The following is a 144,179-nucleotide window of genomic DNA, read 5'->3' on the forward strand; positions in this document are numbered from 1 at the left end:
ATAAGACCAAGCCCTCATATCAGAGTGCATTCACGCCAGAGGTGATGATATGTACCTTTAATCCCACATCCCCGCCAAAACACAACTGATCGTGGAAGTAATGAGAACCCATTGCATGTGCGGCCTTTACCACTGATGTAATATTTTTTGAGTGGCCTCTCTAATATTAGCAGAAACCATCTCAGTGTTGCTTGACCTCAATTTGTCCCAATCTTTGTCTTCAATAACGCTTCCCAGATCTTTCCCCCATACTTTTTTTAACCACCATTTTGGATATTTAACAAGATTTTATATACCGGTAAACCAAAAGCATAATTTGCTCAAGGCTCACCAGTGTTCAAGTGCTCATGTTTTTGTATTGGTATCCTTCAGAATATGGGAGAGATGGTGCATTTTTAAAAAGGTAATCTTTTTATAGCTGCACAACAACATGTTCTAGAGAGGTAACTGTGTTATTCTGTTGCAGTGAAAATAACACTTTTGCCGAAGCTTAAAGACCAGCCCATTTCTTTATTTATGCCATCATTTACAGTGCTACAAGTATCTTTTTTTTTTTTATCAATATGTGGCATTTCAAATGCCTACGTATCAAATAAAAAGCACAACAATTTGACTCCGATTTTGTTTTTTTACTTGATACACAGGAGTTTCAAATGTAGCATGTTGATGCAAAAACAAACAAAATTGGTTTGTAGTACTGTAAATTATGGCATAAGCCACAAAACTGGAGGCGGATGCCTACATTTCTATACATGGTCTTTTCACTCTGAAATAAAATCTACCATACACACACACACACACACACACACACACACACACACTTTCATCTAGCTTTGATTTCCTTGGTAATGGATTGAGAAATGCTGGTATGGGATTTTGAACCAAAACTATCAAATTTTTAAATGAACAGAGCTTGAGAAAGTAAGGGCTACTTAATAACACAATTCCCTTGGCATCTTCTGAAGATGCACACACTTTTATGAGTTTAGAGTATGCATCGAAAATTGCAAATTTAAGTGTGTTTCCAAAGATGGCTGCAAAACCTATGGGGATATTGGGCATAAATTTCACATCGAGATAAATCCTGCATATTTATGTTATAGATATGGCTCTTAAAAGTGGTTATTTAATCCTGGTGATGCATGGAATATATAGTGCTTGAAGTAAACATATGAATTGTATAAATGTACAAGGCCTTTAATAATTAACTTGATTAATAAATAACTGGATCAGGCTTGGGTACTCTGCATCTTGACTTTGGGTGCAGCAAAAGGTCTTAAACCCGAAGAATTTACTAAGGTCTGGTCCACATAGAGTTGCCAGACCTCCCAGGTTGAGCAGAAGTTTTCATGTTTGCCTAGGTGGCAAGGGGAGGGCTTGAATCTCTAGGTAGATGAGAGCAGCTTCAGTCCCTGCCTTATCCAATGAACACTTAAATGCCTTTGGGGGTTGAAATATACTCGGAGTCGAGAGTGGATTTCATGCTCTTTATTCAGCTCACAGTGGTGAGGAGGAATGGAAATTCCCCCAGAATGTCTGCTTTATGTACATTATTTACACAATGGGCCCGACGTGATTGGCTAATTCTGGGATTCACCTGTAGCCCAATCGGGTTGCAGATTCACTTCCACCTGGAGCTGGATTGGGTGGCTCCTGTGGACCAATCAGACTGCTGCATTCTGGACCCTATTGTTCTAGGACCAATCAGACAGGGTTTTTTCTGAACAAGCAGTAATGTATTGTGGCACCTTAAAAAGTACCAAATTGCATAATGGCATACAAACTGGTGAAGAGGAATACAGTGGTACCTCATGTTACAGACGCTTCAGGTTACAGACGCTTCAGGTTACAGACTCCGCTAACCCAGAAATAGTACCTCAGGTTAAGAACTTTGCTTCAGGATGAGAACAGAATCATGCTCCGGCGGTGCGGCAGCAGTGGGAGGCCCCATTAGCTAAAGTGGTGCTTCAGGTTAAGAACAGTTTCAGGTCACTTCCGGAGGCGGCGCGAAACAGCAATGGCGGTCCTCTTCGCGCTGTGAAGAGGGGCTCCGCGGAAAAGGGTCGTCCGCTACGGCAAAGCGGAGACCCGCTAAGAAAAACCACAGGTAGAGTGAGCCTGTGGTCGTGGGACTCGGCGGGCACCAAAAGCAACCTCGGAAACGAAGAAGGGACCCCGTAAGGGGCTCCGGAACGTGGAGGGGGTACCGGTGCTGTGAGTTCATCGCTCTTTCCGCGGAAGTGAAGCCGCGCGGCTGCTGCTGCTGAGCGCTGACCTTTCTTCCTTGAACATTCGATTTGAAACAACATACTCGTGAGTAAGATCCTTGAGATTTGTGAATCTAAATTTCTGAAATTCGGCTGAAAGCAGGAGACGTTAAAAAGGAAGTCCGTCTTCCGGCTCTGTTTAAAATATCAAGCAAAGAGCTATAAAGCTGAAGCGCTGAGAGGGGCTTTAAAAGAAGTTGGAGTATACCTCGCAAATTCGGATTGAAGTATATAAAAGTCAATAATCTTTTCTTTATAAGTGGATATAGACTGCGACCTCTTTCCCTTTTTTATTGTGGATTACAAAGTTTCAAAACCCAGCTCCCGGACTGTCTGGATACAAAAGAATCACCAGATTGCGGTAACTGTGTATAAAGTTTTAATGCTACATTGGGGCTACTTTTGAGGTTACAAATAAGGAACTGTTGCATGCACCACTGTTAAGAACATTTATCCTCTGCAAGTTTAAAGTGAACTTTTGAAGGCTTTACCCCTTGGTTTTTGCTCCTCTTTAATTTTCAAATGGGAACTTAATGGTGGAAACTTTCTACTTTTTTCTTCCTAACTTTTGGGGAGCTCCCCCTACTGGATTGTGGAATACCTAGTCTCTGGGAACTGCTGATTGTTTTTGCAAGTCTTCTGCCTGGATGTTTATGTTTCGGTTTGTCTTTCCCATGGGATTTACAATTTGACCTTGGTACATGGACAGCTGTGGAATGAGTGGTGCTGCAAAAACAAGGGCTGCAAAAAAAGTAAAACAAACTGAGCTATTGCAATCAACTTTGCCTGTGCAGCCTCGCAGATCATCTGTCCCAATTGTTACAGGTCTGCAAGAAGGAGAACCCAAACAGCCAGCCTTTAGGGACATGGCCGCAGGAGGGCTGGACCCAGTATCTAAAGAAATATTGGACCAGCTGGCTGCTTTAAACAAAAAAGCAGATGAACAGGCGTCTAAGTTTGACCAAGTGACAGCTACAATTAATAAATTGACTGACCAAGTTGCCCAAAACACACAGGCAATCGGAAATCTCCAATCAACAACAGCAGAAAATCGTAAACTAGCTGAAGAAGCAAATTTAAAAGCAGACCAAAACAAAAAGAGAATAGAGGAAGTAAGAGGAGAAGTAAGACCACTGAGCAGACAGATCAACGAACAGCAAGCCTATCTGTCCATGGCAGAATTGAAAAACCGGGAAAGCAACCTTAGGCTTAGGAATATACCAGAACTTGAGAAAGAAGATTTGATCGGCTACTTGACGGCAGAAATATCAAAGTTCTGGGGCATTGCAGAAGACAAGGACTTTAAAATCGTCACCGCATTTAGGCTGGGAAGAGTGGCTAAGAAGGACAAACCAAGAGATTGCTTGGTCATTTTGAGATCCAAGCAAGAAAAAGATAACATACTCGGCCTTCATTTCAAAAATACATTGGTGATCCAGGGAAGGACAGCAGAAATCTTCAGAGACATACCGAAACAGTTGTTGGATTTAAGAATCATATATAAAGACCTCGCAAGTCTATTGAGAAACAACACAATTCCTTATAGGTGGGAATTCCCTCAAGGACTATCTTTCAATATCAAAGGGAAAAAAGTGAGAATCAGATCAGCAGAAGACCAAGAAAAGTTCCTGAACGATTATGGGGAGGACCTTCGGAAAGGAGTAGCAGGTGCCTGGCCACCACCTCCGTCTGGCTCAACACCGTTCCCACCTCCAGACATTGACGACAAGAAAGACACCCCTATTGACTGACAAATTGATTCAAGATGTCTCTGCAGCTATTTAGTTGGAACATTCATGGTGCAAACTCCCCTGAGAAAAGAAAAAAGATCTTTCATATATTAAGAAAGGAACAATTGGACATTATTTGTTTACAAGAAACACATGTGACTAGGCTCTATAGGAGAGTTTTAATTAATAAAAGACTAGGCCAAGAATTTGTCTCTTCAGACAAAGTTAAGAAAAGAGGAGTTGTGATCTATGCAAAGGAGAACCTAGCACCAAAGTTTATATTTAAAGATGAACAAGGAAGAATCTTGGCGATTGAAATACAAATACAAGGAGAAAAATTTTTGGTAGTAGGAATATATGCACCAAATGAGGGGAAATCGGAATTTTACAAAAAGCTGCATGAGATAATGCTGGATCATATAGACTATACTAACATCATTTTGATGGGAGATATGAATGGGGTTGTCTCCACCCATATGGATAAGTCACAAAACCAAAATTTGTCTAAAGATGGCAGACTACCCAAAACCTTTTTTGAACTGACAGGCAATATGGACTTGATTGATATTTGGAGGACAAAAAACCCACTAGGTAAAGAAGGGACATTCTTTTCTGAGGCCCACCTTTCATGGACAAGAATCGACCAAATCTGGATAACTAGAGGACTGGCACCTAAGACTAAAAAAATAGAGATCTGCCCTAAAACTTGCTCCGACCATAACGCCTTGAAAATGGATTTGAGACTCACGCCGGCTGGATCCTTCAGATGGAGAATGAATGACACTTTGTTCAGAGATCAGGAGATTGTGAAGAAGGCCCAAAAAACGTTGAAGGATTATTTTGAAATCAATTTGAATACTTCGGTGGATAAGAAAACAATCTGGGACGCGAGTAAAGCAGTTATGAGGGGGTTTCTGATTCAACAAAATTCTATCAAGAAAAAACTCTGGAATGGGAAAAAAGATAGGATATTAGAGAAGATAAGAGATGGTGAAAAGAAGCTTAGACTTAATCCAAAGTCAAAAGAAGTGTTAAGAGAAATTAAGTTTCACCAAGCACAATATGCGAAACTGATAAATCAAGAAGTGGAATGGAAAATTAAACAAATGAGACAAAGATCGTTTGAATCAGCAAATAAATGTGGAAAATTATTAGCATGGCAGTTGAAAAAGAGACATAAATTGAACTTCATTACCAATCTGGAGGTTGATGGAGAAAGTATTCAGAAACCAGAAGAAATTAGAAAGTGTTTCCAGAGATATTTTAAAAAAATTGTTTACCCAAGGTCCACAGGTTGAGGCTGAGATAAATCAATTTATAAAAAGTAATGGACTGGAAAAATTATCTCAAGACAAACAAACAACCCTGAACTATAGAATAACGCAACAGGAAATCGAAAGTGCCGTTCAGAATATGCAATTAGGCAAATCCCCAGGCCCAGATGGACTTACCTCCAAGTATTATAAGGTTTTAAAAGACTATTTGACTCAGCCATTAATGGAGGTATGCAATCAAATTATGGAGGGGAAGGGGGCGCCGGAATCGTGGAAAGAAGCATTCATCACCTTGATACCAAAACTGGAATCTGAAAAGACTCAACTTAAGAATTACCGTCCCATCTCACTCCTGAATGTGGATTATAAAATTTTTGCTGATATCTTGGCAAGTAGATTTAAAAAAGTTTTAAATGAAGTAATTCACAAAGATCAAGCAGGCTTCCTCCCCGGTAGACATTTGTCTGACAACACCAGGAATATTATTGATGTTTTGGAGTTATTACAGACAAATATGAATACGAAAGCAGTGCTAATATTTATAGATGCAGAGAAGGCCTTTGACAATATATCTTGGAAATTTATGAAGAGAAATTTGGAAGGGATGGGAGTGGGAAGGGCGTTTCAAAATGGTATAGAAGCAATCTATTCAGAGCAAAAGGCTAAATTAATAGTGAACAATGTGGTGACAGAAGAGTTTAGAATTGAAAAAGGAACACGACAGGGGTGCCCCTTATCACCTCTGCTATTTATTTCTGTCCTGGAGGTATTGCTGAATATGATCAGGAAGGATCAGCTGGTGGAAGGAATACAGGTCGGAGGAAAACAATACAAATTGAAAGCTTTTGCAGATGACCTAGTTTTAACATTACAGGAGCCAGAGCCTAGCACAAAAAGAGTTTTAGAATTAATCTATGAGTTTGGTCGGGTGGCGGGATTCAGGCTGAATAAACAAAAAACAAAGGTCTTGGCGAAAAACCTGACTTCTTTAGAAATAGATGGGTTTCAGAAGGAAACGGAGTTAATTGTGGCTAAAAAAGTGATACCTGGGGGTTAATTTGTCTGGAAAAAAATTGAACTTATTTAAAGACAATTATGAAAAATGTTGGACAGAAATTAAAAAGGATTTAGAAATTTGGTCAAGATTAAAACTTTCCTTGTTGGGAAGAATTGCAGCTGTAAAGATGAATGTATTGCCAAAGATGTTATTTTTGTTTCAAACCCTGCAGGTCGTGGACAAAGTGGAGTGTTTTGGAAAGTGGCAGAAGGACATTACGAAATTTGTCTGGCAGGGCAAAAAGCCCCGGATAAAACTCAAAATATTAACAGATGCAAAAGAAAGAGGGGGATTTGCCCTGCCGGACTTAAGGTTATATTATGAGGCAGCATCCTTCTGCTGGATGAAGGATTGGTTTTTACTAGAAAACACTGATGTCCTAGATCTGGAAGGGTTTAACAACGCTTTTGGATGGCATGCATACTTGTGGTACGACAAGGTAAAGGTTCACAAACTGTTTAAGAACCATATTGTCAGGAAAGCTTTATTGTCTGGACCAAATATAAGGACTTACTTGAAAATAAGACGCCGAGGTGGCTATCACCAACGGAGGCTAAGGCCCCCAAACTACTTAATATGGAGAGTGGCTGGGCAAAATACTGGGAGATAATAGAAAAAGTTGGAGACAATTGGAGGTTGCAGAGTTTAGAAAAAATAAAAGATAAGGTGCGAGACTGGTTACATTATGCCCAAATTCAAGAGACTTTTAAAAAAGATAAAAAGATTGGTTTCCAGGTGGAAAAATCGAAATTAGAGACAGAATTACTTGAACCTAAGACGAAAGTGCTTTCAAGAATGTATAACTTGCTGCTTAAATGGAACACCCAAGACGAGATAGTTAAATCAGCCATGATAAAATGGGCTCAAGATATTGGGTACAACATCATGTTTGAAGACTGGGAAAGGTTATGGAACACCGGTATGAAATTCACGGCATGTAATGCCTTGAAAGAAAACATTATGAAAATGATATACAGGTGGTACATGACCCCAGTCAAACTTGCAAAGATATATCATTTGTCTGATAATAAGTGTTGGAAGTGTAAGGAGGCTGAAGGAACATTCTTCCACCTCTGGTGGACATGCCCTAAGGTGAAGGCCTTCTGGGAAATGGTTTATAATGAGTTGAAAAAGGTATTTAAGTATACCTTTTACAAGAAACCAGAGGCCTTCCTCCTGGGTATTGTGGGCCAGAGAGTGTTAAAGAAGGATAGAACTTTCTTTTTATATGCAACTACAGCAGCAAGAATTCTCTTAGCCAAATATTGGAAGGCACAGGAGCTACCCACACTGGAAGAGTGGCATACGCAACTGATGGACTACATGGAATTGGCCGAAATGACTGGCAGAATCCGAGACCTGGGAGAAGAGGCAGTGGAAGAGGACTGGAAAAAATTTAAGGACTATTTACAAAAATATTATAAGTTATATGAATGTTGAGAATTTGCTAAGTTTTGGGACAACAAGCTTCAGAAATTAAATTTTGATTATGGTGGAAACTAAGTTATATTGTGAAATGACTAAAGTTTAGAGTAAAGTTTTGACCGATGGAAAAGTGAGTTAATAACAAATACCCTAAATCTAAAATACAACTAGATGAAAGTACAAAAACACAGGAAACAAGGTATCAATTTGCTGTTATATTTTTTTTATTGTAAGGGATGCAGGGGGTGGAGGATGTGGGGAAGTCCAGTGGATTATGAAATACTGTTTGTAAAATATGAGTTTTTCTCTCTTTTTATAATTTTCCTTTTCTTCCTTTCTGTAAAAATGCTTTTGCTGGATTATTGACGATGTAGCTGACCTTGGGAAAAAGCAATAAAAAATATTATTTTTTTAAAAAAGAAAAGAACAGTTTCAGGTTAAGAATGGACTTCAGGAACGAATTAAGTACTTAACCTGAGGTACCACTGTATAGAGAGTAAGGTCAGAGGAAATTAAATGCACACTTTGGCAATTGCATCATTAATCCACAACAGCAGTTCACAACAAGCATAGGTTGCAAGGTCCTCATGTGTTGTACTGCAGTTAATGCTTTAACATGTCATGCTTAATGACATCAGCAGGACCCACCAACTAGCACTTGTGAGACCCAATGAGATAATGATGTTGCCATTGGCTATGGACCATCTGTGATCACAAAAGTACATGGCAGGTGAGCAGCTATAAAGGTGGGCCTTTTCCTCTTTCCCAATAGAACGTACCAGGCTACAGTTGTGACCTTTCGCATTGCCCAGTCTTCTTCCACTTGAAGGAGAGGAAATGGCAGATAGACAGAGACAATCACCTGGCTGTAGAAAGCGACCTGACAAGGTGAAATACAAGACATAAAGGCAATTTAAAACCAGAAAAAAGGAAAATGATGAACAGTACAAAATACATAAAATGCTCATCCCGCAACATATTAGTAAAGACAAGGCTTACCCACTAAAAAATGAGTACCACTGCTAATTAACCAAAGGCTTGAAAGGTATTTGCCTGCTGCTGAAACACAAGGATGGTGCCAGGCATATCTCCCTAGGGAGAGTGTTCTACAGACATGGGGGAGCCACGGAAAAGGCCTGTTCTCATGTGGCCACCCTCAACATCACTCTCAGGTGGAGCATATGGAAATAGCCTCTGATGAAGAGTACAGACTGGATCATATGGTTCAAACTACAGTGGTACCTCAGGTTACATATGCTTCAGGTTACATACACTTCAGGTTACAGACTCCGCTAACCCAGAAATAGTACCTCGGGTTAAGAACTTTGCTTCAGGATGAGAACAGAAATCGTGCTCTGGCAGCATGGCAGCAGCCGGAGGCCCCATTAGCTAAAGTGGTGCTTCAGGTTAAGAACAGTTCCAGGTTTAGAACGGACATCCAGAATGAATTAAGTTCTAAACCCGAGGTACCACTGTATATGTGTGGGAAGACATAGAATCTCAAGGCTCACTTCTCATGTACAACCATCTTGGGACCATGTGTACAAATTCTGGGTGTTGCACAGGCACCAAATATCCTTTCAGAATTCTTAATACACAACATGTACAATAGCAGAAGCTACAGCCAATGGCATTCATGCTGCGCAAGACGGTACTTTTTAAATTTTGTGATGTGCGCCATAATTAATAAGTAAGTTTATTTTTCCAGTGTCTGATGTGCCAACTAATAGTTACATTTAGTAATTGTTCTTTTCTTTTTTTTTCTTTTGGAAAAGGAATTTGGATTACACAATGCTGGAAAACAAACCTGTTGTCATGAAGCATGAGCTAACATGTTTTAATACTTTATGGCTTACAGTTGCTAAAGCGGCACACAGAGCCAAATAGTTTTCACTAGGTTATCAACCATAAAAATAAAAAAGACATCAAGGAAGATAACAGACTCAAGTTGTAGACTAAAAGCACCATTGTTTTTTCTCAACATTTTGGAATTTTCTCTCATTTATCCCTGGAGACTGAGATGCTGATGTGTTCTTATTTATAGAGCCATGTTTCCTATTTTTGATTATAATTTTCCCAATAATTCAAGAAAAGTGCTCCAGGCGAGAATTCTCAGACTCCATAGCAGCAGGGCAGGGCCAGTGTGTGTGTGTGTGTGTTTGTGTTATTTAAATCAAAGTTACTTGGAGTGCAATTCTACAGATGCCTAATCAGAAGGAAGCAGCATTGAGTTCCATGGGCTTTATTCTCAGGTAAGTGGGTATAGAGCACAGATGGAAAATCTCAGGTTCAAAGGGCTAAATGCAGCCTGCCAGCCTCTTTATCTGGTTCTCAAAACTCTATCTGAGCCACGTCCCTTAGACCACAACTCTCACTGGCCCTGCTCTGTAGTGATGGACTTTGGGCTTTCAGATTTCAGCAGTGCCCTGTGTGACGCTAGAATCTGGCGCGCCCCACCTCTCTCACTCCATTCCACAGCATTGTTGTGGCGCCCCCTGCAGCACAGCACCCAGTGTGGCTGCACCGATTGCACTACCCTAAAACCGCCTCTGCTCCTTGGCCTCCTCTAGTGATTTTACCCAGCTGGAATGTGCCCTTGAACTGTGATAACATATATTCCTTGCCTGGATGGAGGTTGGAGAGTGATGAATGTCTGGGCACACCCACCACTGGAATGTGGCCCCTGGAAGGCTATCCACAAAGGAATGTGGCCCTTGACCTGAAAAAGGTTCCCAGCCCCAGGCAAATGAAATAAAATATCTCACATAATGGTTTCTGATTCTTAGGTGATATAACCCCGCCGCAACCTAAAAAAAGAAAAAGGCATGAGGTCATTGCTTTTGAAATTATTGCCTTGACTAGCTTTACAGACTCAGGTCTTTCCTTTATCTGTGCAAGTCGGCACTTAAGAGTGCGAACATAAGCAGTTGCTTTTTCAACAGTGATGGGAATACTGTTCTTCTGCCTGAGCTGAAGCCTGTTAAGTTCCGTTTAATATATTTTAATGGGATGCTAGCATGGATAATGGGGAAAGGGTCAGTGTAAGAGGTCTGAAGGCCAGTCACAAACGAAGGGTGAAGGGAAACATAATAACCATTTGCATCTGCCTAAATGTCTGTTCAAAAATGAGGATACGTTCACATGAAATGAAAATATGTGTTAAAAAAAATGTATGTTTGTCAGGGCTGAGGAATGGCCCATACTTCATCATTAGCATTCTGCTTGCATGAATCCTTTTCCTTATGCAGAGGTGGATAGGATTGATTAAGTGCAGGAATAAGGATTGTAGCCTTATTGCTACACTGATGCCAAAAGCAAACTATTCCAAACACCATGCTAGAGATGTTCCAGAATGTGGTAATCTTTCAAAACAAGATCTAATATCAGTCATCTGACAAACCTGGTACAGCTAGAGTCCTGGTTATATAGCACTCCTAACATTTTTTATTTAACCCCCCCCCCCCACTGTAGACAGATTTCTGCTTTTCCTGTATAAAAGCGAACAGAATTGTTTTGCCTTTTCCTGTGGAAAAGGGAATCACCTAGTGGCAAGAACAGATAAGGTATTCTGATCTTTGTACTGTATTTCAAAAAATCAGGCAAAGCTCATAAATGAAAGGAGCACATTATCAGTTACAGAATAGTTAACATCTTTATTATTGCATACATCCTGGACTTAATTTTAAGTGGAATGACCTGAGAACAGTTGCTTTCAAATATATATATGTGCCCCATCTATTCCACCTCCCTGCTCTTACAGTGGCCAGCCAAATGCCTATGAAAAGCCCATAAGAAGGACCAATAACAACAGCATTCTCCCCATTTCAAAGCACTTATTTCTTCAACTTTAACAATCCCATGACAAGCACAGTTTTAAATAGGGACTTCATATTTCAATCTTACGCATGTTTACTTAGAAGAAGCAAATCCACAATATCTTCATCCTATGCCGAAACCAAACTTAATTACCTGTAACTGAACTGAGCCCATCATCTTCCCATTTGCCTCTATATTTATTCATTTCTTATCTACATGTTTCCACTTATTTTACGAATTCCTATGCCCCACAAATAACCCAGAGATGCCTTTTAAATACAGTGGTACCTCAGGTTAAGTACTTAATTCGTTCCGGAGGTCTGTTCTTAACCTGAAACTGTTCTTAACCTGAAGCACCACTTTAGCTAATGGGGCCTCCTGCTGCTGCCGCGCCGCCGGGAGCACGATTTCTGTTCTCATCCTGAAGCAAAGTTCTTAACCCGAGGTACTATTTCTGGTTTAGCGGAGTCTGTAACCTGAAGCGTATGTAACCCGAGGTACCACTGTAAAAGTGGTACATTCTACTCATGTAAAAACATGCTGATTCCCGGACCGTCTGCGGGCCGGATTGAGAAGGTGATTGGGCCGCATCCAGCCCCCGGGCCTTAGCTTGCCTACCCCTGAACTAAATAAAGAAAACAAATCTCTCTGGGTGACACATCACAAAAAACAACCCTGTGCTCCCCAGTCTCCACTGCTGGTCTCTTCAGCAGTGAGGACTGGGCATAGCAGAGCCGTCCAGACATAAAGAGCAAACAAAGGGGGTTCCAGATTCCGCACAGCCTTTTCGTGATTACTGTCTCTAATCCACGAGAGTTCATGCCATGCTAAACTGGTTAGTCTTTATTGCTGTGGTGGCTCATCTCTCACCACGCCTCATGTTGTGGACTACAACTCCCATTACCCCTGACCATTCCCCATGCTCGCGGGGGCTGATGGGAGTTGTAGTCCAGAAGCTTTGGCGGGAACCCACGACACGGGCTACCCTCGCTTTACAATAACTCCTTTGTTGCCTTTTGTGACACGACTCTGAAAGGAACTCTTGGCGCGTTCGCTGTTGGATAAGAAGAAAGCGCGACGTCGCCTCCCGCCTTTATTTTCCGCCCTCCCAGCCAATGAGGTTTGAAGAGGAAACCCAAACTCGCCACTCAGAAGCGAGGTGTCGTCACACCCGCCGGTGATTCCCTATTGGCTCAACTGAAGAACGCAGGAAAGAGATTGACATTCGGGGCTGGCCAATCGGTGTCCCGGCTTGTCCTCCGCTAACCGCCTGCGTCGGGGAGATGGTGGCAGGTTTGAATCCTCTGTAAGCGCTGAATGAGGAGCGAAGGCGAGATCCTGGGTGTTGCAGCGGGAAACGAAGGTAGGAGAGCGGATCTTCCCGTGGGAGGTGAAGGATGGACTCAGAGAAGAATATATGTCTTGCATTATTATTTTTATATTATGCACAGCTTTCATTGTATACTTTATGTATCTGTTTATCGTGTGTATGCATGTATGTATAGATATTTATCTATTTGATGTGATGGTCAGAAGTTTAAGCCTCATGAAGTTCCATAGGGCTTACTCCCCTGTAGAACGTTTGCACTGACGTTCTTCAATAGATTTCTAAAAAGAAAGAAAGAAGGTTGCAGGGAAGACTTAACCATGCACTTCAATACATGTCTGCTCATAAGAAACTCTGGTCGCATCCAGTGGGGCTTCCTCTCAAGTAAGCGGGGGAATAGAATTGCAGCCTTACTTCCAGGTAGGTGTAAAATCTAAAATGAATGGAAATTTTGAAGGGGTGGGAAACTGCTCCCCGCCACTCTCCACCTGTCTGGGAAACACAGTTTTTGGAGGGTTCAAAATGTTGCATTTTGCAGTACTTGTGGGTTTTGTTTTGTTTTTTGTAAGTGCTCTTTACATATCAAAATAATAATAATAATAATAATAATAATAATAATAATAATAATAATTTATTATTTATACCCCGCCCATCTGGCTGAGTCTCCCCAGCCACTCTGGGCGGCTCCCAATCAAGTATTAAAAACAATACAGCGTTAAATATTAAAAACTTCCCTGAACAGGGCTGCCTTCAGATGTCTTTTAAAGATAGGATAGCTACTTATTTCCTTCACATCTGAAGGGAGGGTGTTCTACAGGGTGGGCGCCACTACCGAGAAGGCCCTCTGTCTGGTTCCCTGTAACCTTACTTCAAAAGCCACTTTGTCATTCCAGGAACATAAAACTAGCTTCCGGGCCCAATTCAAAGTGCTGATTTTGACTATAAGCCTTAAATGGCTCAGGACCGCAATGCCTCAAGGTCCACCTTCTCTCCATCCCAGACTTTGCATTCATCATCTGAGGCCCTTCTTCATGTGCCTCCTCCATAAGATGTTTGGATGGTGGCAACACAAGAACAGGCCTTCTCTGTAGTGGCTCTTCATCTCTGGAATGCTCTCCCCAGGGAGAAGCCTGGCACCTTCATTATATATTTTTACATTAAGGGTAAAAATGTATCTGTTCTGCCTTCTAATACAGTGGTACCTCTGGTTGTGAACGGGATCCATTCTGGAGGCCTGTTCACAACATGAAAAGAGCACAGCCCGCAGCAGCGCATCTGCGGGTTGCGATTCGCCGCTTCTGCAAGTGACGTCATTTTGCGTGAGTGGTGAAACCCGGAAGTAACCCTTTCCAGTACTTCCGGGTTGCTGCGGCACGTAACCTGAAAGAACGTAACATGAAGTGGACGTAACATGAGGTATGACTGTAACTATTTGGTTGGTTACCATAAGTTACCAGGAAATTTATGTAGGTAAGTGAGTGCTGGTAGAAAGTGCCTGGCAATGGCGTACCTGCATAGTGGATCAGCCAAAACATGATGACGATCGACTCACCTAGGACTGTCTCAGTCATCACAGTCACTGCATCCTTTGCAAGTTAAGCTGGATCTTAGCTGTTCCTGGCCAGGGGATAGGGGTTGTAAGGAGCACTGTAAACCTTAATTTTCTGCCCTTCTGTCAATTCCTTCGGGATGAGTGTTAATTATGCCTGCATTTTTGGTGGTGTAAATTACACTGAGCTCTGTGAACGGGGCCAGTGAAATTGCAGCACAACTTTATTTATCCCTCTGCTTGCCCCCAACACGCTCATTCCCTGCCTTGACAATTCCCCCCTTTTTTACCCTCCTAATCAGAGGGGCAGCAGAGCTTTCCTTCAGCCACCATCAATAGATTTGCCAGGGTAGGTCATCCATGCCAGCTTGAGGCCTCTTCAGCTGGGGAGATACACCACATCATTAAAAAAGAAAACATTTTACCACTTTTCCATTTTTTCACAATCAATAGCCTTGCGGCTACTGTGGTACTATACCGACAAAAATAGAGTGGCTTGCCAAATTATTGGAGTACTACAATATATCCAAAACAATGGGAGAAATTGGAAGGATCTCATAAGGGAAGATAGACAGGGACTGGAAGGTGTTTAAAGGATACTTGCAAAACCATATCGAAAAATCAGAACTCCTGTTAGAATAAACAAGTTCCGTTTTAAATACTGGAATACTAAATAAGATGGATAACAATGTGTAATAGAAAAAGAAGCATGAAATTAGGTTAAAGGTGTGTGAAAGAAAGTAATAGAAGCGGAAAGAAATTGCAATTGAGTAGATTGGAAGTCTAACACAAAGGTGGGGTGAGGGGTGGTTGATGGTGATGGTGATGGGAAAAGGAATTATCTGTGGGAATAAAAAAGTTCAAAAAAGTAAAAATAAAAAATAAAATATTTTATTAAGATTTTCCTATAATAAAACTGCAATTACAGGAAATGCAAATGGAATAAGTAAAGTATGGAGTGCTCTTTTAAAAGTAATTTATTGCCCTTACCACCCACAGAGGACAGTAGTTCTTCCCAGCTCTCACCTGAGATCTTTCCTTTCTTCTCCCAGCCTCTCACCCAGGGAGACGAACCTTTCCCTGTCTCTCACTCAGGGTCCTCCATAAACCAACTACTACCTCAATGAGTATTCAGTCTATGGACCTTAATAAAGGCCACAGACATAGGACTCCAAAGGGAGAAGAAAAACAAAAAGTGAAAGAAAAAACAAAAAGTGAAATAGAGAAGAATAAAATAAAAAGAAGAAAATAACAATTAGTAAAAAAATAAAAATAAAACACACAACCACATCCTGATCTCCCCCATATGGCCCATCTGAAGGTTAGGATTGCAGCATGACTTAAAAATGTTTGCGTACTTGGTTTTTATTTGTATAAACCACTTAAAAATTGGCTTTGACGTTAAGTGGCATCTAAATTAGTAATAATAACAGGGCTCAACCCATGCATCACTTTTCACCTCAGCCTTCAGCTCTGTAGTCTCTGTAGTGAACAAGTAAGACGCCTGCCCCATGTCACCAGCCCACTTTATTTTACACACACACACACACACACACACACACACACACACACGTGTGTGTGTGTGTAGCCAGTCAACAGTATAACAAAACAAATAAAAGAAAACATTTCTATATGTAAAAAATTCCTTCCACCTATAATGACTTCTGCCCACTTTCTAAATTAGTACATAACTGAGGAATAAGACTCATAGACAAAAAATCTATCCTTTGTTTCAATCATATGGACCAGTTTTTTTCCAAGCTGGCGCCCTTCCAATAATTTGGGCTGATAGGAGTTGTAATCCGAAACATTTAGAGGGCACCAGCTTGGCAAAGGCTAGCGGAGAAATATTTGTGGACACTCAAAAGGACAGTGCCTTTAAGGTCATTATTTTTCTTTTCTTCCCCCCTTTTTGTGAAGCCTCCTGTTCCTTAAGGGGTTGGAATCTGACGAGATGAGCTGGGCTGTGGAAGAGTGGAAGGAAGGCCTTTCCACAAGAGCCCTTCACAAGATTCAAGAACTTGAAAGTCAACTTGAGAAGCTCAAAAAAGAGCGGCAGCAAAGGCAGTTTCAGCTGGAGTCTCTGGAGGCTGCTTTGCAAAAGCAGAAGCAGAAGGTAGTATAACTATATAGATATAAATATAGCACCAATTTAGGGGACAATCTGATATTGCTAGTATATTCTCATAATTTTTTCATTGCTTCAATTAAAAAGGCACATACTGGAAATATGTAGTATTTCTGCTTCTAGCAAATTTTTACTGTTCGACCAGTTTAAGGACTAGAAGCTGAGAGGGGAAGAGCCACAGTGGCCAGAATCACAATGGATGTCATATATTATCCTTGGGCGCAACTTAAAAAGGACAACACTATAATTTATGTACAAGGACACTACACTGGCTAGCTTTGGTTTAACACTTAGATGAGACTTTTCATATTCCACTCCAATGTTATGTTGATATCCCATTGATAAACAGTCCAGAGAAAAATAGTAACTCTTCTCCAGAACTGATTGACGTGGTTTTTCACAGAACAGCAGTGAAAATCATCTTCATCACTTTTAATTTGTATAACGTCTTTCTAACTTACAATACTCGATTTATAAGCTGAAAAAAACAAAGAATGTACACCTTATAACAATCTACTGCAATACAAAAAAGTGATAATAAAACATAGCTTTAAAATAAGCAACCTACATCAAGTCATACCGGGTGTGGCTGTGTACTCTTCCGATTAGGTGGAAAATGAAAAAAACGAAGGAGCGACGCTGAAGAGAGAAAACCAGAACCTGATGGAACTCTGTGACAGCCTAGAGAAAACCAGGCAGAAACTTTCTCATGAACTTCAGGTGAAAGAAACACAAATCAGCGTTCAAGAAGGGCAACTCCTCTCGAGCAAGAAACAAACTGAAAGGCTTGAACAAGAACTTAAAAGGTGAGGTTCTATGAGCCAAGCTCCTCCCAACCAGGGGTTAGCCATCTTTGCTCTATTAGATGCAAGGTAATTTGCTTCTAAGTGAGTATGTAAGTAAATTATTTGAGCTTGGATCACAATGAAATCATGGTTCCCTTGTCCCAACGATTTTAATGTGACCTAAGTTCAACTAATTTAGTCTGAATCCAAACTTACATTTCTTCTTATTAAGGTAACTTTCTATGCCTTTTTTTTATTATTATTAAAAAATAGATACAAATACGAACTAGAAAAAAGCCAGAAAACCTTTGCTGCTGCAGATATATCTTTCAATAGTACACCACAGAAGAACTTCACTGCTCCTTCAACACCAAGTCACAATGGTATGCTTTGTTTTTATCTTAAGAACTTTATGGATAGAATTCCTAGATGTACCCGTATGTTTTTAAAAGTTAACAATGATGCAGTCCTGCCCACATGGCCAACTGTCATCCATATTGTGTCCTGTTCATCTTGAGGGCAAAGTGCCCGGACAGTGACTGTGTTCACATGTAGTGGTAAAACGAGGTTCTTAAAAAGCAAACCCTTTATTATTAATATATATATATAATTGTGCATATACCTAAGCATTTTCAAACTTCCTGGAAAATCAAAAAGCCATTTACAGTAATATTGCGGATTTTATCAAAATGCCACATGAATAAAACCAACCTTATTAATGTAACAAATAATGCTTAAAACTTAGATTTTATATTTAGTTTCTTCATATCAACATATAATATAATCTATCCCAGTATCTTATGTTTTGAATGCTCTTTTTATGTACAGTATTGCCCAACCGGCCTCCAGACTCCAGTTTTTCTCTATAATTTCCTTGTTTCCTCAACATTATGTCCGGCTTAACAACTGCTTTTTGCTGTCAAATATTTCCATCTTTCCTCGTTTCCAACTATCCTTCCTCACTTTTGCATGCATAATTCTGACAATGTGCAACACTTGGATACCAATGTTCTTTGTTACTCTTTTTCCTTAACACAGTTCAACAAACATAAAATTAGTAAGCCAGGGCTCTTTGCTTAATACACCATATTGTGCTGGTGCATATAAACACTTGCTCCTGATTTGTTCCTCCTCTGGTGCGAGTGGATGAACAAGCCAGAAGAGGACAGCTTAGCCTTATGCCTGTACAGTGGTACCTCGGGTTAAGAACTTAATTCGTTCTGGAGGTCCGTTCTTAACCTGAAACTGTTCTTAACCTGAGGTACCACTTTAGTTAATGGGGCCTCCTGCTGCCGCCGCACCTCCAGAGCACAATTTCTGTTCGCATCCTGAAGCAAAGTTCTTAACCCGAGGTACTATTTCTGGGTTAGTGGAGTCTGTAACCGGAAGCATCTGTAACCTGAGGTACCACTGTACTTGGGACAAAAGTTTGCTTCACCCTAACAAACCATACTTGTTAGCCAGCCTTAACTTGTGGTTGGCTTCTTACGGAAAAACAAACCACAACCCCATAACACTAGACCGTCCTCTATACAGTGGTACCTTGAGTTACAAACGCCTCAGGTTACAAACTCCGCTAACCCGGAAGAGTTACCTCGAGTTGAGAACTTTGCCCCAGGATGAGAACGAAAATCGTGTGCCGGCGGCGCAGCAGCAGCAAGAGCCCCCATTATGAAAGCACGCCTCTAGTTAAGAACAGTTTCAGGTTAAGAACGGATTAAGTTCGTAACTAGAGGTACCAGAACAAATTAAGTTCGTAACTAGAGGTACCACCTGGTTTGTTTGCCCTAGGGATGGTGAATCTGCAGCCTTCTAGAAATTGTTTGACTCTACCTTCCATCAGTCCTACCCAGAATGACCAACGGTCAGGGATGATAGGAGCTGTAGTCCAGCAATATTTGGAGGGCCACACATTCTGAACTTCTGGTTTACAAGATGCCATTCTTCTAGTTGTCAGGAAGCTCTTGCTTTTTGCACGCTATGGTTTCTTAATCCAAGTCCTTTAGCTTGTGTCTGTATGCAGACAGGGCCATTATGTATTGTAAAGGATGCTCCTTACATCAGAATGGCATGATTTGCTAGTATGCCATGTTGAGAAACATCACACTTCAGAATCTTTGTTCTTTTTATAAGGACACACAGAGACGTATAACATTTGCTTCATAAGCTTATTGAGATGTTAATATTTTGCACGAACAGATTCAAAGTTTGAGGAGCTTCAAGTAAAATACAACAAAGAAACAGAAGAAAGGAGGAGGTTGGAAGCTGAACTGAAGAGCGTGAAGTGTCAAGTAATGGTATGAAACAAGGCTTCGAATGCTGTTAACACAAAGAATTGGTTCAGAATAGGAAAGGTGGAGTTTCTCAACCAAAAGAAAGCTAAACAAAATAGTGAAGCAGCCCACAGTTGACTTTCAGATTGCAAAACTGTCATACAGGTTGAAGAATGATGAATGGGTAGAAGTTTTCATTCTCCTCATAAAGAACAGTATGCTAGAGAGTGACCTCTGTTGTTTGTTCCAGCTCTCAGTAGTCAATTCTTTTTCTCTGAAGAATCTTCTGTATTGAGGCCAGTCCAATTAGGTAAGCATTTTTTCCCTCTCTCCTTTTGTTTTTAAAAGAAAACAATCCCCTCGCATCCTGAAAGTACTATAAGTCGCAGAGAAATTGCCCGGCAACAGGCTTCCTCCTCTGTGTTCTCATGGCAACAAGAGAAAACGCCAAGCCGGCCTTTATCCAGTAGTCAAGAAACTCCTGTGAGCAGCGGGTCAATGCCATCGCATTTTCCTTGGGAATCTGGGACAACTCCCAGTGACAAAGACCGGAGATCGGCAAAGAAAGAGTTCACCAGCAGCGTCTCAGACAGTTGCAAGGACTCTTCATTCGTCGACAAGATGAAAATCCAGAACCAAGGTATCTCGCAAATAACGTAACAAACTTGAACTCATTCTTGAACTTTGCAGTTAGTTAGCTTCCTGCAACACAATGCAACTGATGTCCTTGCAATGCTGGCACTACAGTAGTATAGTAGTGCTCATTCCAGATTGCAAATGCTTGCATCAGCGATGGAGAACCTGTGGCCCTCCAGATGTTGGATTCCATTAGCCCAGTTATGAGTTGGATATGATGGGGGTTGGAGTCCAGCTATATCTGGGGGTCTACTGGTTCTGCATCCCTGAGTTACATGCTTGCCCAAGATCAGGACATTAAAAGGTGTCCTGCAAACATCATCATCATCATCATTATTCTATCTAGAGAACTAGAGAAGAATTTAAGTATGATACCCCCAATTTTATTATAAATATCAATAGTTTACAAAACAATATATACTTAACATTACTTTACATATATTACATACAAAACGTACAACACATACTTCACCTTCACCACCCCTTCTGCCTACCTACCAACCAAGATGCGAACATACTGTGATTATTGACTTCCAGCCAGTCTCACTATGTAATTTTATCACTCATTAAATCTATGCACATTTCATATTGCTTATTTTGTTTTTCTTTTGTAATAATTACATCTTTTCTCTCATCTAACTTCTCTATTTATTAGATTTATTTATACATCTGTCAGGAGATTTGTATTTTCTATATAATTTTTGAGATAGTCTTTAGATATTGACCAATCTTTATTGACTCTTTGTATAGTGTTTCCTCTTAATCTCCTAGCTAATTTGCAAGCTATGAGTACTCCATCATTTTTACTAACCAGTCCATTTTCGTGGGAATGTTATTGTTTTTCCAATTTTTGGCTATTAGAATCCTAGCTGCGGTGGTTGCCTATATAAATATGGGTTGGGCAGTTCTTTAAATTTCCCGTGGCATAATACCAAGTAAAAGAGCCTCAGGTTTTTTGTTAATGGAGAATTTAAACATTTTTTAAAATTTCATTTTAAATAACCTCCCAAAATTCTCTTATTTTCTTGCACTCCCAACACATGTGGATAAACGTGCCTATTCCTTCTTTACACCTCCAACACATATTTGTGTTATTTTTATATATCTTTGGCAATTTGACCGGGGTTAAGTACTACCTGTATTGCATTTTCATTATATTTTCTCTTAAATTATTACATAAAAGTGTACCTAATATCTTTTCCCCCATAATCGTTCCAAATTACTCATAGGTATATTATGCCAGAATTTAAGTATGATTTTTAAGAGGGTTTCATGGCACATGTGTTTACAAAGCTAAGCTAACTGCATTTTACAGAATCGTATGCAGAGATGATTTCGATATCTCCCTCTAGAGAAGCAAGCAAACTCTGTCCAAGGTATATGAAGCAACACTATATTATTCAAACTTTTGTGTATATACAGAGTTAAGATCCAGAATTCAAGAACTGGAACGTAATCTGCAGATTCAAACACAGGATTTGAAATCAACCACGGCTAAACTTCAGGAAACTAAGCTGCAGCTGGAACATATAAAAATGGAGTCGACAGAAAAAGATACAGCTCTGAAGAAGAGTAGAAACGAAGTAACTAGAATTAGCGCACAACTTGACCAGACCATGAATCTGGTAAGGTTCTTTCTTAAATATTAGACTTTTTAAGAGGCATTTCCCACATGCATGCACAACACTCATTGTATACTTTTGTGGATCTGTTATTGGGGAGACATTCATATAATTTGATATCTGCTAAAGCAATGCTTTTCAGTGGACTTCAGTAGTGGTTGATGTGGAGCAGAACCATGGAACCACCCTCCCGACGTTACCTATGCAAGCCTGATGTAGTGGAATTCAACTCTGTTATCCATTATACCATCTAATTAATCTAGTTTGCTGCTTAATATGATTTTAAATTTGGGATTGACTGGCCAACTCTCTTTCTCTCTCTCTCCCCCTCTCCCCCCAACCAACCAACCAAAAAATAAAATAAAATAAAATCCTGGCCCTAATTTTAAGTCTTCCATTATGCCATATACTGAAAGAAGTTATGGCTATATCTGTTGAGTTGTTGTCTTTGCTAGCAAGAACTGGGAAAAAAGCATTTTAACAGCAGCAATCCTACCTGAGCAGGTGAAACGTAGTCTTTCCCATTGCTCTGTGAGGGTGACAACTTCCTTACCTCATGCTTCACAATTATTCATCTATAAATCATTCATTCTTATTTGTTTTATTCTAAGATGCTCTACTGTCCCCCCCCCTTTCCAGCTATAATTTAATTCAGCTCATATTAGTTCCAGATAATTCTAACCCTTGTGATATTGAAATTACTCGTTTTATAGCACACTGCATCTGAGGAAAAGGTGAAAAGGCTTTCAGAGGAGCTGAACTGCCAGAGACAAAATTTTGAAAGAGCCCAACACTCTTTGCAACAGAAAATGAAAGAGAAGGAGAAAGAGTACCAGGAGGTAAAGTCAGAGAAGGGGGAAATTTTCACAAGTGAAAGGGGGGTTGGGGGAGCCCATGGGTCCCTGGAAGGATTCTACTAATGTTCAGTCCTGCATCGCACTTCCATCAGCCCACATCCACAGGTGAACAGCCTGTTTATCGGTTTGTTTCTTGATTTCTTGGGCATCTTTCAAAATACCAGGACTATCAAGGTTTAACAAAGATTTGCATTTCTTTTAAGAATGAAAACCAGCAGTAAATTTAAAAATATATATTCCCATTTCAGTCCATGGAAAAAATGCTTCTTTTTACCTTCCAAATAAGCATGCATAGGATTGCAGCTTTAATCTGCCCTGCTCCTTAATATTTCTTTCGTTCCTGCCACAAGTTGCATACCAGCAGATACATTTGATTTCTCTCCTACGTCCTCCAATGTTGCCTACTTAGGCTAGGATCCACACACCTACGTAAGCAATTTCAGTGGAGTTTTTGCCTTCCCTCCTTTTTTCCCTTTGAACTCCTAACCTTCATGCCATGTCACAAGCTGCTTTTGAAACTCTTCTGGTTTCCAAAGCAATTTGCCATAGGAGGGCAGCTGTTCAAGAAAAACTAAGTCTCTAAAGCCCCACTGGGCTGATGGTACTAGTTTTACAGGCCATAGATGCGATTCAGTGAATTGTGTATGCAATTGAATCCTTCCCACCCTTCTTGTCAACAGAATCATAATGAAAAAGACTGAAGTGGAGCAGTAGAAAATATCTATTAAATATTCCAGTTTCCTCATTGTTCCCTTCTTAGTAAAAGGCTCACCAGCAAAAAGACATGCAGGTCTTCAGGGTGCATAGCAATTGGGAAGTTTCACCCATTTTTTCCCCCTTTTCCTTCACCACCTGAGATCAGGTCAGGAATATCTGAGAATTTACCACATTCCTGGTTTATAATCATTTTGGTTTTCCAATCATTTTGGTTTTCCGTTGTTTTAGGAAGCATCTCTCCAGCTCAATCAGGTGAAAATGAAATTGCAAGGGGAACTGCATCAAGCCAAGAACAACTACAATCTTCTTCAAGCAGAACTCGAGAAAGTAGGTAGTTTTTAAACATGGCTGGTAAGGGGGAGGGATCCTAGAACTTTATAGAGTCGGATGGGATCTTGGAGGTGATCTTGTGCAGCTCCCTCAGCCCATGAATCTTTCAAGTCAATGACATTTTTAAAATAATAATAATAAAAAAACCATCCAGCCATTGCTGAAATAACTCCAGTAAGGGACAGCTCACCACTTCCTGAGGCTGTTTGGTTCACCAAGAGCTCTTTAATTAATTAATTATTTTTAATTTAGTATTTTTATTACATTTATATCCCACTTTTTTCTCCAGGGAGCTCAAGGTGGCTCACATAGCCCCCTCTGCAATTTTTCCTCACAGCAACCCTGTAAGGTAGGCTAGGCGGAGAGATAGCGAGTGGCCTGAGGTCACCCAATGAACTTTATGGCCGAGTGGGGATTTGAACCCTGGTCTCCCAGGTCCTGGGCACTAGACCACCCTGGCTCTCTTAATGCTGAGCAGAAATCTGCCTTGGTTCTAGGCCTGCTCTCTTAAGCAACAAGTCGGCTCTGTCTTCTCCCCTTAGTCTTCTCCAGGCTCAACAAACGTGGCTCTTTTAAACGTTCCTCATAGGTTTCTAGACCCCCTCATCATCCCAGTCACTGACCTCCAAAAACATGCTTCTAAGTGGCCTCCTCTGTGAATCCCCAGCTGCACTGAGAATATTTCCGTATCGTTTAATGTCACACGTGGCTGCAAAGTAAAACGTGCCATCTTTCCCCCTTTAGACCAAGTCTGCAAAGCAGCAATTGGAAAAAAAGGTTGATGATTTTTCACAGAAGTTGAGTCGAGCGGACCAGGCTACTCAGGCAATGCAGCTGAAGGAAAGCGAACTGAAGAAAGCCTGTGAGGTAAACAGAATTACAGGAATAATTGCATATTTACGACCCATGGCCTGGTGTCGCTGAGTTGAATCCCACTTGCCCTTTCAGTTCTGGCAAAGAAGAGATATATTTAGGAGCAGGACAGTGCATGACCCATCGACTTCACAGTTAACAATATCATTGTGACCTGGCCCAGAGCAGTCAGAATGGCTGCCAGCCGCGATCTGCAAGCCAAAGAGAGCGCAAGTGTTAGTGGCGAGAGATAATGGAGGTTTTTGCCTTATGACCGTGTATCGACCATCAGCCGATATATATTTGAACTTGCAAGCTGCAGCAAAGGACTTGGTTAGGTGAAGTGTACTGTTCCTGCAAACTTGAAATTATTTAGCCACTCCCACTATAGTGTCGGGAAATTCAAGCCCTTCTCATGAGAAGCTGGCAGCAGTCCCAGGCACCCGGCTTGATTCCCTGTTGACCTCCCTGGCTGCATTCCCCAGCAGGCGCAGGCAAGGTCTCGATCGGCGATTCTTCTCAAACGTGAGAAGAACACACCCCACTTTCCCGCCCTGCCCAGGCAAGGGAAAGAGATAGACAGAAACGTATTTACATGCTTTTATTTCTGTCTTTGCAGCGTTACAAAAAACATGACTGCTCTCTCCATACACCAGCAGTGTTGTGACTAAAACCCCCTGTACTTCCTGTACAGCTCATATTACACTCTGAGGTAATTCCGGTGCTTCGCACTGTGAAATGACTGCCCCTCTGTTCCCACAGCAGTCCCAACATTCCCATCATGTTTACTCTTCAAGCTAGGACTTTGCAGCAGCATTGCTTCAGTATCGTAACGGTTAGGTGAAGTGTACTGTTCCTGCAAACGTGAAATTATTTAGCCACTCCCACTATAGTCCCGTGAAACACATCCTACAGTTTGGTGCATTCAGCCAAACGGGGCAAGCTGCAGGTCCGTCTGGAAACATCTGTGACTGCTTCCCATCCAGTGAAATGCAGCAGACTCGATTGCTGCTGCAGAGCCTTTGGTCCAGGCAATGCCCAGGCTGGCTGAGATTTTGCCAGACCCCTGCTACCTAAGCTGGGGACAGGGAGGTGACACTGTAGGGCCCCATCATTAATAAGAGGCTCCGGCAAACGTTTAACAGAGCCTACAGCTCCTTGCACCTGTCATCTCAAAAGAGCGATGTGCAAAGCTGTCAACTTTTCCCTTTTCTTGGGAGGAATCCTATTCGGAATCAGGGAATTTCCCTTTAAAAAAGGGAAATGTTGACGGCTATGGTGATGTGCCTGCTGGTAGCATCACTGGGAGAACTGGGATGTGGGAGGAGAAAAGCCAAGCTGGGAGCGGGGGCGATAAAAGAGTATCTCATTGCTTCCTTGCGCACAGTTTAATTCTGAAGGCCAGAGCTCATGTCTTCTGTCAAAGTCCCATGAGCTTATTGGTCCGGCCCCTAATGATAATCACACAGGATGCAAAGCCCCATTGCTCTCTGCATCCGTTTAAGCCACTTGACCGTGATCGTATTCCAGCAGCGCTTTTTAAATCGCCGGCTAATGGTCCTTATGCTTGTGCTTAAAACTGTTAAGGAGCCTTTAACTGCAGGATGCTCATTACGCGCTGCGCATCCAAAAAAAAGTCAGAAAAACCCTGAGCTTTTGCATTTGGGCACTTGTGTGGGAAACGTTGGCACTGCAGTTTGCCTCTTCTCTTTCTTATGGGAGCTGAGCGGGGGTTGCGGCACGGGGTGTGCAGGGAGGACGGGCAATGAGCAGAAGCAACAACAAGTTTAATCTTGCTCTCGGGCTGATTTGCTTAAATAGCTGGAAATACAGACCTGCTTTGCCAGCAAATTTCCAGCTTATGCTTCCCATCCTGGTTGTCCCTTCTCTTAAATTTGGCTTTGGTGCGTTTGGTGCCCATCTGCTAGTAGTAACTAGATGGATAATTGAGGGCTCGAGACCAACAAAGCCCTGCCAATGCCATCTGTTATCTTAGTGGCTCAGGAGTGGGCGGTATGTGTTTGTACGTGCCATTTTCTTTAGGAACTGGCTTTTTATTTTTGCTTCCCAAGAGAGAGTGAGTTATGATGACAGGGGCCAGTTCTTTTTTCTTCTAATGCTTTCAAGGTTCAGTGCAGAGTGCTCCAAATTGTTTCACACTCCTTCCTGGGGAAGAGTTTAGATGCAAGGCGATCGTGTGTTTAGGATCTACTGTGCAGGAGGGCAGCTAGCTTTTGATTTATCTATCCGCGAGATACCTGCTTTCTGCCGAAAAGACCTGGCCCCGAAGCCTCCATGAGTTCTAACCCTGTCTCTGATAGCAGTTTTAACTCAGAGACCTTTGGCTGCCGAGTTTCCCTCTTCCATTAAGCACTAAAGGGGCCGTGATTGGGTTGTGGTTCTCTGATACGCCCCCCCCCCCTTTTTGACCTGCAAAACCCCCTTGTCCTGGCATAATTTATAACAGGCTAGAGGTTTTCTTACTTAGCATATGCCGCTTGGCAGCTGCTTAGAGTGCACTGCCTGTCAGCTCTAGCCTGCCAGTGTGATAATATTTCTGCTGCCGTTCTCTTGGTGTATAAGAAATGATAGGGCAGTTGTCAACCGATAACTCTCGCTTGATGGAGGAGAAGGTTATTTGCGTTTGTGGAAAAGTGTGGTGGAATTGGGCTACTGGACCAAACATGGCTTCTTTTCAGAAGCCTTCTAAGCCAGAAAGTACATAGCATAAAATGTGTTTTTTGTTTCCCACAGCTGAATTGCTCAGATGTGTGCAGAACCTCTAGATGCCAGGAAGTCGTCATTCTCTTTTGCATCTTTTTAATCTACTTAGTTCAGATAGGGAGAGAGTAAAGGTAAAGGGACCCCTGACAATTAAGTCCAGTCACAAATGACTCTGGGGTTGCGGTTCTCATCTCGCTTTAAAGGCCGAGGGAGCCGGCGTTTGTCCGCAGACAGTTTTTCCGGGTCATATGGCCATACTTGCACTTTGATGTTCTTACCCCATCGCGGGGATTCAAACCGCCGACCTTTCAATCGGCAAGCCCAAGCGGCACAGTGGTTTAACCCACAGGGAGAAGCCTTATATTTCAGTGAATACTGTCTTGAACTATTTGTAAAATTATGGTCCTGAGGTTGTGCAGTTGTCTTTGTATTATATATGTAACACATTTTTGTGTTTTTTCCCTTTCTATAATAATAATAATAATAATAATAATAATAATAATAATAATAATAATAAATAATTTATTTGTACCCCGCCCATCTGGCTGGGTTTACCCAGCCACTCTGGGCGGCTTCCAACAAAGATGAAAAATACACCACATTGAGGACTATAAACCTTTAAATGATTCTAAGCACATTTCAGGGTAACTCTTCTCTCTTTTTTTCTTGGAATACACTGAGGGACATCATTGCATCTGGCAGACATTAGTTGGGATTTACATTTAGAATGGGTGTGTCTTAAGCTGCTAGTGTAGCTTCAATTTCCTTTCGCATTTTAGAGACGTTAGCCCTACAGACCAGCTTGATACAGTCCAAAGCATGTAGACCATGTCTGGACTGGTAAGGTTTACTCCAATAATTATTTACTTATTATGTAAATAATTTCTGTACTGCTTTGTATTTAAAAAACAAACAAAAAATACCCCAAAGCGCTCCACAACCTAACTTAAAGCATCAAACGAAGCATTGCAACATAAAGCATCAACATAAAACCTTACAGATGAAGGTCAAATACAAAATAACGCATTTCAACCAATGTATTATCAGGAAAAGAAAGCATTTTTTTAATATAAAAAATACAGTAAAACTTCACTAAACAGCATCATTGGCAACTAAACGAAATAACTGGAATAGAAGCTGTGCCTACACTCCTAACCACCCCTCACACCGTGGCAACCTCTCCAAAATACACCCTTAGCAGTCCTCCTAGTCTCACTCATGTATTCCCACCAGGCATACAGATAACAAAGCTAATTCCCAGCCAACCATTTATTACAAAGCAAACATCTGGTCTACAAAAATACATAGCAGCATTAAGCATAATTGACAACCAGCTCATTCACCCACCTCAGACTAAGGCCATATAGTATATAAAGAGCAACACTTCCACCCCTCCTTCCTGTCTCTCTCCAATGCAGGGTTCGGTTCAGTCTCTCACGCTGAGCGGTATTAAGCAGCTCTGAAATGCACAAGTGCATGAGAATCGAGACAGTTGCTCGGGGCGGCCAAAATGCAGTTCTAGCTACTGCCCAATAATAATACATCACACACTTACTCCTACCGGATAATGCATTCAACAGTTCAAAATTAAAGGGGTTGGCGCCCTCACGGCGACCCCTAAAGGCCTTCATTTCAGCAGCCCTCTTATCTTGGTCTGTGGGCTGGGAGGCAAATCAATTAGCCACAGCCGTTTCCACTCTTCTCCTGATGATGGGACTGTGTGGGCCAGACCACCTGAAAAGGTATAGCCGGCTAGATAATTGCAACGTTCTTACATGTAAAGTGCCTGAATTATATGTTTGGGCTTGGATGGTAGGCTATACATCCAGAAAGAAAAGAAAGTATGGTTCAAGGTCACTGTTGTGCCTGGAATCACATTGGAGACTTCATCTCCCTTGATATTTTTCCTAGTAAAGCCTTCTCAGCAGTTGTTTTTGTTTTATTTCTTACTGGACCATCTATTGGCAATTTAATAGTTCCCTGCAAGCAGTGGCTATACTTTAGCAAGCTGGAGTTGTCTATGCATGCTCTCCTCCTTTTCTCAGCACATTGATCCTACTTCCATTATGTCTGAAAGCAAGGAACTGTGGTTTGAAGGTCAGCTTGTTAACCAGGATCTTAAACGATGGGTAGTAAACCGACATTAAACCATAGTCCCCCATTTTGGGCATAATGGGGGAAGTGTGGTTTAAGCTTCTGAGAACTAGTACAAAAGGAAGGGATTGGCTACCCAAGATTGCTGAGCAAGGGGAGAAGACCTGCTGCTAGTTCCTGGCTTGGTAAACTATGGTTTAGCAAACTCGGAATGTCTCAGCTGGCCCAGTGAGTCAAAGAACCTTAGCCAAAGGTAGCCAATTCTTTAATTGTCACTTGTTTAATTCTTGCTGTCCAAGGAAACAAAGAAGCAAAATGGCCTCCTTCACTGCCAGTCGGCTCAACAGTTGCAAGAAATCTGTCAGTTAAAAGAAGAGCTCTGTGTAACCAAACGACTTCTGCAGCAGAGTCAAAACGTCATTGAAGATATGAAAAGTGAGTCACCAATTTTTATTAGGTTTCCTTCCCATTCCAAACCTTATTTTGTGTTTTGAGGTCCCTCTGTATAGCATATACTGAGTTAAATCTTGTTTAGCATGTTGTAAGCAGCTTGGGCGACCATTGTAGTTTTCGATAACTGGATAAAATAATAATAATAGTAATAATAATAATAATAATAATAATAATAATAATAATTTTTGTTTATATCCCACCCTCCCCAGCCAAAGCTGGGCTGAGAGCGGCTAACAACAATAAAAGTAACACGGTTTACATAAAATCAAAATCAATTAATTGAAATGCATTCTAAAGTCAATTCATTCTAAAATCAATTCAAAATCAAATTAATGGCAACCATTGGGCTAGAGTTCTATGCAATATGCATTATGTTTTGCAGTGTACAGGGAAAAAGATAAGATCCAGGTCTGTCTGTGTAAACTTTAAGTCACCAGATGAGAACAAGTGGGATAAAATAGATAAAATTAACGAATAACACTAATAAAGAGAATATAGGAATCTTACTTTTTGTAAATTAAATACTTCCCCTTTTCTTTCAATCACTTGGATTGCAGATAAAAATTGCTCTCTGGAAAAAGAGTTAAAACTACTTGAAGAGAATCTGAGCAAACAAGAGAATCCGCTCACTTTGGAGAAAATGAAACTTGCTATTTCTGAATTGGAAAACCAACGAGATTCTCTCCAGCAGCTTCTGAAGCACAAAGAAAACACCATTGAAGAGCTCAGTGTAAAACTGGAGGATCTGGAAGCTTTGCAGAAAGTTCTTACAGAGTGTGAAGAACTTAAAAAAGAGGTTGAGGTTCTTTCCCAGTGGAAAAAAGAAAGTGGGCAACTCATAAATGAACTTGTTTTAGAAAAAGAAGATTTGATGAGCAAGATTTGCAGCCTGGAAAGGGCCTTAATGACCGAACAACTTAAAAATAACGAGAGAGTAAAAGCTTTAGAAGGTACGAATGAAAACCTTTGTGTGGAGATTAGAAATCTCAAAGCTATGGTGGAAGACAAAACAGCAGAGCTAGAAGCAGAAAGAAAAGCCCACAATGATCTTCAGGATAAAACAGCAGCATCTGAGGAAAAACACAGGAAAGAGAGAGAGAACAATTCGCTGAAATTATCTGAGTTCACCAAACAAGTGGATGTTCTACAGAAAACACTGGAGACGGTAGCAGATGAAATGTTGGAAAAGGACAGATGTATTGCCTCTTTGGAAACATCCTTAGCTTCCCACGTGCAGTTAAAATCCAGCCTCCAGAAACAATGTGAGGAGCTGGTCCAAGCCAGAGATGAGACAGAAAGAAAACTGGCTGCAGCAGAGCAAAGGCATAAAGATTTTGTTAGGGAGAAGGAAAAGCGCGTAAGTGAGTTGGAAGCAGCTGTTTCCGAAAAGCAGGACTTGGTCACTAGGACTTTACAGGCTCTCGAGGAGAAAAGCAAGACATTGCAAGCACTGATCGCAGAATCAGATAGGCAGCAAGCAGAGATTCTGGATTTAAGAAGCAGTAACTCTTTCCTTAAGGATACAGTGCAGCAGCTGAAAGTTACGCCTCAAACAGTTAGCCACAAGGAACCAGATGTGTTGGCACCAATATCCTTAAATAAAAAGCTAATTGAAGGAGTTAGTGATGAAAATCTCAGCCTTAAGATTGATATCAGTGCCCTAGAGCAAAGAAATATAGACTTAATGCAGACAAACTTCCATCCGTCCAGAAGCCAGAAGGAGAGGGAGGAAAGCCTCTTGGAGCTGTCCGAAAGACATAGAGAGAAAAGCTTGTTGCCGTCTAAAACCGAAGAAGAATCAAAAAGGAAATGTGGATCAGTGGAAGCAGAGAATAAGAACTTAGAATGTGCTTTAAAGGAGCAAGCATGCCATTCTGAAGTGGAGAAAGCAACATTTGAAGAGCGGGAGAAGCAGCTCATGAACAAACACGAGGAGCTGAAGTGTAAGGTCATGTCCTTGGAGAAGAAAAATAACGCTTTGCTTCAGCAGCTTGAAAAAATGCAGGCAGTACCTGAAGAACCTGAGATTCTAGGACAGGAAAGGGCAGCACTTAATAAAATGCAGCGTCATAATGATGTGTTGCTGCAAGAGAACGAGGAACTTGTCAAGGAACTGAAAATAAGGGACGAACGTGCAGCTGGTGGCTTTCCTGTGGAGAAGACTTCGCTGGGACAGCCGAGAGGATCTGCGGAAGAAAAGGAGGAGGAACTGAATAAATATCAGGTTCAGCTAGAGCTGCTTCAGATGGACCTTGAGGATAGAGAGGCCTCAGTAGAGAACTATGCTGATCAAGTAAAGCAGCTGGAGAGTGTTCTGAGAACTATGGAAATAAAACTGGAAGAAAACGAAATGGAGAGAGAGAGGCTGAACCACGAACTGCAAGCTCTTAAAGATGTGGAAAATCCGTATTTTGAGCTTACAGAAGGGGAAGGGAACGACCAGTCAGCAACCCATTTCAATGCTGTTTCCAAGGACAACTTTAGCGGACAGATAGATGCCAAGTGTTCGTCAGTTCCTCATGATCTGACGCCCAGCCAAAGTGATTATGCCCGATTAGTAGCCTCCCTACACATGACAATGAGCAAGCTCAATGAGTTGGAGAAAATGTTCGAACACCTGCAGATTGAAAAGTCAACATTAGCATCACAGCTGAAAGACTCTCAATTGAAATGCATCACAGGCGCAATGGCAGAGGAGCTCGTCGGCAGAATTAATAATGTAGCAGAAGAGAGCGCTGCTTTTTCTGGTGGTTTAATAGATCACAGTAAAATAGCAGCACAATCTGATATTGAGCGAGTGCCCTTAATAGCTCTGGAATGTTGTGGTGGGCTTGACTGCAAAGGTTTGAAGCCTTCCAGCAAAGAAATTAAAATGCACTTTGACGGGGTCAAGGAAAAAATCTTCTCTTTGAAAAATGAATATAGCAGCTTGCAAGTGCAGCACTTGGGTATGGCCGCCAAAATATCAGAGCTGCAAAGCTATGTTGACATGCTCAAGGAAGAAAATGCTGCACTATCAACCAGCCTCGACCAAGTCACTAATTCTTCCTTCACAATGCAGGTAACCCCTCTTCTAATGAATGAAGAATTTGATTCAGATGGAAAGTTCCCCATGAGATTTCCTTCTTGCAGCAAAATCTCCTCGTGTACAAGTTCAACTCTTATGGAATCTGATATCGACTCTGATCAGTACAGACCGTCAAATGAAATAAGTGACCTAAGTAGTAACAAACAAGCTGATCTAGAAAGTACCCCTGAGGAACACGGCCACTTTCTTTCAGAAGGGAATGACAGTGACCCACTGGCCTGTATCATGAAGCAGGGGCGTGCCATGCCTGAAAGACATCATTTAAAAAAGAGAGTCGAACACCTCCTACGTGAGGCTTATGAGAAGTCCTTCAGGATGCTTGAAGACTCATTTGAGTCGCATAAAAATCTTGAAGATGAAGAGATACAAAAGATACAAGAGCTGCTCCTTTCTGTAAGGAAGGAAGTTGATGGTCTACAAAAGCAAAATATATCGGAAAGCAAACAGTGGCAACAAAAACTTAATGATGTGGTCTTGCAGGTGGCATCTAAATTGCCAGCCAAGAAGAAACACCCTGACCTGTTGCCTCAGGAACTGGAGGAACCACTGCAAGGCCTTGATTTAGGTTCTCAGTCTCTGCTTTGTGTTGACACTGAACATGTAAGTGTGCCTCATTTCTTATCATGCAGTTTTGCATGTATGTTCAATAGATTACCCATGTGTACTGTTTTGGGAGGGAAGGGAGGAAGTCTCTTTAGACTGGGAGCAAAGGCTGTTCAAAAAGCACAGTGACTAACTTCAGATGTTTTCTTGGACTTCAGCTCCCATCATCCCTGACCCTTGGTCATATTGGCTGGGGCTGATGGGAGTTGTAGTTTAACAACATCTGGAGGGCACCATGTTAACTATCCCTGTTTTAAAACTTATTTCTTTCACACATGCACCCAATTTGAAACTATTTTGATAACTTTGAAATGTTGTAGTTCTTATGCTAAGAAATAGTGTGAATCAAGGTACATAAAGATTTGGTTTTGTATCTAAATTCTGAAAGAAGAGCTCATCAACTTACTCATTTTTAACGCCTCAATTTATGGCCATTATTGCCAGTTAAATTCTGTCCCTCGCTGGCTCCAGCCAAGAGATATGCTCAGAGGGGAAAAGTGTATGCAAAAAAGCAATCTTGTTGAGAATGTCAAGGTTGCTAAATATTAGTTTTTCAGTTCCAGGTTCTTTCATATATTAAATCTAGCAACAACAGTTATGTGTGATTATAACTACAGAGGGCCAATTTATGCATTAGGGAATGACATCAGTAGGTGGGAAGAGCCTTGGTGAAATGTTACATAACAAACGAGGTGTCTTCAAGCATTTGCCTGAAAACGTAGCCAGCGGGGCCCACATGCAAGTCCTGCCCCCAATGTCATCATGTGCTCTGCCCCCACCTGCCCAAGTTCCCCAGCCTTCCCTGTGTTGGACTAGGAAGGTCTGTGCAGCAATTACATTTGCATTCCTCTGAAAGTGAGTAGAGCTCTCCACACAATCAGAGCACCCTGCAGAAAACAATTTTCCCAGGTGATCAACAGGAGGGCCCATATTAGAATATTAAGTGTGTTCTTTATCTACCAAAACATTACATATCGGTTCCCATTTTATTCGGCAGAGAAGTCATTGGCATTGTTTTTGAAGATGTGTTTATTTATTTATTTTTGCCACCCTGTACTCCTTTGGGGAGGAAGTATCACAGTTACCGGTAAATGCAATAAATAAAAGAATAAATAAATAAGTTTGATAAAAGTGACTTATTAATTAAAATGACTCTCCTTTTTCCATCTACTTCTAGCAAGTCCAGATTCCCGCTAAGCAAGCAATTGATCCCTTGGGTCAACTGGAACTGTATGGCATGTCCAGTGAAAGCACAACGTTTGAAGTTGAAAATAGTAAAATATCAGGACGGGCAGGTGAAGCAAATAGAACAGAAGGTGAAGAATCTATTTGCCAAGCAATCGGCATGAAATTTAGAGAAAGAGGCCTTCTGGACTTAGACACAGAATCCAGAAATGCAACAGATATATCCATAAGTTCTCCAAACTATCCTCGTGAGTTCTCGTTTCTTCCTTCTCAAAACACTGATGCGATGCCTGTGAACACCTTGGAAAGCCAAAGGGCCCCTGAAAAGCCTCTGCTAGAAGTAGAGCAGACATGTAATAAAATCTCCAAGTCCTTTCCTGACGTGGAGGAAAGCAGTAAAAGAATTGATATTCTACTAATGGAGATCCAAAACCTAAAGTCAGGCCTGGATTCAAAGGACAAAGAGCTGGCTGCAGAGAGAAGTGCTTGTGCAGAGTTGGACAAAACAGTTGTAGCACTCGAAAAAGAAAAAGGAGACTTAAATGAGTCACTTAAGTCTGTTACTTTTGATAACCAGCAGTTGTCTTATAGCCTTATGGCTCTTGGAATAGAACTTGAGAAGGTAAAATCTGATATGGAAATGTACAAGGCAAGACTGTCCAATACAACAGAGACTCTGGAAGATTTGGAAATGGACAAGGCCGACTGGACTGAGAGGCTTCTTGAAACTGAAAATGAGCTGAGGAGGATAAAATCTGAGAAAGCAAATATTGAGAACCATGCCTTATCCATGGAGACCGACATTGAGGAGCTTCAGTTAAAGAACGAGCACTTGGAAAAAGAAAACGAAAATAAACTGAAAAGCATTTTGGGCCTTCAAGAGCAGCTTCATATACTCATCACTGAGAGAAACCAATTTAGTCAAGATCTGAGTGCTTTGTTGAAGGATAAAGAAGAATCGGATCAAATGTGCCAGAAAATGCAAGAGACTATCAAAGAACTTGAGTCAAGTAAAAGGGATTCTGCTGAATTTATCAGGATATTGGAAGCCGAAGCTAATACTCAGGCAAAATTGCTTCAGGCCGCAAAGGCCGATACTCATCGGTTATCAACAGAAAAGGACAGACTTCTGCTGCAGTTACAGAATCTGGATCAGGTGATGAGGGCTCTTGTGTTAGAAAAAGAGGCAGCACAAAGCCATATAGAGCATCTGAATGAGGAAAAAGAAGTGAGCCTTAGGGAATATGAAACTTTACACAGCAAGTTAAGTATCTCTGAAATGGAATATGCCAAGATATCAAAGTCTCTGGAAGGGTCACTAATAGAAAAGGGTGAACTTGCAACTAGGCTGAACTCAGCACAGGAGGAGTTGTCTCAGCTGCGACGGGGCATCGAGAAGCTCAAAATAAAAATAGAATCCGATGAAAAGAAAAGGTGTCACCTTGCGGGAAAACTGAAAGAAAGCGAACGGAAAGCTGACTCCCTTGCAGACAGAATTGAGAATCTCGAAAGAGAATTGCAGATGTCGGAGGACAATTTGGAAGATGCAATTCTTCGGGCAGAGACGGCTAAAGCAGAGACGGAAACAGCCACTGCTGAGATAAAAATGATGCGTGCGACTTTGCAAAGCTTGGAATGTGAGGTGAATGCCTTAAAGTTAGAAAAAGGATCTCTAGAGAGAGAGCTGAAAGAAAATCAGGATAAAGTATCTGAATTAGAAGGTCTTAATTCCATGCTTGTGAAGCAGCTAGAAGAAAGGGAGAAGGAGAAGGTGCAAATTAGAGATGAATTTGAAAACGCGCTGATGTCGATGGAGTCCCAGCTGAAACTAGCCCTTGAAGAAGTTAAACTTTCTCATTGCGAAGAAGAGAATTTCAGGACAAAAGAACAGGATCTGATGGATGAACTTGCTTGTGTCAAAGAAGAGAATGGACTGTTGGCTCATCATCTACAGGAAGCCAAAAGCAAACATTCTGAAATGGAGCATTTACAAGAGGTCCTCACCCAGCAATTCCAAGACCTCATACAAAAGCTGGACGACAGCGATCCTGTTCTGGAGCAGTTGCCAAAAAATGAAACTCTGCAGTCTAGTCTTGAGGCTACAGAGGTGGAGTTGGAAGCTGCAACTTCTGAAAAACCTGCCTTCCTTGAAAAGGTACAGTATATTGTTGACATCATGGGTAGAATATCTTGTAGGTTAATAGGTTCCTTCTGAAATTAAAGGCTGATTTGGGTTGTTGTTGTTGTTTATATTGGGGGAGTTTTCTAGAATTTGCATATAGAGATTAAATACATTTTGCCTGGCGCCAAATAACAAAGTAACATTGAGTGACTGCAGATGTGGTTCCCAAAATCAAAATCCACTTTATCTGAAGAAGACAAGCTGATATTTAAGTTTATAGTTCTATTGCAATCATAACTGTAAAGTATGTTATCTATAAGTATAACATGAAATATGTAGAGCAGGCATAGGCAAACTCAACCCTCCAGATGTTTTTGGCCTACAACTCCCATGATCCCTAGCTAACAGGACCAGTGAACAGGGATGATGGGAATTGTAGTCCCAAAACATCTGGAGGGCTGAGTTTGCCTATGCCTGCTTTAGAGCATAATCTTATGGATGTTTTCTCAGAAATGGTACTCAGTGTTCAAGGGGACTTACTGTTGGTTTCTGCTTTCTTCTCTGTGCAGCGAAGTGCTTGTCACAAGACAATGTTTACATTCCACAGGATGTACTGTTGGAGGTTTTCCCACGGGAAAGGAGACTGGATGTGACGTACACTGGTTTCCTGTTTTTCACTGTTCTTTTTGCAGTTTCAGTTTGTGACTCTCTCCGTGCTTTTGAGGAGAGATGACGCTTTCTCTGCTCCGGCAGAGGGAAAATGTTTTTCTGTAACTTACCAGCTTTGAACTGTAAATAAAGTAGTATAGAGCATGTTGGCTCATACTTTTCATCATTCCGCTGTGCACTGGACACTGCTTATCAACAATATTTGGTTATGGGCCCAGAAAAATGCAGTGTTTTGAGGATGCACTCCAGAAGTCGGGCTCCTGGCAAAGGAATAAAGGAGCAAAGAGGATCGGAACAGCGGCAGAGGCACGGATCGCAAGGTATCTGCTCTGCGCGTCAAAATGATTGATGAAGGTATGTGCTACTGCTCCGGGCAGCCTGCCAGCTTCTAATTAATGGCTTTATGGCTGGACTTTGAACTTTTATAGCCGGTTTTGCCGCGGCACAGGCAATTGGCTCAAAGGGACGCTATGCTGGGAAAGTGAAAGTAACTTTTAGAAGTGCTGTTGTTTCAAAGCAGCTGCAGAATTCAGTGACGCAGCAGGAATTAGGACATAGAGAAAGCACTTGGGGACTTTCGCTTTTGAACTTGCTTTTGGAATGCAGTTTGAAACAGCTGCAGATAAGCAACGCAGCATACAGAAAGGCGCAGGCTCAAAGGCAGAGGCTGTTTTGAGATTGCCTTTGGATTGAAGCAGCTGTACACAGAAGCAGCATGTATACAGCAGCTTGATTTAAAGCAGCATAGATGACGCAAGAGGCAAATGCCAAAGCAGTCATGATGGCTAGCTGCAGAAGGCTGGATGAAGCAAGTGGGGAATTTGATACCACTGATCAGCCAAATGCTCAACGCACAGTAGCTTGTGATACTGCCATGATTCAGAATGAAGCAGATCGGCGGGGTGCTGGCTGCATGGGAAATGGGGAGACTTCACAGTCATCATCCCATAGTGCAGTGGAACCACCAGATGGCGCCAAAGCTTTGAAGGCAGTGAAATGCTACTCGTGTGGACGTCTAGGCCATATGAAGAGGGAATGCAAATATCCCAGGGCCAAGACAGAGCAGCGCAGCGAAAGCTCATCGCGTGGAAAAGGCCAGAGCAAAGGCAAAGGTCCGGTGTCCAGGACAACGCAGCACAAGGCAATGGTCTCACGCTACGCTCCAAAGATTGCAGAGGTTGCAGAGGTCCAGAAGACGTCTAGATCTTTCTTTGTTGTTGATTCAGCTGCAACGCATCACATGTGCAACGATAAGCGACTGTTCGTGTCTTTTACACCGCAGGAAGGTGCGATTCACCAGGCAGATGGCCACACGATCCCCAGTAAAGGCTACGGAACTGTTGTTCTTCACAGTTTGGACTTATCGATACAGGATGTGCTTTATGTGCCGGACGCGAAACATAATCTGCTCAGCGTTGGACAGCTGATTGAGAAGAAGATTGACGTTTCCTTTAAAAACAATAGATGCATCATCACCAAGAAAAATGATTATCAATTGTATGCTGAATTTGTTGATCGTTTGTTTCTTTTGTATTATGATGATGTTATGCAGGATGACACTTGTTGCATTGCAGGTTCTAACAAAAGTTTGCATGCAGAATGTATTCACGACTTTCACAGGAAATTTGGACATTTGCATTTTGAGGCAGTATCTAAAATGCCTGCCTTGGTTGAAGGTATGACTATTAAACCCTGCAGGTACCACATGAAGTGCAAGGCATGCGCAGCAAACAAGGTGAAAATGGCTGCGAAAGGTAAGGTGTCTAGTAGGCAAGCTACAGAACCATACCAAATTATTCATGCTGATTTGGTTGGACCACTAGCGCCCTCTTTGGGTGGGAATAGGTACTTCATGGTTCTTGTTGATGCATTTTCCAGGTATATTTTTGTGTACAATCTCAAGCAGAAATCAGAGGCTTTTCCTAGGTTCAAGGAATTCTGTGCTCGGTTGGGAAATGTGCATGGTAAGAAGATTAAGATTCTTTTCACCGACCGGGGGGGAGAGTTCACTTCTCAGCAGTTTGAAGCTTTTCTGGCTGAGAAAGGAATTCAACACGATTTGTCTAGTCCTCGCTCGCCATGGCAGAATGGGCTTGCGGAACGAGCAAATCAAACATTGCTTCAAGGGTTAAAAACCTTGCTGCATGATGCAAATCTTCCAGAGAGTTATTGGGCCGAAGCTCTCTCATGTTTCACTTACAGTTATAATCGCAGGTTATCTTCAGCGATTGGTTGTACCCCCTATGAGAAGATGTTTGGCAAGAAGCCATACATCAAACACATGAAAATTTTTGGTTCGGACATGTGGGTTCACTCACCACAAAACTCCAAGTTAGACAAGCGTGGATTGCATGGTATCTTTCTAGGTTATCAGAAAGGGTCTTACAGAATAATGATGACTGACTCTAAGGAAATTAAGCTCACAAGAAGTGTTGAGTACAATGCCAAGTGGGGGGAGAATGTGGGAATTTTCCAATGTTATCCTGATGACAGTGATGAGACTGAGGATAGTCAAAAGCAACCGCAACAACCCACACCCACTGATGAAGGTTCTGATTCTGAGTCTGAAACTGAATCGAGTGATTCAGAGGATTTCAAGAGTGCGAAAGCCTCTATGCGACCCTCTGAAAGCTCTGATCAAGAATTGGAGGAACCATTGTTCACAATAGGTCACTTTTCTCCTAAGAAGGAAGAGGAGAGTGTTGAAGACTTAAGGCTAATTCGCAGGTCACAGAGAGCCACAAAAGGCAGACCTCCAAAGAGATTTGCTGATGAGTTTGCTAAGATAGCAGTAACAGCTGTTAAAAGCTCCAAGAAGGTTTTTGAACCTTCAAGTTTCCAAGAAATCCAGGATTTGGATTCAAAGGAAGCTGAGCCATGGTTAAATGCCATGAAGGCTGAGCTTGATTCCTTGGAAAGGAACAAAACATGGGAGCTAGTTCCAGTAGTTCCAGGAATGAAACTGCTTGGAAGCAAATGGGTCTTCAAAGCGAAGACTGATCAAAATGGCAAGATAGTCAGACACAAAGCCAGGTTGGTAGCCAGAGGTTTTGCTCAGGTACCAGGTGAAGACTATCACGAGACCTACTCACCCACAGTGAGGTATGAGAGCATTAGGCTTATGCTCAAGCTAGCTGCAGAGGAAAATCTACACATTAGTCACCATGATGTAAATACAGCTTTTCTGTACGGATCTCTAGGTGAATCACTTTATATGCTTCCACCTGATGGCGTACAGGTAAAACAGGGATTTGTTTGTGCTCTGAAAAAGTCAATTTATGGTCTCAAACAAAGTGCACGGTGTTGGCACACAAAACTCACTGAAGTATTGTTTTCTCTAGGTTTTAAGCAAGGGAAAGCTGATCCATGTGTATTTGTCAAAGAGGAGGGGCAAAAGAAACTGTATTGTTTGTTTTATGTTGATGATCTTTTATTCTTTTGGAAAGATGTCACAATGTACAATAACGCCCTAGCTCAACTGAAAGAGCACTTTGACATGAAAGATCTTGGTGAGGTAAACAACTACCTATCTCTGGAAATAGAGAGAGATCAAGATGGTAACATTCTAGTACACCAGTCACGGAAAATTGCTGATGTGTTAAGCAAACTAAACCTGATGGACGCTAACCCTGTGGACACACCGATTATAACAGGTTATCAGGTAGATGACACTGAAGAAGCATTTTCTGACACTACACTGTACAGAAGTGTGCTAGGCAAGCTAAACTTCATTGCCAGATGTTCAAGACCAGACATTGCTGTTAGCTGTAATTTGCTAAGCAGACAAGTCAACAATCCTACTGTTAAGGATTGGAAAGCTCTGAAACGCATAGCGCGGTATTTGAAAGGCACTATGCATTACAGACTGAGATTTAACAATCAGAAGTCTGGTGGTCTTGAGATATTTGCAGATGCAAGTTTTGGAAGTGACACTACAGACAGGAAAAGTACGTCTGGAGTTTGCTATATGTACAATCAGGGTCTTTTTGATTGGTCTTGCAAGAAGCAAACAACAGTTAGCTTAAGTACTTGTGAAGCTGAACTGAATGCACTGTCTTATTCACTTGAAGATTGTGAATGGTTGTTACAATTGTGCAAAGACATGAAAATTCCTGTCAAATGTCCAATCCAGGTTTACCAGGACAACAAAGCATGTTTGGCTTTGCTAAATTCTGAAGGTTGTAAGCAAAGCACGAAGCACTTGCAATTAAAGTTGCAACATGCTAGGGAACGTATTCAGAAGGGACTCGTAACGGTGTCCTATATGCCAGGTAATGAAATTCCTGCTGATGTATTGTCCAAGATTGTATCAAGGGATCAACACTGTACCTATGTGCAGAAGTTGGGTTTGTACTGATATTGTACGAACACGCTGCCCAGAGATGTTCACAGAAAGGGGGAGGATGTTGGTTTCTGCTTTCTTCTCTGTGCAGCGAAGTGCTTGTCACAAGACAATGCTTACATTCCACAGGATGTACTGTTGGAGGTTTTCCCACGGGAAAGGAGACTGGATGTGACGTACACTGGTTTCCTGTTTTTCACTGTTCTTTTTGCAGTTTCAGTTTGTGACTCTCTCCGTGCTTTTGAGGAGAGATGACGCTTTCTCTGCTCCGGCAGAGGGAAAATGTTTTTCTGTAACTTACCAGCTTTGAACTGTAAATAAAGTAGTATAGAGCATGTTGGCTCATACTTTTCATCATTCCGCTGTGCACTGGACACTGCTTATCAACAATACTTACTCCTAGGTAAGTGTGCATCGGATAGTAGCCCTAGTCTATTACTGTGCTACTTACAGCGTACATAGTAAAGAGTTGCTGTGATGTGCAACATAGCAGCCGTGTTTGCACGTTACGGTAAACCATAGTAATGCTTTACTGTGAACATGCAGAAATCTTCCCTTTTACCCATCTCATCTAGATGGCAGGAAGAACAAACCATAATCCCTGGCTTAGTGTTATGTCCGAACTAGGGAGTGTGGTTTGTTTTTTTGATTCCGAACAAACCAAGGTTTGCTCAAACACGCTGCAGTTGGTAAGCCGAGAAGAAACCTTGGTTTAGTGTCTGGATTAACATCTCCCTGGCCACATGGGAGGATTGCATTGGGAGCCTTCTGCATGCTTGCAGTGAACCATTAACAGCATGTGCAAACTGGACTCTGCTTTTGGATCTGTAGCATAGACAGCTAGGGCCTGTCTGGTGCAAACCGAAGGACATTGTTTCGTTTTATGGAATTCATCAGATGCTCTAGTTAACAGGTCCTGTTAGGAAATAGCATAGTTGCCCCAACAGTGTGGGTGTTATGGAAGGAAAAGAGAACATCCATGCACGTTACTTTGAACTAATGAGAAGTCCGGTTTTGCATTTGGCTGGTTAATTATTTCTTCTGCAGCAATAATTGCATGAATGTTTACTGGTTTATTTTTATTTTATTTTGCAGGCAAATAGCCACCAGGAAATAGTGCAACTCAAGACAGAATTTGATTCTTTCCATCATAGATTTCAGCACTGGCTGAAAGCCTACACAGAACTAAAGCAGGAGAAAACGGTGATGGTGAAGCAGATTCATGAACTTGAGATTCAACTGAAGAAGATGGATCCAGGTATGTAGCGCAGGCGCGGGGAGCCTTTTCCATCCTGCAGGCAGGTCTTCTCCCTCAGCTCCGCCATGGGCCGCTTTGACGTGTGTGGGGCTGTGCACCTATTAATCACCTATCACTACAATGTCAGGTGACAACCTCAAAGAGGCTTGGCTGTCAAGGCTGATCAGCTGATAGATCCTGTCAGCAAGCCCCACTTGCCAAGGAACAGTCACTTTAAGCTCCTTTGCAGCCGTGTCTTTACTTGCCCCACATCTGATGTCATGTTTGAGGGGCAGCTGGCCGTGGTTTTGGGGTTAAAGCCTCATGGGCCAAATTAGGACCTCTGCTGGGTCTAATTTGGCCTGTGGGCTGGAGATTCCTCATGTCTTTGTGTATGTGTGCAAAAATGCAACAACAGTTCCCTCATCAGTAGCCCCGGCTGACATTAGAATGCAAAAAAGTATTGCTGTTCGTTCTAACCCTGAAAAAAGGTCATGCTGGGATTCTGGTTGTGCCATGGTCACCATCAACCCACTATCTAGCATAAGCATCCTGGTGTGCATTGAGGTTTTATCTACAGCCTTCTGCACAGATGGCTTTTATATCCCATTCTGGGCCAGCTCCTGCCACCCTACTTGTTATTTCATCCACTGGCAACAGGAGAGAGGAGGCCCCCACCTCTCATTTTTCATATGAAGCTTCTGGCAATTTCATAGTAGTTTGGTAGTTGCTAAAATATTTTAACTCATCATTTGGTGCAGATGGCCCACAGCATGCATGGCCCACAAATTACATCTTTTAAAATACAAATTAAAGCAATTATAGCATTCTCTGAAAAACCACATTGGAAACCGTCAGAGAAACTAAAGACAGGAAATGAAATAGATACCCAGTAGGAGGGAGTTTCACAACATTGGTGCCACTGCAGAAAAGGCCATGCTCAAGGAGGACTGAGGAAGATATTTAGGTCTTAAGATGAACTACATATCTAAAGGAGTCAATAGTGTTTGGTGTTCACTGCTGCTGAAATGCTCTTTACAATATTTTCAGGTAAAGTATATTGAAAGTCTCTGTTGCTAATCCTTCATTTATTAATGACTGTTCTTGCATTGCATAGGTTCTGATAGGAATGCCACTGCAGAAGAGATAAGGTTGGAGCTGGAAGAACTGAAGGAACTGGTTGAAGAGAAAACTGCAGAAGCAGATCAAAACCTGGATAAGTACTGTACCCTGATAATTGATTATGATAAATTAGAGGAAGAAAACGAGATGCTAAAGACACAAGTCTCTCTTCTGAACACTCGGCTCAAACAGTCATCAGACTCTTCCAGTTCCCCTCTACAAAGTCCGGGAAGCCAAACTAAAATCACTAATGGGCTGCTTGTGGAAAAGGCCTTGTCTGAAGATATTACTAAGATTACTGTGAGGAGGCAAAGGTGTCATGAAAACAGAAGTAATGGTGAAAATGCTACATCTCCTTTTCCAGAGGCTGCCTCAAAACAAACTAAAAGAAGAACCACATTTCAACAGCACAGCCCAAAAGTGCCCCTAGAAAATGCAGAATTTGAGTCAGATGGTTCCACAGAGGTGGGAGGCAAAGGTAATCACTTTCACAACAGTATTGATGTTTGTTTAATAACATTCCTGTTACTGCTTGATACAGAGGGACAATAGAGGTAACTGAATCTATCCCCCTATGTTGCCCTTTACCATTTTGTATTCTCAATATGACCAGTGGAATAAAATTTAAGGCTGCCATTACAAGGCATAAGGGTGTAAAATTCTGCATGTAAAGTGATCATCTTCTTCTTAGGCAATCACTCATAGCCGAGTAATACTGTCTTCCATGAACACGGTCTTAACAGTGAGTCTGTAAGTGACTGTGGAAGCCAATTCTGGATCCACACGTCCTTCCACAGTAGGGACATAGGTTTCCGGACGGAAGTGGATCATGGTGAGGGTTTGCCAAGCGTGCCTTCCTCTTAGCACGTTTTCCCCTTTCGACCTGAATCCAAGTGTCTTCAAAGCCCATGACAGCTTTGGTAAAGGCTGTTCTCCAATTGGAGCACTTGCAGGCCAGTGTTTCCCAATTGTCGGCGTTTATACTACATTTTTAGAAATTTGTCTTTAAACCTCTTGTGTTGACCACCAGCATTACGTTTTCCATTTTTAAGTTCGGAATGGAGTAGTTGCTTTGGAAGATGTTGATCAGGCATCTGAACAACATGACCAGTCCAACAAAGTTGATGTTGAAGAATAATCGCTTCGACACTGGCGAGCTTTGCTTCTCCCAGTACACTGGCATTAGTTCACCTGTCTTCCCAAGTGATGTGTAGAATTCTTCGGAGAAACAGTTGATGGAATCTTTCGAGGAGTTGGAGATGGCGTTTATAAAGTGACGAGAGAGTCGTCTAACACTATTGCCCAAACCTTTACAACCGCAGAAGTATAATATACCCAAACATACAGTTGCCTGCAAACTGCTTTTTCCTGCGATCTCTGTAAAGGGAGATGTTCACGTGGAAGGCTTTTCTCCAATTGACATTCTCAGAAAAGGCTCAGCTGGATTTAAGATTATTGCCAACAACAGGAGTGGGGGCAGCAAGATACAGTGGGCGCATTCTGGTGAGGGCAAGAGAGGCCTTTGTGGCCATTGGAGCTGCAGCTTGCAAACCACTTAACCGCTGGTGAAATCGCTAAGCTTGGGACTACTCAAGAACGCAAGTCTGCGGGCTCATTCCATGAATGCTTGACTCCTTAATAGCCTTGGGGCCAGTGGCCTCACATTATGCAGATACTAACTAGCAAAAGGAAACCATTATCTTACAAGCTGAAAGCACCCACCTGGGAGACTGCAGAAACGCTTTATCTGTAGTACTTGAAATGAAAATAAGTATATGTTCCTGTTGTAAGGATTTATGTCAGGGAAGGGCTGTGGATCAATGGTAGATCAGCCGCTTAGCATGCAGTAGATCCAGGTTCAGTCCCTGGCGTTTCCAGGTAGATCTAGGAGCATCTCCCGTGTGAACTCTTGAAGATCCACTGACAGTTCATAGCTAGGTGGGCCAATGGTCTGACTGTAGAAGGGAACTTCCTATATGGCTCAGTTGGTTAGAGCATGGTGCTGATAACGCCAAGACTGCAGGTTTGATCCCCGTAGGGAACAGCTGCATATTCCTGCACTGCAGGGTCCCATCCAGCTCTACAGTTCTATGATAATCCTAATTGACAAACAAAACACCTCTGTAAAACCTTGCATAGTCTTCAGATGCTGCAGGGCCGGAATGCCTACTGAACAGCAACAAACTACCATTGATATTATTTATTTCTTCTTTTGGGTATCTTACTCATCCTTCAGCACGTTGCAACAATATAAAAACGCAAGATTAAAATCAATTTATACAATTTACAGTCAGAAGAATAAGGTAGTATATGGGGCCTAACTTGTTTAGGGGTTTAAACACTACAGTGGTACCTCGGGTTAAGAACTTAATTTGTTCTGGAGGTCCGTTCTTAACCTGGAACTGTTCTTGACCTGAAGCACCACTTTAGCTAATGGGGCGTCCCGCTGCTGCCGCGCTGCTGGAGCACGATTTCTGTTCTCATCCTGAAGCAAAGTTCTTAACCCGAGGTACTATTTCTGGGTTAGCGGAGTCTGTAACCTGAAGCGTCTGCAACCCGAGGTACCACTGTAATATGAGCACCTTGAATTGGACCCAAAAAGCGAGCTGGCAACCGTTTTTAAACAGTTGGTTGTTGTTTTCCTTTTTATTTCTTTTTTTGTTTTTATTCCTGTCATAGTTTTTAAAATGTAACAAAGAATGATCACCACGCACTTTCCTCCCTCAGGATCTTCTGATGTTCCTCCAGGAAATGGCAGCTCTTGCATTTCCCACGGGTTAATTCCCAGAGCGAGTCCCTGTCTTGTCCTTCCAAGCTTGAGATCACCACCGTTTACTGATCACTCCCAAACAACTGAGAGCGACTGCTTGCTTGAAAACCAAAAAGCAACACCAGAGGGCAGCAAACTACAAAAGGTAACTTGCGCGTATTGTTAAACATGAGTTTGAATGTACCAAAGCACAAGAAATTCAGATTGTGAATGTATCTGAGCAAGTGGTTATGGGAGTGTCACGTTCTACTTATACAAGTTGTGAGCATATCAGCGTGAAGACGGGGAAAGTGAATATAGGAGGAAGTGACCATAAATTAGCAGCAGAGATCTTGCATGGCTCCTCCCCCCACCTCCAATTATAAAATCTGAAGAGAACCTTGTTGCATAGATTTGGCTTACAAATCATGAAGCCTGTATGGAATCATGGTACGTGCTCAAGAAATTAAAAGGGATGTTCGTGTATTTTTGTGTCTTCAAAACACTTAATTGAGTACCTACCTGGAGTGAGTGCTAAATACATAGGTGTATAGTTACAGGTAGGGAGCTGTGTTGGTCTGCCATAGTAAAAAATAAATTAAAAAAAATCGTTCCAGTAGCACCTTAGAGACCAACTAAGTTTGTTACAGTGGTACCTCGTGTTAAAAACGTTTCAGGTTACAGACCCAGAAATAGTACCTCGGGTTAAGAACTTTGCTTCAGGATAAGATAGAAATTGCGTGGCAGCCCCCATTAGCTAAAGTGGTACCTCAGGTTAAGAACAGTTTCAGGTTAAGAACGGGCCTCCAGAACAAATTAAGTTCTTAACCCGAGGTACCACTGTATTGGTATGAGCTTTTGTGTGCATGCACACTTCTTCAGATACCTGGTGAGGTTGATGGACTTCATTTCATGTGGCTCAAGGTGATGCCTTCCATAGTTCTAGTTACAGGTAGGTAGCCCTGTTGGTCTGCCGTAATCGAAACAAAATAAAAAAATTCCTTCCAGTAGCACCTTAGAGACCAACTAAGTTTGTTATTGGTATGATTTTGTGTGCATGCACACTTCTTCAGATACCTGGTGTATAGGTGTATAGTTAAGGTCTAGTTTTCTTGTTCTGAAAGCTTTGGGTCTGACTATTAAATCTACCTAGAAAACTTATAGAATAACACAGAAAAGAGGCCTGCTGAATCTTGCCAAAGGCCCATCCTTGGTCAATTGGTTACCCATGAGAAGCCTGCAAGCAGGGCATGAGCACAATAGCACTGTCCTAATTTGCAGTTCTCAGCTACTGATTGACAGGTACACTGCCTCTAACACTGGAGATAGTACACAGCCATCATGCCTAGTGGTTTTGATAGCCTTATCCCCCATGAACCGAATCTTACCGTCTATGCAAAACCCTGCCCCTGTCCCATTTCTTGCTGGATTTCTATACCTTTTGGTTCCTGGCACTGGGTACCCAAACCAGCTGCTTGGAGCTGTGTATGGAATTTCCAGCACTGGGCGTTTGTGCATGCAGTACCCAAAGTGGTGGCTGGTGTTCTCAGTTCTGGTCCCTTTTTGCTTGGTGCGGAGTGGAATTGAAGAGCTAAAGCCGGCCTCACGCCTTCCCCTTTAGGAATGGGAGTGTTGCATTCATGTCCTCTAGTTATCTCAGAAGTGGAGATTTACTGCTCTCAAAGCTTTCACACCAACTTGGCCTGGGCCTACTGCTGTTTGTAGATCTCTCCGAATCAAGGTTGTTGGTCGCTGTACTGCTTCCAGACTTTGAATCTCCCTTCCTAGAGAATTTAGACTGGCTCCCTCCTTGTTATCTCTCTGCCATTGGCCTTTTTATTCCATCAGGCCTTTGGAAACTGACTTTTTAAGGCAAGGGCAAGTATTGCCATGGTTTTCTTGTTGTTACAATCAGTATTTTTAATTGATTTCTTTATATTGTTTTCATTCCATTAGTGCTTAATTAATCGTTAATGGCTAACTTTTCTATGTTTTTTGCTTTTTCTGTTTTGCCTGCTTTTTTGTATTTTTATCTGTAAGCCATCTTCAGTCTCAGTCTGAGAAAAAGGTGCAGTATAAATACATATAACAATAATAACAATAGTTTAACCTAATTATAATATAATATAATATAATATAATATAATATAATATAATATAATATAAGGGACGCGAGTGGCGCTGTGGGTTAAACTACAGAGCCTAGGACTTGCCGATCAGAAGGTCGGCGGTTTGAATCCCTGTGCTGGGGTGAGCTCCCATTGCTCAGTCCCTGCTCCTGCCAACCTAGCAGTTCAAAAGCACGTCAAAGTGCAAGTAGATAAATAGGTACCACTCCGGCGGGAAGGTAAACGGCGTTTCCATGCGCTGCTCTGGTTTGCCAGAAGCAGCTTAGTCATGCTGGCCACATGATCCGGAAGCTGTACGCCGGCTCCCTCGGCCAGTAAAGCAAGATGAGCGCCGCAACCCCAGAGTCATCCGCAACTGGACCTAACGGTCAGGGTCCCTTTACCTTTACCTAATATAATATAACCACATAAACAAAACACAGAATCCTTTGTTAATTTCATCATACATCTAGAAAATTAGGATGCCAAATTCTAAAACCAGCAGTTAAATGTTGCACTTCATTCTACAAGTTGTTGTTGGAATCTGTCTCAAGAGACAACGGAGTGTGCCTCTAGGGGTGAAGTCAAACCACTGGAGAATCACAGCGTCTGCTGTGGCTGTAAAGACCGGCAACTTGCAACTGCTGCCTCCCACATTCTACATTCTGACAAAGGTCTTGTTTGAAACATCTCTGCTCATGTGATCTAGTGCTTCAGAGCTGGAATAATAACAATAACAAGTCCCTCTTCTCCTTCTCCATCAAAAAGTGGACTTTGAGCAGGTCCAGCCAGCTGACCATAAGAGGCAATGATGAGGCTTACACGGGAGCAGGGCAAGGGTTCAGTAGGCCAATCCAACATGGCCTTCAGCTCCACTACTAGACTCAGAAATGCGAAAAGTAGTCCTCGCCATTGGAATCAATAAACGTCTTCCTTGCATGGATTGATACACGTATACTTTTTCTGTGTGTTCCCAGATAAATGATGTGCGGCTGCAAGAAATCCTAGCTGCTGGTTCGCCCTTGGGCTTTGCTCCCAGGTCTCCCCTTTCAGCTTGCAACCAGTCAGCCCAAGCAGTTGATGGAAGACCTGCTAGGACCCCCAGTGCAATCGAAACGAAAAGCCCTCAAAGTACTGAAGAAAACGAGCTGGACAAAGCCTGCCACGTGCAGTAAATCTGAATTCTGGACTTGAAATGGTGAGAGCAAAGGGTTGTTTAGGAACTGAAAATCCTGAAAGAAGATTTCATTTGGCTGATTGACATCCGATGCTCTTTTAAATGTGTTGCGCGAGGAGGAGATTACTGGGTTGTTTTTGTTCTTATCTTTATTATATATTTTGCATTTTTTATATTGCAGTTTTACATTGTGAACCACCCTGAGATCTATGGATGAGGGACAATACAGTGGTGCCTCGCAAGACGAAATTAATCCGTTCCGTGAGGCTCTTAGTATAGCGTTTTTTTCGTCTTGCGAAGCAAGCCCATTGACAGCTTAGCGGATTAGCGTTATTAGCGGTTTAGCGGATCAGCTGATAAATGGCTTAGCTGCTTAGAAAAAGGGGGGGGGGAACCCCGCAGGAACTCGCAAGACATTTTTGTCTTGCGAAGCAAGCCCATAGGGAAATTTGTTTTGCGAAGCGCCTCCAAAACGGAAAACCCTTTCGTCTAGTGGGTTTTCCGTCTTGCAAGGCGTTCGTCTTGCGGGGCACCACTGCATACACATTTAATGAATAATAATTTTGTCCATTTAGTTTTTTCATCCACCTCCCCCCTCCCAAAATGTAATAAAAACCTAAACAAACTATTGCTTTTGTGTAACTTCTTTCCTGATAGTTTTAGAAACTAAAAAGCTTATCCCGTTTTTGCGACATTTTGGTTTGTCCCGATAAAGGTATTGCTCTTTTGGAGATTTTCTCTTCTTATGAACCAACACAGTTGGTGCGCGACTTAGAAAATAGTTGTGTCGAAAAGGAAAAGGGGGAAGCAAACTACAAGGAAATGGTTGTGTACAATAGGTCTGCTCTGACATCATTTGAAGTAAACCTTTTTGGAACAGTAATTTTCAAATAGGAACACACTGCCTCAAGGACACTCATGCGCCCATCAAGGTTACAAAGTACCTGAGGGATACAGATTAAAGACTTTAGGGAACAGAAATAGCCTGCTACCTGTACAATCCTGCTAAGTGGATACCACCCCCTCACCCCTGCTTTTTTGCTCTTTCTTTTTTTTGAAACCGACTTTTCCTGGAATCGGTGCTTCATTTAATAGCGGTGGCACATAGCTTTCCAATGCTTTAAATCTGTCAGTGGCTGGGTTTGCACAATTAACCATAGTTTATAAGCCAACTTAGGGACGCGGGTAGCGCTGTGGGTTAAACCACAGAGCCTAGGACTTGCCGATCAGAAGGTTGGTGGTTCGAATCCCCACAACTGGGTGAGCTTCCGTTGCTCGGTCCCCGCTCCTGCCAACCTAGCAGTTCGAAAGCACGTCAAAGTGCAAGTAGATAAATAGGTACCACTCCGGTGGGAAGGTAAATGGCGTTTCCATGCGCTGCTCTGGTTCGCCAGAAGCGGCTTAGTCATGCTGGCCACATGACCCAGAAGCTGTACTCCGGCTCCCTCGGCCAATAAAGCATGATGAGCACCGCAACCCCAGAGTCGGCCACGACTGGACCTAATGGTCAGGGGTCCCTTTACCTATAAGCCAACTGTGAATCCAGCATGGTTTGGTGGTAGTTAATAACCCATGGTTAAGCTGCTGTGCTGGGTTTAGAGGATGAAAACCATGGTTTAATAAACCATGGTATGGTAGGGTTCGCTGAATTTTTCAAATTTCAAAAATGGGTGCCAAAGTGTTGTGACATGACTTGGTAATTCTAAAGATATTTTGGCTAAATTAATATAATTCAGTTTTGCCCTCTAAAATGGTATGCCCTAATGCAGGGGTCAGCAACCTTTTTCAGCCATGGGCCGGTCCACCGTCCCTCAGACCATGTGGTGGGCCGGACTATATTTTTGCGGGGGGGGGGGGATGAACAAATTCCTATGCCCCACAAATAACCCAGAGATGCATTTTAAATAAAAGGATACATTCTACTTATGTAAAAACACCAGGCAGGCCCCACAAATAACCCAGAGATGCATTTTAAATAAAAGGACACATTCTACTCATGTAAAAACACCAGGCAGGCCCCACAAATAACCCAGAGGTGCATTTTAAATAAAAGGACACATTCTACTCATGTAAAAACACGCTGATTCCCGGACCGTCCGTGGGCTGGATTGAGAAGGCATTTGGGCCACATCCAGCCCACAGGCCTTAGGTTGCCTACCCCTGCCCTAACAGTAAAGTGTTGCATGTGAACCAGACCTGTTTCTCCCAAATCAATGCAGACAAGCATCAAAAAAACGGTAAACTCTAGGGTTGCCATTAGTCCAGAATTTCCCAGTCATAGCTCTCGTGAACAGCTTTTGGCGAATTTTTTGAGAGGGAGAATTTGGCAAAAAAGCTCAACAACCTGTGTCTGGATTTTCACTTTTTGAAATATGGCAACTCTAAGGTAAACAGTTCTGCCTACCTAGGAGTTCACTTTGGTGTTTCAAACAGCTCCCACACCAAGCACACACACTGATCCTCCAGTTCATTCTAGAAATCCAGCCCAGTTCATTTTAACCCTTGGAAAGCCAGTGCACCAAGCTCACACCTCTCTCCCTCTCTGCGTTTTCTCTTTCAAAAGCAGGAGCCAAGGAGGAACAGCAGGCATTGCCCACAGCCAGAGGTGCTTTATTCATTTGGGGTGGGAGCCTCTTAGCAGGCGTTTTGAGCTGTTCCCTCCCTTGTCCAGAAACAGGAGGAGCAGCTTGGAGCGGCAAAAGACTCGGCAAGAAGTAGGAAACCCCATCATAGAATTGTAGAGTTGGAGGGGGTTCTGAGGGTCATCTAATCCAACCCCCTGCTATGCAGGAATCTCAACTAAAGCATCCATGGCAGGTGGCTATCCAACTTTCTGTTCAAAAAAACCTCATAGGACGAAGAGTGTGCCATTTCTTGTGGGAATCTGTTCCACTGTAGGAACAGTGCTTGGTGTCAGAAAGTTCTTCCTGATGTGTCATCAGAATCTCCTTTCTTGGTTTGGTTTGGTTTTTTAATCCTGTGAACCACCCTGAGACCTGCGGGTATAGGGCACTATATGAAATTAATTAATAATAGCCATTGGTTCGGCGGGGGGGGAGAAAAACTAATGGCGCTTGCGTGCCTCAGCCAATGTTAATATTCAGCCCTGCAAGCTTGGAATTGCCATTTAAAATACAAGAGTTGGAAAGACTGGAAGAAATTTAAAGACTATCTACAGAAACATTGTAAAATTAAGGGATGCTAGAAGGATGCTGGAATGAAGTTATGTGGTTTTAGCAGTAATGCTATAAAGTGTTAAGTAATACTGGATTGTTAACAGGTCAGAATGTAAAGTTACAATATATTAAGATAAATTAGTAAGATAAAAACAAGGATGGAAAGGATTTGCTGAAATAACCAATTGAACTAGAATACAAAAGAGGGAGGTGTGAGGAGGTCAAGGAAACAAGTAAATGAAAGATAAGACATGGAAAGATGGATTTGTTATAATTGTTTTTATTTTTTCTTTCTGTATTTTGTATTTTCTGTTTCTCTCTTTTCTTTATTTTTGTAATTTTTTGAAACTTTAATAAACATTATTTAAAAAAAATAAAATACAAGAGTTGGACCCTCTGGCCATATTGTACATAAAAGTTAAGAGGGCTACACTGTGTTATGCAAACTAAAGTGTTTATTTAGCCTGCTGCCTGACTAGCAATTTGGCCTTACAAGATGCTGCATAGTCTACCCATATTGGACCGGTTCTTGGGACATTTTTGTATGTGGGGTTGGCAGGTTTCTCCAATGAAAGGCATAGGGCAACAGTGACATCTGCTGGCATATTTTGAACTTTAAAAGCCCTGTACAGTGGTACCTCGGGTTAAGAACTTAATTCGTTCTGGAGGTCCGTTCTTAACCTGAAACTGTTCTTAACCTGAGGTACCACTTTAGCTAATGGGGCCTCCCACTGCTGCTGTGCCGCCACCATGAAATTTCTGTTCTCATCCTGAAGCAAAGTTCTTAACCCGAGGTACTACTTCTGGGTTAGCGGAGTCTGTAACCTGAAGCGCCTGTAACCTGAGGTATCACTGTACCAGGTTAGCGGAGTTTGTAACCTGAAACGTTTGTAATCTGAGGCATTTGTAACACGAGGTACCACTGTACAATGGTTACTACTTACGGGTTGATGTGCCTGCTGCTAGTGATATTTCCACAAGGAGGAAGACACAGGACACCCCCATTTCATGGGTTGTGCACTTGTTCCTCCCCATGCATTTCACACTCATTGTTTATTAACATATTAATATAAAAATAGAAAGTTGCTGTGGCAACTTCTGAGGCACATTCGAAAACAGAAGCATTTACTTCTGGGTTTTCTCTGTACGCAAACCAAAACATTCATCTTCCAAGACACTCAAAAAACAAGGTACCACTGTATCATTATGTGGAAATTGTTTAATTGTGTTGTGTACTTTTTGATGTTTTATTCATTATGACTACTTTTGTTATGTTAGTAATTATGCATTTTTTTTAATGTTGCAAGCTGCCTTGAGTATGGTTTGAACTATGGAAAGGTGGCATACAATTGAAATCATGTATGTATGTATGTATGTATGTATGTATGTATGTATTCATCCATTCAGTGGTGTTGCTCACTTGATGTTAAAGCTTCAGTCAGTGGAACAGGAAAGGAAGGAAAAGTCCCCCAACCCCTAAATTTACTCAAGGGTTGGGAGATCGTCCAGAGCAGATTTAAGGTGGTGGTGGTGATGTTTGCAGGCATTGGAGGTCAAAGTCAGGCTGTATGCATGCAATGCAGGCCTAGGCCTTAAGGCCTCCTGGAGCTCCATCTGCATAACAAAAGGCAGAGAGGATTCTAAAACCCTCCAATGACATTGTTAGGAACTGGCAGGCAGCCAATCCCTGCTGAGATAGGGCCATTGTTGTGATTTGCTAATTGCAGCATTAAGGCGACCTATCACAGGTGGGGTGTGTGTTTTGCCGTGGCCGGCTTAAGGCATGTGGGTGGCACTGTGTTCTACACCACTGAACCTCTTGGGCTTGCCAATCAGAAGAGTGGCAGTTCGAATCCCCTCGACGGGGTGAGCGCCCACTGCTCTGTCCCAGCTCCTGACAACCTAGCAGTTCAAAAGCATATCAGTGCAAGTAGATAAATAGGTACCATTGAGGCAGGAAGGTAAATGGCATTTCAGTGTGTTCTGGTTTCCATCACGGTGTCTTGTTGCCCCAGAAGTGGTTTACTCCTGCTGGCCACATGACCTGGAAAGCTGTCTGTGGACAAATGCCGGCTCCCTCGACCTGAAAGCGAAATGAGCATTGCACCCCTTAGTTGGCTTTGCATGGACTTAACCTTCCAGGGGTCCTTTACCTTTTACCTTTACCTTTAAGGTAAATATACTGGTCCAAGTACCCCTGTTTGTCAGTCTTGTTCCTGTTGCTGCAATAAATCCTTTTGAGCTGAAATCTGGTCTTGGGTCATGCCTGAACCCACCTACACCTTTGCTTCCTATCCTGCAGATGGGAGCTTGACCATCATCTGAGCAAAGCGGTCAGATATAGCCCATGTCTCGGCTTACTTTCATTCGCTGTTTTTTTAATGTGTGCAAGCTTTGTACGTGTTATTACCTACTAGTCTTGGCTAGAAATTTATGGACACATTAAGAAGGGAGGATATGGATGGGGGAGGATATTTATTACTTTGTTTTATTGGATTTAACATCAGTATGTAAGCAGAAGCTCTAAAGATGAATGGATGGTCGTTGTCAATGGAAAAAGGGATGGTAACAAGAGGCTGGGAGCTTAAATGGGGTCTGCAAAAAGGATTTTGTAAACCGCAGTCGGAGTTTGCTCCCAAGAGGAATGCCCTTGTTAGGCAAATGCAGATCCTTCTTCAGCAGTTGGAAAGCAAGGACATAAGTTGTTGTATGAGGACGTGAATTGCCTGCGTCTTGGAACTAGAACTTGTGCTGGTTTTAATCAGAGTGATTTCATTTGCTTTAATAGAGCTATTCTGATTTATACTGGCAATTATACAGGAGCACCGCGCAGTTTTAAATAAATTTATAGTCCTTTTGAAAATAGTCAAGATTAGCTCGTTCCTTTTCTGTCTTTCCTGCGTGGGCTCGGAAAACCCCTTAACGAAGCCAAAGAGAGTTGTCTATATGACAGCTCACATTAATGGAATTATAATGATGTCACATATACAAATAAGAATCTCTCTCTTTTTCTCTCTCTTTAACTATATAGATGAGGTTTTTTTTAGCTGTCTCTAATATATAACAACCAGCCTGGCAGGGAGCAGGGTGTGTTCCAGTATTTTGGGGGTCTGGGGTTAGTGTGGTGTAGTGGTTAAGAGTGGTGGACTCGTAATCTGGGGAACCGGGTTCACTTCCCTGCTCCTCCACATGCAGCTGCTGGTTGACCTTGGGCTAGTCACACTTCTCTGAAGTCTCTCAGCCCCATTCACCTCACAGAGTGTTTGTTGTGGGGGAGGAAGGGAAAGGAGAATGTTAGCTGCTTTGAGACTCCTTCGGGTAGTGATAAAACGGGATATCAAATCCAAACTCCTCTTCTTCTTCAAAGTGAGCCCAGACATGGGACACTTTCCAAAACAGCCCTTTTGTTCCTCTTTTACATGGGTTGTGTGGCAGTCACTAAGTGGCAGTAGTGTGTGAGCTTGATGAAATCCCGCGAGATCTCGTGAGATTTCAGTAAGATATTGCCAGTGGTGGGGGGCACCTCTTGGGCTTCTGCCACCCAAGGTGGCCGCCTCACCAGGCTTCATGGGCAGGGCAACCCTGATTTTATCACCCTGTTTTAGAATTAGTTGCAGAAAAATGCCAAATGATATGGTCATTTTCACCCCCGGTATGGACTTTTTAATCTACTACACTCTTTTTGAGATACCTGACACCAAATTGTTGGTACAAGTTAGTACTGTATACTGGTTCAGCTACGCTTTCCAGAAATATGTCTGGTTTCTTTATTTGGGAGGGGGGGTTGTCCCTCAGAGTATGATGGCACTCCACCACACTTGGCACCAAACATCTCTCCACTAAAGAAAAAACCCACACATCTTTTCACTCGGCACCCAGGATCATCTACACGAGCGTTCCATATGCACCAGATGGATAATCTTCCTAAATCATCTCAGGACAGCTGGGGGCAGCAGATAACAGTAGGTCAGTAATATTATATGTGCATCTAAATGGGAAAGGTTCAAGAAAGGCACATTATACATTTCATCTCCGAGGGATATACCATCCTATTTATACTGATTCTAAATATGCTAGTAAACAGATCCTAAATACAAGAGAAGCACAGTTAAGCACAGCAGAATGCTGAACTTAATGATAAACATTAAATAGTCTGTCTGAACAGATCTTGGGCCTTGAGGCCAATGGCTCATTAAGTCAGGAAAGGCAGAAAGAACTGGGGTAAATCTGACTCTTGCGATAAACATTTAAGCTTCTTTTTAGCCTTCAGCGCCTAAATGTGCCTCTTTTACGTCTTTTGCAACTGTGTAGTGTGTGTGTGTAGTAATAGCTTTGTTCCAACCTCACAGTGTTCATCAGTTACAGAAATTTTGCAATAATTAAATATTCCAGGTGGAATCCAATATCACACTCTTACGAATGTTCTGTCTGCAGAAGCTTTTCAGCCTGTCAGGTGGAATGATCCTCCCCCTTGTGCTTTTATGGGGTTTCCCCCAACTCCCCTGAGCCAATTTTGGGGGGCATGTTGTGGGGGAGGAGCGAGGGAAAGCCCCATGGCATAAGCAGAAGTTTTTGTGTGAGCCTCCTGCTGACAGGGCTCCCTAGGTCAGTCATCCCCAAACTCGGCCCTCCAGATGTTTTGGGACTACAATTCCCATCATTCCTCACCACCGGTCCTGTTAGCTAGGGATGATGGGACTTGTAGTCCCAAAACATCTGGAGGGCCGAGTTTGGGGATTCCTGCCCTAGGTAAATCCCATCCATTCACTCACTCACTCCAGTGTTAGAAACTGAGATGTGAAAGCTAGGAGCTAAATTGCACCTTGTACCTAGGTTATGAGCGCAACAGCGGAATGTCTAGGCACATTTTTTTATAACAAAAATACAAAGCTGAAAATGAATGAACTGCAGCTAAAATCTTACATTCATTTCCACATGGTCTTGTCCTTCCCCTGCCCATCACCCTAATATTCTTAAGAGGGTCTCTTCTCCAGTCTTCAAAGAATAGCTGGAAGTGGGGAGGCAGAAAAAGGTCCTCCTTTCCTTCCATTCTGTAGTTTAATCTGAATTCTCAGGAGCTGTACTGTACCCAGAGCTCAGAAACTGTTCGCGCCAATGAAATTCCTTGTTGCAAAATGCACCTAGGAGTGTCAAACGCTCATCCACTAACATTGCTCAAAGTCCAAACTTTGACTTTTCACCTGCTTCTAGTAGTCAGTGCATTTGGATGGAAATTGATACTGCATCTTCAGAAGAGGGGTAGGAAGCAGGATGAGATACTTTTAGTACAATCCTATCCAGCCAATCCTATCCAGGGACGCGGGTGGCGCTGTGGGTTAAACCACAGAGCCTAGGGCTTGCCGATCAGAAGGTCGGCAGTTTGAATCCCCGCGATGGGGTGAGCTCCCGTTGCTCGGTTCCTGCTCCTGCCCACCTAGCAGTTCAAAAGCATGTCAAAGTGCAAGTAGATAAATAGGTACCACTGGTTCGCCAGAAGCGGCTTAGTCATGCTGGCCACATGACCCGTAAGCTGTACGCCGGCTCCCTTGACCAATAAAGCGAGATGAGTGCTGCAACCCCAGAGTCGGCCACGACTGGACCTAATGGTCAGGGGTCCCTTTACCTTTGCCTTATCCATGTCTATTTAGAAGCAAGTGGACATAGCAATACAGCCCGACTTTGGACTGTATGGTACCCTAGAAAAAGAAAACATATAAGAAGAGCCACCTGATTCAAACCAATGGCCTATCTAGACCAGTGTTCTGTTCTCACGGTGGCCACCCAAAGAGAGAGAGACAGAGAGAATAAAATCATTTTAATGATCATGACCATTTCATTATACTTAGCTTGAGTTTTAACCACAGTTGACTGAAACAGTTGCATCCTTCTTTTCATTTTGTACAGTTCTCCTAATGAACTTTTAAAATGCAGCCAGTTCATTTTCAGCTTCTCCTTGTGCCTCCTGGTCCTTCAATTTATGTCCTTGTTAGCTCATTCACATGATTCTGCTCAAACCAACTTCTTTCAGAACATAAAATTATACTCAATGATGTGAAGGAAGGAATGATGTATTCATTGTGTCTGGAAGTAGCCAGTGATGAGTTCCTACATTATTCATTCCAGGAAAAATTAGCACAAAGACTGGATCAGAATTGTTTTTGCTTTCATCTAGAAAATAGCAATACTGCAGCTGGCAAGTTGATCCTTGGAATGAGGCTGTTCGGATAGTTGCTGACCAGTGGCCTCAGGGTTTTTTAGAGTTCCCCCAAGTTCCCCCACTGACCACTCCCTTTTGTGTAAGGATGATGCTGTTACCAACAGTCAGAATGAGTTAACTATTAGGAAATAGAATATAAAAAATGTTTGCAAGGAGAAATCTAGGATTCAACCGCAATTCTCTTCAGATAGTACAATGATTCAAGTTAAGTTTCATTAATGTTTACAGTACTCTGAATGGCTCTTTACATTGTAAATTTCCTCCCTCTCTTATTATAAAGTCTGTTATGTTTGTTTGAGTCCGATGCTTCAGAAGACCATTTGTGACTTAAAAAGTGGTGGCTGTGTTGAGACAGCTTCTCCTGTGCTTCAAGCAAGTGTAACAGACAGGAGAATCTGGCAGATGAGGGCAGATGTTCAAATCATCCTTCAGGGCTTGAAAAATTCTTTGCATTTTTACCTAATTAAAACAAAAAAAAGGGGGGGTGAAGAGAAAGTTTGTCAGGGCTATAAAAGTGTTGCACACACATATGTACTGTAGTTACATTCCTGTAACTGAACAATGCGGGGCAACAGGAATGTATTCTGTATGGGCCTCGTTGCAATTTCAAAGAGCTTTCAGCTGTCAAACAGTGCCTCTAGATATTCTGGAACGGGTACATATGCCAACACCTACACTATCATCTATCCAAGTGAGCAAGGCTGATTTGAACACATATTGAAATGGTTCTATAGAATCCATGTCATCCATGAATTCCTGCATCTGCCCCATCATGGCCCACTCCAACCCCTTTCCTAAAAAGGCAGTATTTGTGAGTGGTCAGTAATTAGTCCAGACCAATAGGTCCAGGGACAGCTTCTTTAAGAGTGGTGGTACCACTATCTCATTCAAGGCAATAGAGACAGTCCCCTCCCTTAATGAACTGGTAACCATTGAATGTTGTTCTCCCTGCCACATATGAATCATCTGTTCCTTGATTGAGATGTCTTGTGATTACGTATCTTTTTGTCCAGACTTTCCACAATCCTGCTGTTTCTGAACTATTGTTTTTACATGTTTTTATAATGCTGTTTTATGATATTGTTTTATTGTATTCGTGTTAGTTTTGTATACTGCTTTTAAATATTCAAAATATTTTTAAATCTTTAAATTACCGGTAGATTTTTAGAAATGCTTTTGAATAAATGAACAAAACATCTGGAGGGCATCAGGTTGGCATAGACAGACCTATGTCTTGCCAGCATGACTCCCAGAAAGTTCACCTGCCCCCTCACCACATTTCCCTGCATTTTATAGATCCATTTTTGTTGTTTAATATCTGACTTAATGTGCTATTCAAGAATCATAATGCAAATCCTTCCTTGTCCTTTCTCAGCCTTGGCTCCTGAATTTAATATCAAGAGCAGTACGCAGCAATCTAAATTTTTACCCGATACCCTTAGAAACAATTTATGAGGAAGAAACAAAAAAACAAGAAATCCATCTTTTGTCACAATTGTGGTTGTTTCCTCATTTGCAAGTGTTTCCATTATGTACTTTTGGAGGCCTGAAATTTATTAATGTCACAGAAACAATTGCTCAAATTCAAATGTCCAAAGAATCTCCCTGAATGGAAGTCGCTTGTTTGGATTTGATATCCCACTACCCGAAGGTGTCTCAAAGCAGCTAACATTCTCCTTTCCCTTCCTCCCCAACAACAAACACTCTGTGAGGTGAGTGTGGCTGAGAGACTTCAGAGAAGTGTGACTGGCCCAAGGTCACCCAGCAGCTGCATGTGGAGGAGCGGAGACGCGAACCCGGTTCACCAGATTACCGCTCTTAATCACTACACCGCGCTGGTGTTGATTGTCATATGTGAGGCAATTCAGGTGCGATCCTGGAAGCAATGAGCTGAGCTGAAATTTCTCAGAAGACTCCCCCCCCCCGAGAAATATTCTGAGATTTTCCTCTCTTACACTTCTTCTAGAGAAGGTGACAATCTTTCAGAACCTTCTCTGAATATTATTCGCTATTTTTTTCTGGCAAGAGACAAACACAAACCCCTTGCCCTCCATCCTGGAATGACACTAGGCTCAGTACAGTATGAATGATACAGAATGATAGCTAGGCTGCCAACACGGTGGCAGCTGTTGTTGCTTGCAGCAGCAGCAGCAAAAATAAAAAGTAAAGAACCTTTCGGTGGAGCAGGGCGGGGGAGAAGGCATGCATAAGAAAAGCTCTGCTGGATCAAACCAGTGGCCCATGTAGTCCAGCATCCTGTTCTCAGTGACCAATCGGATGCCTGTGGAAAGCCTGCAAGGAGGACCTGAGAGCATGAGTTTCCAGCAACTAGCATTCAGAAGCATACTGCATCCAACCGCAGAGGAAGAACATAGCCACCATGGTTTCTGGCCACTGATAGCTTTGTCCTCCACAAACTTGCCTAATCCTCTCTTATAGCCATCCAAATTGGTGGCCATCATCGTGGGAGGGAAATGAGCTGCATGAAGGTGTATTTTTTTTGTATGGGAGACTGAGCATATAAAAAAATACAACCAATATTAAAATTAGTTAACACAACTGATCTATTTGCTCTGAGAACAACACTGATAGTTAACACATTACATTTCCGACCCTCACAATTATGCACTATAATTATGGACTGTTCATTGGCTTAGTTTCACACTTCACGAAGTTCTACTTTACGAGGATTGCCATATTTAAAAATGTAAAATTCCGGACACTCCCAAAGTTGTTGAGCCTCAGCATCTCCATGTGCCAATTCTTCTTATTATTAGAGCAAGGAAGGAAGGGATTCCCCAAAACTTTTTTTTTAAGCGTGAAAAACCCCTGGGACACCCCCCCATGAAAATGGCCAGGCCCTATTGCACCCCTTTCTTCAACACGACCCCCACCTTACTTTCCTCTCTACTACACCCCACTCAGCTGCTTAGGCCCCCCCATAGCCCTCAGAAATGTGTAGTGAGGCACTGCAACCTTTCTCTCCCCCCCCACCTCGAACTTACCACAGCTGGTTATGTCCCCCTTCCTCACAGTTTGCTGCCCTCGCTTTCCAGGCCTATCCAGGTCTTGTTTAAACTCTTTCCTGCGCACACACACACACTGTTCCCTGCCCGCCCCCATCTCCGCCTTGACGGTGCTGCAGCTGGAAGTGGACGGTGGCCATGAATGGCTGCAGCCCACCCTGGCAATATGAGGATGTGCTTGCCGCCATGTACCTGATGGGTGAAACGAACTAACACCGCCACCTCAACCCCCTTAGGCGAGGTGGCCATGCCAGCAGCTGCTTCTGCCACCATGACTCTGCGGGACACCCCTGGCACGGGGTCCCTTTTTCAACCAGCTTGGGGCGGCTAGACCGCTGTGTCGCCTTCCTCTCTCCACAGCCTCCTCACTCTCTCTCCCCCCCCCCCCGGCTAAGGGAAGTGACATTTTGTCACTTCTACTGCTGCTGGGGGGCAGCCTCCCCAGGAAATAAATAAATAAATAAATAACAAAAATTGGGGGGGGGAATGGGTTGCCATACATTCGGGAAATTCCAGAGATTTCTTAACATCCAACAAATTTTCCCGGATGCTATTTTAGGAATCCAATTTCTGTACAGTGGTACCGCAAGATAAGAACTTAATTAGTTCTGGAGGTCTGTTCTTAACCTGAAACTGTTCTTAACCTGAGGTACCACTTTAGCTAATGGGGCCTCCCACTGCTGCCGCCGCACAATTTCTGTTCTCATCATGAAGCAAATTTCTTAACCCGAGGTACTATTTCTGGGTTAGCGGAGTCTGTAACCTGAAGTGTCTGTAACCTGAAGCGTGTGTAACCTGAGGTACCACTGTGCATGTCTGGAATTTTCTGGATGTATGGCAAGCCTAACTTTACTGCTTCCTGTCCAGAGAAACAAACAATGCTATATTGTGCCTGTGTGGATTGTAAAACACTTGCAATGTTCAACAGATTCTCATTACATAAAACCGACAATCTCAGCTGTAACTATCATTGCCGACTCAGAAGTTAAGCTGTGTCCAGCTGAGCTAATCCATTCTATGTGTGTATATAAAATAAAATAACATAATATTTATGCACAATGAACAAAAAAATAGCTATTTCTTTTTCACTGGCACTGCAGAAATATTATTCTCTTTCAGGACCGCATTTAGGCTATATTAGTATGCCTGGACTGTCTGACGGGGGGGGAAATGGGTTTATTTTGGGATTTAAATGGACACTTTGCTTTGGTTGCTGTGGAAACCCTAGGTTCATTTAGGGACTTTAATAGTCCCTTCCACAGGGTAGCTGTGAGTACTTCTTCACATAATTAATCTGTGGATTCCTAGGATGTTGCGATGACGACGCTTACTAATATAATAGTATATATAGGTAATTGGTTAAAATACATGGAAGAGCAGTATAGAAATGACTACAAAGTCGTAATACCAAAAGTACATCCTCTATGTTCATAGACAGTACACTAAATTGTTAATAACAATAATTTATTATTTATACCCCAGCCACTCTGGGCGCCTCCCAACAGAATATTAAAAACATGATAAAACATCAAAATTTAAAAACTTCCCTCAACAGGACTGCCTTCAAAGGTCTTCTAAAAGTCAGATAGTTGTTTATTTCCTTGACATCTGATGGGAGGGTGTTCCACAGGGCGGGCGCCACTACCAAGAAGGCCTGGTTCCCTGCCAGCTCACTTTTCACAGGAAGGGAACCACCAGAAGCCGCTTGGAGCTGGACCTCAGTATCTGGGCTCAATGATGGGGGTGGAGACGCTCCTTCAGGTATACTGGGCTGAGGCCGTTTAGGGCTTTAAAGGTCAGCAGCAACACTTTGAATTGTGCACGGAAATGTACTGGGAGCTAATGTAGGTCTTTCAGGACTGGTGTTATATGGTCTCAGCGGTCACTCCCACTCACCAGTCTAGCTGCTGCATTCTGGATTAATTGTAGTTTCAAAGCTAGTTGGGCTATTGATGATCCAGTTTTTATGCTTTCTCGTTTCCCCCCCTTTTTTTCCTTAGCAATGTGGCACATTTGGAAATAGGGAGGCAGCTGACTGGGAACAATGGGAGGAAAGGCATGGCTACTTAGGGTGAAGACATCTCTCTTCCTGAACACTTGAAATATTTTAGTGACTTATTTAAAATGCAGCCACCCTACCTTTCTGTTCTACCCAACTATTCAAGGTGATCAATATAATAATGAGTTAAAAACAAATCCAATACATCAAACTAAAATCTCAAAAAGAAAACAGCAGGACAAAAATGATGATGCCAGAATTGGAAGATTCCTCAAAGGTCATCAAATCCAAACCCCAGCCAATGCAGAAAATCCAGTGAATAAAAGTGGGACCCCTTGTTTCATGTGGAGAGAAATGCTGAGCTACGCGATCAGACCACAGAAGCCGCAAAATAACTGCTGTGCCCTCACCTTACTCAGTTATATATAATTTTTGCGTAGTTTTGAGTGAGGGAGGACTTTTGAAATGCTGTATGTTTAAAGCCATTACACAAATAGCAGCAATATGAGGCAACCCTCTCATTTAACTCCACAGCTTTCCCAGAAAGAATTTACCGAGAAAGACACCTCACAGAAAACAAACCAGGATTGCAGCTCCTGAGCTTATTACCATCCATTGCACAAAGTAGTGTGCACTTTACAGATACATCTTGGTGGCTAATTTTTTTAAAAAAAAGAAAGGGGGAAAGCTCTTTCTGCTTTGCTGGATTGTTGGCGTTACTTACCCAGGTAGGCTCAGTAAAGTTCTCAGAAATATTTATCACAGGCATATTATGGCCTCTTCTGCTGAAATGTGTTCAAGTCATAGATTCTAAGGCTGCAGGTGATAAATGTTCTTTAATGGCTCATTATTCTGCTCTGCAAGTGACTCTTTATGAGGACAATGAAAAGTAGACTTCAACATATATCAGTGTCCAAGTAGAGCAACTTAGATTGTAACCCTAAACACACTTACCCAGGAATAAGGCCTATTGTGTATAGCCGGACTTACTTCTGAGTAAGCATGCATAGGGTTGCACTGTCAATATACAACATACAATAGGGGAGTGCAATCAAATAAGAGGATGTTAGACAAAAACGTGTGGATTTTTTGATGAATATGTAAAACACAAGAACATATGGAAGGGAACATTCATGGCTTGTGAAGGAAGCAGAAGTATCCTAAATCATCATCATCTTTTTAAAACACCCATTAACTAGATTAAGTTCTAAGGAAGTGCTTAAAATCCTGTCATAAAAAGAACTTATAAGTGCACCAAATGTTTTGGTGTCTGGATTTTAAGTAATTTTGTGTGGGGTGGGCAGAATATTCTCTAGGAGAAAAGGAACATTTCAAGAATGTTCACCTTTTGTGTGTTTCCGCAACAGTTATAGCTACAAACACACACAGACACAACGGGGTATACACCTGAGTTGAATAGGATTCAGAATGCAGCAGTCTGATTGGTCCACAGGAGCCACCCAATCCAGCTCCAGGTGGAAGTGAATCCTCATCCTGATTGGCCTACAGGTGAATCCCGGAATTAGCCAATCATGTGGGGCCCATTGTGTAAATAATGTATATAAAGCAGACATTCTGGGGGAACTTCCATTCCTCCTCACCACTATGAGCTGAATAAAGAGCATGAAATCCACTCTCGACTCCGAGTATATTTCAATAATGTACAGTGGTACCTCAGTTTTCAAACATAATCCGTTCTGGGAGACCGTTTGAGTTCTGAAACTTTTGAAAACCAAAAACTCAATATGGAAGCCTCAAAACAGAAAACTCAAAACTGAAAACTCGATATGGAAGCCGCCTTGAAAGTTCGACTTCTGAGGCGCGTTCAAAAATGGAAACATTTACGGAGTTCCGAGTTCTGAAACGTTCATCAACAGAGAAGTTTTAAAACAGAGATACCATTGTATATACATAGAAACATAGGAAGTTTCCTTATACCAAGTCAGACTGTTGGTCCAGCTAGCTCAGTACTGTCTACACTGACTGGCAGCAGCTTTTTTGCATTTCAGGCAGGGCTCTCCACCAGCCCAGAGCTGCCAGGAATTGAACCTGGGATCATTTGCAAAGCAGATGCTGTATCACTGAGCTACGGTCCTTCTGCTAACAAATATCCAACTTTGGTACAACAAAGAAAGAAGAAAAAACCCACCCAAGTTTCATAGTGCAGGTTTTGACTTCAAGAGGGGTGAATTCAGAACTGCCTAGCCAGTGAAAATATAAATCCATTCATTTTGATGAACCATTTTGCGAAGCACCGTTATCTAAAAAGAAAAATAACCTAAAAATCTTCCCTGATTGTGCTTTAACAGATTTTGTACAGCCCACTAACTGTTACTCACACTAATGTCTGAACACTACCGTCACCAAAACTACCCATTCCACTTAGAATGACACGAAGCCTCTCTACAACCTAATTACTTTGCAATTATCTAGATTACCTCTTAATCGTCCTTTATAGTGAACATAGTTAACTCCCACATAACCTCTTGTTTCAGGGAACACTGTCGAAGAACTCTAGAGCTTAACAACAAGATGAGACAGCCCTGTGGTTTTAGGATATCTAGTGCAATTTGCAGCTGTTTCCTGGTTTGCATAACAAAAAAACAAAAACAAAAAACCCACCCACACAATCCCAGTTTGTTTTGGCAATTTGGAGTGCTGGTGCTGGATTCCCAGGTAAGATCCTCCCTCTATTGTGTGGGCAGGTAATCCCTCCCCTACCTGGCCTGGTCTCCTTGGCAACGCTTCCCCCAGGTGGGATTGGACAACTGACTGAGGTAGGCGGAGACCTCCAGGTATCCCACCTGAGGGAAGGCAAAGCCAAGCCTATGTTGTTGGAGCCGCTCCAGATCTAGGGGCTGCGCACGTCCACGCAAAGGGTCCCCCCGTTTTAAGCGGGGAGCGGTCATTGTTCTATGTTCATTATGGGAGGACACTTAGCTGGCCAGCCACTTGCAAGAGTTCTGCTGGCAAGTGGTTTCTGATGAGCAGCCAGTGGCCACAATTTCCCACCTCCAGAAATATGTTCTAGGTGGAACATCATAGTGGAAACCTACATAGTGCATCTTTTTGGGGCAGGGAACTCATCAGTGCTCCATCAGCAGAGCTTTCATTCTGGCTGGTCAGCTCCCTAATCTCCATTACTCTCCCCCTGCCCCCTGAGACAAGGAATCAGAAGGAATCCACTGCTCCACCATACTAAATACATACCTAAGGCAAATTCACACTCTTCCCTCCTCTCAGAATTATCTCATCTTCCTGGAAATTGGCAAAATGCCCTTTTCTAACTCACCCTCTATGAGGTGAATTGGGGTATTTGATTGGGGTAGGGAATTTTCTATCAGCCCTAATAAGATCCTTGTGGGCTTCCTGAAAGCATGTGGTTGGTCACGATGAGAACAGAAAAGTGGACTAGATAAGTCTTTGGTCTGAACTCAGTAGGCCTCGTCTAATGTTCTCCAGAAGCTGAGAAAATAGTCATGACCCAGTGTCCCATAATTGTGGAATCATTTTAAAGCAATAATGACTATACAGGAAATCAGTTTATGTTAGATAAGCATAAACAGGAGGGCAACAACTGCAAACATTTGTGAGCAGAGGGTTTGGGGGGCAGGGATACAGAAGATTTTCATGAGTGAGCCACCCTGCTCCACACCATGGCAGTAAACTGTAGTGTCACCTGTCTTAGGAGGGACACTTTGCAGTTCTGCCCCACCAAACTAGCCGCTATTACATGCTGCTCAAAGGTTCCTGCAGTGTTCCTCCCCTGCTAGGGTTGCCATATTTCAAAAAGTAAAAACCAGGACACCCCGAAAGTTGTTGAGATTTTCTTTTTTACACACACACATAATTTTTCCTTGCCAAAGATCCAGGACAAACTACCACCTCCTGAAAATTCCCCTGAGGTGTCACTTCCGCCTTTCAAATCCCGGTAATGTCCGGGAAAATCCAGTCACATGGCAGCCCTATCCCCCACCATGGACAGAACAAGCAAGAGTTGGACTTGCTCCACCATCCAGATCTGGGTTCTCGGTTTGTTTCTCTCCAAACGAATAAACCTAATATTTGAAGATTGTTTCAGGAAACAGACAAGCTGGACTCTGGATTGCTTTGTTTGACATGCAGCAGGAGCAGGGGAGGAGCACCCCGAGCACTTTTGAGAAGTGTGCACGAGCACACTGCTCATTCACATCAAACCACTGGTGAGTGTGAACTGGACCAATGAATGCATCATTAACTGAGATTTGCATTATGGCGAACAGTGCTATGAAGTTTTCATTTTGGATTTACAAGAGTCCCTCCCTAATCCCCCCATAACATTTTGTATTTTTATTTGAAGATGCAGCCACACCTGGTGCTGCCTTGTATTTGCCTGGTTCCTCTTAATATGCACTTTGCACCATCAAAGCAGGCTTCGAGGAAGGCCCTTTGAAGCCAAGTGGACTTCAAAGTTGGTGGCAAAGCTTTGTAGTTCAGCTCATGCATCTAACTGACTCGTTTCTAAAACTGGAGGATTACAAATCCTAACTGGCTTTATCTGTTGCTTCAAACAGGAGAAATGCATAGTGGCAGGCTTGCTTTGCAATAAGGGCCTTCCTTCACTTAAAGGAGGACCTGGACAGCTGCATACTTCATCAAATGCTAAGTTACATTATCGGTTTATCGCCAAGGGGAGGGAAGGATTGAGGTTGGGGGTTTTTTTTTGCCTGCATCACATATAATCCACTCTGAAGCTGTTAATTCATTCATTAGGCACCTAATTGTATTCTCTTTTTAATTAAAAAGTGTAGCACCCCAAATGGTATATATTGTTATTCGATCTACGTAGATGCAGGGCTACTGCACTGCTGGTAACAGCACATTTAATTACACACACAGGGAGACACAAATGTGTGTGTGTGTATGCTCACCTCATCAAGGTCATACCTTCTCTTTCTAGTGTGCATCTGAAATACATGGCTCACTGCCCTTAGAAAGAGAATGAAAAATGTACATCAGCAGAGACATGAAAGAGAGCCAAAATAAAGCAATGAAAACAGCAACAAGAAAAATAGATGCTGGCCTATTTTTCAAAGCAGTAAAGAGAAATCCTGTTTCTTCCTTAGGATTTCCACTTTAATGTTATCAAAAAAAAGTAAGAGCCACCTCCATAGAAACAACTTTAAGGTTTTCTTCACATATTATGTTTGTGTAATACATAAGAAGATCTACAGAGTAGTCCTACGCATGTCAGTTCAGAAGCAAGTCCCTTTCACTTCAGTGTTTACTCCTGAGTAAGTGTGTATAGGATCGCAGAGACAGCATGTGTACAGCTTTGCACCTAAACATTCTATTTCTTAAATGGGGCGGGGGATAATTCTTGGTGCTTTGTGCATGGAAATAATTACTACCAAGTACTCCTCTATAGTTATTGACTCTTTTCCTGATGTATCACACTTTGACAAGTTGATTTACATCTTGTGCTATGTTAACTTCTGATGTTGAGATCGAAGTGTGTTTCATAGGCTTTGTTAGTGTTTTGTAGAGATCTATATGCATGACTTAAAAGCATTTATGGATAACAAAAAGAAAAAACGAGCAACACAGAATGTTGAAAAATATGGAAAAACTAGAGGTTGCCTTTATTGCTATCTTGTGGGAACCCATCCTTGAAAGATTCCATGTTGGAAGTGTCAGCCTACAAGAAGAAATGCTAGATATTTGTGCTTGAGACCATTTGCTGGAGTATTTTACCACCTACATTGCTACTTTGTGTGAAAGTTTTCAAAGTTTTGAGGAACAAGTATTTGACCTTAGTGATGTCATGAGTAGAAATCATGTCTTCAACAGCAAAAAAACACTAAACACTTCCACAAACCCATGTCTGATGAAGCATGAGTGAATAAAGTTGTTTTGGAAGGCTGTCAAAAGTTCAGAGCAGAATCATTTTATCCAATTATTAATAGATTACTCACTTGCATGAAGTTCACATATTAGTGCCTACAAAGTTGCACTCGCCAAGTTTCGATTCCTCAGCAATTTGACTGAGATGTCGAGTGATAACATCTTCAATGCTGCTACAGATTTACAAGAATGTTACCCCAAAGACCTTGTTAAATCATTTCCTTAAGCACCCCCCCCCAGTTTAAGTGTCTTGTGAAACTGTCATGTTTGCCACAGCCTTCCCTAAACATTATATGAGATAACAAAATGGAGGGCGCTTTCCTAAATGTAGATGTTGCCCTCTGAATTTACTTGTGGTTGCCCATCACCAACTTCAGTGCCGAGAGGTGGTTTTCAAAAATGGCACAAAGAAAAAACGAAGTAAGGGCAAGCATGCTGAATGCAAGACTAAACACTTTGGTGCTGATGAGTGCAGAAGCAAGTCTTTCTGTGCAGCGTAGCGTTTGAGAACATAATCAATGACTTTACAGAAGCAAAGGCAAGAAAAGGTCAACAGTAAGGTAAAGCTTCTTTTCTGTCTAACTCTAACTCTAAATCATTTCACCGGGTACCAGACAACATATGTGCGCTGTTAATTTTTAGGCATTTAACTCGCAACATTTCTTTTTAATACTGCACTTTTCTATGAACATTAGGAAGAACTTCCTGACAGTAAGAGCTGTTCGACAGTGGAATTTGCTGCCAAGGAGTGTGGTGGAGTCTCCTTCTTTGGAGGTCTTTAAGCAGAGGCTTGACAACCATATGTCAGGAGTGCTCTGATGGTGTTTCCTGCTTGGCAGGGGGTTGGACTCGATGGCCCTTGTGGTCTCTTCCAACTCTATGATTCTAGTGCATTGTCTGCCATTGTTTTATTATTACTGCTGTGTTGCTAGTGGGTTTTGAATTTTTATACTGCAACAGACATATCTGAAAGGTACAATTCTGAAAACCCATGATTGACTGGGACTGTAGTCCAACAATATTCAGAAGTTCACAGATTAGCCACCCTTGAATTAATTAACGATTAGAAAAAACTGAGTACTCACTCCTTGCGGAAACAGCTTCTCCTCAAAATGTCACTTGCAAGTTCCTGGAGAAACTGAAGGTACTTCAACTCTTCTTCTCTTCAGAAGCATGAAACAAAATACCAAGATAAGTAAATTAAAGAAATACTGCTTTTTATGTGTTACCAATTTTGCTAGCAACTTCAAGTGCATTAGATGAAAGGCAGATCAATGGGCATGACCTGTCAAATTTAAGCATTTTGTAGACCCACTGATTTGAATGCGACAATAAAGCTAATAGGTGTTACCAGTGGCGTAGCGTGGGTTGTCAGCACCCGGGGTAAGGCAAGTAATTTGCGCCCCCTAACCCGTGGATTTGCGCCCCCTAACCCTAACCCCCAGATGTTGCGCCCGGTGCGGCCGGCCCCCCCCTGCACCCCCCACGCTACGCCACTGGGTGTTACTCTTGCATTTATTTATTTTTAAAGTTGTGATTGCTTCAAATACCATGAAGCATTTCAGAGGCTCTGGCTTCAACTCATGCCATGTCATGGAGATCCCATTTCACCTCTGGAATTCCAAAAATCTATCTGAGACTCCCCACTTTGCTGTGGGACTCAGGAGTCATCTGAATCCAACACATACCCCTATTAGATGTGCCTAACTTGAACTTACTAAAAAGGTCCCCATTTGCAATATACATTTAAAGCAGTATCATACCACTTTAAATAGTCATGGCCTCTCCCAAAGAATCCTGGGAACTGTAGTTTGTTAATGGTGTTGAGAGTTTTTAGGAGACCCTCCCCCTAGTTCCCTCACAGAGCTGCAATTCACAGAGTGGTTTAACAGTCAATCCCTCTTCCCAGGGAGCCCTGGGAATTGTAGTTATGTAGGATGAATAGAGTACAACTCAGTACCCTTAACCAACTACAGTTCCCAGGATTCTGTGCAGGGAGCCATGGCTGTTTAAAGTGGTACAGGGCTGTTTTAGATGTATACTGCAGATGGGGCCTAGGGCTATTGGTCCCTTCAGCCAACTTACAGGCTACTTCACAGCCTCATGTAGTTACTGCACTAAAATCCTTTAATTGCCAGTGATAGAACAAGATAGAACCAGTTGCAGGCTAAGTCTGCTCTGTCTCTGAGGCACAAAATGTCACATCAATATGGGAACTAAGTGGGAGAATCGGGAAATAAGGCAAGAGGAGAAAGTCAGTGACACAAAAGAAAAACATAGTTTGAAGGGAACACACCTTAACCAGCAAGGAAATCAATGCAGAGAGTAAGGAGTTAGAGCAGGAGAGAAGCACAGCAGCAGAAATGATATTTATTTTGAAGAAATAAAGACTTCAGTTTTACATAAGTCCAGACTCTTCATTAATAGTAAACTCCTTATCCAACTTTGACTGTACTACGGTCTATGAACCAGAGACATCCTCCTTCTTTTTCCTTGTACGCCTATATTGTACTGATCACTGACAAGATAAAAATTACAAAGACAGAAAGAGGATTTGTCCTGCAAACAGGATGCTGGATTACATAACCATTTGGCTTTTGGTGTGACCCAGCAGGCCTCTTCTGAAGTTCTAACTCAGTTATCTTCATATTCCAGGTTGTCTGAATCTTTTATAAGCATTAGGTTTTTAGTATTGCATTACACAGGAACGGGTGTGTTGCTGTTATTATTATGATTATTATTAAATAATGTACAATATACTTACTTTGCAAGAAGCAGTGAGTGAAGAGAAATTGAGTTATGTGGGTGTTTCTAGAAAGGACAAAAAGAAAACAAGCAATTGCTTTATATTCTAGTATCGCTTAATCTTGTATTTTGTAATTCTACAATAGCTAGCTTCCTGCTAGATGCATTATGTGAACCAACAGTGGTCTAACCACTGTTTGCTTCTAGAAAAGTACCCACTTTTAATAGGGAAGCTCATAAGGTACACAGTGTGTACGCATGCACAGAGAAGATGTCCTGGGAATCAGTATGAGGAAAGGTACTTGAGAATTGACCATAACTCTCTCAGGTGCTGTTCTTATAATATAAACAACACACACACACTCCTTACATTTATTTGTTTGTTTGTTTTACATGTCAATATTGTTTATAAGGGACGCGGTGGCTCTGTGGCTAAAACCTCAGTGCCTAGGACTTGCCAATCGCATGGTCGGCGGTTCGAATCCCCGCGGCAGGGTGAGCTCCCATTGTTCGGTCCCAGCTCCTGCCCACCTAGCAGTTTGAAAGCACAATTAGGTGCAAGTAGATAAATAGGTACCGCTTTCTAGCGGGAAGGTAAACAGCGTTCTGTGTGCTGCTCTGGTGCCGGTTCGCCGGAGCAGCTTTGTCACGCTGGCCATGTGACCTGGAAGTGTCTGCGGACAGCGCTGGCCCCCGGCCTCTAGAGTGAGATGAGCGCACAACCCTAGAGTCTGGCAAGACTGGCCCGTATGGGCAGGGGTACCTTTACCTTTATTGTTTACAAAAGAAGTGCACTACATATCAAATCTGAGCCTGCTTTCTGCTTGGATGTAGATAACAAAAAATACTTATTATTTTAAATAAAATAGGGCAAATGCTCAGGTACAGGCAGCTCCCATTTTGTGCACACTCAAAGCATGTGCAGGCCGTTTTCTGACCCGGAAGAGGGCAGGGCATAACAGGGGAAGGGTGGGCTTATGCAACCCTTTTGCAAGTCAGAGTTTGCCTGTATAAGCTTCAGAGTTTAAAATCTGTGAGTCCCTGATCAAATGTCACAATAGGTTCATAAGGAAGGTGGATGGTGTCCTTCATGCTGTTGGAAAGTTTTTTTGAGCCAATGGAGACTTTCAGCAGTGGAACAGGGAGGGAAGGGATTTCTGCTGATTCTCCTTCCTACTGCAGTTGCCTGACCCCACTCCCCACCCCTCAGTCTACTCCAAAGGGTTGAGGGACCCTTCAGAGCTTCACTGGAGGTGAGGTGGGGCTGTGGGACAGAGAAAGAATCAGCAAAAATTGCCTTCATCCCTGTTCTGCTGAAAGAAGACATCACTGGATCAAGGACCTTCTGACAGCATGAGGGTTACAATTGCACTGTTTCTGATCTGGTGAAAAATAAGTGAAAACCCAGGCAAATTAGTCTCCCAGTGGTGCCCTATTGCCCGTTGTTTTACCAAAGAAGCAAAACTATGATGTTCATTGTTGAGCCTTGCTTTGAAAGGTGCAAAACAGGTCTGGAAATTTTTGCTTAGGAAGGGGTAGGCTAACCACACCATTTTTATACCAGTGTTTGTGTTTTGAAGCTCAGGAAGGCACTTTTGATTATATATGTGCTTTTGTGATACCTTAGGAACATAGGAAGCTGCCTTAAAATGAGCCCACAATTGGGCCCATCTAACTCAGTATTTGAATTATGGTGCTGGAGGAGACTCTTGAGAGTCCCATGGACTGCAAGAAGATCAAACATATCCATTCTGAAGGAAATCAGCCCTGAGTGCTCACTGGAAGGACAGATCCTGAAGCTGAGGCTCCAATACTTTGGTCACCTCATGAGAAGAGAAGACTCCCTGGAAAAGACCCTGATGTTGGGAAAGATGGAGGGCACAAGGAGAAGGGGACGACAGAGGACGAGATGGTTGGACAGTGTTCTCAAAGCTACAAACATGAGTCTGACCAAACTGCGGGAGGCAGTGGAAGACAGGAGTGCCTGGCGTGCTCTGCTCCATGGAGTCACGAAGAGTCGGACACGACTAAACAACAACTCAGTATTGTCCACACTGATGAGCCCTGGATCCCAAGGGTTTCAGGCAAGGCGTCTCTCCCAGCCTTACTTGGAAATATCAGGGTTTGGCTCCCTTCTGAATTCCAAGCAGATGCTCTAACACTGAGCTACAGTCCTTCCCTGCATTCTGAAACGGCTCTATTTTCCATTTTTTAAATTTTTCATTAATCAGGAATATCCAAAAAGAAAAGAAAAAGGAGAAACTTTACGTTCAGACATTTTTCTTTGCTATTTTCTTAAAGGGTAAAATATGGCAAAGTGAAAGGATATTGTGTTCCTCAAGATCTCTAACTACATTACTTTAACTGAACATATTATTTGTGGTTTTATGGTCTCTTTTTTTGCAGGGAGAATACTGGGTTGGGTGATTCAGCAATTATTGTTGGGTGATTCAGCAGTAATGCTTTTAAACACATATTGTCATATGCTTTAGGGACAGCTCAGTCAGTAGAGCATGAGACTTAATCTCAGGGCTGCGGGTTCAAGCCCCATATTGGGCAAATTGATTCTATGATTCTACTGTTTATTTTAAGGCTAGGTCTGTTTTAGATCAGAAAGGGCCACTCTTATCATCCCCCTTGAAATACTAGATTTCCCAAGTACAATTTTCAGTTGATTTCATACCAGCACCTAATAACATTATTCACTGTTTTTTTAAAAAAGTTTAGCCATTCTGGATGCATTTCTATCATGTTTGTAATTGCTTTTTAAAATCACACTATGCTCAAGACCAGAATTGCTTATATTTCTGAATATTTCTGCTCGTGTGATTTCATTCAGCACCCAAACAGGGAACAACAACCTTGACTGGATGCCTCACAGAGTAATCTGCATAAGATCTTAGACATTCATCTTCCGAAGACCTGAAAAATGAAAAATGAAATGTTGAATAACACTGACAGGCCATGGCTGTGTTTAGCCCACTACATGCAAACTAAGCTGATGAGTGGCCTACCTGTTAAACTTATTTGGTCTTTTGAACAATTCTTGATGAAGCGAGGGACTTTTCTTTCCATGTGGGCCATTATAATACCTATATTTTGAAAGGTATGGCTTGCTTGCTGTTTTCAAAACTCTGGGAGTAAAAGGCTGCACTGTTTCAGTGAACCACTGTGCATGTCTGTCCAGGAGATCAGCAGCAAAAAAATTCTTCTGACGGATTTGAAGCTTCTTCTTTCTGGCATGGCTCCGAACTGGCAGGCGAGACTTGGTGGAAGAAAGAGGACGTTGCGGGAATATACTTCTGCCACTGTTTTGAGTCTGAGATAAAGACCACTGGACAATATCATGGATGGCCTCCTCTGCTCTCAAAACTGGGGAATGACTACTTGAAAGCATCTTCCTGAAACACGGAAGAGAGTGTTGCTCTGTTTTTTTCAAGGATCGCATTCGTCCCCTGGAAGTGTAAGTCGGGCTGTTCTGTAGCCACTGCAGAGGGGAGAAAAAACATTTCCTGACTACTTTTGTTACATTGTAGAGAAGGTATTTTTTTCATGTTGCAAGCCATCTTCAGCATGGTTTGAACTATGGAAAGGCGGCATAAATAATTACGTATGTGTGGTTTTTGTTCAGGACTGGCTCGGTTCACAGGTCACAGTAAACCACAGTTAATGCTGCATGGTGTTATATTGTGACTGCAGTTTGCAGGTTTGCACCTACAAAACATCACTAGTGGCCCATCAGTTGCGTAGACCTGACAAAAACAATTTCTTCACAACATAGAAGTTACCACAGTACTTCACCTCTGCATCAATCTCTAAATTGTATTTGGTTAGATGTTACATGACTTCCTGCTTATAAGTCCAGAGAGAAAGTAGGCGTCTTCAGACAGGCAGGTGATGGGTTTGGGGGGCAAGTATATTCTGCAACAGGGACGCGGGTGGCTCTGTGGGTAAAACCTCAGTGCCTAGGACTTGCCGATCGCATGGTCGGTGGTTCGAATCCCCGCGGCGGGGTGAGCTCCTGTCGTTCGGTCCCAGCTCCTGCCCACCTAGCAGTTCGAAAGCACTCTTAAGTGCAAGTAGATAAATAGGTACCGCTTTATAGCGGGAAGGTAAATGGCATTTCCGTGTGCTGCGCTGGTGCCGGTTCACCAGAGCAGCTTCATCACGCTGGCCACGTGACCCGGAAGTGTCTTCGGATGGCGCCGGCCCACGGCCTCTAGAGCGAAATGAGCACGCAACCCTAGAGTCGGACATGACTGGCCCGTACGGGCAGGGGTACCTTTACCTTTATATTCTGCAACATGACATTGTTCCAATGAAGCATTAGTGGTAGATTTATGCTGAACCATCCACACATAATTAGCTGCTCAGTGAAGTTTTCCCCAATGTTACTGCAATATTGCCATCTAAAGGGCCACTCTTGAACTATAGCAACTATTGTTTTCAGCCCAGCCAGCTCTTTACCCAGCTAGGTTTCTAGTTCCATGGATTCTTTTTAATGCAAGGGAGTATTTTCTAACAGCAAGTATTTCCTTTACTTTTTTTAAATGCATGAGAAACATGCAAAACTCTGCTTACCCAAAGTCTGCAGGGGGACAACTTGATCACTTCAGAATTCTTACCTTGTTATTGTGTGGCATGTTTACAGTCGAGGACTTAGTTGCACATAAAATTTGCCCTTGCCAGGGTCTTACATAAAGGTAAAGGGGCTCCTGACCATTAGGTCCAGTCGTGGCTGACTCTGGGGTTGCGGCACTCATCTCACTTTACTGGCTGAGGGAGCCGGCATACAGCTTCTGAGTCATGTGGCCAGCAGGACTAAGCCGCTTCTGGCGAAGCAGAGCAGTGCACGGAAATGCCGTTTACCTTCCTGCTGGAGCAGTACCTATTTATCTACTTGCACTTTGATGTGCTTTCAAACTGCTAGGTTGGCAGGAGCAGGAACTGAGCAACGGGAGCTTAGCCCGTCGCGGGGTTTGAACCACCAACCTTCTGATTGGCAAGCCCTAGGCTCTGTGGTTTAACCCACAGTGCCACCTGTGTCCCTAAGTAAGGGTCTGACTTAGAAGTCCCCAAAAGCTGTGGGGGTTTTTTAGGTGGGAGCAGGTTTGTCACGATGGCATCACTGTTTCTTGTTCAGGTGAGGCAAAAACAACAGGATGAAGTGAGTGACTGGGATATTGAGCAGAAGGTGGCACTGAGCACAGCTTAGGTCATCGTGTCAATGTTTATGGCAAATGTCTTCGACTCACAGGAACATGCCAGATCACACGGGGCATGTGCCAATTAGTTTCAGTTGCAGAGTGGGCGAAACAAATGGTGCTGGGGAAAACAGTTTAAATTAAATACTGACTGTGCAATGCCTGGCTTAATGCTAATGTAATAGTAATAAGAAGTTTAATTAAAACAAAAACAAGCTACGTTGAGTAAGGGTGCCGCTGAGCAGCCACCAACCCAAAGGAGTTGTTCAGCACACAGGTCCTCCAACCTGGAAGAAAGCAGATTTACAGCACATTTGAAAAATCCTGGTAATTTTAGTTTGTTTAGGTTGCTGGCAACTGTGAGGTGAAAACTACAATTCCTATGATACTTTAGGGGAAGTAACATGGTTTAAATGTGCGTTAAATGTATGGTCCCTTCTACAATTCTATGATTCATTCCAAATGCAAGATTATCCTGATTTCCCCCCATGGTCATCACCAGACTATCATATGAAACTATGTCTGGAGAACCTTGAAATTTTAAAACAATATAATTCTTTCAATGGTACAATTAGGTAACTTAGACTCTGGACTTACTGGTCTAAAATGGGGAGGACATCTTTTAGATGGTAGAGTGTGCTACTTCACGTAATTCATAAATTAAATAATATATAATAAGTTTTAAATGTGGTAAGCCAACCTTGCTGGGCTTCTCATTCTGTTGAGTGGGGCCATGGACCTCTGCCCTCCCCCCAAATCCTACCCTGATGGCGTGACTGAGTTCTTATTTTCTTTCCAGCTGCCAGCTTATATTCAAGCATTTATGGACAACCTGGAAGTCTACAGGCTTGCTTTACTTTTTTAAAGGAGGAAAAAATTGAAAGCTGAGATTGTCAGAATTCTTAATAGGAGCGGAAAGTGCCAGCCATAGGTTGAGCTACCTTGGGACGTTGTCCCTTGGGAGCAAACCAGGAAGGCAGCTAATGTTTCAGTGCCTTCAGAAATAAGCCGCATACAGATTGTACAATCAATATCCTCCGCATACTTTACAATTCTCTGTGGAAACACTCCTGGGATGACATGGAGGTCCAGAAGGGATCCGGGACATTTCTTTCTTGTATTTCTCAACTGCTTTAATGAGCGCCTCTCTTTTCTGCTGGTCCTGGTCTGCATACAGGAAAACAAGAAGGGTTTGTAAGCACAAATTAAATGGCATTTCAGCTTCTTGGAGTACAATAAATAAGCACAATGGCATGGATAGAAGCTGGACAAGGAGTGCTCCTGCAATTACATGTATACCTTCACCTAGTTGGGAATGGATGTCTCAAGTCTATTTCTTGTCCAGGTCACTTCTTCATCCAGCGCGTTGCTAAACAAGGAAATTGGTTCCCCCACATAAGAAGCAGTGATAGCCACCACCTTCTACCATATGTGGTGGACATGTAAGGTAACAAAAGCATTATGGGAAATGATATATAATGAATTGGGGGAAAATGTTTAAAATAGCTTTTGTTAAAAAAAGAAGAAACTTTTTTATTAGGAATTGTAGGTACCGATATTCCAAAGGAGCAGAAAATACTTTTTATGTATGTGACAACAGCCACACGGATATTGTTAGCCCAGAGATAGGAAGAAGACAAAGTCCCTACCAGAGTGGCCTAGCAAATTAAGCTGTTGGATTATGCCAAAATGGCAAAAGTGAGTGGAAGGCTCAAAAGTCTGATGGCTACTAGCCATGATAGGAATGTTCCACCTCTACTCTCAGAGGCTGTTTGCCTCTGAACGCCAGTTGCTTTAAGTCACAATTGGGGAAAGAAAACACTGTTACATTCAGGTCCTTCTTACAAGTTTTCCATAGGCATCTGGTTGATCACTGAGAGAACAGGATGCTGGACTAGATGTGGGAGTTATTGTTTTTGTTTGTTACTATCTTTGTATTTTTGTGATTTCATATTGTGAACCACCCTGTGATCCCTGGATGAAGGGCGGTATACAAATTGAATAAGTAAACAAATAATCTTTAGGTTGCAGCTTTAAGGAGTGCTGAAACTGCACTCTTCTCAGCCTCTAAGATCAGGGTTAGTCACTGGTCTTGAGCTTAGGAATGTAGTAAGTTGCCTTACACTGAGTCAGACCATTGGTCCATGCTGCTCAGCACTGTTAGCACTGAGAGTTATCCAGGGTTTCAGGCGAGGGACCTTCCTAGCCCTATCTGGAGATGCCAGGGATTGAACCTGGAACTGCAAAAGCAGATTCTCTACCATGGAGCTATGACAATTCCCTGCAGCTTGCGAGGAACAAATGGGTTGCAGCGGTGGCACCATGATTCTTTCAAATGCTTTTGAGACAAGTGAAGGAGAAAGGGAAAGGAAGAACAGTGGCCTATAGGCAGGTAAAACAGAGGAGTATTAAGAGATGCTAAGAGGGAAACAGAAGGGAGGGAAGAAAGAGAGAGGTGGACATCACATGATAAAAAAATTTAAAAGTGGGTCCTATAATATAAGTTAAAGTTGGGTCTAAAAAGGTTGAAGATAATTAGTCTTGGTGTGCCTTGTAACAATATCTCCCCAGAGTGATTTGAAGGACATGGTGGTGCCTCCAACTTTGAGATGTTAGAGGTCAATGCAAAAAGTATTGCTCTAAAAGCACATCATCTAACACCCACCAGCCTCTGCTCCGAGTAAGGAATCTTGGAAAAAGCATAATCCTATATTACCTGCAATAAGACTAGCAGTGTTTTGTGTATTAGCAGGGAAATGCTACATGGCATAAGCCAAGAAAAAACAATTGTTTGCAGAAAGGAATGCACTCATCTATTTTTCCATCCACAAACAATTGCTTTTCGCAATATTTTCATTAGCATTTTCTTCTGGTCATGGTAATCAGCTGTGTGCATTAGTATCTGGCACCCACTCACATTCAGGAGAAGTCGTGTCTGGCACCGTTGACTTAACAGAATTGATTGCCCATCATCACCACCCTGTTTTCCTTGCTCCTGTTGGCATGGCTATAAGTGACAGCTGTCTTCTCAGTCACCATTACTCTTTTGGGAACATATCCAGGGCACTGTATAACCAATTTGTCGAACTCAGTACAAACAATGTGATAAAACAATTTACTCCATGCTAGAAAGCTAGAAAGCTGGATATGGAACAACTGATTGGTTCAAAATTGGGAAAGGAGTACAACAAGGCTGTATACTGTCTCCCTGCTTATTTAACTTGTCTCCCTGCTTATTTAACTTATATGCAGAATTCATCATGTGAAAGGCTGGACTGGATGAATCCCAAGCCAGAATTAAGATTGCTGGAAGAAATATCAACAATCTCAGATATGCAGATGACACAACTTTAATGGCAGAAAGGGGGGAGGAATTAAAGAACCTCTTAATGAGTTTGAAAGAGGAGAGTGCAAAATATGGTCTGAAGCTCAACATCAAAAAAACTAAGACCATGGCCACTGGTCCCATCATCTCCTGGCAAATAGAAGGGGAAGAAATGGAGGCAGTGAGAGATTTTACTTTCTTGGGCTCCATAATCACTGCAGATGGTGAGAGTAGTCACAAAATTAAAACGTGCTGCTTCTTGGGAGAAAAGCGATGACAAACCTAGACAACATCTTAAAAAGCAGAGACATCACCTTGCTGACAAAGGTCCGTATAGTTAAAGCTATGGTTTTCCCAGTAGTGATGTATGGAAGTGAGAGCAGGACCATAAAGGCGGCTGATTGCAGAAGAATTGATGCTGTTGAATTAGGGTCTGGAGGAGGAGATTCCCATGGACTGCAAGAAGATCAAATCTATCCATTCTGAAGGAAATCAGCCCTGAGTGCTCACTGGAAGGACAGATCCTAAAGCTGAGGCTCCAATACTTTGGCCACCTCATGAGAAGAGAAGACTCCTTGGAAAAGACCCTGATGTTGGGAAAGATGGAGGGCACAAGGAGAAGGGGACGATAGAGGATGAGATGGTTGGACAGTGTTCTCAAAGCTACCAGCATGAATTTGACCAAACTGTGGGAGGCAGTGGAAGACAGGAGTGCCTGGCGTGCTCTGCTCCATGGGGACACGAAGAGTCGGACACGACTAAATGACTAAACAACAACAAACAACAAGAAAGCTTCAGAAGCAAAACTTGACATCCAGCCCACTCAGACAAGTACTAGCCCAGTCTTATTGGTGAGTGTTAATACTAGATATTTGCTGGCTAGAGATGAAGGAGAAATTCAGTTGGCTTCACAGTTTTAATACAAAGCTAGCTAATTTGCACTTCCTGAAACAGTACACACGTCAAGGGGCAACCATTCTTCAAAACCCCCAATTTTGCAATGCAGTTCTCCAAAAAAATAAATATTTTCTTGTGAAGTGAGGGAACAATTAGGCTGTATGATACCAGAGTCCCTTCTAATTCCTGGATCCAGAAAGGGTTAAACGCTAATGGAGGATCCCATTGTTGAATTATGGGCAAGGGCCATAATGGTCCTATGAGCAAAGAAGTTGCTCTATGCCACAGGGCAAATGGGTGGACCCCCTCCCTCACCTGGCTGATAGTGAGAAAGACCAAAGAGTGTGTGGTTGGGGGGGGGGGGAGGAGCTGGGTGAGAAGCAGGCAGAAGTCTGAGAGTGAGATTTCTGCCGCAATCCATAGCTATGACTATGGGAGCTCCTCCATTGTAGTCTCAGGTTCTACGTATGTGTAATGAAAGCATATATCATGAAGACACCACAGTTTCCACTGTGCCTCATTCCCAAAAGAAAACATAAACACTGGGAAAGAACCTGGAACTCCAGGAATCTTGCACTGCTCAGAGATTAGGGTGGCATGCAATAATATTAAAAAATGCATACATTATGTAAAAGAATGCAAAGATCCATTATATTAGGGGAAATTGTTTGCAGAAATCTGTATATTAGTCAAAATTACATACAGAATGTGTGCGACAGCGGGAAAGCACAGTAAAATGCTGATGAATCTTCAGGAGGACTTTTAAAAGAAGAGTTTGCAAACTGAAGTTAAGATTACTAAAAATGAGAAGAAACAAAAATTTCTTCCCATCCCTACTGCTGGGATAGCTCAAAGTGGCAGCATATGCTCTGCAGCAGAGGCAAACATGCCCCTCTCTGCCATGTTTGTCTTTCTCCCTGCGAAAAATGCCATAGGACCACGACATTTTCCCAGAGACTTGAGGAAATGAATGCCCACAGCTTCTATAAAAGCCACTTCCTGACATTCTGCCACAGTCCAGCATGGCCAAGGAAGGCAACATCAACCCAAGATGGGGCTAGCAAATCTGAGCATGCTTGATTATGAATGACTGGGGTCGATGAGACGCCAGGGGCACAGGTTTAACCCTAACACCGTCCTTGAGTTCACCCTTTTAAATCCTTCCACAGAATGAAGAGTCACCATTCGCTCCTCCTACAAGGAAAAGGCAGCAGCTACATTGCTGGGACACAGAAAAATTATGTGATTATGCCGTTGCAGGGATGACACTACTGCTTGAATGCGTTATATCAGGCATAGGCAAACTCCGGCCCTCCAGATGTTTGAGACTACAATACTCACCATCCCTAGCTAACAGGACCAGTGGTCAGGGATGATGGGAATTTTAGTCCCAAACATTTGGAGGGCTGGAGCTTGCCTATGCCTGTGTTATATGGACACACTGCTTGTGGCTTCACTACCTCACAGGAGGACACATTGTTAACCACAAAAAGGTATAAGTGGGTAAGAGACTTACAGAAAAGAAAAAAACACAGTGCCTTTCAAAGGCACTTCACCCAACTAGCTTATCTGTTGCATTTATGGGTGCTATAGAGAGTTTATGGCATGTATGTAGATAAAATCATAAATGGGGTAGCTTTTTCAAATAGCTATTTGCTTACGCTTCAATGAACAATGAGTGGTACTTGACTTGAGGAAACTCAAATGCAGCATGGTTTGCAGTACTGTTACTTCAGAAAGACAAGGTCCATAGCAATACAGAGGGTGGCAGTGTGTGAAAACAGGCAGGCTATTAAACTGCAAAAGATTGATACAGAGCGGAAGATTGCTATGGAACAAGCTGAGTGATTGGTTTTCCCAATTGGCTGTATAATCCGTTTGCTATCTGAGTAGCATTTAGTACTGTGTCAACATGCTGTTTCCACTAGGCACCTGCTGCAAAACGCTCATCTGTACGCACTTGTCATTCTGATCACTTAACCTTAGAATAAATGTATGTCAATTGGTCTTCATAGCTACGCCTTTCCTCCTAATCTACCCAGAGCCAAAACCTTATGCTTAAAAAAAAATAAAAATAAATCTCTGCCAAGCAAATCATGCCCAAACATCAAAATAGGAAAATGGTTAGCATCTGAAACTCCTTTAAAACAGTTTCGTATAGTTTTTTAATCAGATGTGCATCCCCATGATCAAATTAACCATTTGGAGGCAGGAACTAACCAGAAAAGTGTACCACGCATCAATACTGGGAAAGGCAGCAAGATAGTATGGTTAAACAGTCTGGCCACTTGAGCAGGTAGAATTTGACTAACATTAGGGCATGACCTTAAGCTGAACACTTGAGATTTCATATTTATTAGTATTATTAGGGATGAGTTATGGTTGCTTTTCACCTTGAAAGTAGCAATTTGGGGCAGCTGAAACCCCACCTGAAAACACTTGAATCCTACATTTTTCTGTCACTTTTCACAACTGCCCACAGTCCCTGTTTCCCTCTTTGTTGTTACTGCTTCATTTGTCACGGAGCAATTTCAATCAATAAAGGGTCACATTCTCAAAGTGATGGCATCATAGTGCTACACAGCCATTGAGCTGACGTTGCTATGGGCAAATGAAGCCAATTTAAAATGAGGGCAGTGCTTCCTATATTAAATCACAGGAGCTAATTCTAGCCAATCAGGGATCCTGCTAACTAAAATGATTCTGGGAGAAAAGGAGGGGGGAGATCCCAGGAATGCTCTTTTTTGATGGATTGCAGCCATCAGGGTTGCCATATGTCCGGAATTCGCCAGACACAGTTGGGATTTGGTCGTCGAAAACTATGTCGAAAATTGCTTAAATGTCCAGGGAAATCTGGATGTCCGGCAACCTGGAAGTGTAGGCCAAAAAAGAAAGAGAGGGGGGGAGAGAGAGAAAGAGAGAAAGAGAAGCTCAATAACTCCCCCCCCCCAAAAGGCTCAACAACTTTTGTGTCTGGATTTTCACTTTTTGAAATGTAACAACCCTAGCAGCCACCCTTTTAAAGCCTTAAAGAATATTGGCAAAGCAAGAGCCTGAGGTTTACTGGCCTATTTGGCATTCTCTCTTTGTTTTCAACATTATATTTCTCTTGAATGGTGAAAGATACTAAAATGAAATTTAAAATGCATGTGTAGGACACAATTTCATGTTTCAAATTCAAATATTAGACCCCTTTCCGTTCATAAGATAGAGAGAATAGGTTAACTATGCATGTTGCGAAGGAACTTTTCCTTTTGTCTGTCTGTCTCATTGAAAATCCTCCTCCGATGACCCAAGGTTCTAGTATTATGAGAGAGGAAGAAGAATCTTTTGCATCGGTTTCCTCACATCACGCATAATTGCCAGAAGGCAACTAGCAAAAACAGCAGTGTGGAGATGGAGAAAGAGAAGCCATCCCCTGAATAGTTATTTGGGCGACTGAACAAGTTGACTCTTCCGAAATGCTATACAATTTCATTAGTTTTGATTAATAGGGAGTAATAATCCTACAAGCCTTGCTGACTTGCTTGAGTGATGGAGATCATTCATATAGGCTGGATTTCTCTTGTGGCAATTTCACATTCGTTTGTACATTTCTACAATGAAGTAGCAAATAAATAAAGGGCAGAATCCAGTTAAAATTCAGTACACTTTGAATTCAGCGGGAGAGATAAGTTCACCCATGAGCTCTCCCATCTCAATCCAGTAGCGGGTGGCATGATGGGGTGATGCCACTACCTGACCTCTGGCCATGTGCATTGCTGCTGCTTCCTGGTAGGTAGAAGGGGAGGCAAGAGGCAGAGGGGAAGTTGTTGTGGTGCAAACAAACTAGCAGGAGTGCCAGATTGGCTCTGCTGCTGTGTTTGCACCACACTGACCCCACCGCCTTGTCCCTCTACCTCCCAGTACAAATTATGCAAGTGACCAGGAGGTCAAGTGAGTGATAATGGCCCCCTTACCCTGCCCACTATCGAGGACTAATGAGTGCTTAACTTTGGCTGGCTTGTTCCGAAATGCCCAGAAATCCACATAGAAACATTGCTCTGAAATTCTGCAGTCTTAAATCAGCACTGAGCTCCCAAACAATTTACAAACTTAATAAAAAAAGGCAGTGTGCTATTCTAAACTAATTTAATTGACTAATATTTGCCCCACAGAGATTACTGCAGTGAAATAGCAGATAATAATAAGCAAGGTCTCAGCATGCTATGAGCTATAAGCTAAACTGCTAGGCTGGCAGAAAAACAATCTGCTACACTAGGTAATTTCCCCCCCTTTTCCAGAAATATTGGCTTCACAAAACAGTTCTATATATAACCTAAGCAGGCTGATAACTCATATTTATCTATAGCAGATGATCAGACCTTCTGTGCAGCTTCTAGATATAGATATACACTGGCATAAATATGTTTCCCTTTAGGTATGAGTATTTTTTTTAAGGAAAAAAAATCCTACATACTGTGAGTGGTGATCCCTATGTAGTCAAACTGGAATCATACATACAGAAGAGGGATAAATCAATGGACTTGGGGGAAGTCCATGGTTTGCAAAGTACCAAAAAAACCCCCCAAACCTTATTAAAATCCCTAATAGAAGAAACAACCCAAAACAGGCCAGTGAGAGCTAAGCATGCTTAGTAGCCACTGGGAATTTCAATTCAGTTCACATTTGAAGGCACTTTCTGAAATGCCAACAGAAACACAGCTGATCCCTTTAAAACTCGCATTTCTCTGAATTTTGCAATGCACTTCTCCAGCTAAGTAACATGGGCAGAAAAGCATATACTAGGGAAAAGTCTGTGTACGAATGAACATTAGTGAAAACAGATATAATATGCATTATATTAAGAGGAACGGCTTTGCAAAATTGCATACAAAAATGTATGTATTAGAAGTTTGCCCTAAAATAGTAATGAATTTTCTTGAGATCATTTAAAAAAAAAAGCTGAGGAAAAGGGGGGAACTGAACTTAAAATTGACTGAACTGAAACTGACCAATTTGCCCATCATGGCTTGTGGCATCCTGGGAGTATAAATTGTCCTATAAAGGAGAAGTACTAAACTTTGCTTTTGTGTTGTGGCTGACCCAAGCTTATTAAGCTTATTAATTTTATGCGTTGCAAGTATTATTTTTAGCCAGTGATCATCTTTATCTGCTATAAACAAACACAGCATGTTATGTTTCATTAATTCTGCCAGTATCCACAAGCTGAGTGTAATGCTAATGATGACCCAAGTGCCATTTCATTCAGATTTCCACAATTGCAACAATAATAATCATTATAATAATGAATGAACGACTGTCTATTAGTACAGAAGAAGCTGCATGCACATTTTTGTCTCATCTGTACTTAAAGGTAAAGGTAAAGGTACCCCTGCCCGTACGGGCCAGTCTTGACAGACTCTGGGGTTGTGCGCCCATCTCACTTAAGAGGCCAGGGGCCAGCGCTGTCCGGAGACACTTCCGGGTCATGTGGCCAGCGTGACATCGCTGCTCTGGCGAGCCAGAGCCGCACACGGAAACGCCGTTTACCTTCCCGCTGGTAAGCGGTCCCTATTTATCTACTTGCACCCGGAGGTGCTTTCGAACTGCTAGGTTGGCAGGCGCTGGGACCGAGCAGCGGGAGCGCACCCCGCCGCAGGGATTCGAACTGCCGACCTTTCAATCGGCAAGTCCTAGGCGCTGAGGCTTTAACCCACAGCGCCACCTGCGTCACCTGCATGTGTACTTGCTTTATATCAATTAGTATAACTCAGTGGAGGCTGGTGCCCATTTGGCAGAAAGCAAGGAGGCCAACTCTAGGTGGCGCCAGAGCCAACTAATTCTAATTTTGTCCCTTTCTTCCTCCCTGCTAAGTTCTATAAGGGGAACAAATAAGACAAAGCTAATAGCTGTTCCCTGGAGTGGATGTAAGCATTGCTTGCAGATTGTCAGGCTGACGATCCAAGAGCCTAAAGGACTAATCTTAGCTCCAAAGCAGCTTTTAAAAACAGAATTCAGTTTACCTGAAGAGGCAAAGACTATTATTGGGTGACTGTGGGATTTATACGGGCTAACCCATCTTGGCTAACCCATCCACTCTGAGCCCGGCTTCAGCTGGGAGGGCGAGATATAAATAAAAGATGATGATGATGATTATCTCCTTAGAACTCTTGTGAGATCCTGCATGATCCACAGGAATTCAGTTTCTAAAATTCTGATGTAAGTCAAGTCCTGAGCTAATATGTGGATCAGAATGTAATTATCCATTGGATTCTGCACATTTATGCATTTTGCAGTACAGTTCTTTGTTCAAAAATACATTAAAAATGTGTTTTGGATATGTTATTACCCCTAGGCACCTTGGACTTTACCTCAAGATGGAAAAATGGTCACAGACCCATTTGCATTACATTTTTTCAGGCATCTTGGTTATTGTTAAATAGATAATGTTCCTTATTTATTGTTATCCTAGCTGCCCTGAGGCCCAGTCTCGGACGGGGAGGGCGGGATACAAATAAAAGTAGTTTATTATTAGTATTATTTATATTATTATTATTGTTGTTGTCATAGTGGCCAGCCAGCTGCTGGTATTGCAGAGGCATCCCAGGTGGATCCTGGAGGTTGTACACAGCCATCATGGATCAAGGAAGATGGAAGCTGTAGTTCAACAAAGCTGTAGTCCAACCGCACTTTGAGGACACATTGGGTGGAATTCAACATGGTGCTGTTATAATGCTCCATCTGCACAAGCACATCAACTTGCCAGACGGAACAACCCCCCTCCCTGTGTACTTTTCTGGGGGTTCTCCCACACCCACCCCAAGCTAATTACCAGGGGAGGGGGCGCAATTGAAAGTCATCAACGACGACTGCTATTTTTCTACAAAAAGGGTTGCCAGAACTCTCCATGAATGCCTCCTTTGTTCTCTTATAAAATGGCAAGTTATCCTGCCATTTCTGACAGGATTTCTGACTGGCTGCCAAGTTCAAGGTGTTACTATTGGTATTGAAACCCTTAATGTTGTGAGACCAGTTTAGTTAAGGGATCATTTTACCCCATATATGCTGACTCAGTTGCTTGGATCTGCAGAACTGGCCCATTTACAAGTGGCATGCAATGCCTGCTCTTCACTTGTAAGAAGTCATTCCTTGTACTTTGGAACTCCCTGCCACTTGATATTAGTCAGCATCCCTGTATTCTTTCAGACACCTGCTAAAAACATTTCTGCTTTGTTGGGCCTCTTGAGACACAAGATTTGGTTACACGTTTTACTGTATTTGTACTGTACTGTAAAAAAATCAGTGTGTGGCCCAGATTAAAAAAAAAAAAAACTTTGAGAACCACTGATCTAACTCACTGATAAAATCTACAGTAGAAGAATGGGAGACACCGATTCAAAATCTCAAATGATTACAAGGATAGCACCTATCCTTGAAAAGAACTATGGCAAATCTGCCATCTAGGATCTTAGAGGGTAAGGGATCAAATCAAAACCCAAGATGTGCTGGGAGGAGGGAGGTTTGGAATAGGCAGATCTCTGGCTGAGCTAAACCAGCTGAAGCCAGAGACACTGTTATACAGTCATACCTCTTGTTGCATTCGGTTCAGGTTACGTTCTTTCAGGATACGTCCTGTGGTGACCCGGAAGTAATGGAAAGGGTTACTTCTGGGTTTCACCACTCGTGCATGCGCAGACGCTCAAAATTACATCACTCGCACGTGCAGAAGCGACGAATCACGACCCTCACACGTGCAGACACGGGTTGCATTCTGCTCATGTTGCGAACGGGGCTCCGGAATGGATCACGTTCGCAACCAGAGGTACCAGTGTAGGACCTCCATCGCTGAGCTGAAGTCTCAAAAGAGGGGTATTCTGGGGTTGGGCAGGGGAGACCTATCCCATTCCAGTTTCCTTTCAGCTTGCTCACATGACCCGGCAACCCCACAGTAGTTAACTTGGCAAAAAGAGTGGTGCAAGTCAAACTCTGTTTGAAAGTCTTGCTCCCCCTCTGCCACGTTCAGGCCACCTCAGCCAGCAGTAGCCCTGTTCCTGAAAGGAATTTGGAACAAGGAAGCTCCACCAGCATATTTTACCTTGGCGTAAATCACTCTGGCTTCCTCTTGCTTGGATTGCCTGTGTAAAACATTAACATGGGCCAGCAGAACTGCTCTTCTTAGGTATCGTGAGAAAAGTTAGATGTGGTATCCATTGGTTAGGGCGGATCTACATCAATGGTTTATAACATTAAGGAAGGGTTAAGGAATGATTTTCATAACATAGATGGACACATTGTGTTCTGCTTGTAATAGAGCAACCAGGAACTGGCAATAGGGAAACTGCATTGTTATGGACACAACAAGGTAAGGAACATTTTAAATTTGCCAGTATGCCCTGTGATGTTCAGAATGATGTATCTAACATTGTTCTAATAACGATAAAAGGGACAGTGTAGATCCAGCCCAAGAACATGCTCCATTTGCTCCTGCATCATCTATATCCATAGATTTGGCTTGCAATGGGTGCAATGGCAGCAGATAAGACAACCCCACAATGTTTCCTCCAATTAACTTGCTTTTCCATAGAGACACAACAAGAGTCAAGCAACCCGTGTTCTGCCACAGACAGCGGAGAGGCAGAGGAGCAGATTCAATGCCATTGACGAACAAGCTACTTAATGAGCTAAGACTAACTTCCAGATTAAGGGCAGAGGTAGCAACACTTTTGCTATGTCGTACAATCTTCTCCCTCTCTTCTCGGCCACCTTTTCGCTATGCGATGCAAGTCCTGCTGTTTCTCTCATAAGAAGGAGGACCGCGCTTCTTTAATCATTCTAAAGCACTTCTGCAAGGAATGTTGTTTCGGGAGGAATGCTTGCTCAGCAGATAATCTACCCAGTAATGAGAATGAATCTGGAAGGTAATACGAGGGGTAGCTAATAAAGTCCAGAAGCCAACCCAGAATTCAGTAGCAACTCTGTGTGTGGAGTGGGGTGGGGGAGGTCTGCTTGCATGGGACCCATTGTGACATTTGGAGTTTATTCAAACCAGAAAATCTAGAGGACTGTAGAATTATGAAATGGCTTCCTCTTTCCACTCCCCAGAATTAGGATCATACTCCCAGGGGCCCTTCCACACACCATCCTTTTTCGTGCAAAAAACATTTCATCCATTTCTTATTTGTTGCTTACAATCTGCACATATTACTGCAGGCTCTTTATGGAAATAACCAAAAAAATTAAATTATTTTATTCATTTCATTTCTCTACCAGCTTTCCTCCCGTGGGAGCTCAGGGCAGTGAGCGGCATAAAAACACAATCTATGCCGAAATTTTAGTCAACGTTGATTTTCTCAAAAGCCTGGGTGAATGGAAATTTTCATAGTTGGTGTCAAAACGCCACCCATGTATAGGGAACAGGCACACCTCCCTATGAAGGGGGTTTCATGAATGAGGTTTTGCCCCATCATGGCGCCAAACACATTGGTGGCAGCGCCATTATCTAACTAGTCAGACAGGTGACACAAAGACCACAGGAAAGTTGATATGTGGAAGCATAGTTAACACACACACACTTAGATAAGAATAAATCCCCTTGAACCCAAGCCCCTTTCTGGGATTAACAACCATGTGAGTGGGGCAGTGAGGCAGCCCTTCCCCCTCATCATCCACACATTGGAGGGATGGCCTGGAGAGTAGATTCTGTTCTCAGTGGGTAGGCTCCCTGTCCCCTGGTTAGTACTCTTCCTGATTAAGATTCTAAATCACAGAGGGAGCCTATGCACACCTGGGACAGGTTACACCCTATTGTTATCTGTGGGAGGGCGACTGCCTGAAAATGGCTGCAGTGCCACTGAATCTTAAATAGACATGCATAGGATTGTGCTGACCTGTGGGACTCTCCCTAGGCCATGTTCCTTCTCCCAAGAACATGCCCCTGGATGTTTTTGCCTGGCTGGAATGCGTCCTTGAAATATAATGTACAAAGGCAAAGCCATATCCATTGCAACCTTCCCCTGTGCCCCCGCCCCCCACTGGAATGCAGCCCCTGGAAATTTGTCCGCAACAGAGCAACATGCTCTGAAAAAGGGTCCCCACCCCTCTTTTAAAACATGGTGCTAATGCTTTTAAGTCTGGATTTATCTCATTCACACCAAGAGTGCGAGAGGTTTCAATGCACTTTGAAGCAGCAATCTTGAAATAAGTATTACCTTTTGTATAATCCGTGATTTTTTTTCCCCAACAGGGAGGCTCAATGTATCTAAACGAATCACTTCCTGCCTATAGGGGGCGTTGGGATGCAAAGGAATGAACCTGTGCTTATAAATGAATGTAGCCTTAAAGTTGAAAAAAAATCACTTGGTGCTTAGACTTTTGGATTTTACCACTATTGTGAGAATCAGATTAAAATACATGTTAGCAGGATACTTAAATGAACAGATGCAAATAATTCAGATGCAACAACACCCTTCCCATGCAACACAGACAATACTAAAGTAACGGACAGTGTTATTTTTCTTTGCCAACAGGTCAGTGCTATATGGGATGCTGAAAGTATTGTGGTTTGGGGGAAATGGCATGAAGGTTTTAGGAGAGAACGAGAGGGATCATCCAAAGCAAATATTTCCAGACCAAACAAGGTGAAGCCAGACGTTATTTTGAAAGCAAAACAAGTTATACTTACATTTAATGCTCGTGTTCAAACTCTTTGGAACAGATGAATCAACAGCAGCTGAATTAACAAAACAAAACAAAAAGTTGTTTATCTATGTTTTCAGTATTTTGCTTTCAAATTACAGGAAAGAGTAATGTATGACCTGCTTCTAAGCGATAGGGTTGTTGGAAGTCTGGATTCAATTAAAAGCGTGCTCTTAAGTAACCTCCTTCTCTAAACCTTTTATTTAGAAATCCAACCGCAATATGGGATATATAAAAGAGGAAATTATTTGTGGTAGGTTTCTATTTCTTCTACGTTGATTATGAGGCCAAATCCTCAGCTGTAGCTTAAAATTTTGGTGGCTAAGGCTGCATATGGAAGAATGAATGTGACCTGGGGTGATTAGCATCATGCTTCCTACACAGGCTTGGTTTAATGATTGAAACAGAGATAGTGTCTCACAGTTAAGATGCTTGCATGGCTCCATCTCATTACCATGAACAACTGCCGGAGCTCTGCATTTTAAAAGATTAAGCATTGCATGTGACATTGATGTGATAAGGTTATCTTTCAACATCTCAACTCAGCTGTTACCTTCTTCCAAGACAGTAATGCCCACTCACATCACAAAGAACTCATAACCCACCTACTCTCAGCAGCCAAAAACATCAAAACCAGACTCTGGAGAGACCTGTCAGGAGCAAGCATGGACCAATAGTACCAAATAGTATGGGAAACAGCCTTACTAGAAAAATCAACCAATGAACTGAAACTGGTGTGGGGACAAATAGAGGAAGACGCCTTCACCCCAGTATGGCTCTCCTTTATCAAATACACAGCCAATGACAAAAATCCACCAACAACATACAAATCAATATGGCTAACCTGCAATCCAAAACACCCACCCACCCCACTCACACATGAAAACAAAGATCACCACAGCCAATCACAAACAACCACACCCTAGGCCAACCCCAACTTCTCTCACCACCAAAGGAACACAAGCAAATAGCAAAGAGAACCTGCACAAGCGACGCCGACGCAAAACCCCACACATACGTTAAGTAAAATAGAAACATCGCTACCCGACCCCACCCCCATCCACCATGGCCCCCTCCACCCCTTCCCCCCTTTTCTTCCTAATGTAACACTAATGTCAACAAATGAAACTAATCTGTAGAAAATTTAACTTGAAAAAAGAGACATTGCACATACTTTTGTAAGAAATCTTTAATAAAAAATACATATTTTTTTAAAAAAATCATCAGCTGTTACCTTAGTAATTACTGAGTAAATAGTTTATCATGCATTAAGCAAGCCGGACATTTTGCGTGTCTGTACTACGCAAAGGTAAAAGTTCCAATGTAATAAACAATGGTTAATTGCCTCAAAAAATGTTATTTATTCCAGGGGGGGGGGGAGACCCTCAATATATTATTTTTAATATAGGACCAAATATCCAAATTAATAACTTCAGCCACAACTTAGCTAGAGCATACAGAAAGTGTATTCAACACATCAGAAAGCCAAAGGGTCAAATCCCTTATATTCTGAATGGCTTTCTTCCTTTGGGTGTGTTTAACAGCTCACTGACTGCAAGCAGAATACTTCCTGAGTTTGGGCAATGCAAGGTATTCTGATATCTTTACTCTATTTTTATGAGCAAACAACAGCAGTGGTATGTCTTAGCCAGCTTAAAGAGGAGAAGACTTTCAGCTCCCTGTAGTCACTGGGCTTGTGATTTACACCAGCCAATTATTTTGTTGTACAGTCTGTGCATACTCACTTGAACAAGCGAACATCAGAGGGGTTTGCTCTCAATTAAATGTGTCCAGGGCTGCATACAGGGGGTAGAGCAGGGACCCCAGACTCTTCATTTTTAGGTGTGTGTGTGTGTTTTTAAGTATGTCAGCCAAATATTTTTGAAGAAAGAACATGTGGAAGCAACTCTGATGCTTTGGCACTTGGTAGGCAGCACCACTGCTAGGGATACTTAATCACCGTTACTAGGCAGACAGTGGACCCTCATTTTATCTTTGTTTTTTTACAATCAAGCGGTGAATAGATTTTACAATCAAGCGGTGAATAGACCCTTTGGTAGGGTCAGACTACGTGGATGCATGGAATCTGTTATATATATTTATAATTTAGAAAATTGTTTCAAATTAGCTTTGCATCTCCCAAGTTACACATATATATAACAAGCTATCTGTTTACTAAGGCACACCAGGTGGGCTCTTGGAGCCAAACTACAAGATAATGTGAAATCCCCAGGATCGAAATAAGACAACCTGACTGGAAGGAAAATGCCTCCCTAATCCAAAATATGTCAGTAAATGAGCTTGGGAGTGAAAGCAAAACCTTTCCATTCAAGATGAATGTTTTCTGTTCTTAGGCATGATACAACTCATACTAAAACCAGAATACCTAAGGGAACAATGGATGTTAGTTTTGCTATTTCAATACCTGCACCTCAGGGATACAATGGCATTATGCGGGGGGGGGGGAGGGGGGAGTCATAAGCAGTGCATTACTTATATTTTCACATGCAGAGCTTTTATTTAAGCAAACCTGCCGTTTTTCTCCATTTCCCCTGTTTAGCCCAGTAGGGAACTGGTGGGAAAGATTTGCAATGCATAAAAAGAAATCCTTCACAGGTTTTAATTTTGTGCTTTGATTCTTTCAAATGACTCTGTGCAGAGTTTAAATGCTTGGAACTGAGCTTTGAGGGAGATTTCTTCTGAATGTCTGAAACCTGGGTCAGATGTAGCTGCGACTTGCCACTCGGTGTAAAAAAGGTTTGCAGCTTAAAAAGAGCACGCCAGAGTTTGTTCCAGTGAGCAGTTTCAACGTGGGAGCGAAAGTAAGACTTGAAGTTGATTTGGACAAATGAGATCTTCCATTCGAGGTCCTGGCGTGTGAAGAATTCAACCCTATAAATTTTGGCTTCAGCGTCAAGGAATGTAATGGACTGAAAGAACTGGCTGAAGCTCATGCGAGTCCTTGAATTAGTTCCTTCATGTTCTGTTGGGAACCTCTTCTTTCCATCTTCACAATGTGGGGGCAGAGAGCAGAGATAAGGTGCTGCTTAGCTTTGTTGTTGTTGTTGTTTAGTCGTTTAGTTGTGTCCGACTTCGTGACCCCCTGGACCAGAGCACGCCAGGTACTCCTGTCTTCCACTGTCTCCCGCAGTTTGGTCAACCTCACGCTGGTAGCTTTGAGAACACTGTCCAACCATCTCATCCTCTGTTGTCCCCTTCTCCTTGTGCCCTCCATCTTTCCCAACATAAGGGTCTTTTCCAGGGAGTCTTCTCTTCTCATGAGGTGGCCAAAGTATTAGAGCCTCAGCTTCAGGATCTCTCCTTCCAGTGAGCACTCAGGGCTGATTTCCTTAAGAATGGAGAGGTTTGATCTTCTTGCAGTCCATGGGACTCTCAAGAGTCTCCTCCAGCACCATAATTCAAAAGCATCAATTCTTCGGTGATCAGCCTTTTTTATGGTCCAGCTCTCACTTCCATACATCACTACCCGGAAAACCATAGCTTTAACTATACGGACCTTTGTCAGCAAGGTGGTGTCTCTGCTTTTTAAGATGCTGTCTAGGTTTGTCATTGCTTTTCTCCCAAGAAGCAGGCGTCTTTTCATTTCGTGACTGCTGTCACCATCTGCAGTGATCACGGAGCCCAAGAAAGTAAAATCTCTCACTTAGCCGGTGTGAATTATGGATGCCTCCCCTCACGTGGTTGAGATGCTTCTGAACATTTATGAGCATGAGTTTTGCAATGGTGAAAGTTTGGGTGCTTTGCCTTCAATAATCCTAGCTGTTTCTTCTCTGTATGATTTAAATGCATTGTGGGCCAAAGGTGGACAAATGTTACTACTGTCAGAAAACAGGCAGGGGTATCTATGCATGATGGCATATTAAAAGAGAAAACACACAAACACACCTGTGGTATTTTTAGTAGGCATATTTTGTAACATGTAACTGATGCAATAATAGTGGATTTATACAGGACCGTCCACAAATCACTCTTCTTATTAGTTCTTCAATACTTCCCAAATAAGGGCACTGTTAAACCACAGTGCCTAGGACTTGCTGATCAGAAGGTCGGCGGTTCGAATCCCTGTGACAGGGTGAGCTCCCGTTGCTCGGTCACTGGTCCTGCCAACCTAGCAGTTCGAAAGCACGTCAAAGTGCAAGTAGATAAATAGGTACCGCTCCGGCGGGAAGGTAAACAGCGTTTCCATGCACTGCTCTGGTTTGCGAGAAGCGGCTTAGTCATGCTGGCCACATGACTTGGAAGCTGTACGCCGGCTCCCTCGGCCAATAAAGCGAGATGAGCGCCGCAACCCCAGAGTCGGTTACGACTGGATCTGATGGTCAGGGATCCCTTTACCTTACTTCCCAAATGCATTTTTGCTATCTGGAAGGGCACTCTTACACTTCAGTGCAACAAAAGTAGGACCAACCTCCTACTTTAACATACAAGACCAGACTGTGCTAAGTAGGAAGCATGATGGAATTGCCTTAAGGAACAGAATTGGAACGAACCAGTAATCAGTCCACCCATAGGCCCAGGAAATAACTTTGCACAGGCATTAAAGATGACATAATAAAAAAAAATCAGCAGCAGCATCACCTTCATCTTTCATTCAGGTAGGTGGGACCGCAACACAGATTTTGCTCATGGTCACATGTTTTTTTTTCTAAATCAAGGATTGGGGAATCTGTGACCCCCCCCGAAGTTGTTGGACTCCAACTCCCATCATCCCTACCAAGGAACACGGATGGCGCTGTGGTCTAAACCACCAAGCCTCTTGGATGTGCCAATTGGAAGGTCGGCAGTTCAAATCTGTGCGACAGGGTGAGCTCTGTCCCAGCTCCTGCCAACCTAGTAGTGTGAAAGCATACCAGTATGAGTAGATAAATAGGTACCGCTGTGGCGGGAAGGTAAACAGCGTTTCCGTGCACTCTGGCTTCCGTCACAGTGTTCCGTTGCTCCAGAAGTGGCCACATGACCCAGAAAACTGTCGGTGGACAAACACTGGCTCCCTTGGCCTGAAAGTGGAGAAAGCGCTGCACCCCAAAATCAAATTTGACTGGACTTAACTGCCCAGGGGTCATTTACCTTTACCATCCCTAACTACTGGCCATGCTGGCTGGGGTTGATGAAGCCCAGCAACACCTGGAGGACCACAGTTTCCCCATCCCTGTTCTAAGTAGTGACTACCTCACTTGCTAGACAAAACAGGGAATTAAAACTCAAATCTCAATGTGTATTTAAGATTTTTAGACATAACTTTTGGAAATGTGATCCCTTAAAAATTACTCTCACACTCTAGTTTTGCATTTGAGAAATATTCTCTTAGGCCTAAGTTTTTCTGCCAGTTGCTAAGATGCCCGTCAACTGCCAAAGAAACAAGTCCCGTTATGTGATTGTATCTATCAGCTTGATGTCCACACTTATTATTTGACAGTCCAAATACCTTTGGCAGATAGCAATTTTCTGTAATGTGTAGACATGTGATCTTGAATGATGTACTGGCTTGACAACTTGCATGAAGAACTGGGAGAAAAGGCTAAGAAACAAAAAAATATGTTTTTTTCAGTCAGTGGGCTTAAGAAGTATCTTACACATTCATTTATTTTGAAAGATCTGGATTCTTACACAAAGAAATACACTGTATGAGAAATCTGAAGCAAAAATAAGTGATAATTCAGCATAGCTTCTCCACTCTTGTTTGATTACTCAGTCACTACAGTTTACAATAAATAATGTATGAGTTCTCTCTCTGTATTCTTATTAAATCACAATTTTTATATATCATCTGCCATTGAAGCTCTCATGAGAACATTGTTTAATCTTCAATATCATCTTCATTTGGAAAGATTTAAAAGGGATGGAGGCGGAAAAGCAGAAAGAAATGAATGCATGCCTACTTTCACTGCACTACAAATATGCAGCCAGGACTTTGTTTTTTAGATTAAATGAGTAAGTGAGAAACATATAAAAGTTTGGGAAATCTGAATACCTTCTTCCATTACTTCTGCTTTCCAAAGCTGCCACTCTAAAATATTCATCACACGTGATGTCATCATGTAACTGTAACTGTAGTCCTGTAAACGGGGTCATTAGCTGACCATAAACTAAATTAAACTGTAGCTGAGGGTTGCTTTGGGGCCAGTTGCATAAAAACAAGTGACAATATTCTTTTTCTCCTTCAGGTTTTGTTTTATATACCTTGGAGAATTGTGGATCTTCACTGCAGTAAGAGCTTCTCCCCCACTCCCTAAAATGCAAATAGCAGCTGCAGGGGCGCGATCCATATTGGAACCCCAACACGCAATACAGGCAGGCTTTACCTTATGCCCTCCTCTGAGATCCAGTTCAGGTCCCTGATGCCTGCAATTTGCATTTGAAAAAATCTCCTGTCAGCCTCCTTGTATTCTGCCCTACCAATACCAATGGTCTTCTGCTGGAAGCAGAAGTTGGAGAGATGGGAAGCAGAGCTCACCCCACCGGCTCTTCAGTGACAGACCTGCTCCATTAGGCTTCCTCTCCCTCAACCGTCACCTGGGGGCGTCCGGCTGGCTCCATGGGAGTGGTGGAAGGCAGATCTTACTCCATTAGCTTTGCTGAAAGACCACCTGTATCAGGAACCTCCTAGCTCTCAGCTGCACCAACTGGTTATTATAAGAACAACTGTTTAATGGTGCCCAAATTGGCTCTGTTCGTCTTCCCTCCCTGTCCCTTCTTCCTTGTGTGGTGTGTGTTTAGATTGTAAGCCTATAGGCAGGGACGGTCTTATTTTAATTGTATATAAGCCAATCTTTTTGCCTGAAGAGTAGGTTACAAACTAGGGTTACCAGATGTCCCCGGTTCCCGGAGACAGTCCCCAGATTTGCAAATCTGTCCCCGGACAAATTCCGTCCCCGGAATGTCCCCAGATTTGCAAATCTGTCCCTGGGAAACATGGCAGAGGCAGCCTCAGCAGCCCCCAGCCAGCCTGGTAGCGCAGTTGACTCTGGCTGGCTTCAGGAGCTACTCGCTGCTAGCTGCCGCCACCACTGCCAAAAGGGAACAAGGGATGTCCGGCGATACAGGTCTCCTGCCCCCTTCTACCTCTGTTTTGACAGATCGGGGGAGGCTTGGGAGTCACGGGCGGGTGGCCGTTGCCCAGGAGGGGTGCAAGGTGTGCAGTTTCTCTGCCAGGCAAGGTGCAAAGCCCTTCTTTCATACCCTGTGAAACATAAATGCGCAGTTTTTTTTAAAAAACTGGGCAACGCCCGCCCACAATTCCCAAGCCTCCCCCGATCAGTCAAAACAAAGGGGGGATAGGGGCAGGAGATTGGGGGAGGCTCAGGAGTCATGGGCGGCCGGCCAGTTTTTGCCCAGAGCTTCACAGGGTGTGAAAGAAGGGCTTTGCTCCTTTATACAATATGCATGTGTGCTTGGGCCCAGGGTCTTTTGCCTCACCATCCCCACTGCTGACTCCCTGTTGCTACTCAGCTTCAAAAAGGAAGAAGAAGAAGAAAAGGTGTCCGTAGATTCATTGAAAAAAATCTGGTAACCATATTGCAAATGCTCTACCTAAGTAAGTAGGTAAGTAAGTAAGTAAGTAAGTAAGTACGTAAGTGATAAGATAGAGTGATATCCACTGGAAGCAAAAAGAAATTGCAAAGCAATGTTAATGTTTATTGATGCTGAAAAGGCCTTTGATAATATTTCTTGGAGGGAGGGACTAGAGGAAGTCAACCAAGATGTTTAAAAGGTTGGATTTGTAAAGAATTAAGTTTGTTGTTATTGTTTATCTGTTTATTGTTCCTGCCCCCTTTTTTCATTCATTGATGTATTTTTCTTCTTTTTTCTGTTTTTGTATATCATTCTGCTTTGTGGTTTTTGTTATTATTGTGGAAAATCTAATAATAAAAAAAAAAAGATAGAGTGATATCCAACTGTGTGGAACCATTTGGTTCATGGGCTTCTGTTCATGCTAACAGGACTTTCCTATCCCCTCTGCACACCCCACATGTGCCCCCAATCTGTTCCAGATGGCTGGGTGACCCCCCTCCTGGAGAGAATTAGGTGCATGGGGGGCCTGCAAGGGCAAGTCAAGGCCTGTCATGTCTCCTGGTGCAATGCTGGATCTCACCCACAGATACTTCACTACGTCAGTTCTAGTCTGCGTTGGCAGGTGGAGCTGTTAAAGCGATTGACTGTTGAATGCTTTGTGCCGCTAAGGGGCAATGTTAATTGTCAGTGTTAGGCTCCAGCATTTTTATTTGGTAGGAAGGCAGGGATAAAAGCAATCAGAAGTGGGTGTCCATATGTGATGGGCAGCGTGGGTCACAGTAACCCTTTCCGGCAACTTGAAGTTAAAGTGGTACCATTAAAGTAATTTTCCTGAATGCATTCTCCATTTGCACCGGCACTTGTGGCCATAGCAGTCCAGCCCTGCTGGTTGGAACGGATGAGTAACATATACAGGAAAGCAGGAAACGAGTGGCATTTCTGCAAGCTTGAAGCTGGATTATGGGATGAGTCACTTTGGCTCGTGTTTCATTTGGGAAAGGCCATAGCGCTGCAAAACTCCTGCTTTGTATGCAGAAGGTCTCAGGTTCAATCCCTCACATCTCCAGGGGAAAGGTAGGTGTTGAAAACTCTGGAGAAGTGATGCCAGTCAGCTTGGATAATACGGAGGTTGTTGTTGCTGCTGTTGTTAATATCCCAGACAAGGACTCAAGGCGGCTTACGCAAATGAAAACCACACAAATAAAAGACAAAAAGGCTAAAAACATATAAACCTGCTGAAAGTCTGAGGGTCCTGCTCCTGCCTCTCTCCACCAGGCCCAGGGCAGGGCCTGACAGACTACTGTACAAAAGGACTGCTGTTGCCCAGCAGAGTGTACTGTTTACTTTCTTTTAAACTGCTTTTTAATTGTTTTTTATATAAAAATAAATTAATTGTTTTAAACAATTTTAATGTGTTTTTTGGGGGTTATTCGGCTCTTTATATTTTGATTACGTATTTTGTGTTTTTATATTGTAATTTTGTCTTGTGAACTGCCTGGAAACCTGCGGGTATAGGGTGGTATATTAATAATAATAATAACAGTTAAAAGTAATTGAACTATAATAGAATTAAACCAATATAAAAACAAATCTATTAAATCAAAGATAGTAAAAACTGCACAGCATTTTTTAAAAGCCCTTTCCTCAAAAAACATTATTTAAAAGCCCTTTACTTCCTCCATAAGTAAAACAATCTTCACCTGCTGGTGGAAGGACAACAAAGGAGGAACCAGTCTAGCCTCTCTAGGAAGGGAGATTCAAAGTCTGGGAGCAGCCACTGAGAAGGCCCTCTAACTGCTGAAACTAAATTTGCCAGTATGTGATTGAACCCCACCCAAAAAATTGCAAGTGTCCTGGGTCTCCTGTAAATACTCCCCACTTTGGCTGCATTCACACAGGAGTAAAAGGTCATGAAAACAGAGTAGTTTCCACATTATATTTGAGCATTCACATGATGTAAAAGCCACTCCTGCAACTATAACGGAATACAGTTCAAGTATAACACTCATTTCCACATTATTTGCAAACAGGATTTTTCTGGAAGCAAATAACATGGGAATGAGCACTAAGGTGTTTTTGAAATAAGACTGTAGCACTTGTTTTTGCTAAGAATGCTTTAGTACTTACAGCTACTTTTGATACTCATGTGTCCTCTGAAAGGTCCCATCAAGGAATACTTTGGGATCATGGCTATCTGGGACCCTTGAGGAGAGAGGGAAAAAGTGGGCATAAGTAATAAATACTTAGAATGACAATTTTTATCGTTTGTCATCATACAGTGGATGTGAGTAAAGAAAACAGGATTACTCAGTTTGTTTGTTTGCTTATGTTGCTTTGGTTATTTATCAGAAGTATTCAGATACTGTCTCCAAAGCCAGCTAAAATATAATAATCAAAACCACAAAGCAATATTTAAAATACCAGTAAAATTGAAGATTTAAACCCAATTCACGGTACTTTAATATTATGAAAGATGAAGCCACATATATTTATTTCAGGAGAGACTTTCAGGTCTATTGGGCCACTACTGAAAAGGCCTCACAAGTCTGGTAGATCCTGAATGTATGCGCACCAAGTGGGACTTCTAAATCTTTAGGCATATAAGATGCCTCATACTGAATCAGAGACCATTGTTGCAGTAGCTCGCTATTGTTTACACTGATAGCTAGTTGCTGTCCAGAGTTTCAGACAAGGATCTTTCCCAGCTTTATCCAGAGATTTGGAAAACAGGCAGAATATTTAAACAGGACATTTGGCAGCTCTGCTACAAAATGAGGGGATCCTTTAAGAAACACCTGTGGATCTGCAGACATATATTGAGTAAAAACAAAAAAAATTCCTTCCAGTAGCACCTTAAAGACCAACTAAGTCAGTTCTTGGTATGAGCTTTTGTGTGCATGCACACTTCTTCAGATACCTGGTATCTGAAGAAGTGTGCATGCACACGAAAGCTCATACCAAGAACTGACTTAGTTGGTCTTTAAGGTGCTACTGGAAGGAATTTTTTTTGTTTTGACTATGGCAGACCAACACGGCTACCTATCTGTAACTGGATATATTGAGTAGTTAGGATGGAGCGCACCACCTCTCAGGTTTGGTAAGACATCCCCCCCCAATATTGTAATAAGATTGGGGCTAGGCTTAATGGGTTTTTAGAGTCTCCTCTATTCCTGTATTGAAGAATTGATGCTGTTGAATTATGGTGCTGGAGGAGACTCTGGAGAGTCCCGTGGATGGCAAGAAGATCAAACCTATCCATTCTTAAGGAAATCAACCCTGAGTGCTCACTAGAAGGACAGATCGTGAAGCTGAGGCTCCAATACTTTGGCCACCTCCAGACTCCCTGGAAAAGACCCTGATGTTGGGAAAGATGGAGGGCACAAGGAGAAGGGGACGACAGAGGACGAGATGGTTGGACAGTGTTCTCAAAGCTACCAGCATGAGTTTGACCAAACTGCGGGAGGCCGTGGAAGACAGGAGTGCCTGGCCTGCTCTGGTCCATGGGGTCACGAAGAGTCAGACATGACTAAACGACTAAACAACAACAACAAAGACTGTGCTCTAAAGAAAAAAGACACTGCTAAAGAGATGAAATTGGATGAGCAAGCTTATCTTGCCAGATGCCCTTTGGAGAACGATTCTTCGCATAAATAAAGAGTAGGCCAAGTATAGGTGACGTGTGGCTAAAGAAACCAAATAGCAGGAAACCCTTCTTTTCCTGGACGTGTCTTTCTCTTTCCCTACTCCTGGCTGGAGGTAATGTCATTCAGTGTCTGCGAGTGAGAATTGTCAGGCAGTTTGGAACTGGGACTGATACATGAAGGAAACCAATGCTATGGTGAGGACTGCTCTAATCCATTGGGAGGAGAAGGAGCATTAGTGCTACGAGCCTTCCATCTCATGCGCAGCCAGTACATCTGTGTGCATAAACCTTATATCAAAGAAAACACCACCAATCTCCATCTGTCTTCATTCCAAGAAAACCAGACCCAAGGTTTGTGTTGGGGCCCCCAAAAGCTCTTAGCGCTTGGAGAATGGGATGTGTGTAGCCATCTTAAGGGCTTTGGGAGCAATACACAAATTCTCACAAATCAGATTTCATAACACATGAGTTCCAGTCCGGCATATTATTAGGTGGCAGACAGAGAGGATACAGGATCCTTTCATGATTATGCTATACTTCACATGATGATCCTGGATGATCTATTCATGTATAAATCCAGAAAGGCTATTATATACATTCCCCCCACAAAAAGTATGGGGAATGAGAGATCCATTGTTAATTTATTTGGTTCTGCTGTATCCAAAAGTCCTTGTTTTGGAGCTTATTCTGTCAAAGCTGCAGCGGAAGAGTTCGGTGAGCTATTGCCCTGAGTAAAGTAAGATTGAAAACAGAAAAGAGAGAGAAGGCACCACCATGGGGACCCAAGAAAATTAATTAGTTCCCTGCCAGGGCTCTATGATTTTACCTTCAACAAGTAGCAATAAATTGTGAAGCAAGCAAGGAGCTTGATTTGAAAATACAGTCATCGAATGGAAGAGAGGCTCTAGTAAGCTGTTCAAATTCACAAGCCTTTTCATTTTGTTTGTTCTCTGCTTTTTTCTACTTGCTTAAATCATGGGTAGGCAAACTAAGGCCCAGGGGCCGGATGTGGCCCAATCGCCTTCTAAATCCAGCCCATGAATGGTCCGGGAATCAGCATGTTTTTACATGAATATAATGTTCCCTTTTATTTAAAATGCATCTCTGGGTTATTTGTGGGGCATAGGAATTCATTCATCCCCCCCCCCAAATATAGTCTGCCCCCCCAAGGTCTGAGGGACATTGGACCGGGCCCCTGCTGAATAAGTTTGCGGACCCCTGGCTTAGATTCTATCAGTTCCTACATTCTCTAAAACAAGACCCTGGGGTTTGGGTGCAAAAATAGCTTTCCTTCTAGTCCACCATCTTCCTCCTGGGAAGTCCGCTTTCCTTCATGTTTTAGGTGCATACTTAAATATCGTCCCATTTATAATTTAATGCACTGTTCTTATTTCTCGCTACAGGAAAACCAGCACCAGCGGCAGCAACTTAGCTAGCTGCCTGAAGCATCTATGGCATGCAGAGATGACCAGGGTGATACCAGTGGTGGGGTTGCAGTGTGAGTAGGACACAGCCTGCAACACATTTGTGCCTTAGGCAGCCTGGTCCACAGCAATCAGCAGGTGAAAATTTGCATGGCACAAAGTTAAAACACCATCAGCTCCTAACTTCTACAACACATTGCTGTTAAAGAGACAAGAGCTAATGAAAAGGGGAAAGAGTTGTGGCTTCAGTGGGGCACAGACTTGGCTACAGCAGAGTGTTATACTGTAGGTATTGTTCTGCTTTCTGCACCTACAATGTGCAGCCTTTAGCTTCCTGCCTGTTATGTACTGAGTTGAATAGGATCCAAAATGCAGCAGTCTGATTGGTCCTAGAACAATAGGATTCAGAATGCAGCAGTCTGATTGGTCCTAGAACAATGCAGCAGTATGATTGGTCCGCAGGAGCCACCCAATCCAGCTCCAGGTGAAAGTGAATCCACAACCTAATTGGCCTACAGGAGTATCCTGGAATTAGCCAATCACATGGGGCCCATTGTGTAAATAATGTTTATAAAGCAGATATTGTGGGGGAACTTCCATTCCTCCTCACCACTATGAGCTGAGTAAAGAGCATAAAATCCACTCTTGACTCCGAGTATATTTCACTGCCTAAGTGAGGTAGAGGCAAAACAGCCCAGGGAGGCTGTGTGTGTCGCACTAGTGACTTTCTCTTATTTTTAGAATTGTGGTAGGGTTGCCAAAAATGCTGGCCATCATTGATACAATGTTTATGGGCATTGTGAGGGATGAGGAAATGATGACTAGCAAATCCTCTAAAGTAAGTCTAAGCTGCGTTGCAGCGACTATGGTTTTGTTCTTTCAGCTCAACATTATGAAACTAAAGTGGTGTGAAATTGGGACGGCACCAGTTCTGGAAGCATCGCAAAGCAAGTTCTGATATTTATCAAATACAGAAGGTCTTGTACTTTCAAAAGAGTACAAGACCCTACTGTACTCTTGACCCTACTGTGCTTGATAAATAATATAAGTTGCATCATGGTTCTCTTAGAACCGGTTCCATCTATGGAGACATCTGGTTAATCTTCCTGTTATCTTCTCATCCAGAGCCTGGTTCTTGTATATATGTTTGGATGGGACAGGGGTGTGTTTGAACTCTCATGCCTCTTGAGCTTTGAGACACATGAAACAATGCTTCCTCAGGAACAGGCAAATAGTATCCATAATGGGGATGTTTTAAATTGTGAAATTGTTACGTGTAAACTTTGTATTAGTTTAGTTACATATAAGTTAGTTTGCTTTTAAGGGCAGAGGGTCAAGGCTGCCTCGGGAGTGGGTCTTAGCCAACATAATGGCTGGGGCAGGTACCACTAGGGTGGGTGCAATAGGACACCCAACCTCAGTGATGATGGGCAGGAAGAGGAGTTGCTTGAGGGCCAGATCATGTCATTACCGAGAAGGCGGGTATAGTCACTGTCTGAAGACTATGCCTGCCTTCAGGTCTGGCCTTGGCCAGAGGAATACAGGTATCAACAGGGGCATCCCATATGACCTCAAAGTGGTGCGGTGCAATGCCAGGTCAATGACTAATAAGACCAGTGCTATCCATGATTTGATCATGGATGGGGGAATTGACCTGGCATGTATGACAGAGACATGGTTGGACACAGCAGCTGGACCTGTTCTTGCCTCTTCCTTGTCTACCAGGTTTCTCCTATGCACAGCAACCCACGTCATGTGGGGGAGGGGTTTTTGCAGTGATTTTTTATGAGGTCTTAATTTTCACGAGTTCTTATCTTAACTATGGTTGGCGCAAACCATAGTTTTACATTATGTCAGAGCCCAGCCACTGTATGTCCATCTAACCTAGTCTTGCCTTATCAGTCTGGCAGGGAACATAAGAAGAACCTGTCGGATCAGGCCAATGGTTTGTCTTTCCCAGAATCCTGTTCTCACAGTGGCCAATCAGATGCCTATGGGAAGCCTGTTGGCGCAAGAGGACTGTCCCCTTCTGCAGTTTCCAGCAACTGGTCTCAGAAGCATACTGCCTTTGGCAGTGGGGGGTCTTTTCCCTTTGAATCTTTTAAATTAAAATGTCAGGGACAGAATCTGACCTTTGGTACACAAAAGATCTAATGCCACAATGGTCCTGCTTCTTTGGTGATCAAAGGGCTAGTTATGTGTCCCCTCTTATCTTGCAGCTCTTTTCCTTCTTTCTGTCTGAATAGGGATTGCATTTTATAACTTTTTGGCATAATAAAATTTACACTTCTGTTGGCCCCACCAGCAGCACGCAGGCTTTCAGCAGAGGAGGACACACCAGGCAGTCTATTCATCAGCATTTGACCTCCACATGGGGGAAGGACCGGAGAACCTGATTGCTTTCTATTACAGTCAAAGCACCTCTCAGACTAGCAGCCATGCTGTGGGGCTCATTACAGATGTCGCAGAGGAGCGGAATTAAACACCTTTCCCAGTGATGGCAAAAGACATTTTTAGCCCAACGGAGCCAAAGCATTGTGGAAGCAAAACACTTCTGCTAGTTTCCATTAGCAAGGGGGAGGGGGGATACGATTCTTGTCTCTGGTGCAGATAAGGGCGAGATAGGAAGGCGTGGATGGGTAGGCATGCACTATGAATGAGAGTAGAATATCTTATCAATGCAATATTAGTAAAATGACTAGCAAGACACCTGCCAAAATCACGGGTGAAGCATGGTTAAAGACACGTCGCTTCGGGAGGACATAAGAAGAGCCTGCTGCATCAGGCCAATCAGCATCCTGTTCTCACACTGGCCAATCAGATGCTTCTGAGGGAAGTGCAGAGGGTGGACACAAGCCTTCTCGGTGGTGGCCCCCCATTTATGGAAAACTCTTGCCAGGAAGACAAGCCTGGTGCTCTCTCTAGTCAGTTTTTAGGTGTTGGACTAAGACTTTTCTGATTACCCAGGTCTTTGGTTAATTAATGTTGCCTCCTATAGTGCTGCTCAGCTTTTGGTGGGGTGAGTAGTACTTGGTCCTTACTAAATTATTGCTGCATGAGCATTTTATGCATCTTGTATTAGTGTCTTAATTTTTTTCTGGTTTTTAAATACAATGCATTTTATTTTTGCCAGGTTTCTTTGAGACATTTTACTCTAAAAAGTGAATGAAAAATGAAATGCAAAATGAAATTTTTGAAAAGCTGTTTTCCCTTTGTATGTTATCGTCACTAATAATATGTACATCTTTATGCATATTTTTAACCCTAGAATATCTAGCATGTTACTTGGCTAGAGAATTGCATTGCAAAATTCAGGGAAGTTCAAATTTCAAGGAATGGCTACAATTCAGTTCACTTACTGGTTTAGTAAGTGCGAATTAGGCAAACTCACCTTGAAATGCAAACTGAATGGTTTCACATGTGAATCCTCCCAAAATCCAGCTGAATGTTCTCAAGTAAGAAATTTGGCCCAGCACTAATCTAAAAGCCAACATTTCCAATGCTATTCAGAATTTGCTCCTGGTGTTAACACATCTGCTAGCACAATTTGCCTTATGGAAATTTTGAATTTCATTGCCAGATATTACTATTGTTGTTTGACCTTTTTGGAAAGATAGAGGCAGTTGTTTCCCTTCAGTTATCTATTCCCTTTCTAAAAAGGTATCTTAATGCATTCTCAATCAAACCTCATGTTGAGATTCAGGGTTTGCTGGTACTTGAATGCACTTGCTGCTTTAAAAGCTACAAACACTTACCGGTAAATAGAGTTGATTAACCGATTAATGGATTGATTAGAGCTTAAAAATAGAGCAGCAATTAATCAAAGCCAAGTGGCTATTCTTCTGCCATTAGCAGCACACAGATTCAGTGGCAAAAAGCAAAACAAAAAGACCAACCTTCAGTTAAAACACATGGTTAAGACTTCACACACTAAAATGCAAATGTATACAGACTATCCTTTCACTGTTCCAATTGTGATAAGTTTGTTCAGTAGGTTCTCTCTTAAATATTGTCTCTTTTGCTTCATCCTGATGTAATTGACGCACAACTGATAATTCTGTGATGGACAGTAAAAGAATGAATTTCTAAATTTTGCATCTTACTGCTTTTTAACATGTGCTAATCTGAAGCGACAACTTTTATTTTTCATGGGGTTTTTTAACCGCTTAATTTCGCTGTGTCTTCTGTCCTGGAGATAAGTTCAATTTAAGAGCTATTGCTGCATCAGATGATTACATGGACAAAACTGGATCTTTGGCCAGACAACACAATACATTGACCAGGCTTTGATTGCAGGATGTTCCTGGCAGAAACAGCCAATGCGAACACCTGATCTGGATTCACACCCTGGCTGAGGGCTGGGAAAACCTGTAGGAGGGTTTTAGCTCTTTGTCTCCTAGTGTTACGGTCCTGATTTGGCGTCCCTGCACCAGCAATTGTTATTGCATGGGGGTACTCCCATTTTAGGGATGTGGGTAGCGCTGTGGGTTAAACCACAGAGCCTAGGACTTGCCGATCAGAAGGTCGCGGTTTGAATCCCCGCGACGGAGTGAGCTCCCATTGCTCGGTCCCTTCTCCTGCCAACCTAGCAGTTCGAAAGCACATCAAAGTGCAAGTAGATAAATAGGTACCGCTCTGGCGGGAAGGTAAACAGCGTTTCCGTGTGCTGCTCTGGTTCGCCAGAAGCGGCTTAGTCATGCTGGCCACATGACCCAGAAGCTGTATGCCGGCTCCCTCGGCCAATAAAGCGAGATGAGCGCAGCAACCCCAGAGTCGGCCACGACTGGACCTAATGGTCAGGGGTCCCTTTACCTTTACCTTACTCCCATTTTATTGAATGGGAGCATATACCAACATGCCATACCCCCCAACACTTCTCCAATGAAAATGGGGACATCCTAAAGAAGAGCGGGACATACCGGGATCAAATCAGAAACTGGGATGGCTTCTCTAAATAGGATCTGCCATGTATATTGCAGGCATGGGTGTCTGATACAATGCTGAAATGTATTTATTTGTTGGCCTCCTTTTAGGAGCTAACCCATCCCACAGCAGCTTCCAACATATAATATTGAGTTTAAAACCATAAAAATATAATTTATTTAAAATGAACCCCCCAAAGAAGAATGAATGGTAATACAGCATTCATCTCTGGAAAAACAGCCCTGTTACTGCCAAACAATCAGTTTGTTGTTACCAATGTATTGGCATTAACAGGGATAGTTATAAAAAGAAGGGAAAGAAAGAAATGACTAGGTTTTTGTTGTGGTGTTAGTTGCATATGCACAAGGGCCAGTAGGTGGCACGATGTAGGAAGGTCAGAGTTTGCATCCAGGAAAATAAAGTTTCCTTATGCTTTTCCTCTCCCAAATTGATGTCCTGGTTCCCTATTAATCCTACAGATGGTACATGCTGTCTATCTAAATCTAGAGTGTCTCTCTTCCTAGCTGCTGGATGAGACGTTATTGTGTAAACCTCACATTTTAAAATATAAGGGGTTACACATGGTGGTCCCCACTCTCCTCCTTCCCTTCTGATGGCCATTCGGCAACGCAGAGATGTTCTGTGGTAAAATGATTGTTGGAGCAACTAAACCAGTGACAAATCTTGGCCCCTGCTACTTTCACAGCCTGCCAGTAAATGATTTGCAGAATTGGGAACACAACCTTCCCATTTCACATACTTAAGTGTCCCCGCTCCCTGCATCGTATAGCAATACAATTTTATGTTGTCTCGGTGCAGATGTTCGCTCTATTTCCGGGAATCCAATAGGGGAAAAGGAAAGAGGAGTGTCTTTTTTCGGAAGAGGCCAGTGACTGAGGACACCTCTCGATGGACTGTAGACCTGCTAACTGCTGGCCTTTGCTGTACGTCAACCCGGAAACTAGCAAGGATTAGCTGCATGGATCAGCAATATTTGCTTCACAATTTGCTCCACTATTAACACCCGAGGTTCCTACTAATTGTCCCACCACTGTAAGTTTCAGCACATGAAGGTGCGGGCTTTAATCACAACACTGCCGTTCCAATATTGTGTTAATGAGCCCTGGGCACACAAACACCAGCAGTGAGCACTTTTTAATAAGAGCTACAGAGCAACTCTCATTTTATTAAGCAATGAGACAGCGGCATATTATTGCCCGATGGGCTGATGCTCAATAAGGTCTCCGTGTGTCAAGGCCTGACACAAATTGACTGCCCATCAGATTCTAAATCACAGCTGTTCTATCCACCAGTGTGGCCGGATGCAGGGCGGTTGTGTGTGTGTGTGTTGTCTGGAGCTCTGCTGCCTCTCCAGATAGAGCCAATCATATCTGATCCCCATTGCTTCCCAGCAGTGAGCAGTGCCGAGCCTGATCTCTTACAAAGGCAACAAAGGCGTCTTTTGTGCAGTACAAGGAGAAGTCACAAAAGAGATGGTTGCAGGGGAGGAGAGAACAGAAGTAACTCTTCCTGATGCTGGTTCAATAACGAGACAACAAAGAACCTGTATCTCATTTTTCTCTCCCCCATTTGTTTTGGATCATGTCCACAAGAGCCTTGCTCTCGGGACTATATTAATACTGCTGGGGATTCTGTAATCGCACCATGTCCTGCCCTGACTGCAGGGCCATCAGGAATGCAAATATTCCAATTGTTCAGGGCATTTTAATCAACAGGCAGGCAAAATGGCTCATGGAAACACAGCTATGATGTTTCCCAGGCCCTACCAGTTGAAGTAGCCCATTATCCTATTCTGTCTGTCATTTTGCCAGTGTGGCATAGAAATTAAAACATTGGATCAGGAGCTAGGAGATCAGGGTTCAAATTCCCATTCAGACATGAAGCCACTGTTTCTTAGCCTCACCTACCTTATAGGGCTCTTCTGAGTACAAAATGCAGAGAGGGACCTTGAGCTCCTTGAAGGTAAAGTGAGATACAAATGTAATAGCAAATAAAACACACAAGACTGTAGAAGGGCTGTGCCAATGTTATAGAGGGTGGGCCAAGAACGCCAAACTGGATGCCATGCTGTTGGTGATTCATTCCTCTGTTAAGGTCCCTTTGGTAATTTGCACTATTAAAAAGAAAAAAATGCAACCTTCGAGCTGCAACAAATATGTATTTGACTTGCTCTAGTTATGCCTTTTAAAAAGCAATATACTGACTTCACAGGTGAACTGAAAAGTTATACAGTACAGTGGTACCTCAGGTTACATACGTTTCAGGTTACAGACTCCACTAACCCAGAAATAGTACCTCGGGTTAAGAACTTTGCTTCAGGATGAGAACAGAAATCGCGTGCAAGCGGCGCGGCGGCAGCGGGAGGCCCCATTAGCTAAAATGGTGCTTCAGGTTAAGAACAGTTTCAGGTTAAGAACGGACCTCCAGAAGGAATTAAGTACTTAACCCGAGGTACCACTGTATGCTGTTATCAATAGTTATTAGCCATGATGGCTATGTATTACTGCCAGGACTTGAGGTGGCATGCCTTTGAATGCTGGCATTCACAAGTGGGCAGAGCGTTCTTGCACTCCTGCTTGCAGGCTTCTCAGAGGCTCCTGGCTGGCCAATTTGCAAACAGGATGCTAGACTAGATGTGCCTTTGGTCTGATCCAGGAGCACTCTTACACTCTTAAATTCTCAAACCTGGAACGAGATACCGGGTCCAGAGTACAATGTCAGATATACTTCTATCTTGGAACGAGAGGCTGCTTGATAACCCCATGTCAGTGTTCTCTGAGCTCTTTAGCATATGCTGCTAACATTCCACAGACGAAAACGGGGACACTCTTAAGCACATATAATACCTCTATTCTGACACCAAGTATCACCGCCTACAAGCTCCCTCTACAATTATCACACATCACAGAAGGTTCTTCTCTGCCTGCTGTTCTGCAGCATTCAGTCGCACTGCACAGCCTGTTCTGCAGCAGCGTCTGAAATGGGGTACATTTGTAAAATGACCATTAATAGTTTGCCTTTCATACCTTAATAACCTTTTACAGAATGATTACAGTCCCGGAATGGATCTGGTTGGATCTCGTTGGCACGGGGAGGGACAACAATGCAGTGGCGTAGCGTGGGGGGTGCAGGGGGGGCCGGCCGCACCGGGTGCAGCATCTGGGGATTAGGGTTAGGGGGCGCAAATCCACGGGTTAGGGGGTGCAAATTACTTGCCTTGCCCCGGGTGCTGACAACCCACGCTACGCCACTGCAACAATGCATTGACAAGGGTGTGTGGTTGATTCATTGGTTAGAATAATAGATCTTTCAGACGATTAACTTACTTTTAAAACAGTAAATGAAGCAGATTTTTGTAATGATCTGCAGTGCACACGCTTATAAAAACTGCAGAACCCAAGCACCGTCCAAGAAAACGTATTCTCATTCCTCCCACATGCAGAAGGAAGGCCCCTTTTAAGATGTGTGCATCTGCTAAAAACAAACAAAATACAATTCTTGCTTTTGGAAAAGGTGGTTGTAGCCAGATTTATATCAATTCACTCAGCTAAAACTCATGTAATTGACTGCTTAAAAGTGTCTTAAATTGATTAGGTAAAGGTAAAGGTACCCCTGCCTGTACGGGCCAGTCGTGTCCGACTCTGGGGTTGTGCGCCCATCTCACTTAAGAGGCTGGGGGCCAGCGCTGTCCGAAGACACTTCCGGGTCATGTGGCCAGCGTGACAAGCTGCATCTGGCGAGCCAGCGCAGCACATGGAAATGCCTTTTACCTTCCCGCTATAAAGCGGTACCTATTTATCTACTTGCACCCGGGGGTGCTTTCGAACTGCTAGGTTGATTAAAATACTTTAAATCTCTCTTGGGTTCCTCCCCTCCATTTAAGCTGACCACCTCCCCCCAGCTGCCTAGATAACTTTATGGGACAACATGCAAATGTCGTAAAATAGTTAATAAATATTTTGAGGGTAACTTTTGCAAACCTTGGGCATCCCTCTAGCTTGCTGACACCTCCTTCTTGTGTACAGATGCTTTATAATATTTACATGCCTATTAAACATGTGTGAGTAACCGGCCCAAGGTCAACCACTGAGTTTTGTGACTGAGCGGGGATTTGAACCCTGCTGTCCTAGGTTCTAGTACAAATACTCTAACCACTACACCACGCTGACAAATTGGGACAGTTGAGACATGCAAGGGAGGCTAGAGTCCATATGTAAAGAGAATACATTGCATTTGATGGGAAGGGGTGTGGGGTGTGTGAAGCAAGACCAATTTTGCTAATTTTGTGCTATGAACAACAACAACAAAAACCCACTCAACTCCTGGTGTCCTCAGATCTCCTGTTCTTTTTGAGAGCTACTGCAAAGACTGGAAACAGAACAGAGAGGGAAGAGACATATGCTTCAATTCGAACTTTTAAAAACAAGATTCTCTCTCTCACACACTCCCTCCCTCGCTGAACAAACAGACTTCTAGTAAAGAGGGAAGTGGGGAAGAAAGAAAGGAACAAGCCCAGATCCTTTCTTACCCTGCTGAAATGGCTAAAACCGTCTCGTTCTGGACGCAAAGGAAAGTGAGTGTGTTTCTCAGCGTTCTCTCAGGAAGTCTGCAAAGGCTATAGGAAGGTGTTAGTGAGCAGTGAGATTATTCCCATAACAACAGGAACTACAAACCTGTCACCCAGGGAGCAATGAACAGTTCAGGGCAAACAGGCCTCTACTTGGAAACCCCAGAGCTTGGGTCATTCTAGGCCAGACCGGCTTCTGCTCTGAAATGCTTTTAAGTCCATGTGGAATTGTTTTTTTCTGGAGAGCAAGAGCACACGTGTGAGGAAATGAAGACTTTGGCTCTGTACACACTTTACATTTAAAACTCATGGCTCTTCCCCACTGAAAAAATCCTGAAGGCTATAGCTTGTTAAAGGTCCTGGGAAATGTAGTTCTGGGAGGTGCAAACTATAGTTTCCAACAGTCTTGGGCGGCAGACATGTGCTTTAAATGTACGGTGTGCATGCAGGCTTTTTTGAAATTATTTGGAAAAAGGTGGGGTGAAGAAAGTAAAACCAATCCTAGAAAAAAAATTGGACTGGCATTTTTGTACACTCTCCTTGGGGGCATGACTATAGGAACTGTCACAATGAACTTTTATACGTCAAAATTTGTTGCTATATCCCCGACTCAAGGTGGTAAAGCTGTCCGTGAGCAACTGCCTTACTACCTTAGTGACATCATTTCTGCACTGCAGGCAGCACTCCCCAGACAGTTTTTGCTCTGGTTTAGGAGACATTCTCTTCCAAATAAGTGATTTTTGTAATCCCACTGAGTTCTTCATAAAAAATGCATTTTTATTTCAAAGCAGTCACGTTTATTTGGGAGTTTTAAAAGCTGCTTTAATTATCTCTATTTATAGAAACACTTTTTTATTTTTAGTCCCAAGTCTCAAGATTCCTGCAATAAAGATTAGAAGCGTATGCCTGTGTGTGTGTGTGTGTGTGTGTGCGCGCGCAGAGAGGGAGAAATCAATGCTGATTTTCAGGTTTGAGAGAAAACGCAAAGCGCTTGGGATGTGTGATTAACAAGTTGTGCTTGAGAAGAAACATACACACTCCCGCCCAAAAAGGCCTTCTGTCAGTATGTGATCTCTTCTCCACTTGATCCAGTTGATGAAAGTGTTAATGGAATTCATAATGACTCTCCATGCATAGTAGAACCCTCAGTTTTCATGACTTGGGCAGGGATGGAGGGGCGTGTGTGAGTAGACTGTACGGCCCACTACAAGGGGCAGGTTGCTATAGGGGAGAGACTGCTGGAACCCCCAGGGGCAAGCTTTTAAAACTGCCTAGCAACCCCCACCCAGCCTGGGACCTTTTTAAGGAGAAGCTGCCACCTAAGAATTTACTTCTCTCTCTGATATTTTTGTGGTCACTGCCCTTTGCCCAGAGCATCACTGCATTGGGTCATTAATACATACGTTAAGATTTTGCTGCCTTGGATTTTTACAGTTTGCATCGCATTTGAATTTTGCACGTGAGCCACTTTGGGGGCGTTTTTTTTGTTTGTTTTTGCTGAAAGGCAGAATATAAAAAACAATAACGTAACACAACACTGTCCCTCCCCAACATGAGCTGAATTAAAACTTGAATGTAGCGTCTGAAGAGGGCTCTGACATCACGGATCCCAGTACATACGTGGAGGCATTGAGATGGCATGAGGCAAAGGGGTGGAGCAAAGGAGTTTGCATACCTTCCTTTGCAGTAGTCTCCCATCCACATTATGTAAGTCTGTGACAGACCTAATTGGGGTGTGTGTCCTGATGCATATTATTATTATTATTATTAATTATTATTATTATTCCTATACTACCTTTCACCCGAGGATCACAGGACAGTTTACACTATGAAAACACAAAACACATACCATAATAATAATAAACAAAGATACCCCCTTCATAGCTACCCCTGATGGGAGGGTGTTCCACAGGGCGGGTGCCACTACTGAGAAGGCCCTCTTCCTGTTTCCCTGTGACTTCACTTCTCACAGTCAGGTTGCCGCCAGAAGGCCCTCGGAGGAGGACCTCAGTGTCTGGGCTGAATGAGGGAGTGGATATATACTGAGCCAAGGCTGTTTAGGGTTTTAAAGGTCAGCACCAACATTTTGAATTGTGCTCGGAAACGTGCTGGCTTTTTCTTCAAGTGGCCTGTTATCTACTATACTATTTATTGTTGATTACAGATCTATTTCTGCTAAATTTTGGGGTTGTTTGGATGCTTCTTTGATTAACTGTTATACTGTCTTTAAAACTGTAATATTGTGTTTTATTGCATTGTGCTGTATACTGATTGGAAGCGAACATAAATATGAAATAGCCCTCACATTGAGGACGACACTGGAGTACGTAATTGGCTTCTATCGCTGATTTTTTAAAAAGCCCATCTCCCTTTATTTGTCATGATGTGCTCCACTAGTTACTATGAATGGGGGGGGGGGAGTCAATGTTACTTCTACTTAGAGTAAACCCATGGAAGTTAATGGACCTGACTAACTTAGGCTCATTCATTTCAATCTCTACTCTGAGTAGGACTTTTAGCTGAATTGAATTTATAATTTATATACCCAGGGTGGAATGTCAGCTATCAAACATTGCAATATCGTTTCTCTACTCCTTCCCTACTTAAGAGTCGTTTTTCAGGGTAGGGCAAACAAATAAAACAAAAGCTCTGCACATCAAACATAACTGTAGCGACATTTTGGCAGTGCTATTATTTATGGCCATTATTGCCTTTTTATTTTAATATGGCTAAGTGCAGGGGCAGGGGGAGTTTGCAAAAGCTCTGTTTTGGTGTGCAACCTTTGCCAAGACCACGCTTAAAAATCTGGCTGCCTGGAAAGGTCTCAGTCAAGGTCTCAGCCTGTCTCCCAGGCAGCCCCATGCTATGATGCGTGCATTCGAATAAGCATATGTATCCTGTGCTTACCTACCCCTCCCTTTCTAGCAGCAACGGAGTCACCTGGTGCTGCAGGAGGAGGAACTCAGCAAGCGACTTGTTTTATGTTCCCTACGGAGCTGATTCCTAGGCAACTGTCCCATCCATTTAAGCAAAAGGACCACCCCTGTTCAAGGGAACATTTTCTGTGCAATTTCAGGAAGGTAATGCATGTTTTCAATCAGCTGTTTGGAATTAAAGACCTTAAGCATTTCACAAAACACATCCCTAGTCAAATTTAGCTATAGTGGCATTTCCTGTAAAGCACTCTCTCTGGCTGTACAAACATGGCTGAACTGCAGGACACTAGCTAGTGCAAATTCTTTGCTGGGTGATTCATAAATAAAAACAAACCAAAAGGTGAACATTCATAAGCTTTCATTCTCTTGCCCCCCTCCTCCCTTCTAATTTTTAAAACCACAAGTAGGATCAACACCAAGGAATGCTTTTGAGCAGAACAGCAAGCCAGAGCTTTGAACACAGCTTATACCTATTAGTTTTGGTTTTGCCTGTGTTTGTTATCCTGCGCTATGATGACATGGCACATTCAAGAGAATTCTCACGAGGAGAGTCAACAAGAAGATAATCTCCACCCCTGCCCTGCAACCTTAGAGAAGAAATTTCTTCAAAAAGCGAACACACGCCAGCAGTTTTCCCCACCCCAAAATGAAAATATATTTCAAATGGAAGAATATAATGTATAAGAATAAACACTGCCACTGTACTGTTCATTCCAAAAGCCAACCAGAACTCCCACCAAGTTTCATAAACCTAGGAGGCAGAATTGGCCAAACACTTAGGGTGGGTCAGAGCTGCTGAGCTGCCTTCCACAAAGGTAGGTGAGATAGTGACCTCAGTGTGGTGCAAACACACCAGTGGAGCCAATCTAGTGCTCCTGCAGTTGTGTTTGCACAGTGCCAATCTCCCCACCACCTTGCCCCTCCTCCCTTTTGGTCAGAAACATTGATCCATCTGTCAGGAAGAGTTAGCATGCTGGTTGTGTCCCACGTGACAAGTCACTTCTACTAGGACAAAGAGGGGTGGGGGTTATTGTTTGAGTATGTTTTTGTTCTAACCATTTATTTGTGCTTTTATCTTGTATTTTCAGCTTGGGAACTGCCCCAAGATCTTCAGACGAAGGGCGATATATGAATTTAATAAAATAATCAAGGGGGTCCTAGGTTTCACAAAGGTTAGGGAGAAGTGGCTTCTCTTCCCATTCCTGTCCCTATTATCGTCATTATTGGTGTACAACAAAAAATCTGAAAACAGCAACATACAGTGGATGCTCAGGTTTTGCGAACGTGATCCATGTGGGATGCACGTTTGTAACCTGCAGCGTTTGCAACCCACAATGGCACATCTGCGCATGCGCGGGTTGCGATTCAGTGCTTCTGCGCATGCGCCACTGCCGAAACCCGGAAGTAACCCGTTTTGGTACTTCCGGTTTTGGCGGTCCGTAACCCAAAAAAACACAACCTGAAGTGTCTGTAACCTGAGGTATGACTGTACATAGTTAAAGGTAACGACACATAACAGTCTAAAATCCAGTCTCAAGCAGTGGCGGAGGAAGCTGCTCGGGTGCCTGGGGCGGCGGGACGCACTGCAGGGCCTCAGGAGTCTGCCTGCCTCCTCCCACTCAGCCGCCCTACAGCTGGGGGGGGGCGAGGCAGCAGGTGGACCGTTTGGGCAGTGCAGAGCCACCGCACCTCTCCCAGGCCCAATGGTGAGTGCCGCCCAGCATTTTGTCACCCCCCTAAGTGGTGACACCCAGGGCAGCCTACACCCCCCTTCCTCCGCCCCTGGTCTCAAGCACATATAACATACAATAAAGAATGGCTGAGTCACTCTTCACGGAAAGCCCTCTTTAAAAGATGCTGTTGCATGCCAGCCCAATCTCTGAGCAGCACGAGATTCTAGGAGTTCCTGGCACTTACCCAGGGTTCGTGTTCCCTTTTGGGAATGAGGCACATTTATGTGTTGCCTTTATGATATGTGGTTCATTTACACATATATACAACCTGAGCCAGCGATGGAGGGGTTCTCAGCATTAACACCCCAAGAGGGTCTTGTTTCTCCCATAGCCGCAGCCTTAGATTCAGACATCAAACTTTGATCTCCACCGTTGCTCTCCCCTGCTCTCTCCAGCTTGCTTTATCTGTTGAAATGTGGGGGCAACCATTTCCTGTCTAGCACAAACCCTTTGATCCTTTGTTTCCTTAATGGCCCAACAACCAGGAGGCTAGTCTGCCTTAATTAGCTGCTAACACTTGCTAGATCCAGGGATTAGAGTAGTCTGACACTCAGCTTAACACCCTAAACCTTGACTCAATTATAACACTTGCTGAATCCAGGGATTAGAAGTGCCTAGCACCCGACATGAAAATACTTTCTATTTTAAAATTCCACGCCCCCAAAAGGTTTTCATTCCTGCTGTAAACCATCACCGCATGCGCACAATTCCCATCAGAGTGATAGGCCATAAACTGGTGGCAGCATAAAAGCGATGACTTGAAAGTGATTAAGCAACTCCACTCACTTTCATATCATTTCTGCATTTGACACACATACACAGGTTTTTACTGGAGCAACAAGAACTTTGACTGGCACTTGATCTAAAATATCTGTCTGTATCTGTCATCCTGCAGATATAAATAGCACCGCATGCTTCTTGGAATTCTGCAATTTCTTCGCGCAATAAATTACTAAAACATACTGGCCAGGCCTTTAGTCAGGAAGTCTAATTTGTTAATATTTTAACCACCAATTTAAAGTAATGATCTGGAAACCTGGACCAACAGGAAGGATGTGAACGAAAAGAAAAGCCACAAATAGCTTGTTGACCGTGTATATTTAATGTAAATTTCAGTGACAATATCAACCAGCGTGTTGTACAATTTGTCCTGTACCGTGTGATCCTGACCCTCTTGGGATACATCCTGTCTCAATTTTCACAGCTCTACTTGCTATCCCCAGGAAATTATGTGTTAACCTATGAACTATAAACACTGCAGCATGAGAGTATCAGCGGAGTCTCCCCTGCATCAGAATAGACAGAATTAATGTTTCTAGGTAGAAGGCTGTCTGATCTGACCCTCTGCTGCAAGGCAGTATGCTTAATCCACACCACAGAAAATTTAAATCCGTCACAGAGGACCATAACAGTTCAAGGTGCTCTGTGTGGAGCTGCCCTTGAATACGCCTCAGAAACTTCAGTTGGTCCAAAATGCACCAGCCAGATTGCTGGCTGGGGTTCCCTTTAGATCTCATATAACCCCCATTTTAAAACAGCTGCATTGGTTGCCAGTTTATTTCCAAGCCAAAGTAAGGTTCTCATGATAGTGTTTAAAGCCCTGGATGACATAGGCCCCAAAGACTGTTTCCTTCCCTACAGACCCTTCCGGGTCTTTAGACTGGCAGAGCGGCCCCTCTTGATAGTTCTGCCGTCGCTGCCTCCAGAAACACAGGGGTGGGGCTAGCCCAGAAAAGGGCATTATCTGTAGCACCCCCTAAGTTGTAGAACTCCCTCCCCACAGAGGTGAACTTAGCACCTTCACTGTGTGGTTCTTGTCAAATGCTGAAGGCACACCTCTCTATTCTGGCACTGTCATGTGAGGTGTATATTTTCAGAATGCATGCTACATTCCTGATAATAATTTATGTTAAACTTGTTTAATGTTTTTACCCATCCTGGGGGCCTTTGGGTGAAAGGCAGATAATAATCTACAACAACAACAACAACAAACAACAACAACAGAAAACATATTCACTGCTCAAGGTTCCATAATCCTACTTTCCCTCACTAATTCTACTATGGGGCCAAGGTCCATAGAGAAGGGGAATGGGTGAGGAGAATCATGTCATGGCCCTCAAGGACTTGCTAGAGAAAAAAAATTAAAATCCAATTAAAAAAAATTCTGGCTGTATGATAAAACCAATCAGGAATGGTGTAGACTGTTTGATACTGTCATTGGTGCCACAATGCCAGTCAGACTTGTTTCCCTCAGTGTGAATGGAGAATATATTTATTCTTGTTTTACTCACCACTGTCAAATGCTGAAATGGGGGGGGGGTGTTTGCAAGAGGCAGGGTTTCCCTTCCCCCCACCCCACAAAATGCATACCCACAAACCAATGCCTTCACCTTTTCAGGTCAGGGAGTGATTCCCTGTTCCCTGCTTTATGTAACAGAATTCTGGGGAACTTGAAAGCTTGCCATGATTTTGTGACATTTTGCTTGACCGTAATAAACGTATTGGCACATATTCACCATTGTTTGCTTAATTTTATTCAGGTCCATAACGACTCCACAAAATATGGCATTATTGTTGATGATGGGCCAAGAATATGAATGATTTTCATCAGGTTGCTCACACAGTTCATAAATAAAGTGACATCTGAAAAAAGGTCCAAATATGCATTCTTCAGCTACCTCACCACACTGAGACTGAGCACACACTAAAGCACATTCAAAGCACATTCTTTCACTCAAAAAATTCTGGGCACTGTAGTTTGTTAAGGGTTGCTTGGAACTGTGAATATGTCAGGGGTAAACTGCAACGCCCAGAATTCTTTGAGGGAAAGAATGCATTTCAAATGAACTTTAAAAGTATAGTGTGTACGCAGCCAGAATCAAGTAATTGTGGTTGCGTGTTGAGTTCCACAGTGCCACCCCCCAAATAATTACACACTTCACACATCAATTTTGTTTAAGGTTTTTGGCATAGTTTTGGCCACAACTTTATTCGAAATACAAAAAATTGTGAGTGGTTGCTTAGGCATTGGTTATGACTATCTGTCCTGGCCCTCAAGGACAGAGCTGGTCCTTCCGGACTCCACCGGAAGCCAGTGTGGGAAACAAGTATTGGATGAGAAGTGAGGCTGGGAAACAGACCCTCGCTTCACACCCTCATGTTCCGGTGGGGCTTGCACGGCCCAAGTCCGGCTCCACGGACAAGGACGAAAGAATGGCAAGCCCCTGGAATTCCCTTTCCGCATCATTTGGAGGGATAGGCACTTACCCCTCCAAGCACCAATTAACCAATGCCTAACCGCTAACCTTACAAGTTGTGACGATTTGCTACGCAGTAGGCAAAACCCAAATGGCACCAGCCAATCTGCCAGATGGCAAAATTCCTACCAGGCCCCCGCTCCAAGGCGAACAACCCCATGACAGGCATAGCAAGGTCAAGCAATCAAACTTAGATAAAACCCCCCTATTAAAGGGAGGGAGGGCGGGTGATCCGATGCAAAATGGCCAAGAAGGACGTCCCCACGTCCGGCACATCTATTTATAGCTTCTGACTCCTCCTCCGAATTGGTAACAATCAAATTCCCCCAGCAACCCAATTAACCCTTAAGGCCCGGGTTGCTGATCAATTTGCCTAGTCATGGGAGGGCGGCCTGTTCCCCAACCGCAACACGTGCTCTCTGCTAGGGAGAACACGCTTACCCAATCTACTAATCTGACTGCAAGCCAGTGGGTGCTACTTAATCGAAAGGTACAAGTACCTGTACTGAGGACAGGAAACATTAAAAATGAAATAAATAAAATAAAATAAAATAATTGTCCAGTAGCACCTTGTTGTTGTTTAGTCATTTAGTTGTGACCGACTCTTCATGACCCCATGGACCAGAGCACGCCAGGCACTCCTGTCTTCCACTGCCTCCTGCAGTTTGGTCAGACTCATGTTTGTAGCTTCAAGAACACTGTCCAACCATCTCGTCCTCTGTCGTCCCCTTCTCCTTGTGCCCTCCATCTTTCCCAACATCAGGGTCTTTTCCAGGGAGTCTTCTCTTCTCATGAGGTGGCCAAAGTATTGGAGCCTCAGCTTCACAATCTGTCCTTCCAGTGAGCACTCAGGGCTGATTTCCTTCAGAATGGATAGGTTTGATCTTCTTGCAGTCCATGGGACTCTCAAAAGTCTCCTCCAGCACCATAATTCAAAAGCATCAATTCTTCGGTGATCAGCCTTCTTTATGGTCCAGCTCTCACTTCCATACATCACTACTGGAGTAGCATCTTAGAGACCAACTAAGTTTGTTCTGGGTATAAGCTTCCGTGTGCATGCACACTTCAACTCCACAAAAAAATGACTACTTGTTTGCCAGTCATGAAGAATCTAGATTTTGCTTTCAGCTGACATCACTACTGGGTTTAGTGGCATCCAGACTGGATCCAACATTTTCATAATCTAGTTTAAAGATAGGATCCAGCTCGAAACCTTGATCGGAACAGCAGGTATCTTATTGGTTCAAGCCAGCTCCCATCTCAGTTCAAAGTGTGTTGTGTGTCCATTTTGCCTCTTTCTTCACTTCGTTTGCTGAACTGCCGCTCACAGCCAGGGGCTCAACACCATGTGGCCTTGATCAAAGCAAGCACATACCAAATCAACAGCGTGAAACTGGCCGCTTTGCAGAACCCGACAGTTTTATGGAGAGACAAGGTTTCGCTCAGTAAGTGTCATACTTTTGGAAGCGGCCCTTTCTCATTTCCTTGCAGGAAGAGAACTGTTGTCTCATTCCAGTAATTCCTCAACTGCCTAATTCTGTGAAATCAAACAAAAACCTTGGACATGTGCGTAAGACAATCCTTCCAGATTTTAAAGCAGAAAACTGCAATATAAGGTCACACGCTGAAATATGCTTGGTTCAAACTGCAGAGAAATGGTTCTGCTCCTCTAAATTTGTTTGTGCCCCTCCTACAATTGTCCACTTTCTCTTCTCTTCCCATCCCCTGTTCTACGGAAGAGATAAAAGACAGCGCCACATGAGAGATTAGTGGAAGTGGGTACTGGAGATGAGGGGAGACTTCTCATCTGGACACTCAGTTTAGTGCACCGTGGTTTATCCTATTTGGAAGAGTCGATTACTTGTTAATTTGCTTTTTTCTTTGCTGTTTGCAATCTTAAATACTTTCCACAGGTTACACGATCTATCCCCAGCTAAGTCAAAGCGTCCAATTATATTGCATAACTTTACAATGACAATGACATCAAGAACTGCATGCACTTGGTCAGGAATATCTCTTCTGTGTCATGCATATCTATTCAAGATGGAGAAGGCCTGCCATAAGCATTGTCTATTGAGAGTCACAGATAAAGATATTGTTCTGTTCCATTCAGCCTTCCTCAACCTGGTGTTAAAACGCAAGAGCCCTGCTAGATCAGACCACATACTAGTCCAAGATCTGGTCCAGCACTGTGTTCCCACAGTGGCCAACCAGATGTCCATGGGAAGCCAGTAAGCAGGACCTCAGCTCAAAAACACAGCCCCCACTCTTGTTCCCCAGCAATTGGTATTTGGAGGCATAGTGTCCCTGATACTGTAGGAAGTCTAGCCATCACAGTTAACATCAACGGAGAGCCTCGTTGTCCATGAATTTGTTTTATCTCATTTTAAAGCTGTCCATTGCTTGACCTCGTGTTAGTGAATTCTATGTTATAGGACAGTTTCATCAACCTCAGCCAACATGGCCAATGGGAAGAAATCATGAGAGTTGTACCGCAAAGCACCAGGTTGGGGATTATAGCTTCAATCAAAATCGGGGGAAACAAAAATTGACATTTTTGGGGGGATTTGGGTGTTTTCTTGTGCATTTTTTGTGTGGATCTGTTAAATTGTTACTTTTCTCAGGTTTGGAGGTGGAGCTAGGCCAGGATAATTTCCCCCATTTTCTCTTCTCTAAATGTTCTCCTCCACTGGATTTTTGGTGGCTTAAAAAGAAGTAGAAAAACCTCAATGATTTCTAAAATAAAGGAGATTGATGTTGAACTTAGATCCACCTTTGATAAGACGTTCTTAAAATGGCTTCTTGGGATGAATTTGCTGAGAGGGTAATTTGACAGAGGGCAGGTGCAAAATGACCTTTCCATTTGCACTTTATCATTCTGCAGCTTTGAAACTGTGGAGCGCTCAGACAAAAGTTACATCTAGGTTACAGAGGCTAAGACTGGGAAGCTTATTAATATTGCCCCAGACCCCTTCTTAAATGTCCAAACTTTTAAATAATTACACATGTCGTTCGTAGGGGTTCAAATTCTTGTCAGTGTGAATTGATTTTGCATGAGTGCAAAGAGTGCCTCTAAATCTAAGGCAGCAGGAGAATCAACTTTTGGGGGAAATAAATATTCACTGAGTTAGTTCTCCACTAAATTCTAATGCTGCCATTCAGGTCACTACCTTGAAAATGGTGTCAGGAGCGCCGGTACTCAATATCAGCACTTGGTGAATAGGGACATTTATTTATTTATCTGGACCTTGGAGAAAATGCAACTATAAGAAGTTCAATTGCAAGTACACTGTGAGAATATCTGAAAATACCAGTAATTCAGGTTTTTTAACTGGAGCAAAGGGGGAAAACCTAGTTTAATTCAGGCTCCTTTTGCACTTTTAGGGCAACACCTTCCATATCCAAAAAGGAACATGTTCCTATTCTTTGGTGGTCCATTCTTCATGCCAAAGGGAGTTTATTTTGTTTTGTCAAAATGAGAAACAGGCAATTACATATTAGTGCAGCGGCAAAATATATTAGCTCTTGTTTTAAATATTAAGAGTGGCCAAAATTCCACCCCCAAATTTATTAAGATATACATCCAAGGAATTTCCTAAATAACTGCATCCCACAACATGTCATGTGGCGTGGGCTCATGTATCTGAGCCACCTAACACAATTTACTGATTTTGTAATGGAAAAGTTGCTATGTTACTATGAAAGTCGTGCTAATTTTCCTGCCTGAGCAGATTTTGCGAAATTTCAGCCTTGCCTGCTTCAAACCTAATAGCAAGATGCAAGTAAGTAAACTTGTTTGCAAGATGTCCTATAATGCCATTTCACACACAGGTTGCAGCACCTACATGTGAATGAACTTATGTGCAGGTAATGCCCTTCCACCTTGCCATTTCAAGCATCCCACCTTCCTGTAAGTAAATCTGTTTCTGGCCAGCCACCCTAGGATGTAAAAGGGAATTATAGTCCAAAACATCTGGAGGGCACCAGGTTGGGAAGCCTGCCCTAGTGGCTGGGAACTGCTCTTCGCCGTAAAGTTCTCCTGACCTAAATAATAATTGCAAGGCCAAGTCTTTAGTTCATATATCCAAGTGCATTACCCTGAACTGACAGCAGCTGAATACTAACTAGGGATAATTTCATGTACAAGTGGAAGCATAACCTTAACAATAAGGTCTACTCGCAGTACTCAAGATATTCACGAATGCATTTGAGAAATATCGTTATCTGCTTTATTGGTTGGTATTAAAAAGTCAAATGGCTGACATTATACTTTTCTATATCCCTGGCATTTAATCCGCTGCTGTGCAGTTTGATTATGGGAAAATGGCATTAACGAAGAAAGGGTAATTAGCTCATTTACAATGTGCAAGCTGTCATCGGTGTAGCTTATGGATTACTGTAGGAATATTTTGTTCAGTGCCTTCCCCTTCCATCCTATATCTAAGGCCTGGTTGCCACTGAAGTAGTAAACCTGTCAGGGCTGTACCACTGCTGACTTCAAGCGTTTCTCTGCCTCCTTGCTAGGTAGAAAGCTTCTCCACATAACAAACTAACAGTCTGAGCAACAGTGTAAGGGATTGCTTTTGCAATGGAGCAGCATTTGGACATATAAGGCTACAGGATCCCCATCCCTGCTGTAGGAGATATTACCAAGATGCAATCCAAATAATTAAGCTTTCTTGCTTACAGCGGAAATCCTTTAGCCAAATCTAAGGCTCTTTATGTGCCTTCTTTATAGCCTCAGTTTAGAGATCACGTCAAGCCATGCCTAAAGAAACTTGAATACCCATGGTTTGTAATTGGCTGGCTAGCCATAATTGGACACCATCATAGTGTCCAATAGGTTCACTGACTCCTCAGTGCGGGAACATGACACACCCCTCCCTGAATGAGATGCCAAATAAAATGTTATCCCCTGGGAAACAAAGGAATTGAGAGAAGATTGCAATAAATGACTGGAGTCCTTGCTGAGAAACAGTGTAAAGGAATAATAATCCCCCTGCCCGCCATGCTATAACCTGGAATTGAAAGATACACTTGGATAGAAGATTAACTGAAAATTATCTGAATAATACGATGCTTGTGTCCCCTACCCCCAAGAGAGAAACATAAAGAAGAACAAGCCCAACATCTGATTCACAAACAAATCTCTAGTCCAGGCTATTTATATTCTTGGACATCAAGGTTTTTCTTACATAATGTTGTGTGCACCCAAATCTCTGAGCAGCAGTGGAGATTGCCATGGTTTTATTTACACATATATACAGCTTGAGCATAGAATGTGAGGGCTGACAGCATCAACACTCCAATAGATCTTGCCTCTCCTTTATTTTTCCAGAGAAGCTTCAAACTCAGCTTTGGGTCCAGCGCTGAGCAAGACATGCCTCTGTCTCTCCGACTTCCAGCAACAACCAAAACTCACACATACACAGTTTCCATTGGCCTATTGTTCTACATCCCAGGATGAATTTGCACCCAGGTAGGTAAGGGGGTGGAGTGGAGGTATTGCCTAGTCCTCAGAGAGCACCATGGCAACATGGCTCACTCTTTGAGATACTGAGAGCACTTAACTGGCCAGCTAAGGCCATCACCTGAACAAAAGAACTAGACTAACCAGATTTCCTCTTGTAGATGTTAACCATACTGTCCCAGGATCACAAGTTTGGAAGGGACCCAGACGGACCCCCCCCCCTCACTCCTATAACAATAACCAACAGTGCAAACCTAGCAATGTCTACTCAGAAGTCCAAATGAATTCAGTGGGATTTACTCCAAGCGAACTGGGGTTTGGACTGCAACTTCAACTCCTAGTTCTTTCATTCTCCTCTTTTAGCCCTTTACTTCTCTACAAACTACAGGGTAATTCGCTTTCCCCATTGCTCGCCCCCCACCACCTCTCCACCGTCTGCCATCAGAGGAATCCCCTCCCTTCTTAAAGTATCATGGTGATAGCTTCCAGGAAATGGATCTGTTTTTGCAATGGACTTATATTTGATTTATGGTGAAGGCTTTGTGCATTCCAACTCATGGAAATGCTAGACATTAAAAACTCCTTCTGCATTCTGCAATTCTATTCTTTTTGCAAAACTCCTGAGTGTTTTATAAATTAGCATGATGCACATCTCTCGGAGACAGATGCTTCTGTTTCTGTAGGGTAAGTAGACCACAGGGAATGTTTGAGCCAACCATGGCACAGAATTTCCCCACAAAGGTTATAAGCCACAATGTTCCTGCCTCCCGTTCTCCGGATCATTTGTCCCTTTATTTGCCTGGTTAGGCTTTCTGAGAAGGAAATGATTACTGAAAATCATTTTCTCTAGAATCTCAGGACATAATAATTGCATCAAATCCTGTCATCTTATTTATGCATTTATCATTTGCTCCCTGGGACTTTCAAATTCAATATCCTTGGTCTGTTAGTAACCTTTAATAATGCATTTAAGCCAGGCTTGTTGTTTATTTGCGTACTGAAGAGTAAAAAAAGAAAGAAAGAAAGATGAAATTTCATGACAGCTCAATGCTTCTTGGCTGTTTTTAAGTTATTAAGCAGCAACTTTGTTATTCCTATAGGCTTGATGACTTTAGGAAGACTAGCAGAGGCAAGTTCAGGATACAAAGTAATTTACTAATTTAAGGGCTTTGTTATATGTCAAGCACACAGTGACCAGATGCAAAGCAAGACAGGATGCGGATCTCTTTAGCAGTGGTGCAGAAGAGGGAATTTTGCACCTGCAGCTTCTCTCATCCCTGCATGAAAAGTCATACCTGCCAGCAGTCTTCATCATTAAATCAGTACAGGCTGCTTAAACAACACTTAGCCAGTGTGGTGTAGTGGTTAAGAGCAGTAGACTCCTAATCTGGTGAACTGGGTTCGTGTCTCCGCTCCTCCACATGCAGCTGCTGGGTGACCTTGGGCCAGTCACACTTCTTTGAAGTCTCTCAGCCCCACTCACCTCACAGAATGTTTGTTGTGGGGGAGGAAGGGAAAGGAGATTGTTAGCTGCTTTGAGACTCCTTCAGGTAGTGATAAAGCGGGATATCAAATCCAAACTCTTCTTAGCTTCCAAAAATCCAAACTCTTCTTAGCTTCCAAAACTCGGGACTCAATAACACTTTTACTTAGGCCAACACTGGGCCGGCCCTGCCATTAGAGAAGGAGTGTGCAATGCCGTGAGGAGCCAGGGGATGGAGCTGATTTTCCCCTGAATATTGAGGGGGCTTGGCCCCCTTAAAAAAATACTTTGGGGGCCCCAAAACTCAGCCCCTAGGAGTTGGTGCACCTGGGCTTAAGTGAGCAAGGATAGCCAGTGATGGAGCAGCACAGACTGAGAGGCTGAAGCAGAGGAGATGTGTGGCAGAGGCTGCAGGAGAATCCCAGGAGTCCGCCTTGTCTATTGTGATAAGCTCCCTCCCCCTTTTACTCCAAGGACAAGCAGGCTGATGCATAGGGAGGAACAGAGATTATCAATGCCCCGACATAGTTTGAGGCTGCTTGGGATACATCCGCTAAGGAAATAGACCTTGGTCTGCCTTCAGTCAATCCCCACCTGTCTCCCTTCTTTCTCACATCCAATCAGTCCAGTACGTGGTTCTGGAAGTCAGCTTATCCCTCCTCAATCACTGTAGAACTAAACAGAGAGGAGGATGGGAGCAAAACTAGAATTGGTTGGCTCCACCTCTCATTGGCTCTGCCTCTCCTTACTCTTGACCTCCTGCCCTACCATTCTCAATGGGCACCAACCACCAGTGCCTCCAAGTGCTGTTTGATTCCAACTCCCATCAGCCCCAGACAGCATGAAATTCTGAAATAGACTGGAAAGAGAAGCTGCTGAATTGCAACTTATCACCAAACTTAAAACCATGGAGAGACCTGGTCTGAACAAAGACATTGGATTCTTATCTCATTATACATGACAAAGCCATTTTTCACCTTCTCACCCCTTGCTTTTTCCTGTAAGACCTATTGCAGTCGTTAAGAGTCGTCAACAGGCTCATCACAGCTATCTGCCAATCACCCATTCCCACCACCCTTCTGAGTAATACCCCTCCCCACCTTCTCACTATATAGAAGGGTCTGGAAACTTCTGTTTCAGTGTATCTGAAGAAGTGTGCATGCACACGAAAGCTCATACCAAGAACTAACTTAGTTGGTCTTTAAAGTGCTACTGGAAGGAATTTTTTTTGTCCTGTTAAATAGGAATAGTTGGAGTACACGAAAGTATATATTAATTTTCTTCCCCAATATAATAGCACAGGGTGAATCAACAGCGTGTCCTCTTTTACCATAAAGGATACAGAGAACCTGCCTCACATGATACATTTCTAGTGAGCTTGTGAAGAACGTCCTAGGAAATAGTCCACAAACTGCCTTAGCAAAAAACATTTCAAAGGATGGTGCTTGCAGGAAATAGTGCTAAATGTTATTGTTCTCCTTGAGAGCGGATCGTATTTTTACCTAGTGTGAAATTTCGTTACTGGAGTTTAAGTGTGTTGAACATTCTACCACATGGGCCAAATCCTGAAGTTATAATTAGACAGAACTTCCATTGACCCCTGTGAAAATGTCTCTTGAGTAAAAAGTTGGTTTGATGGCTGAGAAGAATACAATGCAAGGTAGGACCGGCATATTATGAGCAGGAGGGAACAATTCACCAATTGCAGTCCTCCTCTTCTGTGTCGTCCTCACTCCCAGTGCTATCAAAAGGAAACTCCTTGGCCATTTTGGTGCATCTGTCCTAAACAAAGTAAAATACTTTTACTGCAGTGGTTGCAACATTGAGGGGGCCTGGCCCCTTAGGAACAAAGATTGAGGAGGCTGGAGGCACATTGGCTTCCTTGAGTTGGTGCAACTGTTGTAGCGTTTTCTCACCCTTTCATGCAGAATATAGTTATCTTATATATCAGTCATATTAGAGCAAAACCATTTTAGTCAGTGTAAGTAGTAGTCACGTGAATAAACTGCCCACATTGCACCCCAGCTGTTCATGTGCAGCCTGTACCTATGCAGAGTTAACCACTGAAATCACTCAGATTAGGCATGTCAATCTCTTTTTAAAACTGAGCTTACCTTGTGTATGTTGCTATACCTGATAAATCCACCTGTGAGCCAGGTACCACTGAATCTGAACTTATTTGCCTGATGTTGGAATCACCTGCCCCAATTTGATCAGAAACATCTAGAAGTGAGTGCCTCAATAATGTCACTAATGATTATTTAGGCCACAATCCCATAACCTGGGAGTAAGCTTGATTCAACTCAGTGGCCCATAGCTCAGTGGCTGAGCCTCTCCTTTGAAGGCAGAAGGACCCAGAATCAATCTGCAGTGTCTCCAAGTGAGGCTAGGAGAGATACCCCTCCACCTGTCTGATACCCTGCTGCCAGTAAATAATACTGTGCTAGATGGACCAAGGGTCTGTCTCAGTATAAGGTGCCTTCCTATGTTCCTACAACAAACTTGAGAAGATATGTAGAGGATTACACTGTTTGTCTCCTGAAATACAATGATCAGGAAGTAGTTCGTCTTCTTCTTTTAAACCAGCTACCTATACAAAGTCAGAGTTGCTTCAAGTTGCGACTTGAAACTCTGTCCTGCAGCCCCAGGCCACAAACAGTGATCATGTTCTCAGCTTCTTCGGTAATGACCTGCGCTGGCTTTTATTACTCATAGCCAGTGCATTATGATCTTTGCTGAGAGAGAAGTTCATTTGTTTGATTTTCCACTTGCTGGAGTTCCAAGCAATACATCAATCTTTTAGTGCTTTCTCAGCGTGAACTCAGTCACACACAATGAGCAGAAAATAAAGAACCCCAAAGGACAAGAAGAACATTGCTGGGTTAGACCAAAGGGCTTTCTGCTTCTCACACTGGTGAATGAGATGCCCCTAGGAAGTCTGCAAGCAGGATGGGAAAGCCATCACCATCTCCCTGGTAGTACCCCTTATTTTCTCCAACCCTGTTTCATATTGGTTTGCCTCTTACTCCTGCTTCTTTTCCAGTATTGCTGTGTGCACCCCTATCTCCTAGTGGTAAGAGATCTTAGGTGTCCCTTGGAATAAAGGTCACTGAAGGTGGATGGCATTTTCCTTGTAAGTTTTATCTACACATATATACAGGCTGAGCATAAGATGGAAGGTGCACAGCATTAATGCTCCCAACATATCTTGTATCTGCAAACAAACATAATCTTCGGTTTCTAGCAGGGAGGCCTAGGGCCATACCTTTGGATTCAGCTTAGAGGCTCCTCTCAGCCCTGTTCAAAACTTCTCCTTCACAGATGCAGACTAGAACCATTAACTTAACAGCCCTATTTTCATTGAGGAAAATAGAGATATGCACTCATAGGTTTGGAGGCGACACCAAAGATGGCATCTAGACTTTTGTTGTTTAGTCGTGTCTGACTCTTCATGACCCCAGGGACCAGAGCACGCCAGGCACTCCTGTCTTCCACTGCCTCCCACAGTTTGGTCAAACTCATGCTCGTGGCTTCGAGAACACTATCCAACCATCTTGCCCTCTGTCATCCCCTTCTCCTTGTTCCCTCAGTCTTTCCCAACATCATTGTCTTTTCCAGGGAGTCTTCTCTTCTCATGCGGTGGCCAAATTTTGGAGCCTCAGCTTCACAATCTGTCCTTCCAGGGAGCACTCGGGGCTGATTTCCTTAAGAATGGATAGGTTTGATCTTCTTGCAGTCCATGGGACTCTCAAGAGTCTCCTCCAGCACCATAATTCAAAAGCATCAATTATTCGGCGATCAGCCTTCTTTATGGTCCAGCTCTCACTTCCATACATCACTACTGGGACATCTAGACTAGCCTCCCCCCAAAAAATAATCTTTTTGAGATGCAGCAGCAATTGTACACAGTATTCCAAGTATAGTCATACCATTAGTCGTTGGCATCTATCTGTCTCAAGAGACAATGAAATGTGCCCTTGGGGGGTGAAGTTAAACTGCTGCATTCGTAGCACTGAAGTGAATTTCCTGGAGTGCCAGCCTGGGCAGTGTGCATTGATGTCCTGGGCTGCCCAGATGACAAGACCCCCTCTCGCCTTGCTGATGTGGCCCAAAGCAAAGCAGAACAAGACGTTTGGCACCAGCTTAGCTGCAGGAGTTGCCAGACGGAGGTGTACAAAGCACCATCCAACCATCTTGGGGACTGCACTCTGCATTTGTGTAGGGTTCTTACTCCTTAGCCTCTTTCGAAGACATCCTGCAAGGCAATGGAGGTTTAGGATTTTTTCCTTCTCCTAGATGGACTACCTTCCCAGGCTGACAAGCCCCATCTGCCCCTCATCACCCTCTACAGTATGTTGAGAAGCCGTCTTCATGACCATAGGACTCACTATCAGTCTTGCCTGCTCCATCAGTTGGAGCCTGACTTTGCATGCAGGGAAGACCCCAACCCACCAAGGGCTTGAGATCCCATTGGCTACCCTCACCTGGTTTAAATGGCCAATCAAAGCCATTCCCAGGATGTGGCCGCTGTTGCATGCTGACAGCTTCTAGGAGCCACAGGTCATACCATAGATCTGTACAAATATGGGAAGGGATCATAGTGCTGATGTGTTGTTGTTTTTTAATGCACTCCCAGTTCATTGTCATGTACATTTTTTATTCTTGGGAAATCCGCCAACCTTTCCCCAATAATAATAATAATAATAAATTTTATTTATATCCCGCCCTCCCCAGCCAAAGCCGGGCTCAGGGCGGCTAACAAAAATAAAACAGTACAAAAGTACAGTACAAGCAACACTCTAAAATCATTCATTATAAAATTGATTCAAATCAGGCCACTGGCAACCATTGTGCCAGAGCTCCACGAAGATTGCCGAGGGAGGGAGTTAGGCTGTGCCCTGGCCAAAGGCCTGGTGGAACAGCTCTGTCTTGCAGGCCCTGCGGAAAGATGTCAAGTCCCGCAGGGCCCTAGTCTCTAATGACAGAGTGTTCCACCAGATCGGAGCCACAGCCGAAAAAGCCCTGGCTCTAGTTGAGGCCAGCCTAACTTCTCTGTGGCCTGGGACCTTCAAGATGTTTTTATTTGAAGACCGTAAGTTTCTCTGTGGGGCATACCAGGAGAGGCGGTCCCGTAGGTACGAGGGTCCTAGGCCGTATAGGGCTTTAAAGGTTAAAACCAGCACCTTAAACCTGATCCTGTACTCCACTGGGAGCCAGTGCAGCTGGTATAGCACCGGGTGAATGTGGTCTCGCAGTGAAGACCCCGTAAGGAGTCTCGCTGCAGCATTCTGCACCCGCTGGAGTTTCTGGGTCAGTCTCAAGGGCAGCCCCACGTAGAGCGAGTTACAATAATCCAGTCTGGAGGTGACCGTCGCGTGGATCACAGTGGCTAGGTCAGGGCGAGAGAGGTAAGGAGCCAACTGCTTAGCTTGGCGGAGATGAAAAAATGCCGCCTTTGTTATAGCTGCAATCTGCGCCTCCATGGAGAGGGAGGTATCGAAGATTACACCCAAACTCTTAACGGATGGTGCTGGCACTAATTGCACCCCGCACCCCAACCTTTCAGATCTTATGTATGACTGCAGAGAGACTTATAGAACAGTTAAATATGTCTTCCCACAGCTCAGCAAGATGTAAGTTGAAGAAATCCCCCCTTTCCTGCACTCTTGAGGGGAAAAGAACAAGGAAATCTCCCTCACGCGTGTTGAGTCTCTGAGAGGCTTAGAAAGCAGTAAGACCTCTCATTGCTTGCAGGCTTCTTCATAGCTCAGAGCTGTAGGGTTAAGCTCCTACCTTCTTTCCCTTTTCTAGCGTCCAAATGATTTAAACAAAAATACTGTGCTTCTGTACAATGAAGTAGCTTCAGGGCTGGCCCAGGAAAGTTTGCTGCCTGAGGCAAAGGACAAGATACCTACTCCAACAGTTCCTTATGCAGAAGTCAACCAGATGGGCAGCTGAAATTTCCTTAAAAACTGAATACAGGACACTTCAGAGGTTTCAGGGAGATGTCCCCCAGCATCTTCTGCCTGGGACAGACGTTTCCCTCTGCCTAATGATAGAACCGTTCTTGTGTAGTAGTAGTAGTAGTAGTAACCACATACAATCCAGAGTGGCTGCAAATGGAATGGGGATGTGTAATTGTGAAGGATGTGCAATGGCAGAAATGCAAGCCAGGTTAACCAATAGAGTTCAGTCCACCCACATGTGCTGCTATTCCATTCAAGTTCAGAAAAATCTCTGCAAACCAGGCCTTTAAAAAAACCCAACAACTGCAGGAGAGCAACGATGACAATTCTGGAATGCAATACAGTGGTACCTCAGGTTACATATGCTTCAGCGTACATAAGCTTCAGGTTACAGACTCCGCTAACCCAGAAATAGTACCTCAGGTTAAGAACTTTGCTTCAGGATGAGAACAGAAATCGCGGCGGCAGCAGGAGGCCCCATTAGCTAAAGTGGTGCTTCAGGTTAAGAACAGTTTCAGGTTAAGAACAGACCTCCAGGACGAATTAAGTTCTTAACTTGAGGTACCACTGTATCTCACAGTACTAAATAATGCAACCCTGCCTCCCGTCACAATGCCTACTTTGAAGGGACCACTTTTCATGGATTAAGCCCTAGCTCCTACGATTCCTTAACAAAGAATTTCTATCTGTATGCTTGCAAATCAACTCCCTGTGGTGCCACTTTAACTCCCAGGCACCTTATTTCCTCATTGACTTCGGTGGGCTTAGAATTTCATGTATATTCTTCAACCTCTCTTAATTGGGATTTCCTGTCAATACCTAAAGCTATACCTTTTCTTCCCCCTTCAATCAGGCTAAAATATGCTTCTTAGTTCCTGTGGGTTTTCCCTGTTCTTTAAATGAAAACAAATGGATCCAGCTGCATAAATAGATTTCTACTTCAGCGAAGTCAAAAGCCAAAGCTGATATAGTTCTTCAGAGGCTGGCAACAGGAAAAGTCAGAGGTGGACAGAAACCATTTGTGGGAGGCATTTCTTTTAGTAAAGTGGGAAAATGTGGATTTGGAAGTGTTGACAAATATATTTAAGCAGTTCCCCTCTCCCCCAACACAGGGATAAATGTAATTTGCAAAGATTAAAAAGGGGAGACTACAGAACTGCATCAAAGGTGGCAATTAAAGAAAAGAGATTATCTTAACATTTTCATCTCTTTAGGAAAAGACAACAAATTGCTATCTAGAGCTCTGGGCTGAAGTATCACTAGTATGCATGTGATATGCAACCCCACCTCTCTTTTCTATCCTCTAAACCCATGGCAGCAGCAATAAATCAGTCTGGCGCCTATTCAGGCATGAAGAGGGGCAGAAGTGGTTGGCAGGGCAGGGTGCTTAGCTGGCCTCCCACCACTGGTCTTGCAACAGCTTATTGGGAGGTGGAGGTGGCAGTGAGGTCAATGTGGTGCAAACACACTGAGAGAGCACTGAATTGGCTCACCCAGTGTGTTTGCACCACACTAACCTAAACTGCAGTGATGCTAGTGACAGATCAGGTAAATTTCAGAAATGGGGAACAGCCATTGCTTCTTTATTCCAGAATCCTAGGTATGTGATTACACACTGTTTTTGTTCAATTAAATAACTAACATAAATGGAAACCAGAGCGAAAACTTTGGATAACACTTTGTTGAGCAAACTGAATAATCCCGGTGTATTATTTGAGGAGAGGTTTTGACTTTCTTAGTTTGGGTGTTGTATATTACAGGGAGTCATACAACCAAACATACAGAGGAAAACTCTTCAGAACTATACAGCCAATCAGAGCATGTGTTACCTCAGTGAGGATCATGGCACTCTGCCTGGTTGCATTTCCAGCCAGCCCCTTCTTGGCTAGCTGACTTTAATATAATGTAATCAACCCTTAAGTTACAAACTAATTGATCCTAGCTGTTGAACTTCCAACAATGACTACAACATCAAATATAGTTTTTGTACTTTTTTGTTTCTTATTTTTCCTTATTCTCCCCCATCTCCCCCTGTGTTATGTAACATCTTGCCTGATGAGTTCGGGAGGCCTTGAAAGTTTGCCACCATTCGGTGTTGTTTGGGTTGGTCCTAGGAAAGGTACCACCTGACGGCAAGTTTTGGAGTTTAAAACTAACGAAGCATTTCTATTTAAATAAAATGTCCAGATGCCTTTATTTGTGTGGAATAACAGGAGAGGAGCAGTTCTTCAGAGACACACGCATCACATTGTGATTTCATTTAGTGACCACGGGGTCTTAAAAATAAACTTTGGCCATGTAGATCTTGTTGTCCTTTAAAGAATGGAAAATATTATGTACTCCAAACCCCGCTGAGTCTCTAACAACTCTTTGGATACTATTACAGTAGCAGTGGCATTGCATTCAGCACAGGCACGCCTTATGCGTGAATAATGGTTGGGTAGGAAGTAAAAATAAATATTTTTTTCTGATCAACTCATGCACAAGCTCTTGCCTTTTAATCTCCTCTGGAGGATTTCCTATTTGTGTTTTTCCCATTGTCGTAAGGGACACTTATCAGAGGCACCTCCATGAGGAATATTTTGCAGTTAAATCAAGCATCCCTTGTAAAGTGCTGGAAGATGTAAATCATCATGCAAATGTGATAGATTTAACACCACTAATGGCTTATTGACTTGTGGGTGATCGCTTGATTGTTTAGGAAAGGAAATACAAGCACACAAAATTTGCATGCACTTAAGAATGAAACATGCTCTTTGAAGGAAATGGCTCAAAGTGAATCACTTTTTGGAGGAATGGGAAGGAAATACAATACTACTTTATCCAAGGAAGGAAAAAAGCATGCTGATTTCTAATTACACCACCAAATGATGAACCTTCAAGCACGGTATCACTTCCATTGTAAGTATCCTTGCTACAAATCAAAATGCAATTATCACAACCATTGTGATGTGTTGGTGATTCAGAATGTCTGAACTCCAGAGTTGGGATTTTGAACTAGAATAAATAAAACCTACTTTGGAGCTACTGAACATTGATTGTTCCTATGTGCCAGCCAATACTTAACCAACAACTCAATTTGTTATGTTTCTATTATTGTGATTTTCAGTTGACAAAAACTGCAACCTTAAGTGATGCTGACCCTCATACAATGCATTTCTAAGCCTATTTTCTCCCAGCTAAGTTCTTCTGAGTTCTACGGGACTTCCTTGTGAGTAAATGTGTTTAGGACTGCAGCCACTATTTGTTAAAAGTTGAAACATTTATATGTCTAATTTTTGGAGCCTCTGGATATCATAATATGTAAATGCCAATGTATTAGACTAATTAATCCAAACTCATTATATGGAATGCATTTTTGTTCGTGTTTAGGGATACAATCACATGCCCTCTTATTTGGGAATAAATCCTTTGAATTCAGTGGGACTTCCTTCCAGGTAGATATGCACAGGATTGTGTTGCACACCAAGTATGTACAGGATTTCAGCTGTAGACTCCCTTCAGCCTCACCTGTCAGTAAAATACTTTATAGCAATGAATTTTATATCATTGTGTGAGGGTCATTTCATACCAACTTCTTTTTTTGTCCCCCATATTTTATCAGAACTTTTTTGGGGGGATACATAACATTCTTTGTCTTTGAAGTCACAGCCCACAATGGAATGTGTTTAGTTACTTACAACTAAAGGTCAATTGCTTGATATAAGTGCCCATTCAAAGAGATGAAATTTAAGCTAGACTGACGACTAACTACATGCATCACAAACGTAGGATTTTAACTGTTGTAAACCACTCTGAGTGAAGTAGATGTATCAGAAGAGTGGAGTAAGAATTTCTGTTTAAAGAAAGTAAACAGATGATTAAAACAGTGAGGCAAGTATGGGAAACTCAAAGCAATAGGAAGCCAATGTTCCATTCTGGCACCCTTCCACGGCCTGATTTATCTTCTCCTTGATTATTTGGCAAATGTAGCAGAATGGACACCTGGTCAAACTAATCTTGACCTGGTGTTAGAAGCTTAGTATCCCAGTAAACCAAACGGTTCAACTGCAAGTTGCGTTAAAAATATTGTCATTGTTCTAGGACAGAATACAAACTAGAATTTTTCAGTTGCAGTGCTAGGATAATTTTAAAAATAAAAATAAAAATCTCATCTTTGCCTTCTATATGTAAATAGTCACTGTATTTTGGTCACAGCAGAGTTCAACCAAGAGGTGGGTGGGACTACCAGATTGGCATATGCAAATAATAGTGGATCGGTCAATCATCCTGATGACACAATGGTGGAGAGGTAGTGCCTTGGATGAGGATCTCGAAGAGTTGCATTGAGGAGTGTCATGAGCAGGCAACAATAAATCATACGGCATGAAGTTAGCTCTTTATTAAAGGAAACAAGGTCAGCTCAGGAGGCCAGGCCTAGTCAGCACAGGAACTCATCCTGGCAGATCTTGCCCCCTATGAGGCAGTTGTGGGGACTGAAGTTCCCCATCTCCTCCTCCCTGGGTTCCTTTCCAAGTCATCGTGTCTGTCTTTGCTCCTCCCTCTTCACACCTCGTCTGTCTCTGGGAGCCCAGAGGGGAGGGGAGCTGGTTGCAGCAGGAGCGGGAGACCCCCTTGGTTTCTTCACCAACCTGACTCATCTCTGCCTCTTGGCTCCCCTCCTCTCCAGCTTCCACTTCTGCCTCCGATTCTGGACTGCCCTCTGCCACAGCCTCTTTTTTGCTCACTAAACCCTGTTGCTCTTCAGCTTCCAAGATGTCTGTCCCACCACCCTGATTCTGAGACTTCTTCCCTTGGGGGTTCCCTGGGGGGTTCCCCAGCTGGTGCCTCCCACCATTCCTCAGCATGCAGCCAGGCCATGACAGGGAGAGGGCTGGTCATGCTGAAATAGAAGCCACCTGCTGAATCTCTGATGGCAGAACATTCCACATTACAGGGCTGATGAGTCTAAAGCAGAACTTTCCAAACTTTTCATGTTGGTGACACACTTTTTACACATCATTTTGCAACATAGTAATTCAGTTTTAGGGACGCAGGTGGCGCTGTGGGTTAAACCACAGAGCCTAGGAGTTGCCGATCAGAAGGTCAGCGGTTCGAATCTCTGCGACGGGGTGAGCTCCCGTTGCCCGGTCCCTGCTCCTGCCAAACTAGCAGTTCGAAAGCACATCAAAGTGCAAGTAGATAAATAAGGTACCACTCCGGCAGGAAGGTAAACAGTGTTTCCGTGCGCTGCTCTGGTTCGCCAGAAGCGGCTTAGTCATGCTGGCCACATGACCCGGAAGCTGTACGCCGGGTCCCTCGGCCAATAAAGTGATATGAGGCCACAACCCCAGAGTCGGTCATGACTGGACCTAATGGTCAGGGGTCCCTTTATCTTTAATTCAGTTTTACTAGGAAACTGGAGGTTAAAGTAACCACTTTCCAGCCTTGGAAGGAACGTGGGGAGCATTCACACGACACATCCACACACTGCAGCCAACACACTAACATGTCATCACACACAGTTTGGAAAGCTCTGCACTAAAGATTTAATTTCTAGTTGCTGTCAAATGAGACTTGCCAATTTGAAGAAACAGTGCAATCCTATACATTCCTACAGTGGGGATTACTGTCAGGTAAGTGGGTCCAGGAATGAATGGTGTGCATTGTGGCTTCTCTCAATGAATCCTGGAAGCTGTATTTTGTCAACAGTGCTAAGAATTCTGTTAGCTTGTTGTTATTCATCGGGGGGAACCAGGCAGGAGAGGAAGGAAGGTAAAGTCACACCAACCTCTCCTCCTTGTTCAGTATGGGCTCGGTAATGAGTGCCTTTGGGAAGACTGAAAGAAGGCAGAATCACACCCATGAATTCCCCCTTCAAAGCAGAATAAGTAGCACTCTGGCGTCCCCCCCCTCCACCAGAGTTCCCTGCCTTGACACTAGTTCTTTCTACTTTGAAGTTTGATCTTCCTGAGCACATCTGCAGAATCTGCAGTTTGCAATGAGGGGAGCTTGTTAACTCTGCTTATCGAAAGTGCTTATCTCTGGGAGTAGAAACAATACAGGGGAGGGTGCTTCTCCTGGTTCAACAGTTTTAAAACAAAACATCTGATTTGGCTTGTGCTTCAAGACGAGCTTATTGATACTCAATCCTTATCTCAGCACAGGTTGCCCCTTACAGAATGAAGTGACCACAGGTCTCTGAAAATATAGTGTGAAATAAAAACAGAATTCCCTGTAGGGATCCTTGAAATAGATGATTTCACGTTTTCTAGACTGCCTGAGGGGAAAGTAGCCTAACAGGGCTACCTCTTTCAAAATTTAGCATTAAAACACCCAAGACAGAGTTTTAATGAGAAATTTTTGAGAGGGGTAGCCCTATTAATCTAAGGTGATAGTTTAAAGTGTCTTTGTTTTTAATGAGAAATGTGATTTAAAAAAATATATAGGACTGAAGGAAGGGCTGACAATTTGGGGCATTTGCATTTCCAAAACACATGACTTCCCCTAAATTTTCCCCTCACACAGGGGTGTAGCATGGAGGGGCAGGGGCGCCATAGCACCGGGTGTACAATTTTGAGGGGGTGAAAACCAGGAACCTCCGCAGGTATCCCCATACTGCCCTGCCTGTTGCTGGGGGTCTCTGGGCCCCGGAGCCTGGCCTGACCTTGCCGACAGAACCCCAGCCTCTTTGCTGAATGGCCACCAAGGGGCACATTGGCCGGCTGGGCTCCCCCTTGCGTGGGTGGGTGGGCAGGTGGTACAGCGTGACCCTGTGAACCCTCTGTGCCCCGCGCCTGCCCGGTTTTGTTCACCCTCCACACCCCAGCCTGCCACAGCTTCTGACACCGCTGCCTTCACAGAGCTACAATTACCAGCACCCATAACAGACTACAGTTCTTGGGCTTCTTTGGGGGGGGGGACGTCATGTGCTTTAAATGTATGCCAGGTGTGCTTTAGATATATAGCAGATCTGCTCATAGAGATTGGGAATCTTTCCCTTTACAGCCCTGAGTGACTCACTGGGTGGGGCAGCAGAATTTAGGTCTGTGGTTTCCTATTTCCATCCCTAGCAGTTCCTGAGAATGGTACACAGAGGACCTTTTGGCATGATGAGCTACTTTTTCCCGGTATGCTACTTATAATAAGCATTCAGCAGACATTGGGAAAGTCCCCTTGTTGCGTCACTGCATCACCTAAAATCCTGGCACGGATAGCCTTGATGTGGGCAACTGCTTCACTGTGGTTTCATTTTCTTGTTTCATGCTCAGAAAGCCAAACATCTCAGTTCTGCAGGGTCCCAGGGTGTCAGCTGAGATTCTTGTACTAAGAAGGGCTAGCACTTGGAAGTGAGCAAGCCAGCTAAATGGCTCCCTTGATCTGTGTCTTCAGACCACAGCTGCTTCTGGATTTTGTCTCTTTCTCACCCAATGCATATAAAAGATTGAGAAACCAGAGGGTTAATTGGGCTCACAGGTAAATGAAGGGTTCTTTATGCAATGTATATATCTAAATATAAGGTTAGCAGCATGACAGTTGTTCAGAGAGCATCAATGTGAGCTTGAAGTAGACAGAGGAAGCCAAATTGGACAATATATTCAAAGACAGTATTAGCATAATTCACATATTATCTTTCAATTACCCATGCTGCATATGTGCTGCATATCAATACTCAGTGCTAATAGAAGCTCAGGAACCAGCATAAATTATACAAATTAATTCAAACATAGAAGTCTTGAGTTGATTATTTTGTATTCTGCATCTTTCAGTCATAGGGT

General features: G+C 43.0%; 3 protein-coding genes across 14 annotated transcripts in view; 2 read left to right on the top strand and 1 right to left on the bottom strand.

Moving 5' to 3' along the window:
- The first annotated feature begins 12,774 nt into the window (after window positions 1–12,774).
- Window positions 12,775–50,537, top strand: CENPF (centromere protein F). Of its 2 annotated transcripts, none has more exons than XM_081903575.1 (17): window positions 12,775–12,932; window positions 16,382–16,561; window positions 17,183–17,379; window positions 17,632–17,741; window positions 19,558–19,655; window positions 19,980–20,271; window positions 21,690–21,892; window positions 22,603–22,728; window positions 23,692–23,790; window positions 24,538–24,660; window positions 29,763–29,898; window positions 30,474–33,604; window positions 34,785–36,947; window positions 43,021–43,183; window positions 44,280–44,762; window positions 47,012–47,199; window positions 50,118–50,537. In XM_081903575.1, exons 2-17 carry the CDS (start codon window positions 16,400–16,402, stop codon window positions 50,313–50,315), a joined length of 7,872 nt encoding a protein of 2,623 aa, XP_081759701.1. In that variant the 5' UTR covers window positions 12,775–12,932; window positions 16,382–16,399; the 3' UTR covers window positions 50,316–50,537. The 2 variants fall into 2 exon arrangements, with proteins under 2 accessions (XP_081759701.1, XP_081759700.1); XM_081903574.1 differs by having other exon boundaries at window positions 12,776–12,932; window positions 16,366–16,561.
- An 8,752-nt stretch (window positions 50,538–59,289) lies between these two features.
- On the bottom strand, window positions 59,290–115,608 carry LOC309365787 (spermatogenesis-associated protein 7 homolog). 10 transcript variants are annotated; one of them, XM_081904264.1, is made up of 12 exons: window positions 115,539–115,602; window positions 103,127–103,201; window positions 98,913–99,005; window positions 93,888–93,940; window positions 93,453–93,500; window positions 79,613–79,734; window positions 76,378–76,850; window positions 76,225–76,285; window positions 73,383–73,429; window positions 71,704–71,781; window positions 69,646–69,703; window positions 59,290–60,169 (listed from the first exon to the last, which is right to left on the bottom strand). In XM_081904264.1, the coding sequence occupies exons 3-12, from the start codon at window positions 98,984–98,986 to the stop codon at window positions 60,038–60,040; spliced, it is 1,146 nt and encodes a 381-aa protein (XP_081760390.1). In that variant the 5' UTR covers window positions 98,987–99,005; window positions 103,127–103,201; window positions 115,539–115,602; the 3' UTR covers window positions 59,290–60,037. The 10 variants fall into 10 exon arrangements, with proteins under 10 accessions (XP_081760390.1, XP_081760387.1, XP_081760389.1 ...); XM_081904261.1 differs by lacking the exon at window positions 93,888–93,940 and adding an exon at window positions 115,326–115,378 and having other exon boundaries at window positions 115,539–115,601; XM_081904263.1 differs by lacking the exon at window positions 93,888–93,940 and adding an exon at window positions 115,331–115,378 and having other exon boundaries at window positions 115,539–115,562.
- Window positions 115,609–139,228: 23,620 nt separating this feature from the next.
- KCNK2 (potassium two pore domain channel subfamily K member 2) overlaps window positions 139,229–144,179 on the top strand; it is a 139,021-nt gene continuing 134,070 nt past the window's right edge. The window contains exon 1 of one of the 2 annotated variants that reach the window (XM_081904233.1): window positions 139,229–139,323. In XM_081904233.1, the coding sequence (XP_081760359.1) occupies window positions 139,290–139,323 (34 nt within the window). In that variant the 5' untranslated portion in view covers window positions 139,229–139,289. The remainder of the gene's footprint in view (window positions 139,324–144,179) is intronic. The other variant, XM_081904234.1, reaches the window with a different exon arrangement.

The sequence above is a fragment of the Podarcis melisellensis genome, assembly GCF_964234715.1.
Source record: "Podarcis melisellensis genome assembly, chromosome: 3".
NCBI lineage: Eukaryota > Metazoa > Chordata > Lepidosauria > Squamata > Lacertidae > Podarcis > Podarcis melisellensis.

What these genes read in the sequence shown, in the direction of transcription:
- LOC309365787 (XM_081904259.1), bottom strand. Translation starts at nt 103,187, where the DNA reads ATGATCCCAAAGTATTCCTTGATGGGACCTTTCAGAGGACACATGAGT. An exon ending in CACTCACTGCTTCTTGCAAA is followed by an intron (nt 71,782 to 73,382) that starts GTAAGTATATTG and finishes ATGCTTCTGAAG; the next exon opens with AGAAGAAGAGTTGAAGTACC. An exon ending in GAAGGTATGACCTTGATGAG is followed by an intron (nt 60,170 to 69,645) that starts GTGAGCATACAC and finishes TGTTTTAATTAG; the next exon opens with GTAAAAATGCAAAGAATTTT.
- CENPF (XM_081903575.1), top strand. Translation starts at nt 16,400, where the DNA reads ATGAGCTGGGCTGTGGAAGAGTGGAAGGAAGGCCTTTCCACAAGAGCC. An exon ending in TTCAACACCAAGTCACAATG is followed by an intron (nt 17,742 to 19,557) that starts GTATGCTTTGTT and finishes TTGCACGAACAG; the next exon opens with ATTCAAAGTTTGAGGAGCTT. An exon ending in CGTCATTGAAGATATGAAAA is followed by an intron (nt 29,899 to 30,473) that starts GTGAGTCACCAA and finishes CTTGGATTGCAG; the next exon opens with ATAAAAATTGCTCTCTGGAA.